Below are 144,179 nucleotides of genomic sequence, written 5' to 3' on the forward strand. Positions count from 1 at the left end.
AACTGATTAATGTAGACTAGATATAAACTCCCCTAGAGCAAAGATGCAAAGATTTCTGTTTTGACATGACATTATCTTGCCCAGTACTTCATTCATTATAAGTTCTAAGTAAATATAGATGAATGAGATATGAATGATAAAAATAAATAGACCAGGTATAGTGGCTCACACCTGTAATACCAGCACTTAGGGAGGCAAAGGTGGGAGGATAGCTTGAGCCTAGGAGTTCGAGACTTGCCTGGGCAATATAGTGAAACCCCCATTCTCCAGAAAAATTAAAAATAAAAAACCATGAATAGATATACCTAATCTATGTAACAACATGGAAAATGCTTAACAATACGTATACAAAAAATAAAGCAGAATATAAGTTGATCCTCTGGTGTGTACTGGAGTTTGAAAAAAAAAAAGCTGATCAGCACTATGATTATAATTTTGTAAAATTTATATGTGCAAATAGATAAGAAGTCAAGGCTTAAATGAAAATAGTTTGTTAGGGTGATTAAAATACTGCTCCCCCAACTTTGGGAGGCTGAGGCAGGCGGATCACAAGGTCATGAAATCGAGACCATCCTGGCTAACATGGTGAAACCCCATCTCTACTAAAAATACAAAAAATTAGCTGGGCATTGTGGCAGGCGCCTGTAGTCCCAGCTACTTGGGAGGCTGTGGCAGAAGAATGGCGTGAATCCAGGAGGTGGAGCTTGCAGTGAGCTGAGATCACACCACTGCACTCCGGCCTGGGTGACAGAGCAAGACTCTATCTCAAAAAAAAAAAAAAAAAAAAAAAAATACTGCTCCCCCTCAACCCCAACCATTTATTTGGAATTCCATTCATAATGTAATTTAATAAGAAAGAGAACTGTTAAAACATATTTTTAAACTTTATTTATTTACTTTAGAGACACGGTCTTGCTCCATTGCCTGCTCACTGCAACCTTGAACTCCTGGGCTCAAGTGATCCTCCTGCCTCAGCCTCCTGAGTAGCTGGGATGACAAGCACATGCCACCACACCTGACTAATTTTTTAAGAAATTTTTTGTAGAGATGGTATCTTGCCATGTTGCCCAAGTCGGTATTGAAACGTTTTTGACCAGAAGGCAAGATCACTGACCTCTACAGCAGGCTTGAGTCTATTGTGGTTAGCTTAGGCTAGCCAATTCACCTCTTTGAGGTAGTGCTATTATGCCAAAACATGAAAAAGATGATTTCAGATATAACCAGGTGGAATGGAGACAGTAATAAAGGGGACAGTATTCTAGTAAGAATATGAAGGCTCCCAAGGATCAAGATGACCGGAGCATAGAGTATAAGGGAGATATGGCAAGAGTTGAGCTCGGCCTAGAGATTCCTGGCAAACAACGAAGGGATTTATGTTTTATCTTCTGTCGTTTCAGCTATTTGGGTGGCTGAGATAAGAGAATCACTTGAGCCCAGGAGTTTGTATTTAGCCTAAGCAACAGAGTAAGAACCTTTCTAAAAAAAAGAAAAAGGAAAAAAATGTTATCCTAAGGACAATGGGAATCCATTATAGGTAGAATAAAGCAAGCTGTGGCTCTTAGAAGACCAGAAGCTCATGTGAGGAAGCATAAGGTTTTATCAAAACTTAGAGTTTACTCGAGAGGCAGAGGTGGGAGGATGGCTTGAGCCCAGGAGGTCTCAGCTGCAGTGAGCCTTGATCAAACCACTGCACTCCAACCTGGCTGACAGAGACCCTATCTCAAATTGTTTTTTTAAAAAGCGAAAACAAAAACACTTAGAGACTATCACAAGATAGCTGTTCACCTGACTTCCCTGGGCAGGTAAACTTAGGAAAATTCTCAACTTCTTCGGGAATGAGGACTTGAAAATATATTATCACAAACTCATAATCTGGGGGCTGTGATCAGCCTCCTAAAAACTTGCTCACCTCCACATTACCCTGAATATTTTCCAGAATTTGCATGGAAAATTATGGGCCTCCTTATTTTAGAATTCTTTGCTTTCAGTTCTTTCTTAATGTTATTGTTATGAAACAATACTCGCGTTTTAAAATAAAATTTTTATTCTGGAATAATTTTAAATTTATAGAAAAGATTCAAGTGTATTACAGAGTTCCCATATACACTCCAACTAGTTTCCCCTGATGTTGGCATCTTATATTACCACAGTACATTTGTCAAAACCAAAACCTAGTATTAGTATATTGCTATTAACTAAATTCCAGACTTCACTAAAATTTCACTAGTTTTTTTTCCACTAATTTTTTTTTACTAATACTTGGTGCCAGAATCCAATCCTGGATAGCAAATGGCATATATTGTCATGTCTCTTTCATCTCCTCTGGTCTGTGACAGTTTTCACTTGTTTTTCATGACACTTTGTCAGTTTCAAGAAGTCAGTTATTTTGTAGAATGTCCCTCAGTCTGTTTTTGTCTGATAGTTTTCTTGTGATTAGACTGGAGTTAAAGATATTGGGGAAGAATACCACAGAGGGGAAGTGCCCTTCTCACCACATCCTATCACAGACAGGATGCTATCAACATGATTTGCCACTGGTGATATTAGCTTTGATCACTTGGTTGAGAAATCTGTTCTTCAGATTTCTCCACTGCAGTTGTTTCTTTTTTTTCTTTTTTTTGAGACAGTCTTGCTCTGTCACCCAGGGTGGAGTGCAGTGGTGCAAGCTAGGCTCACTGCAACCTCCACCTCCTGGGGTCAAATAAGTCTTGAGCCTCAGCCTCTCGAGTAGCTGGGACTACAGGCACCTGCCACGATACCCGGCTAATTTTTTTTGTGTTTTCAGCAGAGATGGGGTTTCACCATGTTGGCCAGGCTGGTCTTTAACTCCTGACCTCAAGTGATCTGCCTGCCTCAGCATCCCAAAGTGCTGGGATTACAGGCATAAGCCCCGCGCCTGGCCCAATTGTTTCTTATACATACTTTATTCTTTTGACATCACTAAGTTTAACCCACACTCAAGGTGAGGAGGAGTAAAGGGGGAAAGAATGAATAAGTTCCATCTTCAGGAGCGGGGGTTATCTGCATACATTATTTGGAATGCTTCAGTAAGAAAAATTTGTCCCTTTATTCCCATTTATATGTTTATTTACTCATTTATATCAGTCTACATGCCTTGTTGTTCACTGTATATGTTGAGTATAACCCAATACTACTTTTGTTTTATTTAATTTATTTATTTATTTATTTATTTTCGAGATGGAGTTTTGCTCGTTACCCAGGCTGGAATGTAATGGTGTGATCTCAGCTCACTGCAACCTCCACCTCCCAGATTCAAGCAATTCTCCTGCCTCAGCCTCCCAAGTAGCTGGGATTATAGGCACCCACCACCACATCTGGCTAATTTTTTGTATTTTTAGTAGAGACGGGGTTTCACCATGTTGGCCAGGCTGGTCTCGAACTCCTGACCTCAGGTGATCCACCCGCCTCAGCCTCCCAAAGTGCTGGGATTACAGGCATGAGCCACTGCATGCAGCGTTATTTTATTTTTGTCACAGAGTCTTGCTCTGTTGCCCAGGCTGGAGTGCAGTGGTGCAATCTCAGCTCACTGCAATTTACACCTCCTCAACTCAAGTGATCCTCCCACCTCAACCTCCACGCCCAGCAAATTTTTGTATTTTTTATAGAGATGGCATTTTACTACATTGCCCAGGCTGGTCTGGAATTTGCAGGCTCCAGTGATTCACCCGCCTCAGCCTCCCAAAGTGCTGGGATTACAGGTGTGAGCCACTGAGCCTGCTCTACTTTATTTTTTTGCTCAGATTACCCAGCTTTGGCCATTGAGAGCTCTTTCAGGTTGGGTCCTGTGTTCTTTGATGTACTCCCATCCTTTAATTTTCTGAGGCTTTCTATAAGCCTCTGTAAGCATCTGGAAGATGCTTACAGCTCATTTAATATTTTCTCTGGCTCAGTCCTAGAGTAATTTATTTCTCCAAATATTCTTTTTCATTAACAATTTGTCCCAGCTAGGCATGGTGGCTCGTGCCTGTAATCCCAATGAGACAGCCAGGTGGAAGAGGGTCCCTGGAGAAACTCCAACCAACCTGCCCACTGAGGTGGAGCCTCGGGAAGTTCATGACGTTTATAGCAGGGGGCAGCCTGGCTCCTCCTCTTCCTGCATAGAACCTGAGATTCAAGCTGCAGGTGGGAAGTGCTCTAGCAGGGACTCTGTCCTAGCAAGAGTCCGTTTCCCCCTTTTCTTCCTTTTCACCCAGTAAAACCCTGCTTTACTCACCCTTCAAACTGTCTGCAAGCCTAAATTTTTGTGGCCATGAGACGAACAAGGACCCCATCTTTAGCTGAACGAAGGAAAAGTCCTGCAACATTTTTTGGTACCCAGTGTGGGGCCTCAAAAAGCAGTGAGTGAAATGGGGACTCAAAACCTCTCACTGTTGCTTCTAAGCCTTTCATCCTTGGACTTCTGAGGGTGGGAGAAACCATGTCCCAAGCCCCCCATCACTCCTGGGCCTTTTCATGGCTTTTTCCTTCCTTTTTCAGGACTGACCGGCAAGCAACAGCTCCCCACGACTCTCCTCACCTTGCCGGGGCTGGGATGCATGGCCCAAGGGTCCAGCACAGCCAGGGGGCTGGCATTTTCCGCCATGTGCCACTGGAGCCTTCCCTTTCCCCAGCCAGGGGGCTCTACTCCATCGGACAGTAATTAAGCTTTTCTCCTGTTGGAGGAACCAGTTGTATAAGAATAAGAGATTATTTCCCAGGCATATTTAAACCTTTTTTCTTTCCTCTTCTCCATCCATCAGCAGTTAACTTTTAAATTTTTTCCCCCATTTAAGAAGATGGTTTTATTAGGCCAGGCCCCAACTCTCACTGTATTCTTGGCAAAGTTTTGGTTGTGAAATCAAGCCTCCATCTTATTTTATATCCTGAGGGCAAGGCTTGTAACTCCGGTGGCAAGGCTTTGTTTAGCAATCCTGACTTAGGGAATAAGTTTCTTTCTGGTTTGATATCTGCATGTTTTCCTAGCCCTGTTTCTTACAGGGTGACACCCAATGACTGGGTTTTCTCCTGCCTCTCAGTGTGCATGTTGTGCATAATGTCTGCAAAAAGAGCTCTAATTAATTTGGCCTAAAGGAAGACAAGGGCTTGGATCAAATACTTTTTAAAGGGAAGATAAATGCTGTGGTACCTTTTAGTTCACATGACTTTAATCTTTGAGAAATAAAAACAGTCCTAAAGACTATTGGTAAAATGCAGATCAGATGCAAGGTTTGCATCTGTTTTAAGGTTACAAACTGCCACTGCACTCCAGCCTGGGTGACTGAGCAAGATTCCATCTCAAAAAAAAACATAAAATAAAATAAAATAACAAGGTTTTCCTAAGGTGATAATCTGCTCTTCGGCAAAATTTGTAAAGGGTTATAAAAGATTTTTGCTTCTTTAAACTTTCTAAGTCATGATTTTGGCAAAATAAATAACTTATGGTAATTTGGAATTCTTTTTTAATTTCCTTTGAGACAGAGTTTTGCTCTGCCGCCCAGGCTGGAGTGCAGTGGTGCAATCTCGGCTCACTGCAATCTCTGCCTCCCTGGCTGAAGTGATTCTCCTGCCTCAGCCTCCTTTGTAGCTGAGACTACAGGCACGCGCCACCACACCCAGCTAATTTTTGTATTTTTAGTAGAGACAGTGTTTCACCATGTTGGCCAGGCAGGTCTCAAACTCCTGACCTCAGATAATCCACCCATCTTGGCCTCCCCAAGTGCTGGGATTACAGGTGTGAGCCACCATGCCCAGCCCAGAAATCTGGAATTCTATTTCATAATATCAAGTGTTTCAAACCTCAAACATTTAACAGCCTTCCCAAAATCAAACTTCAGTTTCAAAATTGTCTTTCCTGGCACCTGGCTTTTTGAATACTTTAGAGGGCCCCTGAAGTGTCCAGAAAAGAGAGGTAAACAGGATTATGTGACAAGTTTAGGTACATAGAATTGCCAAAATATGCTCAATCTTCTTTAGTTGTATCTTGCTGAATAATGCTAATACATGTTCCAAATTGTATGGAATTTCTAAAATTCTAATGTCTGAATATATGCTGTCAATTGTAATTAAGGTTTTTATGTTAAGTTATTGTAAACCATGGAGATAACCAAACTTCTTTGTCAATAGTATTTCTAACTAACTACCCTGGACATTTTGCTATTCACAGATAATTGTTGTCTTGTTTTAATCCTTTTCAAAGATGGTTTATAATGAGCTATATAACTTTATTTTTTTATTTTTATTTTTATTTTTTGGTAGAGATGGGGTTTCACCATGTTGGCCAGGCTGGTCTTGAACTCCCAACCTCAGGTAATCTGCCTGCCTTGGCCTCTGAAAGTGCTAGGATTACAGGCGTGAGCCACCATGCCCGGCCATGATGAGCTATAGAACTTTAACAGGTGCTCTCAAATATAGGCTTCTCATAACTTTAGAGATTGTAACATTGGAATAAAGGAAAATGTACAGGACTCTGAAGCAACCTTTTTGAAATTTGCTTGGAATATTGCTGATCCTTGTTTTGTTTTTCAGAGTCAAGGAAACTTTTTTTTTTTTTTTTTTGAGATGGAGTTTTGCTCTTGTCACCCAGGCTGGAGTGCAATGGTGCTATCTCGGCTCACTGCAACCTCCACTTCCTGGGTTCAAATGATTCTTCTGCCTCAGCCTCCTAAGTAGCTGGGATTACAGGTACTCACCACCATGCCTGGCTGATTTTTTGTATTTTTAGTAGAGACGAGGTTTCACCATGTTGGTCAGGCTGGTCTTGAACTCCTGACCTCAGGTGATCTGCCCGCCTTGGCCTCCCAAAGTGCTGGGATTACAGGAGTGAACCACCGCATCTGGCCATTTTGAACTATTTAAGGCCTTTAATAACTGAGTAAGGTATGCTCCTATGAACAAAATTTGGAGTATGTTTGTTTTTCTCTGCCTGGTTCCTCTAAAATTTGGAAACTATCTGTGAGCATTCATGTGGCAATATAGTTGTTTGCATCAGTGCGCTAAGAATCCATTTTCTTTTGCAAAAGGACCCAGTTGGAGAAACTGGTCATTTTACCACTGGAAGGGTATGCTTTCCTTTAAGGAGTCAATCTCAACTTACAGAGCCAATAAAAGCCCAGTGGGGAAACTGGCTTCATACCCTTGCCTACGCAGTCCCTGTACAGGATTCCTGACCTGTGGTCAGTAAAGAATGTCACTTTCTAACAGGTCTAGAAGCTCCAAGTTTATCTTGAGACCTTAAGAGGAGAGAATCACCCAACTCACAGGTGTTTGAGGATACAAATCCATGGTTGGGCTCAGCTTTAAAAGGTCTTATCTTAGATCCCTTGGGGAACAGAGTTCCATCAAAGCCAATCCAAAAGGCCTACGTAGAAGTAATTATTCTTGCTGCACTTTATGCAAATAATCAGGCCAAGTATAAGATTAAAATCTATTGGGCTGGGCGTGGTGGCTCACGCCTGTAATCCCAGTGCTTTGGGAGGCCGAGGCAGGCTGATCAGGAGGTCAGGAGTTCGAGACCAGCCTGGCCAGCATGGTGAAACCCTGTCTCTACTAAAAATACAAAAATAAATTAGCTGGGCATGGTGGCACACGCCTGTAGTCCCCACTACTTGGGAGGCTGAGGCAGGAGAATTGTTTGAACCTGGCAGGCAGAGGTTGCAGTGAGCTGAGATTGTGCCACTGCACTCCAGCCTGGGTGACAGAGCAAGACTCTGTTAAAAAAAAAAAAAAAAAAAGATTAAAATCTATTTTGCAAACCACTCAGTCCTATCGTAATTTTTTTATTTTTAACAAAAATGAGGACTGGAGAGACAGAAACTGTGTTCCCCAACTTATCATACATTTGTCACTAAATTCTAAACTCACTAGTTGTTTTTAAGTTTTCGCCTACATGTTAGACTAGCCCTGCTTGTTCCTGTGAACCAACCAGTAATCTCTAGCTGCAACTCAGAAAAGACAAGAGGGATGGTAATGTAGAAATCAAGATCAATATTTGGGTTCTGGGCAATTATCCTACAAATCCTGCTAGGTGATGGGGATAAATATGATGTCCATCACTAGGAGGTTTCCTTTTTGGGAAAGTAAAACCAAGGGAGCTAACAAAAGCCAGGAACCATGCACCCAAATCCTAACAAGCATAACTATAGCTACCAGTTATCTGGGTGTGTCACAAGACATCCTTTTCTCTCCCTTGTTGGAGGAGGACTCAATTCCACAGTTTCACCTTAGCATTCGGCTTATGATAAGGAATCTATGTACCGCCCCCTCGTGACACATTTTTGTCCCAGACTCAATTTCAAGCTTCAAGTCAAAGCCCTGGGAAAGAAAACTGGATCTAAGGGATCCAGAGGCAGATGACAACAGAGGTTAAAAGGCACAGCGCAGGTGAGCGTGGCTGATTCCTGCCGATTAAGCCAAGTCCAAGCTTCTTATTTCATGGATAAAGGCCATGTTAGTATCCATGATGTAAATTAGGTCTAGGCAACTCCAAGGCTACTGACAGCAGGGGAGATAGGGTATATGTGGATAAGAGCAGATGATTCTCACCCCCTGGACACCCCCTGCTTCATGGGTGCAAGTCGCTTTGACACCCATGGCGGCACCTGCCAAGGTCGCAGGGACTCGGGGATGCAAGGACGGAAGATGGAAATAGGATGCTCTTCCCTCTCTCCCTCACATACCCTGGGTATTTGCTAGGAAGAGAAGGGAACCAGGGAAACCTGCCTCCCTCTTTCTGGATGGGTAGCCATTCATCTTCAGTCTGTACCCCATTCGAATGCATACTGAACCTCTGGGACTCCTTTAAAAATTCCTTCTTTTTCCTTTCTCCTCCTCTGTTCTCTCTTCACTAATAGGTAATTGTGTTTTCATACTACACTCCCCTGAGATGCATCCTCCAACCTGAAAGAGTTAATTTGGCCAAGCCTTAAACTTGTTGTCTTAGGATGGGACTTAGGGGAAGGGAACCCAGAAGCCCAACATACTGGCAAAAGGGTAAATTTTTTTCCAGTTGGGCTTTTGGCCTCCCTCTCCCTGTGGAAACTGGTAAAAGGCCTAAGGATTTTTGAGCTATCCTTACCCCTACCCTTGTTTCGTTTTGATACATGTTTTCTAATAACCTGGTTTGTCTGTTCTTGCCTTCAGGCCATCAGACTCCAAACAGTCATGCAACTGGAGCTTCTGACAATGGCCCCTTCTGCCGGGAACCCTTAAATAGGCCTCTGAGGGAGCTCTGACTGCTATTTCCCCCAGAACAGCACCCTCTGTCAGCAGGAAGCAGTTAAGATTGGTCTTCGTCCTTATCCTTAATCTAAGAGTAGTTAGATGTACTTTTTTTTTTTTTTTTTTTGAGATGGAGTTTCGGCTCTTGTTGCCCAGACTGGAGTGCAATGGCATGATCTTAGCTCACTGCAACCTCCACCTCCCGGGTTCAAGTGATTCTCCTGCCTCAGCCACCTGAGTAGCTGGGATTATAGGCATATGCCACCATGCCTGGCTAATTTTGTATTTTTAGTAGAGACAGGCTTTCTCCACGTTGGTCAGCCTGGTCTTGAACTCCCGACCTCAGGTGATCTGCCCGCCTCAGCCTCCCAAAGTGCTGGGATTACAGGCGTAAGTCACCGCACCTGGCCAGATGTACTTCTTTAGAGGGGGGAATGAGACAGCCAGGTGGGAGGGGGTCCTCAGAGAAACTCCAGCCAGTCTGCCCACTGACATAGAGCCTTGGGAAGTTCACTTTGCAGCAGGGAGGAGACTGGCCCCTCTTCTTCCTGTGTGGAAACTGGGATTCAAATAGCGTGTGGGAAGTGCTCTGACAGAGACTCTGACCTAGCGAGAGTCCCTGTTTTCCCCTTTTCTTCCTTTTCATCCAATAAAACCCTGCTTTACTCACCCTTCAAACCATCTGTGAGCCTAAATTTTTGCAGCTGTGGGACAGACAAGGACCCCACCTTAGCTGAACTAAGGAAAAGTCCTACAACACCAGCACTTTGGGAGGCCAAGGCGGTGGATCACCTGAGCTTAGGAGTTCAAGACTACCCTGGAAAACATGGCAAAACCCTGTCTCCACTAAAAATACAAAAATCAGCCAGGCGTGGTGGCGCAGGCTTGTAATCCCGACTCTCAGGAGGCTGAGGCAGGAGAATCACTTGAACCTGGGAGGCGGAGGTTGCAGTGACTGCACTCTAGCCCAGGCGACTTAGCGAGACTCTGTCTCAAAAACAAACAACAAACTCAGTTTATCAGATTTAGCCAGTGGGAAAGTCTCCAAACTGGCTGGTGGGTTCTTATAACATGGTCCATCAGTATTTGAGCTATACGTACATTGTGGCACAGCAGCATGTACTAGGTTCATCTCATACTCTCCTTCCCCTGACATGGAATCAGCCATTTCTCCTGGAAGCCTTGGTTCCTATTATTGGGGAACTGCGTTTACAAACTAAAGTCTGAATGATGGGTATACGTCTGCTTCTGTAAAAATATAGAATGTTTTATCAAAGACATTTTTAATGAACTAAAAAGATAAGACTTTAGAATTTCTAATGAACTAAAAAGATATGACTTTAGAATTTTATTCGTAGGCATAAAATATGAGCTAGGATGCCATGGACTTCAAAAAGTACTTTTTTTTATTTTGGTGGTCTTGAAAGCATTGGAAACTAGGAGTTATTTTATTGTAAACATAGACTTGACCTTAGACTTTTATGAATATCATAACTTATTACTGTAGTGAAGATTTTGAAAAACATACACAAGGCCAGGTGCGGTGGCACACGCCTGTAGTCCCAGCACTTTGGGAGGCCAAGGCAGGCAGATCACGGGGTCAGGAGTTCAAGACCAGCCTAGCCAACATGGTGAAACCCTGTCTCTACTAAAAATACAAAAAATTAGCTGGGCGTGGTGGCAGGTGCCTGTAATTCTAGCTACTTGGGAGACGGAGGCAGGAGAATCGCTTGAACCCGGGAGGTTGCAGTGAGCCAAGACTGTGCCACTGCTCTCCAGCCTGGGCAACAGAGCGAGACTCCATCACAAAAAAAGAAACAAATAAAAAAAGAAAAACATATGCAATTAATAATTTTTAATCATCTTTGTCCTTCTATAACTGTTCATTTTATTTTCTCTTTCCATAATTGTGCATTTTATTATTTTTAATCTTCCATAACTGTTATCTTAAGTGCATTTATTTATTTTTAAGTTTTTTTTTCTTTAAATCAATGTTACTGTGCTCTTATTTAAAAGGAGGGGACCACCATTAGCTTCAAATAGCACTAGGCCAATGTTTCTCAAACATTTAAGTAAGCCTTTATTAGTGGAAAGTTCTCTGGTCTATTCGTTAGTATTTTATTTCAACTTTTAAAATGTTGATAATATCCACTGAATTCATTTCATGATCCAATAATGAATAGGGATTAGCCGTCTCTACTAAAAATACAAAAAAATTAGCTGGGCGTGGTGGCATGTGCCTGTAGTCCCAGCTATTCAGGAGGCTGAGGTGGGAGAATGGCATGAGCCCAGGAGACGGAGCTTGCAGTGAGCCGAGATTGCACCACTGCACTCCAGCCTGGGCGACAGAACAAGACTCATCTCAAAAAAAAAAAAAAAAAAAACCACTAAGTAAGGCTGTGCGAGGTGGCTCACGCCTGTAATCTCAGCACTTTGGGAGGCCAAGGTGGGCGGATCATCTGAGGTCAGGAGTTCAAGACCAGCCTGGATAACATGGTGAAACCCCATTTCTACTAAAAATACAAAAAATTAGCCAGGCATGGTGGCCCAGGAGGCTGAGGCATGAGAATCGCTTGAACTTGGGAGGCAGAGATTGTGGTGAGCCAAGATCGTGCCATTGCACTCCAGCTTGGGCAACAAGAGTGAAACTCTGTCTCAAAAAAAAAAAAAAATCACTAAGTATTTATAATGATTTCAGATAAATGAGTCTTGTGCTTAAAATACTGAATCTAGCAGTAATAGACTTCTAGAGTTTAATAATAATAATTTAAGTGCTTATTACATGCCACTGTGTAGTCAGCACCTTTACATATATTTCTTCACTTGATCTTATTAGCCCATTGAGGTAAACATTATTCTACATTTTAAAAAGAGAGAACTAAAGCTCAGAGATGTTAACCAACTCACTAAAGACCATATAGCAAATAAAGGATTCTAATTCTAAAGTTCGTGCCCTTAACCGCAACATCACAATATCTCAGCACTATTAGCAATTTAATTAAGGTGGAATGAGCGTAAGAGTTACATTATAAGAGTTGCCTAAAAAGCATAGTAAAGGAAAGCAGCTTAAGAGTTGAAAAATGGCACGATTGCATAGGCCTGAAATACGATCCTAAAGTTGAGAACCATGTCTTGTCTATTGACTTTCAGAACATCCTATTTTTCTCGGTCACTACTGGTGCCCAGACCTCAGACCCTCAGTTCTGCATTAATGCATCTCAGTCCTGGATTGTCTACAGAGCAGAAAGGATACTCTTTCTTCTGAAGAAAATTGTATTTCTTCTTTTTAGCTTTGATCTTTGTCAAAAATTCTGCCTATTTAAAGAATCGGATTCCTTTGGGCACACTGCCTGTGGGGTAGCCCTGCTCCAAAAGGAGCAGTTAAAAAGAAGGAAAGGGGCCAGGTACAGTGGCTCATGCCTGTAATCCCGGCACTTTGGAAGGCCAAGGTGGGCAAGTCACCTGAAGTCAGGAGTTCGAGACCAGCCTGACCAATGTGGTGAAACCCCATCTCTACTAAAAGTGCAAAATTAGCCGGGCATGGTGGTGGGTGCCTGTAATCCCAGCTACTCAGGAGGCTGGGGCAGGAGAGCCTGTAATCTCAGCTACTCAGGAGGCTGGGGCAGGAGAGCCTGTAATCCCAGCTACTCAAGAGGCTGAGGCAGAAGAATCACTTGAACCTGGGAGGCGGAGGTTGCAGTGAGCCAAGATCGGGCCACTGCACTCCAGCCTGAGCAACAAAGTGAGACTCTGTCTCAAAAAAAAAAAAAAAAAAAGGAAAGAAAAGAAAAACGAAATAGTACTACTTTTCAATACAGAAAACTTGGAAAATATAGAAACTCACAAAGAAGGCAGGGCATGGTAGCTCATGCCTCTGATCCCAGGACTTTAGGAGACCCAGGCAGGAGGATTGCTTGAGCCCATGAGTCCAGGATGGGCCTGGTTAACACAGCGAGACCCCAATCCCTATTTAAACATACACACACACACACACACACACACACACACACACACACACACACACAGAGAGAGAGAGAGAGAGAAATAAATATTCATAATGCCACTACCCTAAGAGAACCACTGTTAGCATTTTGGTAAAGTCTTTGTAATACATTTTCATGCAATATACATATACGTATCCTGTACAAAATTGGTTGCATATATAAGCTGCTTTTTACAGTTACAGACATCTTCTAATATCAGTAATCTTCTATAATTTCATTGCTAGTGGCTGTAGAATATTCCATGGTATAGTATTTAAAAAATGAAAATATCTTTTTTTTTTTTTTTTTTGGGACAGTGTATTGCTCTGTTGCCCTGGCTGGAATGCAGTGGTGCAAACACAGCTCACTGCAGCCTCGACCTCCAGGCTCAAGCAATCCTCCTGCCTCAGCCTCCTGAGTAGCCTGGACTACAGGTGCACACCACCACACCCTGCTAACTTTTGTCTCTTTGTAGAGCTCTCATTGTGTTGCCCAGCCTAGCTTTAAACTTCTGGCCTCAGGTGATCCCCTTGCCTTGGCCTCCCAAAGTGCTGGAATTAAAGGTCTGAGCCACTGTGCCCAGCCAAAAAGATCTTTTTTTTTTTTTTTTTTTTGATGATCAGGTAACATGCTCATTGCGAAAAATTCAGATGGGGCAAAAATATAGACATTATATAGTTTATGTAAATCATTAGCCCATCTTCTGGAAATATCCTCTAATAATATATGGAAATATTAACTTTCAGACTTTATATATGTATATACATACTGTGTATATATTTTAATATGATTATGTATGGTGTTTTGTGACATTCTTCTTTAAAGTGAACATCTTTTTATGATGATGAAAATATATCTATATCAAAATTTTAAAGTTTGTGTAATGTCCCATTTTGAATATTACATGGAGGCTGCAGTTATTGATGTGGCATTGGAAATGGAAAGTAAGATGGCTCAAATCGTAGTTCTGACACTTAGAGCTTGTCTGATCTTACATGTGTTACTGGTTGCTATAGAGCTCAGTTGCTTAACTGAAATCATGAAGTCTACCTAGAAGAAGTAGTAAAGTGTTGGCTGGGTTCCAAATTCAAATGTTTTTGCTATGCAAGGCCTGAAGAGGGACAATACTTATTCTTTAGAGTTCAGGCAGTATGAGATGCTTTGGCCTGTGCCCAAGTGGAACTTTTGCATCTATATTCAAAATCACTCACATTGAGAACAAACAAAAAATACACTGAAAGCCAAAACAGAGAGAGAGAGAGAGAAGAAGAGAAGAGAAAAGGAGGAGAGGGGAGGGGAGGGGAGGACAGGAAAGGAGAGGGGAACCCATAAAGAAAAGCAAACTCGGACCCTCATACGCTGCTGGTGGGAATGCAAATAATGCAGCCACTTTGGAAAAGTCTGGCAATTCCTCAAAAGGTTTAAACATGGAGTTATCACGAGTCAGCAATTCCATTTCTAGCTATATACTCAACGGAAACAAAAACATACATCTGTCTATACCAAAACATATACAGAAATTTTCATAGCAGCATTATTCCTAACAGCCAAAAGGTAGAAACAACACAAATGTCTATCAACTGATGAATTAATAAATAAAATGATGTGGTATATCCATACAACAGTATATTTGACAAAAAGGAATGAGTAGTAATACATTCTACAACATGGATGAAACTATAAAGCATTATACTAAATGAAAGAAGCCAATCATAGGCCAGGTGCAGTGGCTTACGTTTGTAATCCTAGCACTCTGGGAGGCTGAGGCGGAGGCAGAGGATAACTTGAGCTTAGGAGTTTGAGACCAGCCTGGGCAACACGGCGAAACCCCGTCTCTACAAAAAATACAAAGATTAGGCGGGGGTGGTGGGTGGTGTCTGTACTCCCAGCTACTTGGGGGGTGGGGGTTGAGGTGGAGAATCGCTTTAGTCCAGGAGGTGGAGGTTGCGGTGAGCGGAGATCAAGCCACTGCACTCCAGCCTGGGCAACAGAGTGAGACTCTGTCTCAAAAAAAAAAAAAAGGAAAAAGAAAAAAGAAAGCCAGTTGTAAAACACCACATATTCTGCGATTTCATTTATATTAAATATTTAGACTAGGCAAATCTATACAGGTAGAAAACAGGTTAGTGATTTCCTAGGGCCTGGGGAGTTGGGGTTAAATCTAGAGTGAATGCTAACAGGTATGAGGTTATTTTTGCAGTGATGAAAATGTTCTAAAATTGACTGTGGTGATGGTTGCACAAATCTGTGAATATATTAAAAACTACTGAATTGTACACTATAAATGGGAGAATTATATCTAAAGAAAACTTTTTAAAAAAGCAAATAGGACATTATAATTCTGAAGGATCATAATGAGATACAATATAAAGTGTTAGCATAAGGTGCCCTTAATAAATGGTGGCTATTACTCATTGATGGGCATTTGGTTATTTACATTTTTCTCATTATGATGAACCCTTTAAACATCCCAGCCCAGTGTGGGATGGCCAAGAGTTCAAGGTTACAGTGAGCTACGATTGTGCCACTGCACTTCAGCCTCGGCGATAGAGATCCTGTCTTAAAAAAAAAAAAAAAAAAAAGGCCGGGAGTGAATAAATAGGCTGGGCACGGTGGCTCATGTCTGTAATCCCGAGGCGGGCATATCATGAAGTCAGGAGTTCGAGACCAGCCTGGCCAACATGGTGAAACCCTGTCTCTACTAAAAACACAAAAAAATTAGCTGGGTGTGGTGGTGCACGCCTGTAATCCCAACCACTCCAGAGGCTGAGGCAGGAGAATCACTTGAACCAGGAGGCGGAGGTTGCAGTGAGCCAAGATCACGCCACTGCACTCCAGCCTGGGCGATAGAGCGAGACTCTGTCTAAAAAAAAATCATAAATAAGATAAAATAAATATTGTAGTCCCAGCTACTCAGGAGGCTGAGGTGGGAGAATCACCTGAGCCTGGGAAATCCAGGCTGCAACGTAATCACGCCACTGCACTCCATCTTGGGTAACAGAGTGAGACCCTGTCTCTAAATAAATAAATAAATAAATAAATAGAATATCCTGTACATAACAACAGTGAGCACTTTCACAGCCCTCATTTTTTCCCAGAATCTTGAGAGATGCAGACGTGCTCATAAAATGTTATGTACATTTTTTTTTTTTTTAGAATCTGAAAAACTGGGTCAGTGGGCACTTCATGGGAAGTATAGAATGTTAGCAAAGTATCCTTTCTTAAGTTTCTCTGCGAAAATGGTAATAATGTAAGTATAACAAGGAGCACTTACAGTATTATTTTCCAAAGCCCTTGCTTAGGGAAGGAGCTTCAGTATTAAGTTGTTAAAGTCCATACCCAAAGTATTTGTTATGCTTACAAAACTGCAGATGGTTCTGCTTTGATCCTATTTGTGGAAATTTGCACGCATTTAGCAGAGGAAAACGTGGTCTCCTGCTCTATTAAGTTTGTCTGACTACTTTTAATAAGGCGAATTCACCCAAACTCTGTCCTAGGTTGTGAACACAGTTAACTTGCCCTGAAAATACTCAGTTTGACTTTTAAATAGTTAAAGTGGTAACAGGTGGGGAGAGGGCTAGGCCAAATTGTTTGAGGGGGTGTGGAACTGTGGAATTTGAGTCGAGAGGGCCCAGCTTTTTTTAAAAAAAGAGCGGGGCGAAATAACTTGGGGCACAATAGCATGTCTATTTTGTAGGCATCCCTCTTCCCCAGGGCAACTGGAGCCCAAAAAAGTGGGTGAGAAAGCCATTCCAGGGCAGCCAGCACTTCCAGAAGTTTAAGGTCAGGATGCCGGAGCGCAGGGGAATGCCGATGCGCCGGGCAGGCTGTGCCTGGGCAGTTCCTTCTGTGGCAGCTGAAAGCACTACTCCGCCGCCGCGGTGCGAACAGCGGGCACTGTGGGGCGGGGACCTAGGGGCGGGTCAACAAAGGTCGGGTGACTGTGTCGGGAGGCAAACCCGACGTAGACGGCGGCAGGCGGAGCCCAAGGCCAGTGATGCGGGGTGCGCCGGGATCCCACCTGGAGAGTCGTGGCGGCACGTTGAGACCCCAGGGGTGAGGGGCGGGGGATCCCAATCCCAGCCCTGTTTTCCCCTCCCCTTTCCCCGCCTCCTTCTCGCCCCTCCCCCCTCCTCCCCTCTGGTTGGAAAGTTTCTAGAATCTCTTCCCAGCGGCCTTTGCGGTTCCAACATGGCCGAGCTGACGGTGGAGGTTCGCGGCTCCAACGGGGCTTTCTACAAGGTACTGACCGTATTGCCACTTCGTCGAGTGTTCTGGGGGCTGGAGCGCGTTTGAGGGAGGGTTGGTGGTCCCAGAGAGTGAGGTTTGGGGTCGGAAAGGCAGCCAGGCCAAAGCTCGAGGCCGCTGGATTCCTTGCTTCTCCCCCCTCCACCCGCGGTTTAACGGTCTCGGGGGCCGGGGCTCCGTTATGTTTTAAAAACCACACGTCGGACACCTCTTGCATTTTCCTAGTTATGAACCCTCTTGGTTGCTAGTACGGTTCTTGGCGGGCCGGTGGGAAGCAGCTGAGTGGCTGCTGGGCGGCCGGAGCTCCTTCGGAGCAGGCCCGAGCTCTGGGAGGTGGGGGAGTCGTGAAAGGAGGCGGTGGGATTGTGTGGTCACACCCGCTCCCCCGCCCCTCGAACTGGGCCGGGCGGGAGCTCCTCAGCCCGCTCCTCCGACCCCTCCCCACCCCCTGGGGCGGGTGTATCGCGGAATCTTTGGAATTTACCCTTGTATTTGAGTTTTGGGCCAACAAATCTTCAGTGTCTGAGGAGAATGGGGGTACCAGATTGAGGGTTAGGATCGAATACAGAAAAGCAGAAAACCTTGAATTGTGGCGGGTTGGAATATTTTTGCGGCCTGGGAAATTGGGCGGCGCCTTAGCCCCTCTATTACGGAAGAAAAGGAGAGTTGTGAGCTTTAAAGTAAGATTTAAAATGCGAAATGGATCAGGGAGATAGGTGGAGAGGTGACTAATTTCTTTATATCACTGCCCCTGTTTTTGGAGGGAGGTTTTGTTTTGTTTTTGTTTTTACCCCCACGAGGTTTTTTGTTTGCTTGGGGAGGAAGGACATGCATTACTATGGAATCGGGGCTGAAAAACGTAAGAGGAATAGAGTAGAGGAATTTAGTGGGGCATTCAGCGTTCACATATCTGAAAATGAAATCCTACTAGTTTATTTTTTGCCGCTATAGCGTTCTTTTCTCCTTATTTTCCCGAAATAATGCCAGGCTTTAACGAGATCAATACAGAATCTCCCCAGCTGTTGTCTGTCAGTCAATCTCACTAAGCCAGCATCTCAAATGTTTGAGAGTCTTGGCTATTTTTATGAAGGGCCTTCTTCTAATACATGAGTATTGTGCGTATGCAAAATGAGTTCTCACAGGTTTTCATTTCAGCGTACCTTTTATCCCATGGGTTTTTATTTTATTTGGCCACGATTTTCTATTTTCTGCATTTTGATTTTCTTAGTTTACTGATTAGCTCTGTGGATTTGGTTTAACTGTCACGTGGTACTAGCATAATGGGGAATCACAGCGTATAAAGGATCCCCCTAAGCTTTTTGCAAGTTTAAATCTCCTTAGGTGGTAAACTTAAAGTAGGAACAGTGCCTGTTGGAAATGAGACTTTATGTTAATGCGTGAGTAGTTACATTAACGTTCTCGGTTTAAGACTTGATGTCAGACCAATGACCTAGGTGAAATTTGAGTACATAGTTAATTGACTTTTGTTGTTATTGAAACCTGGTGGTTGCTTTCCCTGGACTACTGCAGATACAGTTCGCTGGGTAAGACGGCGCAAAGAATAGACTTATCCATGTTTTTCCTATCAAGTGTAGATAAGTCGTTTTGCATCACCCCCCACCCCTTTCCCGAAAAGTTTTAAATTCTCACTATTTGGCTCTATAGTTCTTGTATAAGGGAGGTATGCATTTTTTCTTGCGTATTGGAAAAAATAAAGTGATTATTTTGCTTTAATTCATGGTTCTGCATCATGCATGTGGTAGACAACTATTTTTAGCAAAGTATATTTGTCAATAGCCTGCTATGCAAGATCTTTTTTCCTTTTTTTAATAAGGTGAAGGTAATTTGTTTTAGTAAAGATTGTTTGCAGTCTTACTTTGGTTTCTCACGGTATTTTTTTTTTCCAGTCAATTCACAATGAATCAAATGTCCCCATTTTGGAACTCTGAAGTATTTATAATTGATCTCTATACATATCTACAATCTACTGCTTGTTTCTACTTAGACTTTGACTCCATTACTCATTTTGCCTCACAAAGTGAGTTGGTACTTTGACAAAGGTTGGAAAGGACACTAGCCACCTGTGTGTGCACTGAAATCATGTACGCTTGAACATTTGGAATTTTATGTCCAGCCATAATCCACTTGCACATGCACTTTGTGGAAACTGGTCTTCAGAACTCTGGAAGAATGAGAATGGCGAAGTGGAAAAGAGTCCTGGATTTGAAGTAAACAGATGAGAATTCTAGGTCTGTACTTCACCTTACCATTATCTAACAATGGACCCCTGAAAAATCTCTGTCTAACATGAGGGGCTTGAAGTAGTTCAGTGATCCCCAGTATATTTTTATCCTATTAAACTGCTGACTTTAAAACCATTGGCTTATTGCACAGAAATTTATTGCTTTTTATTCATTAGAATGTAAAAGTTGAGGTTAATTTACATAGAGTGAAATAAGCCTTTTTTGGTGTACGGTTATGAATGTTGATAAATGCTGACAATTATCAAGATTAACTGTCACGTTAACTGTGGTTGTGTCAGCATTTATCAAGATTCATAGCCCCCAAATTTCCGTCATGCCCTTTTCAGTCAACCATTTCTCAACCCCAGCTTCTAGAGTGTTTTCTGTCCCCATAGTTTTTCTTATTCACAACGTTACGTGTATAGAATCATACAATGTATTGTGTAGTGTTTTGAGTCCGGCTTCCATTTAGTGTAGAAGCAATTTAATTTTAATTAGTTTTTTTCCAATTTAGAAGATAATACATGGTCACTGAGGGAATTTTGGAACTCAGCAAAAACTAGAAGTTGCCTTGAGATGAGAGCTGTTAACATTTTAGTGTATTTCTTTGTTTTTTTTTTTGTGGTGTTTTTCAGTGTACAGGTGATCTGAATTTCCCTCTTTGCCCCTCCTCTTACCCCGGTATAGGCAGAAGACACACATTTGGCTGTAAGTGTGAATTGCCATTGATGAGTTTCAAAGTCAGTTATCATGCCTTGAGGCAGTGCTCTGTAGACTTTGATTAAAGTTTTTGTAGTAGAACTGAAACTTCATTTCACAAATTAATTGTAACCAGTGAAATGCTGAAGATCTGAATATTTTACCTAAAATTAGGGTAGCCTTTAAAAAATAGTATGTACACAAATGGTGGTGTGCTAAATACATTGTTCTGCATTTAACAGTGGCTCTATAGTTAAAAAGATTAAAAACTTGATTTGTGCATGTTCACAGCCCTATAAATCTGTGGGGATGAGAGAGAATGGGAAGATGTTAATTAAGCATTTGACGGTGGGCTATGCTGTTACATAAAATAACATTATAGGCTTTATACTTCTGTACTTCTCATACCTAAAGTAGCATGTTAGGTTTTATACTACTGGACATTTAAGGTGTCTTGAAAAAGAAAGTTTTATTGAGGTAGAATGTATATTCTATAAAACTAACCTTTTTTAAGTGTACAGTTGAATGACTGTATTTACAGAGTTGTGTAACCACCGCCACAGTCTTCCTTCAGAACATTCCATTACTCCAAAGAAAGCTCCGGCTCATTTGCATCATTAAAGTGCTTTTTAACTGATGTATAAATATATATTAGTCTTTGTAATAGCATTGCAATTTGGATGGCCTTGGGCTGAGTATAATTTTATTTTATTTTTATTTTTTGAGACAAAATCTTGCTCTGTTGCCCAGGTGGGAGTGCAGTGGTGCGATCTCGGCTCACTACAACCTCCACCTCCCAGGTTCAAGTGATTCTCCTGCCTCAGCCTTCCCAAGTAGCTGGGACAACAGGCATGCGCTAACATGGCTGGCAATTTTTGTATTTTTAGTAGAGACGGGGTTTTACTATGTAGGCCAGGCTGGCCTCAAACTCCTGACCTCAAGTGATCCCCCCTCCTCGGCCTCCCAAAGTGCTGGGATTACAGCTGTGAGCCACCGCGCCCGACCATAAGTATAATTTTAAATACAAGTTGAAAGTAAGTCACTCAGTTTCTGGCTCATAGGAAAGTTTCCATGATGTTCCAAGGGAACCTGTAAGCTCTAAGATTTCGATCACTTTCTGCAGAAGGTAGAGTTACTTTTTTTTTTTTTTTTGAGACGGAGTCTTGCTCTGTCACCAGGCTGGAGTGCAGTGGCTCAATCTTGGCTGGCTGCAATCTCTGACTCACTGGTTCAAGCGATTCTCCTTCCTCAGCCTCTTGAGTAGCTGGTATTTCAGGCACGCGCCACCATGCCCAGCTAATTTTTTGTATTTTTAGTAGAGACGGGGTTTCACCATGTTGGCCAGGATGGTCTCGATCTCCTGACCTTGTGATCCGTCCGCCTCGGCCTCCCAAGGTGCTGGGAATACAGGCATGAGCCACCGCGCCTGGCCAGAGTTACTTTTAGAGCTGTCTGCTTCAACTGTGTAACTGTCTACAAAACAAATCTCGAAGTACTATAATATTTCTATAATTCTGTTTAGCTTGATTTAATATTAAGTGGAATTTGAGCGTAATCTAAATTATGCAGTAGGTATATTAATAATGATGACCAATAGAATTATAGTAAAATTGCGTTCAGAGGGTATGCTCACTTTTCAAGGTTAGTACAGAATCTTGTTAGTTGGTTTCATTGTGGAGATTTGTAATTTAAAAAAAGATAATTGTCTTAATATTAGGGCACCCTGTTAATTTAAAAATACATAGTTCCAGATACTTTAAAATAGTTGTTTTGCATCTTTAAAAAGATAATTTTCATTAAAATGCTAAGGAATGAAGATTTAACTGAATGTCAAAATAAATGAGCACAACAGCTTTTATTTTCATTCACAGATAGTTGCAAAACGTGGAGGGGAAGGAAGGCTGGGATTTTCTACTCTATCTTGCTGATGGTGATCACAGTTATTAAAAAGTCAACTTAGGCCGGGCGCCGTGGCTCACGCCTGTTATCCCAGCACTTTGTGGGGCCCAGGCGGGCGGATCATGAGGTCAGGAGTTCGAGACCAGCCTGGCTAACATAGAGAAACCCCGTCTCTACTAAAAACACAAAAATTAGCCAGGTGTGGTGGCACACGCCTGTAGTCCCAGCTACTTGGGAAGCTGAGGTGGGAGAATCGCTTGAACCCAGGAGGCAGAGGTTGCAGTGAGCCAAGACCACGCCATTGCACTCCAGCCTGGGTGACAGAGTGAGACTCTGTCTCAAAAAAAAAAAAAAAAAAAAAAAAGTCAATTTAAATGCATATTTCTTGTAAAGTTTTGTATTTTGTATTAGAAGAGCAACACATAATTACAAAAAATATGGAAGAAAAGCACATCTATCTAGAGAGATATTGTCAAGGCCCTGGCTTTAAATACTTCCAGAAAACATTATTTTTCCATATTTTTACTTTTATGTGCCTGTTATTTTCTGTCAGCTATTTGTGCGTCTTCTGTAAGATAATAGTTTAAGATGACAGCCTGTTCTTTACTAGATTGTGTATTAAGCTTCTATATATATTTCCTGATTTTCTTTTCCCAAGGACTCTATGAGGTTGGTTTTATTTTTTAGTTTTTATTTTTTAGTAGAGATGGGGTCTTGCTATTTTGATCAGGCTGGTCTCAAACTCCTGGTCTCAAGCAGTACTCCCATCTGGGCCTCTCAGAGTGCTGGGATTACAGGCATGAACCACTGAGTCTGGCCAGCATTAGGGATTTTTCAAAGTAAATTTTAGGATAGTGAGCTTACATTTTCATTAGGAAAAGGACAGACACTTTGCTGGATTATCACTCTGAGTAAGTTCTTCTATCACAGTGTTTAAGGTTGTCAAATTAGCTTTTTTGTAGTGGGAAGACCAATATGCATTCATTCCATGATTGACACTTAATTCTTGTAATAGCTTTTAACTGGCAGGATTATCCAGGTAAACACCTTGGTTTTTTCATATGCAGTATGAAGCAGTTTTATTTCCTTTAACCTCTTTATAAGTTGTGAAATGTTTGCTAGTTTCTGTTGATGGCAGTCCCATCTACCTCTAGCAACTGTAATTAATTTTCATTGAGTACCCAGACTACTTACCAGACTTTGTAGGTGCCTTACCCGAATTTCCCATTTAATCCTGTCAACCACAGTGAAGTAGATAACATCACCATTTGAGAATACTGAGGCTAAGTGAATCCAGGTCTGTAAATTTAGATGCTGATTCAAGATTCAGACTCTGAAGTTTGACGCCACAGAACCAATTTCTTGAACCATTATGGTGCAATATTTTTTGAAGTACAAATATGTTTTGCCACATTATTACTAATTTTGAATTGTTACTAATACGAGGAGAATTATGAGGAATAAATTGGGAGGCTCCCAGAGAAATGATTTGAGCTGTGCCTTTGCTTTAGACAAATCTGCTCTTTCTAATATGGTAGCTGCCAGCCATGGAGCTGAAATGTACTAGTCTGAATTGAGATGTGCTTTAAATGTAAAATACAAATTGGGTTTCAAAGCCTTAGTATTAAAAAAAGAATGTGAAACACCTCAATAGTTTTTTTTTTCTTTTTTTTTTTTTTTGAGCCAGAGTCTTGCTCTGTTGCCCAGGCTGGAGTGCAGTGGCACTATCTCGGGTCATTGCAACTTCTGCCTCCCGGGTTCAAGCGATTCTCATGCCTCAGCCACCCGAGTAGCTGGGATTATAGCTGTGTGCCACCACGCCCAGGCAGTTTTTGTATTTTTAGTAGAGACGGGGTTTCACCATGTTGGCCAGGCTGGTTTCGAACTCCTGACCTCAAATGTTCCACCTGCCTCAGCCTCCCAAAGTGCTGGGATTACAGGCGTGAGCCACTGTGCCGGGCCAATAATTTTTTATATTGATTACATGTTGGATAATATTTTAGGTATATTAGGTTAAATAATACTGAAATTAATATTACCTGTTTCTTCTCATGCATTTTGTTTTATTTTGAGATGGAGTCTTGCTCTGTTGCCCAGACTGGAGTGCAGTGGCGCGATCTCAGCTCACTGCAACCTCTGCCTCCCGGGTTCAAGCAATTCTCCCGCCTCAGCCTCCTGAATAGCTGGGACTAAAGGTGCCCGCCACTATGCCCGGCTGATTTTTGTATTAGAGATGGGGTTTCACCATATTGGCCAGGCTGGTCCCAAACTCCTGACCTTGTGATCTTCCTGCTTCAGCCTCTCAAAGTGCTGGGATTACAGGCATGAGCCACTACCTCCTTCTTTTAATCAAGATAATTTATGCTATCAGTGTATTTAACTTGCCTGCCATTCTCTATCTTCAGCATTTTTTGCTATCTATTTTGGGAAGATGAACAGAGGTCTCTATTAGTAAAATAGCTGATGAAGTTTATTATTGTTGGCAAAGGGATGCGCTCTCGTGTTGAGATTTCTTCAGGATCAGGAGCCTCAGAGGCTCCTGAATTCCTTCCTTAATCTACATAATTAATCATAGGTAGCTGTTTTTGGTTCCTTTTTCATATAACCTTTTTAAAACAAAAAGGTTATATGAAATTTTCAGGTTATTTTCAAGTCTTAAATTTTGTTGATATATGTACTTAGTTCATAGTAAGCCCTCAGTATATATGTTGAATGATGTGTAATCTTAGTAACTGCTAACTTCGTCATTTCTGATTTTGGTTCAAACTGAACTTAAATGATTTTTTTAAAGAAGTTATGTTTTGATCTTGGTCAAGTTCAGATACTGTCACAAAACTTTATGCATACGTAGAGGGAACTGTATAGGAAAACTGCAACAAGAAAGTCAGAATCGTTCTTTTTTTTTTTTTTTTTTTTTTTTTTTTTTTGAGTCTAGCTCTGTTGCCCAGGTTGGAGTGCAGTGGCACAATCTTGGCTCACTGCAACCTCTGCCTCTCAGGTTCAAGCGATTCTTGTACTTCAGTAATTATTGTAGCTGAGATTACAGCCATGCACCACCAAGCCCAGCTAATTTTGTATTTTTAGTAGAGATGGCAATTTGCTGTGTTGACTAGGCTGAACTTGAGCTCCTGATCTCAGGTGATCTGCCTGCCTCAGCCTCCCAAAGTGCTAGGATTACAGGTGTGAGCCACCATGCCTGGCCTGGAATAGTTTTGGGTGGCCATTTGGAACCATTAACTCATGCCATTTCAAAGAGAACTGTTAGATAATACATACAAATAGGTGAACCTAACAAGCCGAGAACATTACTGGTATGTAAGCAGCAGTAGTAGTAGACACTTGTGTATTCTTAAAGAAATCTTCACATCCTCATTGTCCTTTTTTTTTTGTTTTTCCAAATTCAGAACAGTTACATGCTCAATACTAATGAATGCTGAATGCTTGCCTTGAATAATTTTTTTTCTTATTAGAGCTTACTCCATAGTTGGCTGAGCATGGTGGCTCTTGACTGTAATCCCAGCACTTTCGGAGGCTGAGGCGGGTGGATCACTTGAGGGCAGGAGTTCGAGACCAGCCCGGCCAACATGGTGAAACCGTCTCCACTAAAAACACAAAAATTAGCAGGGCATGGTGGCTGGTGCCTGTAATCCCAGCTATTCTGGAGGCTGAGGCAGGAGAATCCCTTGAACCCAGGGTGGGGGTGTGTGTGGAGGTTGCAGCGAGCTGAGATCACGCCACTGCACTCCAGCCTGGGCAACAGAGTGAAACTCCATATTAAAAAAAAAAAAAAAACACACACACTTGTAATAATTATTGTAATGTATAATGTAATTGGTAAATTTGTGGACTTTTTGAATTTGTGGAACAAGTATCTAGTGATTTGAAATAATTTTACTTTGTAGATTTAGTTGCATAGATCTTTTTAAAAAGTATGTTTGAAGTTAAGACATTTTTTTCATTGCAGTAGCAGCCTTGACCATTTGGTACTTGTCGGAATCAAATTACAACTTAGATCTTTTAGGTGTTGTAAGCATCTTTTAAGTTTATATCTTATAAATTCGAGATCCCTAGGGGTGGAAAAATTAGAAGTGGGAGTGGTGATGCACATATGTGCTGTATGGAAAACATGTTGGCTGACAATAAGATATATTCTAACTCTTAAAAGTATACATTTACATACACACATGTATAATTTTACACACACGTAAGTATGATATAAAAACTTAGTCTTGTATTTTTTTCTTACTTTCTTTTTTTCCTCTGGTTGGTCTTCACCACCTGGGTCTCTCACCTCCGCCTCCATATTAGGTAACCTTTGTTTGTAGCACATGTACGTGGTTCCATGTATTTCACCATGCTTGTAGAATTGTATATAGGTACGCATTCAGTTACAGGTATAGGGTTTTTCAGTATTACTGTATAAAAGTAGGATCATCCACATCTCAACTGTTTTCATGTGGAGTATGATTTATTTTTTAAGGTTATATAATCATAAGAATATATTAAATTCAGCCATTCCGCAGTTAATAGACATACACTTTGTTTTCAGTTTTTTGTCGCTCCACATAACTACTTCCATTGGATAGATATCAAAGAATGGGATAGCTTTGTGAAAGGGAACCTTTAAAAAACAAACTGTAATAAATGTTAAAAGATTACTTTCCAAAAAGGCTTCTGATGCTTCCTGTGTTCTCCATCAATAATAAATGGCAGCTCTTTTTCTTTTTATCTGTGCCAGAAATTGGCTTTATGATGTTTAATTTTTGCTAGTCTGTTGGATGTAAAGGGATATCTCAACTTGATCCCAGTTGTGAATTTTAATGTTTGTTTGCCATTTGAACTTGTTCTTTTAAGACTTGCCTTTGTTTGCCATTTGATTTTGTTTTTCTAAGAATTTCCTGTCTTTTGCCTGTTTTTCTGTTGGGGTGTCCTTTGTCAGTTTTGGAAATCTTTTTGTATTATGGATATTAAGCCTCTGACCTAATGTAAGAGTGTCCACTATCCCACCTATTTAGGTTATTAATATTGAGGTAGAATCTCAAAATAAATAATACTGTGTCACCCAGGTTGCAGTGCAGTGATAGGATCATGGCTCATTGCAGTCTTGACCTCCCAGGTTCAAGCGATCCTCCTGCCTCAGCCTCTGGAGTATCTGAGACTACAGACATGTGCCACCACGCCCAGCTAATTTAAAAAAAAAATTTTCTGTAGAGATGGGGCCTTGTTACGTTGCCCAGGCTGACCTCCAACTCCTAGACTCAAGTGATCTTCCTGCCTCGGCCTCCTAAAGTGCTGGGATTACAGTTGTGAGCCACACTGTGCCCTGCCTCCCCATCCTTTTGACTTCTTTTCTTGTATTGCTGGTCATAGTGAGATTTTAGTTTTTAACATAATTTTTTTTTCCATTAAGGCTTCTGGGTTTCCAGTCCTGGTTAAGACAGTCTGTGCCCAGATTATACATACAATTTCTTAGGTTACTTTGGAGTTTTATTTTTACATTTAAATAGTATGTTAATATTTTTGCATATTTGTATGTATAGGCAGTTATGCTAGTGCCATGTATTAATCATCTCTGTTTGAAAGTTGTTTTTCTTGCATGTGTGGGAGTTAGGTACTTGCTCTCCTTAGCTGGATCTTCCTCACTTCTAGGATTGGGATGAGAGGTTGATGCTCAGCATCCTGGAGGGCTGGATCCCATTCCAGATTGATAGACCCTCCTGAGAAATACTACAAAGAGTCTGGGGTATTCTGGGAATACCATACAGAGATCTTGAGAAGGGAACATTGTGATTTGCTTTTTGGCAAATAAGGCCAGTTAGGGATCTTATTTTCCTTACATTACTGTCTTGGATCCTCTCTTGTTATACACAGTAGGTAGTGGGATCTGAGACCTTACAGTGAAACCACTGTATTGTAGTGCCTTCATTTAGTGAGGCTTTTTTTTGTTTTTCCTTGCCCTGATAAGGAGCCCTTTTATAATCTGTTAACTATGTAGACAGTCCAGAAACTTTATTATGAATCTTTTAAATTACTTTACTTGTTATAAAAGCTCCAGGAAGATTTATCGTGGTAGTTGTGGGGAGGGAGTAGCTTTAAGTACTCCTAGCACATCTTTGAGTGTCAGGGAGTACCACAGTTTAAGAATCTTCACCTCCTTTATTTTGCAAATAGAGAAATTGTTGTTGTTTTAGGAGACCGGGTCTGTTGATCTGTCTCCCTATGTTGCCCATGCTGGCCTGGAACTACTAGGCTCAAGTGATCTTCCCGCCGCAGTCTCCTGAGTGGGTTGGGATTACAGACCCTCGGGCATCCTTCTTGAGAACTTTAAAGTTGCCTAGATAACGATGATGACCCAGATCTGGGAGACAAGTCAGACTTTTGCAGCTTGAGTTTCTTTTTTTGTTTTTTGAGACAGAGTCTTGCTCTGTCGCCCAGGCTGGAGTGCAGTGGTGTGGTCTTGGCTCACTGAAACCTCTGCCTCTTGGGTTCAAGTGATTCTCCTGCCTCAGGCTCCCAGGTAGCTGGGACTACAGGTGTGTACCACCATGCCCAGCTAATTTTTGCATTTTTAGTAGAGATAGGGTTTTGCCATGTTGGCCTCGAACTCCTGACCTCAGGTGATCTGCCTGCCTCGACCTCCCAAAGTGCTGGGATTACAGGTGTGAGCTGTCGTGCCCAGCCTTCAGCCCGAGTTTCTTATCTGAACTATAAAGCACAGAAACACAGTTTCTCAGTTCTCCTGGTGATGGCACATAGGTCGTAGTACCATTCTAGATGTATGTGAGAGAAGTTAATTCATTATACACAGTGGATGCCTTATTGCATTGGGCTGTATTCTCCTAGAATTCTGGCTAAAAAAGATTGTTTGCTGTGTTCAGTTTTCTCTTTCATTTTGAAAATCCTGTTAAATGGATCATGCTGTGTAGGGTGCAGAGCAGGACAACAGATGAGATTCTGACTGTGGATGTGTTGATTTTAGGTGTCAGTAAACTATGGGTGGAGATGTCTGAATAGTTGGAAGTTGGGTTTAGAATCAACAGAATAGATTGTTTTTCCATATATAGATTTGGGAAATTAGTGGAAGATCAACCAATTTTTGTATTTTTAGTAGAGACGGGGTTTCACCATGTTGGCCAGGTTGGTCTCAAACTCCTGACCTCAGGTGATCCACCTGCCTCGGCCTCCCAGATTGCTGGGATTACAGGGGTGAGCCACCGTGCCTGGCCTCAATGCAATTTCATTATACATAAAACAGCATCAGTTGTCAGAGGCACTGTACCGTGAAGAAAGAAGAAATGTGCCAATTAATCTGAACAATGGTTGTCTTTATTTTTTAATATTCTTATGTAGTTATTGAAAGTTACCCTTCTAACAGTCCCATACATAAAATGGGAAGGTCAAGCAAAAGAAATTCATTAAGACATATTCATATTCAGATATCTGCATTTCTTCTCAAAATATCTTCCTCAGGGCCATGGAGAGTATTGATGTTGTAAACCTACTTTAAAAGTGCTGTCCTGGCCGGGCGCGGTGGCTCACGCCTGTAATCCCAGCACTTTGGGGGCTGAGGTGGGTGGATCATGAGGTCAGGAGTTCGAGACCAGCCTGGCTAATATGGTGAAACCCTGTCTCTACTAAAAATAAAATTAGCTGGGCATGGTGGCACGTGCCTCTAGTCCCAGCTACTGGCAGAAGAATCGCTTGACCTGGGAGGTGGAGGTTGCAGTGAGCTGAGATCAGGCCACTGCACTCCAGCCTGGGCGACAGAGCGAGACTGTGTCTCAAAAAAAAAAAAAAAAAAAAAAAAAAAAGGCACTCCTCTGTTGTCTCCAGGATTTTCTTCCAATAATTTTTAACTCTTTTTGTGAGCTTTGATCCTGGTGCTTTCTAGATTTTATCAGAAGGTGTCAACAGACAAACATTCTGATAAGAAACCGCAGTCATTCCTACAGTGGTTCTTCATTGGTTTGCTGACTGAAATGCTACAGAAAATCGCAAGCAAACCAAGTTTGAGTACTAAAGAGTGACATTTATGTCCTGACTGACATGTGGCTATCAGCTATTCCAAGACGCCATCCATCGTAAGAAGCATCCTGATTTCAGAGATGTTAAATTATTCAAATTGATGGGCTAGAAAGGTAGACTGGGGCCAGAGTATGAATCAATAAATAAACTGATAATTGATCAAGGGATAAAAAGTGATAATAAAATCCATTGTGGCAGTTCTTGGAGAAAAAAAAACCCGAGGTGCTGAATTTTGCATGAATTATGTTAGTACCTTTTTCTCATGGGCTATATATTTTGTAATCAAATTTATCCACATCAGTAATATTTAACTGATGTAGTTGGGGTAAATGGAGAGTTAACCTAGTCAGAGGAAAGACCCTTCACTATTTAACAAACAGCCCGGTGTCTCTAATAAAGAAGGATTTATTTTAATCAGTTTATCTTTAGAAATACAGTAAGTACTTTACCACAAGTTTGCATCAGGAATTAAGCCATGAACTGCACTTTTTTCTTTTTTTAACACGTTTGAGAAGGCATAAAAAAAGTAATTTCTGACTGTTGTGCCAAATCTAGAGAGAAAAATAAAATGTTTAAATTTCATGACAGCGATTCATGAGAAGAGAATTAAAAAGAAAAACAGTAGTCTTAAAGCTGGAGTGACAAACTATGTAAGAATACTTGATCAGGTTTGAGGGAAGCAGTAATGTGAGTCTGATACTTCCTTTTGCTTACTTAAGAGAATAAATGTGAACTAGAGGTATGATTCCTGACAGGTCTCCTGCTTTACCATGAAACTTTTAATAGGTTGGAATCTTGAGATCGGAGTAATTAAAAAGTTGGGTTAAGCCAAGGATAGTTCCTAACCTCTATTTAGGGGGATTGTACTGTCTGGTTTTTTTTTTTTCCTGGCCTTTTGTTGGCATTAAAAAAGAAAAAAGGCAGTTTGTTTTGCAGTCAGGAAACTCTTCTAAGAATTTTGAAATATGAGAGTTAAACTTTTAGGGTGTAAATCTTGGATTTTTTTGGTTCTGGACTTGCATTTTAAAACTTCGGATTCAGGCTGTGCTGTTTCTGATTACATTTGGTAGTCTGCCAAATATTAAGGTTTTAAAGTTTCTGTTTACTCCTTTATAAAGTTTGTTTACTCCTTTATAAGGAATGTAAATTTACTGTTGTAATGAATTGCAGTGGTAGGAAGGCATTAATGGGTCTTAAAAAAAAATCTAAAGTAATAGATGAATTTGTAATCATAGTTACTTTCCAGTCAAAGGAATTTTTCTAGACTAGGACGGTATATTCTTAATGGGTTTATTAGGAATGTTCCTGAAGGGATATCTGTACAGATTTCTAAGCCACAACTCAATCAAGATATCTGATCTATTGATCAGTATTTTAAACATTAAAATTTTCTTTCAGCTTGAATCCAGGTTTTGGACAAGATAATTGCCTTACCAGTTGTGAGTGAGTTTTTGATACTTTGGGAACCTTGCCTTAAATATCTTTTTATGATAGGTGCCTTATTTCCCCGATTAACATTACTACCAGACTCAATCTTTTAGAGTTTAAAACTATATGAATTGGCAAAAGGATTTCATCATTTGGTTTATAGTGATTTAGTGAAAAGAGCTCAAGACAGATGAGATTTTAAATTTGTACTTTTAACCTAGGGAGTGAAACTTTGGGGCTGTATAAGATGTGTATTGTTTCAACTTTACTTCTTTAAAATGAGTGCTCTTATAAAATGAGTGGCTTATAAATGATATTTTGTGTGCCCTCATACAGTGTCATTAGGACTTTTCCAGCCAGGGTCCATAATACATCTGTTCAGATGTTTTGCTGTATTTGTAATATTAATCTTTTAACTCCTGAAATGTATTCATACCATGTTTCTTTCTGTTTAGCCTATAGGATTTTTTTTTTCCACAATGGCTCCTGTCAAATTGAGAAACTTTTTGTTTTTCAGCTATATTCTGTAATTTCAAAAATATATTCATAAAGTAAGCAGATATCCTGTGTACTTTTTTCCCCCACAGGCCATTTAAGCACCCGTCTAAAAAAAAAAAATGAGTAGATCTTTATAGTAAGGTAGGATCTACAAGACACAAACTGAAGAGAAAAGCAAAGTTCAGAACAAATTGTAGCAAATGTTTTAACACTTTAAAGGAGATTTGTATATTATTAAAATTACATTTTTTCCTGTGAATTACTTGTTCACCTAGTTCATATCCATCGATACCTTTTCCATCAGCTTGTTCTTACTCACCTAAGAATATTTGAACTGGAGATTTAACCCTGTTGTGTGCTGTTTCACCCCCTGCCCCCTTTTCTCCTTTGTATGTGATGCTTTTATATTTTAGCTTCTAGATAGTATACTTTTATCAAACTTTGTGGCTTTTGGGTTTTGTTTTTTTGGTTAGAAAGGACTTCCTTACTGCAAGGTTATAGACAATTGGCTCCTGCTTTCTGCTGGAATTGTTACTGATTTTTTTTTTTGAAGTTTGAATGTTTTATCTATTGATTTTTTTTTTTTTTTTCTGGTGAAGACGTCCATTTCTGTTTTCCCTAAGAATTATTTAAATGTTCCAGTACCATTTTAAAAAGAGTCCATTCCTTCCCCATTTGTAAATTCCTGAATGACTTAAGGCCTACTTTTGGAATCTGTGTTCTGTTCCTTTAAAATATCTTTTCCATCTTCATTATTGTAGTTTTAAAATCTTTAAGGTTTGGTAAGTATAGAGTGTTATTGTTCCCTCCCATCCCAGCCCCCCCCCCCACCCCATTTTAGAGTTTCCTTTTTGAATGCTTTCTTTTTTAAAATTTTTTGAGGTAGCCTTATTTTATTAGGTCCCCCCACCCCAAACACATACACACTCTTAATATTTCAGTGGGATCCCATTGAAATTATAGGTTAATTTTAGGGGCATATTGAAATTTTTATAGTATCGAGGTCTCTAAGAACATGATGGTGTTTTACATTTTCCTAAATTTTGTATTTATTAGGGCTTCTGACATTTTTGTACATAGCTTCTGTGCATATTTCTGTTACGGACACTTGTAGGATTTATTTTTTGGTTGTTGCTGTAAGTAGAATTTTTTTGTATAAAATTTTTATTTTAACAGCTGTCTGTTGTTTACATGTAGAAGGCGAATGGATTGTTAGTTAACTTGCTGCTTAAGTGAATCTTTGACTAGAACCTTTTTTTAAAAAATTGTTTTATACTAGATTGGTTTTGAAATTAGTTCTTTGGATAGTGCTTTTTCACTGCTCAAGGATTCCTTCTACTCCTTCCATCCCTACTTTCATTTTACAGTTAATTTATGGCATTTTTTTTTTTTTTTTTTTTTTTTTTTAGATGGAGTTTCGTTCTTGTTGCCTAGGCTGGAGTGCAGTGGCACTGTCTCGGCTCACTGCAGCCTCCACCTCCTGGGATCAAGTGATTCTCCTGTCTCAGCCTCCCAAGTAGCTGGGATTACAGTCATGCGCCACCACATCTGGCTAATTTTGTATTTTTAGTAGAGACGGGGTTTCTCCATTTTGGTCAGGCTGGTCTCGAACTTTGCCCGCCTCGGCCTCCCAAAGTGCTGGCATTACAGGCATGAGCCACCGTGCCCGGCCTAATTTATGGCATTTCTAGTTTTTTATTACATGATGCCTATTTGTTTTGTCAGAGTTATGTGGGCATTTTAAGATTTTTTCTTCCCGCCTATCCATAGCAAGCTGTGAACATTTTAAGATTTTGAATACATTTCAGATGTGTTATACTGCCTAGTTATTAATGATTATCTTAAATTGTAGTTAAGAGTTTCAAATGTAAACATTATTGGACTGTGTGAGTGAACAAGACAAGTGACCATTTAATAAGGATGCCTTAAAATCTTCCGTGTCTGCATATGTATGGGAAGAAGAAAAAGAAATGTCAAAGGCTTTGTTCTGAGAAATATGGGACCTGAGCCAGGTGGGTGTTGAATAGGAAGAGAGACAGTCAAAATCCCCAAAGATTGGATGGAGACTTAAAGGCATAAAGCCTTCTGCCATGTGCAGACAAATGTGGCTGTTACTGGTGTCTCCTGACTATTGGATTTTGGCAAAGACCCAGCCCTGTCAATTTGGGTCTCTTGAGCAGGCAGGGAGACTTAGCATCATTCTGTTGGCTTGGGGAGTACAAAAATAAAAGTATTGACTGTGTCCTGTATCAAGTGGACTAAATTTTAGAGAAATCTGGCCATTAGAAACACCTTTGTCTAGAATTTAGGACTTGGGGATTAGATTTTATGGAGTAGGATGTTAGAAATTGTTCACTACAGTCCAAATAGATTTTAAGGACTAGGTGTCAGGCCTTACTCTAGTAAATCTTAAGGCAGAATGATACTAGCAATAAGAGTAGATGCTCAAGGGCCAGGGCGTGGTGGCTCTCGCCTGTAATCTCAGCACTTTGGGAAGCCAAGGTGGGCGGATCACAAGGTCGGGAATTCGAGACCAGCCTGGCCGACATGGTGAAACCGTCTCTGCTAAAAATACAAAAATTAGCTGGGCGTGGTGGCGCATGCCTGTAATCCCAGCTACTCGGGAGGCTGAGGCAGGAGAATCGCTTGAACCAGGGAGTTGGAGGTTGCAGCCATCTGAGATTGCGCCACTGCGGCTCCAGCCTGGCAACAGAGTGAGACTCCATCTCAAAAAAAAAAAAAAAAAAAAAAGTAGTTGTACAGAGCTATGTTTTAAAGTTTGTGAAAAATGTGCACTCAAAGTTGATACTGATGTTTATGGGGGAAGTGTTTGTGGGAAAGGTAGAAGTGGTGATTTTTAGATAGAAAAAAAGGTTTTTATTACAAAGGAGAGTGAGAGATTATTATAAAGGTGAGAAAGGAGAGTGAAAGTTTCTAGTGATTTAGAGTTCTGATTTGAACTAATCCACTATGAATGATACAGAGACTAGAAAGATTAATTTGTGAGACTTTTCAAACTTTGAGAGTTTGTTGAAGAACTAGAACACGTTAGTGGAAGTTGAAAATATGGCTGTCTTCTGATGGAAGAGATGCTTTACTAATATTCATAAACATGGAAATTCCCAGTGTCTGAAATTTTTAAAAAAATGGCAAGGGTATAATACAGTTATGTTTGCTGGTAACATAACTGAATGCGCTGACCAAAGTGATTTTTGAAAGTGAGTGTGGGCCAGGCGTGGTGGCTCACACCTATAATCTCAGCACTTTGGGAGGCTGAGGCGAGTGGATCACCTGAGGTCAGGAGTTCGAGACCAGCCTGGCCCACATGGCAAAACTCTGTCTCTACTAAAAATACAAAAAAATTAGCTGGGTGTCATGGTGTAGTCCCAGCTACTGGGGAGGCTGAGGCAGGAGGATTGCTTGAGCCAGGGAGGTGGAGGTTGCCGTGAGCCCAGATCACACCACTGCACTCCAGCCTGGGCAACAGAGCGAGACTCTGCCTCAAAAAAAAAAAAAAAAAAAAAAAAAAAAGAAGTGAATGTGCCCTACTAGAAATAGAGAAACTGGCCAGAAAGTCATTATTATAGCATGGTCAGATAATCAGAGCCTGAACTAGAGTGGCAACTCTTAATATTTAAATTTAGGGAGGATTAATTAATATCTCCAGAATTGCAAGGCAGGAGCTACTATAGCAGTCTTTTTTGTTTTTTTCTTTGAGGTGGAGTTTTGCTCTTGTCGCCCAGGCTGGAGTGCAGTGGTGTAGCCTCGGCTCACTGCAACCTCCGCCTCCTAGGTTCAAGCGATTCTCCTGCCTCGGCCTCCCGAGTAGCTGGGATTACAGGCAGCTGCTACCACATCTGGCTAATTTTTGTATTTTTAGAAGAGATGGAGTTTCACCATGTTGGCCAGGCTGGTCTCGAACTCCTGACCTCAGGTGATCTGCCTGCTCTGGCCTCCTAAAGTGCTGGCATTACAGGCATGAATCACTGCACCGGACCTACCATAGCAATCTTCAAGAGAAAGGTATCCTGGGTTTTAGGCCTCAGTGAGTATGTTTGCATAGAAATGTCCCATAGCACACAAATAAATGAGACAACAGGCAGTTGGAGCTGGAGAAGAAAACTGAGCCATTCCCACTGCCAGTTTATGTTTTATAGTCTTAATTTGCTAATTTGCTTAGAAAAATGTCTAACACAGAGTACGCCCTTAAAAATTAGTTGTTGTGTTTTTTTTTTTTTTTTTTTGGAGATGGGGCCGTACTCTGTCACCCAGGCTGGAGTGCGCAGCTTGGTCATGGCGCAGCAGCATGATCATGGCTCACTGCAACTTCTGCCTCCCAGGCTCAAGTGATCCTCCCACCTCAGCCTTCCAAGTAGCTGGGACCACAGACACACCACCAGGCCCAGCTAATTTTTTTATATTTTTGGTAGAGATGGAATTTCACTGTCTTGCCTAGGATGGTCTCGAACTCCTGAGCTCAAGGTGTCCGCCTTTCTTGTTCTTCATAGCGCTGGGCGCCCGGGCTTGCTTTGTTTTTTATTACTGTTACCCCTCTTCCATTTACTTTGTAAGTTTCAAAAAAAAAAAAAAAAAAAAAAACCACACACAAAAAACATTTTTTGTTGTTGTAAGTTTGCCCTTTCCCTTTATTCTCTTCTTTCTTTTGGGTTTATTCCTTCAAATCTCTTTAGTGTTAGTTAATGGACTTTTGGGAAGGAGTGAGATAAACAGATGTGTTCATTTTTGCCTTGCTTTGACGAGGTGCTATACATGTGTTTATATAGCTAGTTTGCCTTGGACATTATGGAGTCTAGTGTGATAAAGATGTTTTAGAAAAGTGTTTCATATGTACCCCATGGTTGAAAGTGTATATAAGCATTTGACTAACATTCAGTAATTTGCAGTTCTGATTCATAGTAATATAAAGTCATTTAATGTTAGTTGTAATTACATAAGTGCCAAGGACTGCTTGCTTATGGTTACATAGTGGTGGAATCAGGATTTCAGCAACAGTAATTCTACACCCAAGTCCTTTGCTCTTTCTTGAGTATGTCAGATCTTATGGTTTCTTTCAGCTGTATTTATCAAAGGAAGATAGAGTAAGAAGGCCAATTTTAATAGTAATTTTAAGGCTGAAAAATGACCACCGATTGTTATTGAGAATCTGTATTCATTCCAACATAATCGTGAACAGTGTACTCACTATAGCCCAATTTTCTTTTAAGAGAAGGGAAAGAGAAGTATGTAGGAAAAATAAGATTAAGTTAATGGCAAAGATGGTATTCAAAATGGAGTCATGCATTTTACTAAAGGTGGACTATAATATTGATAACATTTATAACAAAATTGGGTTCTTACTTTGTGCCAGGTACTGTGCTAAACATTACTTCATTAACTTCTCATAATTTTTCATTAGGTGGATGATGCTGTAATTAATTTCATTAGATCAAAACTGTATTCAAGAATAATATACAAGTGATAGAGCTTGGGTATGAATGCTGGCAGCCAGTACTCCAGAGCTTGAACTCTTTGTCACAGTAGTAAATACTGAACGCTTAGTCAGAATACTAAATAACTGCCTTGCTGAATACCTGAGATGTTCCAGGGATGTACATTTACTTTTGCTAATTCCCAGGTAGATGACACCGGCTGAAAAATGAGGTTCAGAGAGGTTAAGTAACTTAAAAGATCATATGTCTCATAAATGGAATAGATGGAAATCAAACTCACATCTGCCTAATTCCAAACCTTGTGTTCTTTCAGTACTCCCTATTATCTTTGTATCTCTAATACAACCTTTTAGAGTTATGAAGTGCTTTAATATATATGCTTTTATAATGTTTTTGTGTCTTGCAGGGATTTATCAAAGATGTTCATGAAGACTCCCTTACAGTTGTTTTTGAAAATAAGTAAGTTATTTTTGTTGACAAAGGCCTTGATTTTAGAGATGGCAGTGCCAAACTGTTTGCTTTTGGGTGTTCCTACTGCCAGTGGAAAAATGATTTTGCTTTTTGGGGATGGGGAGGTTTGGTTGTTTGATCATAAGTCTAGTTTTGATAATTCTTTATTTGTTTTTCTGTCCATAATTGTCACTTTTTTCATAACCCTCTTCTTTGCCAGACCATGTATAGATATGAATCAGTTTTGCAGAAATAGATGGCACAAATCAGATGATAATATGCTTAATACTTAAAAGCCCAGAATTTTCAAATGATGTTGTAGAAGGTCTTCCAGTTGACTGCTGGTCATCAAAATAAGTATTAAGCCATCTTTAATTGCCTGAGGGGTATGTAGTCTAAAAATGGGAAAGACAGCATGCTGGGCTTGGTTAGGAAGGGCTATAAAAGAGCACTGGGCTGGGTGCGGTGGCTCATGCCTGTAATCCCAGCACTTTGGGAGGCCGAGGCGGGCAGATCACTTGAGGTCAGGAGTTTGAGACAGCCTGGCCAACATGGTGAAACTCTGTCTCTACTAAAAAATACAAAAAAATTAGCTAGTCATGGTGGGGGACGCCTGTAATTCCAGCTACTTAGGAGACTGAGGCAGGAGAATCACTTGAACCCGGGAGGTGGAGGTTGCAGTGAGCCGAGACTGCGCCATTGCACTCCAGCCTGGGCGACAAGAGCGAAACTCCGTCTCCAAGAGCACTGTTTAATTGATGGTCAGAAAAAAACTGTTCAGCTTCCACTTTTAAGCTGTTTCTGGAATTGCCTGAAAAGATCTTTGCCTAACAGCTGCTTCATGTAGAAACAAGTGTTGAGATGATTTCTATCTTTGAGCAGCTGCCATTTGGACAGTAATGGTGAGAAGAAAGCATCCCCAAATCTTTTACTTGTCAGCTGCTACTTTGCCCAGCCTTGGCAGATAGAAACTTGAGGGACATTTTATGTCATAGTATACTTCCCAGACATATAAAATGACCTATGAGAAATTAGAGTAGGGAATAATTTTTTACTTTATAATTTCAGCTTTTAAAATACAACATAAAAAATGTCAGTTAACTGCTAAATTGGTTTAATACATTCATATTTGCTACAGAGTTAAAAGTAAGCTTTTTCTGGGTTCTAATTATAATTTATCCACTGTAGGAAAGATAAATGGAATGTGAGAAAATGGAGTCTTTTGTAATTCAGCTATTCAAAATAATTGCTGATAATTTTCTGTATTTCTGTGAACATGTATACTAAAAAGAGTTATACAGTTTATATTGTTTTGTAATCTATGAAATTGTGTTTCCTTTATTGATAGGTCATGTAGTTGTGAAACTATTTGAAATAAGTTGATACCAGTACTGTTTATTGGGCAGCTGTCCGAATCAAAGTTAGTCATCACTGTGAACTTAGCTTATTTCATTTGCAGAATAATGTATGTATTGCTCTTACAATGAGTAATTTGGGAGAATGCGTGTACTGCTCTTAGGATGAGTAATTTGGGAGGTAATGTACAATTGTTAACAATTATGTTAATTATGAACTTCATTAAGAGTCATACAAAATCTGTCCTACTTCAGTAACTAATTACTTGGCAAATTATTAATAGTATGAATGTTGTTTTTCTTCTCTTTAGGGAAAGCTAAATGATAAACTAACTTGAAAAAATATGCAACACCAGGCATAGACTATATATTTTTAAGTTGTTAATACACATTTTCTAATCCTTCAGTTGGCAACCAGAACGCCAGGTTCCGTTTAATGAAGTTAGATTACCACCACCACCTGATATAAAAAAAGAAATTAGTGAAGGAGATGAAGTAGAGGTATGTATTTTTAAGTTTATTTTCTTGTGGTGTCTATTTTTTTGATTTAAATAAATACTCTTTTAGGAGAATTAGCTTAGTTGATGGAGGATAAATGTAATTCCTTTTCTCTGTTCTTTCTATTGGTGGTAATAGCTGTGTAATATAGCAGTGCTTGAGTTTTGGAGTTCGAATCGGTCTCACCTGTCCCATTTTTAGCTTTGTAGACTTTAAACTTATCATTATAATTTGGAAGTCATGGATGATAGTGCATTTGAATTCTTAAAAGAACCTAGCATAGAACGCTATGCACTATGGTGTTACCCTTTTCCTTCATTTTGCTAATTACTTTATTAAATAATTTGTCTTAACGATTTGTCTGGGTGTCTTTATGAGGTGTTAATAGTTATTCTTTTACTACAGTGATCATTAACAGAGTTCACATGTAACAACGTGAAATATTGTAACTAGCTTTCTGCCTTCTACAATATTCTAGAAATGTCTGAGGAAAAATTTAAAAGTACAGAAAAGCAAAAAAATAAAAAAGGAGGAGGGAAAGAAAAATCACAGCTCACAGATTAGTAAAACACTGTTCATGTTGTGCATGTTCTTTCAGGCTTGTCTCAGCATCCCAAAATGATGGGATTACAGGCATGAGCCACTGTGCCCGGCCCTACAAACATTTTATTTTATTTTATTTTGAGATGGAGTTTCCCTCTTGTCTTCCAGGTTGCAGTGCAATGGCACAATCTTGGCTCACTGCAACCTCTGCCTCCCAGGTTCAAGCGATTCACCTGCCTCAGCCTCCTGAATAGCTGGAACTACAGGCGTGCGTCACCATGCCTGGCTAATTTTTGTATTGTTAGTAGAGACGGGGTTTCACAGTATTGGCCAGGCTGTTCTCGAACTCCTGACTTCAGGTGATCTGCCCGCTTTGTCCCCCCAAAGTGCTGGGATTACAGGTGTGAGCCACCGCGCCTAGCCATTTACAAACATTTTAAACGTACATATTCTGTACTAAGCACTTCGCAAATGATTTAGTTATCTGCCAATTTTATTTTACTTTATTTTATTCTTTGAGATGTAGTCTCACTCTGTCGCCTAAGCTGGAGTTCAATGGAGTGATCTCAGCTCACTCCAACCTCTTCTTGCCAAGTTCAAGCGATTCTCCTGCCTCAGCCTTCTGAGTATCTGGGATTACAGGTACCCACCACCACGCCCAGCTAATTGTTTTACTTGTAGTAGAGACAGGATTTTGCCTTGTTGGCTAGGCTGGTCTCGAACTCCTGACCTCAGGTGATCCGCCTACCTCTGCCTCCCAAAGTTCTGGGATTACAGGTGTGAGCCACCATACATGGCCTGATTTTTTAATGATAAATTTTCTTTGAACTCTCATTAATCTAGATAATATGCTAGGAAGTCAAAAATTGCAGCACTTCAATCCCTGACAACCTTAACTTAGTGTACCCACTTTGGTGGAAGGAAGTCAAAGTTAAAAGAGTGAGTAAAGTGAATGCTTTACTCATTCATGAGGGACTTGGCTCATGGCACCCTGACATAATTTATACTTTGCTTTAGTAAAAGCAAAATAGTACACAGTGAACTTAGTGCAGATAATTAAAATCCCGGTAGAATTTTTAAATGGCAATAAGTTAAGAAATAGCTTTTTGTAAGGATACCTGTAACTATCTGTGTGCATTAGAGTTCTTGAGGAAAAGGTTACTGGTGGCATCTGGGGGAGACACGAGGAAACAAAGTGGTGAAGTGACTGCTGCAAATCAAGGAGTGTGAAGTGGGGTCCTTGGTGGGTGCTATATATGGCAGTGATGCTGCAGATTACTATGTTCATTTGGACTTTAGATTTTATTGAACATGTTTTTCTCAATATTGTATCTCTTACAGTTTTCTGTGAGAATAAAGGGCTTGATTCGTTTTCATTTTTCAAAATTTATTTCTGGTACAGTGTTTTTTGGATTTTGAGTAAGCAAAAGTTAGGTCAAGCAAGGAATTATGTAGGTTTGGACATGTTCTAGAATTAGAAATGTGTGGCACTCAGTTTTGAGAGTAATGCTTCTTACACTTTTTTGTTGTTTAGACACTTAAAATTGGTAGCGTGAAGTCTCCAATTAAAGGGAAAACTGCTGTTGGTGGGGTGCTGAGGGTGTTGTTCCAGTGTACTTTTTCCATTCCTGTCCAGGAGGGTCCTGCCCTGTTCCTGAACAGTCTGTGGCTCACCCTTGTGGTCTGCCTCCGCTTCTGTGAAGAAGACATTGGTGTTAGAGAGTGAATGATTTAGAAATTGAATCTAGAGTTTTTTTTAAATTTCACGTTGTGTTTTATGATTCAGCTCTGGTCAAATTTGCTTTCTAGAATTTTGTAAGTCATTATCTGAAATTAAGATGTGATTTTTTTTCACTTTCGAAAAATTTGAAAATTCATATAAGGAAAAAGTTTAAGCATAATCTTGCCACCCATAGGATTTGTTTTTTTGTCACCGTTTATTAAGGATTTATCCATATTACATAGAGTGTTTAGAAACTCGGAGTTAGTGCTTTCCCAGGTAACATTTCGAAAGCCTCCTCCCCTTCTTTAAAGTAATAAAGCTTAATGTAAAAAATTATATAAAGTACAAAGTGAACCTTCCATCTTAATGTAGGTGTACTTGTCCACCCACCCTATCTTAAATCTCATTTACCAGAGTTGATTCTCTTGTGAGTTTTTCATTTGCATGTATAAAGGACATAAATTTAAGTTGAAAAAAATTGGGATTAAGTTATATATTTGTGACTTTTGTATTCACTTAATTAGGACAGCAAACATTTTCGTATCTTCTCATTTAAATTTACCTCATTTTTTGTAACCAACTCAGAATTATTTGGTGTGGATATATCAAATTAAAAGACATTGAAATTACTTTACATTACAAATTTTTTGCTGTTAGCAAAAGAAAACAATGCCAGAGTTAAAGTTAATATTCTTATGCAAGTCTGGTAGTATAATTCCTAAGAGGTTAACATTTTTTAAAATATTAAAATGTACCATTTCATCCTCCAAGAATGTCTTCGGAATAACCACTTCATACTTTTATTAACACTGGAGGTATCTTTTTCATACATTAAGTGACTGTATTATATTGTTCGTATGTACAGTTTTGTAAACTTGGTGGATGGAAGCTGATGTCTCATGAATTCTCATTTCCTTAATGAATAGTAATATGGGAACATCACTTAAATTAGTTGGTTGGCTCTTAACCCCTTGTTCTGTGAATTGTCTATTTTTTGTTTGTGTAGTTTTTGGTGTAGGAAGTCCTTGCATTTTATGGCTGAGTTTTATTTTTTTATTTTTATTTTTTATTTTTGAGATGGAGTTTTGCTCTTGTTGCTCAGGCTGGAGTGCAATGGTGCGATCTCGGCTCACCACAACCTCTGCCTCCCGGGTTCAAGCGACTCTCCTGCCTCAGCCTCCCTAGTAGCTGGGATTACAGGCATGCGCCATCATGCCCGGCTGATTTTGTATTTTCAGTAGCGACGGGGTTTCTCCATGTTGGTCAGGCTGGTCTCAAACTCCTGACCTCAGGTGATCAGCCTGCCTTGGCCTCCCAAAGTTCTGGGATTACAGGTGTGAGCCACTGTGCCCGGCCCTGAGTTTTTATCTTTTTGTGTTTTTTTCTTAGGCAATTTTATTTTTTATTTTTTGAGATGGAGTCTCACTAAGTTGCTCAGGTTTGAGTACAGTGGCACAATCTCAGTTCACTGCAACCTCCACCTCCCAAGTTTAAGTGATTGTTGTGCCTTGGCCTCTGAGTAGCTGGAATTACAGGTGTGAGCCACCATGCCCGGCTAATTTTTTTATTTTTAGTAGAGATGGGGTTTTGTGATGTTGGCCAGGCTGGTCTCAAACTTCTGGCCTCAAGTGAACACCCGCCTTGGGTTTTCGGCCTCCGAAAGTGCTGAGATTATAGGCGTGAGACACTGCGCAGGCTTACTTTTACATTTTTTAATTATGTTTTTTACATCTGCTTCCCTGCACTATTTTTCCCTTATACCGGTGGGGGGTTGGGTGGTAATCCTTTTAGGTTGCTTCATATCTGATCACCTTAGTTATGAAATGTAATTTTTTTGGTCAATAAACACTTTTTCTTAAGATTTTTCTGGGATTGTGCAAAATACCAGAGGTAAACTGACATTCTTCAATCATACTTACAGATGGTAAGGCTCGATTGTTTACTGGTTTATTATAAAGGATACAAGTCAGGAACTGCCAAATGAAAGAGATGCATGAGGCAAGGTCAGGGTGAGGGAAGGGGTTTGGAAAGTAGAGCTTCCATGACTTCTTTGAGCATGCCACATTTCCAGCCCATCAATAGATTCACCAGCCCGGAAGCTCTACCATCATGCTTTTTAAACAGATTATTTCAGAGTCACAAAACAGTTTGTGTCCTCTTCTTAACTGTGAATACTTTATTAGCTTGTCCAAGGTTAGTCTGGAGGTTGGGAAGCTGATAATGAGTTTCATTTTTTGTTTTTCCAAATGTATTCACAGGGTTTGGTCAGTTTTGTGCCAGTCTCACAACATTCTTCTGCAGCTCTAGGAATCCTTCTTTGAAGGAAAGAAAAGGTGACTTTGCCCCTAGTAATAAATTTAGAACAAAAATGATCCAAGAGAGAGCTTTATTAAGATTGTAAGGTGATTTTTAAAGACTTGAGCCATAAGAAATTTCCATTCTTGTAGGTCAGAAATGGTTAAGTATTGACAGTTTCATATGGTTTACACTAACATTTTGTTACATTAAAAATATATTGGTTGCTTAAATACAGGGTTTGCCTTTCTAGCCCCTTAGGAAATTTACATGAAGTTACAGCACATAAAGTAATGTCATGGCCCAGCAGTGGACCCAAGAAGACATTATATGATTTATAGTAGAAACTTAATTTTGAAAAGGTCTAAAATGGAAATATTTATTTTTATACCTAATTAGTGGCTTTTTATTTGCCTTTTAAAAAGTGGTGGCATCTCTTTAAAAATCTTTATAACACTTAATAGTAAATATTTCATAAGTATTTGCTTAATGATTGATTTTTGCTGACTAAAGATTGCTAGAAAAATATGCTCAGCCTGTAAAGTTTGAAGGTAATGTGAAAATGAAGAGTTCTTTAGATTTCGTTTACACTGGGTATCTAGTGTTTTGGGCTCTTGGAAGGGCAGTAGAAATATCCCTCCTCCCTTATTTCACATGTAACATTTTTGCTTTTTCAGATATCTGCCTTGCTCAGCAAGTAATATATAAGCAACACACATAGACATGTTACATAGTAAGCCTGACATCTAAGGTGATAACGCGTTGGTTTCTTTTTCTTTTTCTTTTTTTTTTTTTTTTTTTTTTTTTTGGAGATGGAGTTTCGGTCTTGTCCAGGCTCTAGTGCAATGGCACCATCTCGGCTGAACGCAACCTCCGCCTCCTGGGTTCAAGTGATTCTCCTGCCTCAGCCTCCCAAATATTGGAGATTACAGGCATGTGCCACCACACCCAGCTAATTTTGTATTTTTAGTAGAGACGGGTTTTCTCCATGTTGGTCAGGCTGGTCTCGAACTCCTGACCTCAGGTGATCCATCCACCTTGGCCTCCCAAAGTGCCGGGATTACAGGCTTGAGCCACCACGCGCCGCCCTGATAATGTTTTTTATAAGGTTTCTTCCTTGCATTTAGCATATTTGAAATTTTAAAAACCTGTTTTTGAACTGTGAGGTTTTCTGGTTTAGTATTCATAGTTAAAATAGGAATTGGCAAGTTTTTGTTCTTGTGGCATATGCCTTTCCTTTTCTAGTCATATGGCGGATTGTCAGGCATTATGGTTATATATCTATATATTATATTAAAATGTTGGGATAGGCGCCTTGAGAGAAATTGGATTAAAAAAGAGAATAAAAATTATCTGAGGTAAGACACTCCTTTCTTTTACAACTTTTTAGATTTTTTTTTTTTTTCCAAATTTTATTTTTTTGAGACAGGGCCTTACTCTGTCACCCAGGCTGGACTACAGTGGTGCCATCATGGCTCACTTACAGCCTTGACCTTCCTGGCTCAAGGGATCTTCCCTGCCTCAGCTTCTTGAGTAGCTGGGATCATAGGCGTGTGCTACCATGCTGGGCTAATTTTTGTATTTTTTGTAGAGATGAGGTTTTGCCATGGTGCCCTAGCGAGTCTTGAAGTCCTGGGCTCAAGCAGTTGCCCACCTCAGCCTCCCAAAGTGGTGTGTGCTACCATGCCCAGCCTAATTCAGTATTTTATTTATATAAAAGATATACATGGATTATTTAGTCTACTTTTTAAAAAGTTTTAAGTTTGATTCTTTTGGCCAGTCTGAAGTTTTCAGCTGTCTGTATTTAGATGTGGTTTTTCTCATCATACCAAGATACCAAGACCATTGTCAGTCTTACTGCTTGGGAAATGCTCACACATAAAGGAGAGACGAACATATTTGTTACTTGTTTTTGTCTTGCAGAGTGGCCAGTTTCTAGGACTTGATATAGTAAAGAAAGTTGGTAGGAAACTGATTTGTTAAAGTATCAGCTTTAAAGGTGAATGAGATAATACTATTATTTAGGTAGAGAAATCATACGTGTTCATTCCAGATGTTAAACTTTTCTAATGAGCATTTTCTTCTTAAAATGTAATAATACAAAATGGCAGATACGTAATAGCAGTACTCAATAAATGTATTTCACGTGTTGAAAATGGATTATGATTGATTATTTAGTTTAATAGTAAATAATACTAGGAAAATTTCTTTGGAAAAATGGAAATATAGTTAATTTATTGAAGACTGGTAAAAATTCTCTGTCTTTGATACTTATTCTTAATTTGGCTACTTGAAAGGCATAGGTTGGACTGGGCACGGTGGCTCACGCCTGTAATCCCAGCACTTTGGGAGGCCGAGGCGGGCGGATCGTGAGGTCAGGAGATGGAGACCATCCTGGCTAACATGGTGAAACCCCGTCTCTACTAAAAATACAAAAAATTAGCCAGGCGTGGTAGCAGGCACCTGTAGTCCCAGCTACTTGGGAGGCCGAGGCAGGAGAATGGCATGAAACCGGGAGGTGGAGCTTGCAGTGAGCTGAGATTGCGCCACTGCACTCCAGCCTTGGCGACAGAGTGAGACTCCGTCTCAAAAAAAAGAAAAAGGCATAGGTTGAACATTATGAACTTCAATGAAAAATTGATGACTTTAGGATCCAGATTGGAATTACATTTAAATCACTCACATTTGTTTGCTTGAGTTTAGAGATTTTTTTTTTTTTTTTAAACAGAGTTTGACTTGGGATCATTTGGTGGAAAGAATCCTGAAAGAGGCTTTTGGAATTTGATTCTTCCTATTTATTTCATCCTGTACTCCATAAAACGATAGTGATTAAAATGAGTGCTGTTGTGTTTTTAGGCTTCTCATCATGGTTACTCCACAGTCTCCTGGATTTTAATATGTTAGAGCAGTGTGTGGGCCATTTGAGAGTGTGAATTGTTGCTGTGAAATAGTTGCAGAGTTAAGTAAAATCTGAAGAAAAGGAATTTCTGTGGGGCACTGTTATTCAATGACATATTTGTAAATCAATTCAGTAATTAACATGTAGGATATAGTACACTAGAGCACAGTTTTAATGCTGGCTTATTAAAGTGATATTTTATTGTGTGAGATATACTCTTCATTTTGTATAGGATATGATTTGATCCATAGCACTATAAGTGGGGTTTTTTTTTTTTTCTTCCTTCTTCCTGAGATGGAGTCTTACTCTGTCGACCAGGCTAGAGTGCAGTGGCATGATCTCGGCTCACTGCAACCTCTGCCTCCTATATTAAAGTGATTCTCTTGCCTCAGCCTCCTGAGTAGCTGGGATTTACAAGCACTCGCCACCATGCCCGGCTAATTTTCGTATTTTTAGTAGAGACGGGGTTTCACCATATTGGTCAGGCTGGTCTCGAACTCGTGACCTCAGGTGATCCACCTGCCTTGGCCCCCCAAAGTGCTGGGATTACAGGTGTGAGCCACTGTGCTCACCTTTTTTTTTTTTTTTTTTTTTTTTAAGAAGGAGTCTTGCTCTATCACCCAGGCTGGAGGGCAGTGGTGTGATCTTGGCTCACCTCCCAGGTTCAGGCGATTCTCCTGCCTCAATCTCCCAAGTAGCTGGGATTACGGACACCCGCCCACCACCATGCCCAGCTAATTTTTGTACTTTTAGTAGAGACGGGGTTTTGCCATGTTTGCCAGGTTGGTCTCAAACTCCTGACCTCAGGTGATCCACCCGCCTCAGCCTCCCAGAGTGCTGGGATTACAGGTGTGGGCTGTGCGGCCAAATTTGTAGTGTTTTGATTCAGGCTTAGGAATTTAGGTTTAGTCACTTTATGAGAGTAACTTGGTCTTTCAGGGGTGAAGTTATTAAGCTTACAGAAGTGGATATTAAGTTTAAAATTGAGTTCAGCATTTCATTGTTCAGTGACAAAAGCCTCCAGGCAGTTGAGAATGGTTTATTTAGAAAGCCAGATTCATGAATGGTTATGCTTTGGTGAAAATAGAATAAGGGGGTTAGGTAGTTTTAAGACATAACATTTTCAGCAAATGAGGCTTGATTTACCCACAGATTAACAAGAGATATTCAAGCTACCTCTCTGAGATAGTTACTTGTATGGGCACCTTCTTTTGGTTGTTAGGATATACTTTTTTTTTTTTTTTTTTTTTTTTTTTTTTTGAGACAGAGTTTCGCTCTTGTTGCCCAGGCTGGAGTGCAATGGCGCGATCTCAGCTCACCGCAGCCTCCGCCTCCCAGGTTCAAGCAATTCTCCTACCTCAGCCTCCCGAGTAGCTGGGATTACAGGCACGTGCCACTACACCTGGCTAATTTTGTATTTTTAGTAGAGACAGGGTTTCTCCATGTTGAGGCTGGTCTCGAACTCCTGACCTCAGGTGATCCACACACCTCGGCCTCCCAAAGTGCTGGGATTACAGACGTGAGCCACCGTGCCCAGCCTAGAATATTCTTTTTGTAACCCTCAGTATACTTGGGAAAACAGTCATAACTGATCATTTACCAAATAATTTTGTAGCAGAAAGAATGAAAGGGTAGTAAGGTCATTATTAGACCTTTTTTTTTTTTTTTTTTTTTTTGAGACAGGGTCTTGCTCTGTCACCCAGTTTAGAGTATAGTGGCATGATCATGGCTCACTGCAGCCTTGACCTGCCAGTCTCAAGTGATCCTCCGTCCTCAGCCTCCCAAGTGGCTGGGACTAGAGGCATGCACCAACCACACCTGGCTAATTAAAAAAAAAAATTTTTTTATAGAGATGGGATCTTCCTGTGTTGTCCAGGTTGGTCTCAAACTCCTGGGCTCAAGTAGTCCTCCTGCCTCAGCCTCCAAAAGTGCTGGGATTACAGGCATGAGCCACTGTGCCCGGCCATTATTAGACTTTTTTAAAGGCCATTATTGACTCCATGCTGGAGTATAGTGAAGCAAACACAACTCACTGCAGCCTTGACCTCCTGGGCTCAAGAGATCCTTCCACCCCACCCCAGGCCCCCAAGTAGCTGAGATTACAGGCACATGCCACCATGCCTGGCTAACTTGTGTATTTTGCATAGTGATGGTGTTTGACCATGTTGTCCAGGCTGGTCTCGAACTCTGAAGCCAAAGTGATCTGCCCACCTCAGCCTCCCAGAGTACTGGGATTATGGGCATGAGCCCCACCACACATGGCCTTATTAGACATTTTGGTAAGAGTTTAAACATAGCAAATCCAACTTTTTCATATTTTCCAGGTTTTGGTTATATATGTATCTACAATGAATGCAGTTCTCTAAATGTAACTAACTGCTCACTGTTATACATGAACCTAGAACATACCAATCTTAATACATATTGATAGCAGATTTAAAATACATCTCTAATAAATTCTAGCTTATTCTGGTTATTCTTACAGTTGGATCATCAGAATGCAGTCCTTGAATACTTTGGAACTTTTAGTGGCATCTCATTCTGTTGAAGAAGGGATAGCCATCTCTGTGCTGTAATTTTAGCATATTTAGTCAATTGGATTGACTATTGAATATTTTTGCATTTCATTATCTTTTTCTAGTTACCTTTGTATACACATCTGCTTTTGATATTTCCACTTACAAAGTACGTTTTGGCACACAAACATTTCTTAAAGTTTTATGTTCAATTTTTATTTTACTTTTTCTTTTTTTCCCCGGACAAGGTCTCGTTCTGTCACCCAGGCTTGAGTGTAGTGGCACAGTCTTGGCTCACTGCAGTCTCAACTTCCCAGGCTCCAGCAATCCTCCCACCTTAGCCTTCCATGTAGGTGGGACCACAGGTGCGCGCTATGACACCTGGCTAATTTCTTTTGTATCTTTGGTAGAGATGGGGTTTCATCATGTTGTCCAGGGTGGTCTTGAACTCCTGAGCTCTCAAGCAGTCCATCTGCTTTGGCTCCCCAAAGTTTTGGGATTATAGGTGTAAGCCACCACGCCTGACCACAAACATCTTAAAAGATGGAAGAATACTGTCATATACCCTTTTAGCAAACCAGGATGATCTGGGTTCTTGTTGGAGGATTTTGCATGATGGAGTCTCAGTTGAGTCATTAACTGGATGAGAATACACATCATCTTTCCCTCTTCTCCTTAGAAATACATTGAGAACATTCATCTAAGATGTCACCATCTGAAGACTTGATAGTCTGAGATTTTGCTTTGTAAGATAGTTTCACATGTATCAGTAGAATCTAGTATGCTGCTATCTCTTTGCATCTGTTGTCTGATACCTCTAATAATTAGAAAGGCCTTCCTCTGTAAATTTTTCTTCTCTTCGCAATTATGAGTGAAAAATAAATTCATAATTATCAACTGGTCAACGGTAGCTAAAAGCAGACTACAAGGATGGTGTCTTTGGTCTTTCTGAACTGTTTTGAAAGAGATCTGATACCTCAGGCTATGCAGTAAGGAAACTGTATGAACATTAACAGTTTATTTCACTTTTGTATCCTCTAGGTGATGCCATCATTCCCCTGTTCCATTTTAGTCTTTATTTAAAGCATAGCTGAGAATAACTGATGAATGTTGATGAAATTGTAAAGTGTTTCAAGATATAGGAAAAATAAGATAACTAGATTCTACTTTACATTTATAAAAGGGCCAAGTGGATACATATAATAATTACAGAATAAGGGTGAGTTCTGTTCTAGTCTTAGAAAAGTAAACTTTCTTGTTTTTTGGAATATGTCTAAGGAAGAATGTAAGTCATGAGATATCCCTTTGAATAGTTAGATCTGTTTATAAAAGAAATGGAAAAGCTAAAATTGAGTGTAACGGACCCTGATTGGTATATTGGACTTCCTGCTTTTTCTCATAGCTTTTTTCTAATCATGGTGTACAATAAAGTTCATTAGTAGGTTTTGGTTTATTGATTTCCAGTTCCAGTATTCCTGCCACTTCCAAGATTACTCTCAAATCATCCTGATAGAAGCTTCAGGCTTTCTAAAAGTCTTTGTTTTTAGTTGTCTGTGTTTATCTCCCAGATGGCTGTTTACATCCACTGATAGGTTTCGCTGATGATCTCTGCAAGGACAGTCAATCTTGGTTTTTATTGGTTCTTAGTTTCTTCTCAGCCCTCCTTTTCTACCTTTCTCTATATTGAAAATATAATACGTTAAAGAAGCTCTGCTGTGTCATAAGAAATAACTCTAATCCCAAGTGAAAGCTTCTGTGACCTATTAATGTTAATAAAACTGATATTTATGGATATAAAGAATATGACTTGTTTTTTTGTGGATAGTTTTTGTTTTGTTGTTTTTGAGATGGAGTTTTGCTCTAGTTGCCTAGGCTGGAGTGCAATGGTGTGATCTCTGCTCACTGCATCCTCCGCCCCCTGGACGTGATTCTCCTGCCTCAGCCACCCGAGTAGATGAGATTACAGGCACCTGCCACCATGCCCGGCTAATTTTTGTATTTTAGTAGAGTCAGGGTTTTCCATGTTGGTCAGCCTTGTCTCGAACTCCTGACCTCAGGTTATCCACCCATCTTGGCCTCCCAAAGTGTTGGGATTACAGGTGTGAGCCACTGTGTCTGGCCTGGATAGGAATTTTGTAAGATACTTAATGTATTCTGCTAGATGGACTGAATGTAATTTTTTTGTTCAGTTAAACAATTTTAGTACATTTGATTTAGGTTCTTTTGCAAGGGATCTAAATGTCATATCTTCGATGGAATTTAAAAATTAGGTTAATCACTTTTTGAGAACAATTTTTAATATTAACAATGTTGACAGAAACAGGAAGACCTGTGTTTTACATTATTTAAAACTCCTTTGTAAGAGCATTTCTGTAAAATAATACTTACATTTAGTAAACCTCATGAATATGGAATTAATTTCCAAGAAGCTAAATTGCTCAAAAAAGTGTAGTTTTATTTTTAAGTAGTAAATTTAAGTGTACATATCACTTTCTTTAAATTGCATTTAATATACCAATTTAAATAAAATAGTATTTTTGATTCTTAAGTTTAATGGGATTGGGTATTAATAAAAAGTCATTATTTACAGCATTGAAATCTTTTGGGATGAATGGATATAGGCATTTTTTTCTTCTCAGGTATATTCAAGAGCAAATGACCAAGAGCCATGTGGGTGGTGGTTGGCTAAAGTTCGGATGATGAAAGGAGAAGTAAGTACTCTTCACACTTGCTTTGTGACTAGTTTCTAAGGAAGTACCTCAGTGCTTGGTTTTTGTAAATCTTATTTCAGCTGTTAGTTTTATTTCTAAAGTCTACCTGAGAAATAGTTGATCAGACATTTCCATTAGCATTAATTTCTGTTTGTGTTCTGTATTGGCAAACACCAAAGCTGCTCTCCAGAGGTACACCTCAAGCATGTAAGGACCACCAAGGTTCATGCTTGTAAGAACCTGTAATCTAGTTTAGGCAAATCAGATTGATGCGGCTAAGCTGTGCTTAGTATTTTATGCCACATGGAGGGGAGGGTCCATTGGTTAAGCTGAGCAAGGTAATTAGAACTTTTAAACTTCATTATTTTTGTTCAGATGGGATTTTTAAAGTATTTTGATGTCTTTTAGTTTTATGTCATTGAATATGCTGCTTGTGACGCTACTTACAATGAAATAGTCACATTTGAACGACTTCGGCCTGTCAATCAAAATAAAACTGTCAAAAAAAATACCTTCTTTAAATGCACAGTGGATGTTCCTGAGGATTTGAGAGAGGCGTGAGTAATTTTATTTACTATTGAATTGTTTTGTGAATTAAGAAGATTTTTCAGTCCTACAAAACATTTTCCCTAATGCCCAATCAAACCTGCTGACGGAAAATCATCTTAATGAACAAAGGTTTTAGTGGGGGATGTCAAAATGAAACACTGACTTTGTATTATGACTCTCCTCTGACTTTAATCTGTTATTGAGTTCTTACACATAAATTAATTTCTCTCTAGGTGTGCTAATGAAAATGCACATAAAGATTTTAAGAAAGCAGTAGGAGCATGCAGAATTTTTTACCATCCAGAAACAACACAGCTAATGATACTGGTAAGATAATACCATATTATAAGGTAGCTTATTAATGGGTATTGCACAGATTTTATAATTACATATTTCAGAAGAGAAAAGCTAAGGTCAACTTAGTGTATAGTGAATTTATTAATACAGTGTGGGAGAAAAATTTGCAGCTATAAAATGTTAATTACTTTACATTCTTAACATCATAAAATTCTTAATGTGTGAGATTCTGGATTTTCCCCCAATCAAACATATTCTGAATAGCAGATCTAAATAATACAGGAATTCAGAAAAGAAAGTGTGATTACTCAGAGTAGTGAGTGTTAGGTGAAAGAAGTGTAGTAGATGAGAAGTAAGGAAGGGTTTGCATAGAAGATGGGATGGTGTTTGTGCTATTTGGAAGAATGATTAAAGTTTTGAGTAATTAGCTTGTTTGTTTATAGTCTGCCAGTGAAGCCACTGTGAAGAGAGTAAACATCTTAAGTGACATGCATTTGCGAAGTATTCGTACGAAGTTGATGCTTATGTCCAGAAATGAAGAGGCCACTAAGCATTTAGAAGTAAGTGGGTTTACTTACAAAAGAGTTTTCTGTGTCCCATTTAGTTTTTGTTTGCTTTTTGGAGACAGATTCTGGCTCTGTTGCCCAGGCTAGAGTGCAGTGGCACAATCTTGGCTTACTGCAACCTCCGCCTGGCGGATTCAAGTGGTTCTCCTGCCTCAGCCTCCATGTAGCTGGGATTGCAGGTGTGCCCCACCAAGCCCAGCTAATTTTTGTATTTTAGTAGAGATGGGGTTTTGCCATGTTGGCCAGGCTGGTCTCGAGCTCCTGGCCTCAAGTGATCGCCCGCCTTAGCCTCTCAAAGTGCTGGGGTTACAGGCATGAGCCACCGAACCTGGCCCCCATTTAGTTTCATATTTTTCAAGTTCCTTGCTTCAAACGAAGGAAGCCTAGGACCTCTGTTTTCGTGATTATTTGGAGTTGTCGTGTCTGTAGAAGAATTGCTTTTCCATTTTACCTTTTATCAAACATAGCCTTTCCTTTGCTAAATGCCTGTTGACTTGTTGGTAGGACTTAGATGACAGGTGCCAAAGAGCTAAGAAACTAGGGATACTCAGTAGACTGTATTGCTAGTTCTTTACTTTGTATTTAACCTTTTTATTTTTTTAACTGCCTCGTCGTCTGTCAGACATGATACCTTTCATCAGTAACTAGTTCACTGTAACAACTCTTGTGTGAGAGGAGAGGAGGACTAGGAGTGAGGCATCATGTGGCATGTAGTATTAAAATATTAAGCTAATCATTATATCTCTGTCTTATCCTAAGGTACTCTGTTTTGTCCTGTTCTTCCCTGCTACGCTATTAGGATACTTGTTCTTCCCACTCACTCACACTTTCTAGATCTAGATGAACACATGTGCATGCACACACTGTGGTGTCTTAGAGAAATTAAGATATGTTTATTATCCTTAGGACAAATTTGGAAATGTTCTCATTAATGTAAAAGTTCTGAACAAGGGATATGTGAACAGATCTGCCTGTATCTGGAAAAGTGTTTTAGACTAATAAAATAGACGAATAAAACAGTTTCTTTTCCCCATTCATTTTATGACATTAGATGAGTTTCCTTTGTTTCTTAAGAGACTGAGTTTTGGCCTTTTTTTTAAAATTTATGTGGGTTTTTGGTGATTTTTTCTTCTCGGGTTTTTCTTTACACTGTGGTAAAGTACATATAAAACTTAGCATCTTAACCATTTTTAAGTGTACACTTAGTATTAAGTGTGTTTACATTATTGATCAATCTTCAGGACTTCTCATCTTGTAAAACTGCAAATCTATACCCTTTAGACAGCTGCTCATTTTCCCCTTTCCCCAGCCCCTGGCAACCATCATTCTATTTTCTGTTGCGATAAATTTGACTATTTTAGATACCTCATGTAAGTAAAATAATTTTAGTCTTTTTTGTGACTGGCATATTTTACTTAGCATCAAGTTTTATCTTTGTAGCATGTGTCAGAATTTCCTTTTTAAGGCAGAATGTGTATACCACATTGTGTTCATTCATTCATTGGTCTGTGGATTTGGGTTGCTTTCACCTCTTGACTATCGTAAATAATGCTATGAACATGGATGTGCAATAAAACATTTTGTGGCCGTGTGTGGTAGCTCATACCTATAATCCCAGCACTTTGGGAGGCTGAAGTGGGAGGATTGCTTTAGCCCGAGAGTTCGAGACCAGCCTGGGTAACATAGTGAGAGCTCTTCTCTACAAAAAATAAATTAAAAAAAAAAAAAAATTAGCTGGGCTCAGTGGTGCGTGCCTGTATTTCCAGCTATTCAGGAGGCTGAAGTGGGACGATTGCTTGAGCCCAGGAGATTGAGTTGGCAGTGAGCCATGATCACGCCACTGCACCCTAGCCTTGGTGACAGAGTGAGACCCTGTCTGGAAAAAAACCAAACCATACAAAAAAGCCATTTTGTATTTTGATCTTTTATAATACTAATTTTCTTTTTTTATTAGTGCACAAAACAACTTGCAGCAGCTTTTCATGAGGAATTTGTTGTGAGAGAAGATTTAATGGGCCTGGCAATAGGAACACATGGTAGTAACATCCAGCAAGCTAGGAAGGTTCCTGGAGTTACCGCCATTGAGCTAGATGAAGATACTGGAACATTTAGAATCTACGGAGAGGTAAGTTCTCTTTCTCCTGCCTTGGCCTTTGGTGTATTAACCATCTATTGTTTGATTATGTTTTTATCTGAAATTGCAGTTTCCAGTGAAACACTTTTGAGGTAGAATTTATTCAATTAGTATCAAAGTCAGCCTAGTAGTCATTACTTATGAAGCTGAATTGAAGTTAACTTTGTATTGAGGGGAGTGAAAGATTTACTAAATAATTAAATATGTAGTTTTTTTATTGAGGTTTCTTAACTGCTTCTGAGTTTGCTTCAGTTTTATACCCATAACAAATATCGAAGTATTTTTTTTTTTTTTTGAATGTTTACTGTGTGCCAGGCACTGGCAGGAGTAAATGGCATATATTAGAATAGCTTTTCTAGAACTTGAGTTTGTATAATACTTCGTCACTGGTTAATCATGATGTTTGCAGGGGTAGAAAATTAGTAAGTTTTTTTTAAAATGTTACTCAGCCAGGTGCAGTGGCACACACCTGCAGTCCTAGCTACTTGGGAATCTGAGGCAGGAGGATTGCTTGAGCCCATGAGTTTGAATCTAGCCAGGGCAACATAGAGTTTAGGAAAATATATGTAAATTTATATATATACATATACATGCATCTTATCTATATTTTTATATATGTAAATTGAGACCATCCTTCAAATTTGAGTAACTGGATTTTTTTTTTTTTTTTTAAAGAGACAAGGTTTTGCCATGTTGCACAGGCTTGTCTCGAACTCCTGAGCTCAAGCAATCCACCTGCCTCAGCCTCCCAAAGTGCTGGGACTATAGGCGTGAGCCACCATGCCTGGCCTGGAGTTTTTTTTTGTATGACAGTTTTGTCTCTTGACTTTTCATACATAGCTCTTATGAACAGCTGCTTTCACATATTAAAGCTGACTAGAAGCTTCACTTTTAATTTCAAAACCTTTAAAAGTAGACAGTATAACATAGTAATTAAGACAGCCAGGCATGGTGGCTCACGTCTGTAACCCCAGCAGTTTTGGAGGCTGAAGCAGGAGGATCACTTGAGTCCAGGAATGAGAGGCTGCAGTGAGCTATGATCATGCCATTGTCGTCTCGCCTGAGCGACAGAGCAAGGTCCTGTCTTGTTGAGAAGGAGGAGGGAAAAAAAAAAAGATGGGCTTTGGAGTCATACTGCCTGGATTGGAATTCACTTTAAGTAGGCCGCTTTGAGTAGGCTTGGAGTTTGTTACTTCCTTGTATAAGTGTTCTCATTATAAAATAATAATAGTGCTTACCTTAATATAGTTCTTAAGGATTGGATGCATTGTAAAAAATGTTGATTGCATATGGTGTATCATGTAGTGTGCACAGAATAATTTGAGCTATGGTTTTAAAATTAAAAAAATTTTTTATTTGCTTTTTTTTTTTTTTTTAAGAGACAGGGTCTATTCTGTTGCTCAGGCTGGAGTGCAGTGGTGTGATCATAGCTCACTGCAGCCTCCAACCCCTGGGCTCAAGCCATCCTCTGGCCTCAGCCTCTTGAATAGCTAGGACTACAGGCATGTGCTGCCATGCTGGGCTAATTTAAATATATATCTCTATATTTTGTAGAGATGGAGGTTTCCTGTGTTGCCCAGGCTAGTCTCAAACTCTTGGCCTTAAACGATCCTCCTGTATTGGCCTCCCACAGTGCGGGGATTATAGGCGTGAGCCCAGGCTAGTCTCAATCTCTTGGCCTTAAACGATCCTCCTATATTGGCCTCCCAGAGTGCGGGGATTACAGGCGTGAGCCCACCGCATCTGGCCTTATCTGTGGTTATTAAAGAACAAACGTTAAAAGTGAAAGTGAGAAGTATTGAGAAGTATTGAGAAGTAGAAAGTCCATGTAGAGACTCACTCCCAACCCTCTGGTCGTTTAAAATTGTACTCATTAGAAATTTTGAATTTTGATAATCTTACCAGTAGGTACTTTTAAAAAATGCATCTCTGCAAAAATAGCTTTTTAAGTCATATACCTGATTTTGAGAATAAATAAATCAGACAATTTTAACAATTTGTATTGTTAACATTTAACATGAGAATTTCAACCAGGAGGTATAGACTAGTATATTTAGGATTGGGTTAAAGTTTTGGCTGTTCGGCAGCTTAAAGATTTTAGAGATGATATTTTATTTTTGGTTTTAATAGTACTGACTGATTTGGGGTTTTTAAAAATGATTTTTTCAAAGTACTTTGTGAATCACTTCACCTGAAATCTCTCCCCAGTGGAATGAGCATAATCTTAGTAGAACATAATCATTCAGAATTTTCTCTTTTCTCATCTTTTTGTTTCGGATTATGGGTTGCTCCAAGATTGAAACAGGATTTCATTTTTACTTTTCCCCTCATCTACAGAGTGCTGATGCTGTAAAAAAGGCTAGAGGTTTCTTGGAATTTGTGGAGGATTTTATTCAGGTTCCTAGGAATCTCGTTGGTAGGTACTTTTACTAAATGTTAAATAAGTTAATGAACATTATTTAGTTACATATAGCGACTTAATTGAAAACTAGTCTTGTAGTCTGATAACCTTATTCCGGTTATGTGTAGATTTATTTAGATAGCAATACTTCTTTTCTTTTTTTGGTGATAACATTTTGTGTAAGTTGTTATTGTCATATGTTAAAAAGTAAAGATGTTTCTTCTGTACAGGATGACCCACTAATAAGGCCCAGGGTTTTTATAAGTTTGTCATTACAGTTTTTCATCAGTCTTTTCATCACTTGGGATCTTCCCTATTATTCTCACTCCTTTACTGTCTTTTTATCACTGATATATATTCATCAAAATTATCACAGTACTTTTTGAGAAGGTATTTGTGATATTTGTTTAGTGCAGAAGAAAAGTAACAGTGAACTAACAGTAGGGTAATAAACTTCTACACAGTAGGCCCTGAATAGTAGGTTGTTGCAAGGCATAGAATAATAAGGTAAGAACTTGTGGGCAGGAGAGAAGGATGATAATATGAGGGGAGGTTTCACTGTTAATTATTTGACACCATTATTGAAACTGTTGTACCCATGGATTATAGTTAAGTGACAAGAATTTGCATTTGAAGCTATGGTTAAATGAGCATTATAGCTTGGAGTGAGTTAATTTATAGCTCTGTTATTAATATGCCCTACATCTGTGCTGTCTGTCTTTTTGCAATTTGAGGCAATTGGGAAGGCTTTGGTTATGTGTTAAGTACACAGTGACTGTACTAAAAATTGACTTACCTAAACATTTAATATAAAAAGAAGCATCAAGATAATGTAGTGTAGTTTACTAGGAGGGGGATGAGTTTTTGTTCCCTGTTATCTCTCATGAATTTTTTTTGACGCTAAGGAAATACTTTCAGCTTCTTGGATTCCATTTATATAATGCAGCCTGTTCTGCCTTTAGGAAATGATGTTTAGCTATGGGCATTCTATTTGTTAAATTGTGTAAAACAAACAACAGAAAAATAAAAAACACTTCCATTCCAAAAAGAGTTTTTTTTTTTTGGCCATTAATAAGTAGTATATTCAGGAAAAGTAGTTTAAAACACAGGAATTTGTTTCTTGGAATTTAAGTGTTAGTATTTATGTAAAAATAAAACTTTTTTTTTTTTTTTGGAGATGGAGTCTTGCTTTGTCACCCAGGCTGGAGTGCAGTTGCAGTGATGCAGTCTCGGCTCACTGCAACCTCTGCCTCCTGGGTTCAAGCGATTCTCCTGCCTCAGCCTCCCGAGTAGCTGGGACTACAGGTGCCAGCCACCATGCCTGGCTAATTTTTGTATTTTTAGTAGAGATGTGGTTTCACCATATTGGCCAGGCTGGTCTTGAACTCCTGCTCCTGATCTTGTGATCCATCCACCTTGGCCTCCCAAAGTGCTGGGATTACAGGCGTGACCCACCGTGCCTGGGTATAAAAAGCCTTTCAATTCTGCTCGAACATTTGGATAGGTATGACATTACTGCCAATTGTGTAAGCTCTACTTTATTCTTGGTATACCATTGTTCACTGTAGACTGAACTGCTAGAAAGATGAGATGTTGAAATTCAATATAAACTTGAAGAATTTTGTATAATTATAGGTAAGGTGCACAATGTTATCAAATGTTTATCAGTGTCAAATGAAATCACCTTTGATAAGCTGCTTTTGAAAATGATGCCCTTTTAAAGAAATTGTTAATTATTGACATCTGTCATTACTAACATGGTGGTAGCTGCTCTACAGATGTAATTTTAACTTAACTAAGGTTTCCTCACTTGTAAAAATGATTTGGCAGTGGGTTTGTGAAAGGGAATCAGGTTTCTTTTCAATCCAAGTCTGTCAATTATAAAAGATAGCCTTGGTCTTAGAGAGTTGTGGGAGGTGTTGTAAGTAAAAGTTTCTGTTATTTCAAAAATAAGAAAATTGGGTATATTTGTAGTTCTTTGTTCTCTTTATTCAGTGGAGTACCTGTTGTCTCTTTTCCTGTATCCTGTCTATGTTGGCTTTGGTGATGTGGATTGTGTGCTCTTTAGGAAATACACATTAGCAGTGACTTATTACACACTGGTGAAATACTCAGGAGTAGTACAAGAATTTCTATTGGTTGTCATGTGTAAAAATACAATGTTTCCCTCCATAATGTTTTATGGATGAAGCAGTCTTTTGAAAAATAGTACATTCTTAGTCCAAATGAAAGAAAAAGAGAACTGAGGATTAAAAGGGAATGAGAACACTTGGTGGGTAAGTTCCAGAGAGGATTTCCTTACACATTCGGGTTCTGAGAGTTCTAAGATGACCATTCCCATCCCTCCCAAATCAAAGGGAAAAATCCCTGAACGTTGATTTGAAAATGGTTCAAAACCTTTTACCTCCAGAAGCCTTCCTTAATCACTTCTGTCTGTCCCTTCAGCATTTATATTCAATGCTCAATTTATACTACAGGTCTGCTTCAGTTTGTCAATATGGTCTGGATTTAAACTATGGAAATGATCATTTAAAATATTGACGGTCTGGTGGGACTAAATAAAACTTGCAGGTAGGTTCCTGCCAAGGACCCCAGAAGGGTGATGGATGATCACTCAAAACTGGTATAGTTCACAAGAAGGAAGTGGCAAAGGTTCTGGGGGAGGAATATGGTATATCAACCTAACCTTTGTTTTTCGAAAGACATTTGCTTACTTTTAGCAGGGTCAAGGATGGAGTTGCTGCTTGAGCTTCACTGTGTTAACAATGAAGGTTGCTTTTATGTGCTGCTGCTAGGGCTGCTCAGAGAAGATACACGTCATGTGAATTCCCTGCCCTATTTTTTTTTTAACCTGTTCAATTGCTGCTGCTTTTAAATTTAGGGTTATTAATGGGGAAGGAGGCTTGAGAGTAGGAATACAAGAGAGAAAAACCCATTATAGTCCTTTTATTGTATTGACCAGTCTACTGTTGTCGTTCTTACTCATTCTTTAATGGAAACTGTTTGTTCAGGCATGCAACAGGAAAACCTTCCATTTTAACGCTTTCAACCAAGGTTTAAGTTTTTGTGAAAAGTGTATACTTAAATTAATTGAGGATGTGGACTTGATAACAAATATGCTGTTGCTGTTCACTGTCTAAGGGATACATCTGTTCCATATGGTGAAGGTTACTTGAATAGTACTTGTTAATAGGTACACAACTCAGTGTTGCTTTGTTATTTATGTAAGTATATGCTAATCTTTAGATAGTCCTTTAGGGAAAGAGAGCCTTTTGACCCCTTTATTTATTAATATACTGAATAACTGCTGTTTGACAGACTTATGAGTTAAGTGTAGAAAAGTTAAATACTTGAATTTTATGTAATTTTACAATATTTATTTTTTATATAGCTGTGGAGTACTTGAAAAACTTCTTGGTGTAAAATATAATACATTTAAATATTCATCCTAAAGTTATCTTCAAGTCATAGAAATCTCTTGGACCCATAGAAACTTGCAAATAAAAGCGAGATTGATGAATTTGTTACTTATGTGAATTAATAAAGTGATAATGATTAATGTCAAATTAAAATAGTTTTCTCTTGGCCTTTGTGTATACATCCAAGGTTTTGAAATGGGTTGGATATTTTAAAAATATGAAAATGATATAAGCATATTTTAAAAGTCTAGATTTTGAGAATTTCTTACCTGTGAGCACTGTTGTCAGTCCCAGTTAGTAACCTTAGGCGTGCTGAAAGAGAAGTAAGTTTCAGACCAAGGGTAAAGTTTCTTGGTAGTCTGTAGGGCGAGTTAATTGAAAGTAAAAAGATGGGAGCTTCACTTGATGGTTATAATTTAGTAGCAAGTTACAAATAATTTGGGCTGACACTGAAAGAATAGCAGAATTGAATTTTAGCTTACCGTTATATTTGTTTTCTCTTACTAAAGGAAAAGTAATTGGAAAAAATGGCAAAGTTATTCAAGAAATAGTGGACAAATCTGGTGTGGTTCGAGTGAGAATTGAAGGGGACAATGAAAATAAATTACCCAGAGAAGACGTAAGTATTTAAAATGTAATCTGCCTCTTTAAAATGTCCTTTTTTTGGCCAACTTAATAGTTGTAAACATTTTGTCTGTTTTATCTGATACAGAGGGTTTTTCTTTCTTGTTTTTAAAATTATGTTTTTATAATATTATTTCATACACTTAAAAAACAAGTCATTTTCTACTGTGTGGGCCTTGTTCTTAGTTGTTTTGATAGTACTTCAGTAAAAAAAGCCGGTTCTTGATAATAAAGATTTCTATTTGATAATCTTAAAAGTTATTTTTCATATGTAGAGTGTAAAGCTGTAGAACCTGATACTCCCAAAGGAATTTTTTTTTTTCAATAGTTTTTGGGGTATAGGTGGTTTTTGGTTACATGGTTAAGGTTCTTCAGTGGTGATTTCTGAGATTTTAGTGCACCTGTCACCTGAGCAGTGTACACTGTATCCAATATGTAGTCTTTTATCTCTCACCCCCCTCCCAACCTTCCTCCCTGCTGAGTCCCCAAAGTCCATTATAGCATTCTTTTGCCTTTGCGTCCTCATAGCTAAGCTCCCACTTACAAGTGAGAACATATGATATTTGGTTTTCCATCCATCCAAGTTGCTGGAAAAGACATTATTTTGTTCCTTTTTATGGCTAATATTCCATGGTATATATATATACCATATTTTTTTTGTATCCACTCATTGGTTGATAGGCACTTAGGTTGGTTCCATATCTTTGCCATTGTGAACTGTGCTGACAGGAATTCTTCATTGTACTTTCCTTAACTATTTTATAGAATCTGAAAGTATTGACCATTTCTTAATTGAAATCCCCTTAGACTTTTACATTGCTATAGAATCTGAAAGTATTGACTTGTTTTTTTTTTTTTTTTTGGAGATAGAGTCTTACTCTGTCACCAGGGTGGGGTGCAGTGGCACGATCTCGGCTCACTGCAACCTCTGCCTCCCTCATTCAAGCGATTCTCCTGCCTCAGCTTCCTGAGTAGCTGGGACTACAGGTGTGCGCCATCACGCCCAGCTAATTTTTCATTTTTAGTAGAGATGGGGTGTCACCATGATGGCCAGGATGGTCTCGATCTCTTGACCTCATGATCCGCCTGCCTCCACCTCCCAAAGTGCTGGGATTACGGGCGTGAGCCACTGTGCCCGGCCTTGACCATTTCTTAATTGAAATTCCCTTACGCTTTTACGTTGCTGTGGAATCTGAAAGTATTGACCATTTCTTAATTGAAATCCCGTTACGTTGCTGTTAATTCGTTAATTCTGATCCTAGCTTTCTAAAATTTTTCGTCGTCTTTCTTCCCACATGTTGATGATGTTTTGTCTTCTTAGAATTCCTGTTTTTTGGTCATATCATTAATGCTGTACAATGAGTTTTTTATGATAACATTTAGTGTTTGTTTTTTTTTTTTCGGAGATTTTGATTATCTTTAGAACAGAAACTTTATTCTTACACCTTAGCAGAAGATCCTGGCAGTTAACAAATAGATGTTATTTGGAATTAGGTAACTAGATGAAACTGGCTGGTTTGGTTGCTGATTTTATGACTTCAGCAAGTTATTTTGTTAACTGTAAAATTGGTATACTATTTCTTAGTTTTTAAATGAGCATTAAATCAAATACATGAAATGCATAATACAGACCTGAAAACAGGCTATGTGCTGAAGGTTTTTTTAGGTCCTTGCCCTCCCACCCCCCTTTTTATTCACTTCAAATGCCCTTTTATCTGCTTGTGAACTCCTGAGGACAGTGTTAACACTTCCTCACTCCCTAATCTTAAATTAGTTTCCCTTGTTTCATGCTTTCATAGTTGAAATGACTTCTTCAAAGCCACTGTGAACCTCTGTAATTGCTGTGCTGTATCCCTAGCACTTGCCCTGTTGCCTAAGTTTTAAATGAACCATATCTAAAAATCGTTACTCTTAAAAATTACTTTGAAAGGCCAGGCCTGGTGGATCACGCTTGTAATCCCGGCACTTTGGGAGGCCGAGGCGGGCGGATCACGAGGTCAGGAGATAGAGACCACGGTGAAGAGGCTGAGGCAGGAGGATGGCGTGAACCCGGGAGGCGGAGCTTGCAGTGAGCCAAGATTGCGCCACTGCACTCCAGCCTGGGTGACAGCGAGACTCCGTCTCAAAAAAAAAAAAAAATTACTTTGAAAATAATTGAGTCATATATAGAACTAAAATGTCTTAAGCCACGCTTAGTTTCATATTTAGAACCAAAAATCCCTAAGCCATTCTGTTTAACTGTTAGAAACTATTCTGTAAAATGAAGAAAATGAGAGACATGGAAACTGATTGGGGGAGTTAAGCTTTACTCTGATTTTTCTCAGCCATTAAGAAGCTGGAAGTATGTTTCTTTAAAGAAGAAAAATTCACAGTGTGCCATCTTATTTCTCTTTACTGCCACTTTTTTAAAACCTTCTTACTCAGAAGTTCAGCAAAGTAAACCAAGTCTGGCCTAATACTTTGATTTACTTGAATACCTCTACGTATCTTAATAATTCCTTTAATTTTACATTGTGTAAATATTTATGCTCTGGCGGTGATATTTCTTTTAGTGGTCAGGAAGTACCTCTTGTAGTACACAGACACTCAAGATTTTGTTATCTGAGCACATACTGTAGGGATAACTGGGCTAATGTGCTTTATTATGCTTTAAAGCTATACCTACTAAGATGATATATCTAGTCTGTAAGTTTATAGCCAGTTTGAAGGAAAATTGTTTATTTTTGTTTTTGGAGACAGCCTTGCTCAAGATCTTGTCCAGGCTGGAGGGCAGCGGCACAGTCTTGGCTCACTGCAATCTCTGCCTCTCAGGCTCAAGCTATCTTCCTACCTCAGCCTCCCAAGTAGCTAGGACTACAGGCATGTGCTACCCTGCCAGCTAATTTTTGTATATTTTGTAGAGACGGAGTTTCTCCATGCTGCCCAGGCTGGTCTGGAACTCATGAACTCAAGTGATCCACCTGCCTCAGCCTCCCAAAGTGCTAGGATTACAGGTGTGAGTCACCATGACCTGCCAGAAAATCATTTTAACTTTAAAAGTTGATTTATATACTTGGAAAATTAAATTGATTATAAATCAGAAAACTTGATATAAACTTGATTTTTAAAAATTATTTTTAAAGTGTTTAGCACACAGAACACAATTTACAACAGTAAATTGGGGTGCAAATATGAAAAGTTATTGAAAATCTGAGTATTTCAACTTATATGGATTTTAGCATTTTTTCCCCCTTAAATCTTGAAGTTTAGTACATGTAAATTGCTGCGTGTTTCAGAATAGTTTTCCTAATTATATATTGGGGCTGGGTACGGTGGCTCATGCCTGTAACCTCTTTGTGAAGTCAATAATCCCAGTGCTTTGGGAAGCCAAGGCAGGAGGATTGCTTGAGGCAAGGAGTTGGGCAACAGAGCAAGACCCTGTCTCTACAAAAAATAAAAAAAAGGCTGGGCGCGGTGGCTCACGCTTGTAATCCCAGCACTTTGGGAGGCCGAGGCGGGTGGATCACGAGGTCAGGAGATTGAGACCACGGTGAAACCCCGTCTCTACTAAAAATACAAAAAAACTAGCCAGGCGTGGTGGCGGGCGCCTGTAGTCCCAGCTACTCGGAGAGGCTGAGGCAGGAGAATGGCGTGAACCCGGGAGGCGGAGCTTGCAGTGAGCCGAGATTGTGCCACTGCACTCCAGCCTGGGCGACAGAGCGAGACTCCGTCTCAAAAAAAAAAAGAAAAATAATAATAAAAAAAATAGCTGGTTGTGGTGACACGCATCTATAGTCCTAGCTACTCTGGAGGCTGAGACAGGAGAATCACTTAAGCCCAGCAGTTTGATGCTGCAGTGAGCTGTGATTGCACCACTGCACTGTAGCCTGGGCAACAGAGCAAGACGTCATCTCAAAAAAAAAAAAAAAAAAATGTGTGTGTGTGCCTGCCTGTCAATTTCATGTCACTTTTAGGCTAGAACTTTGTTAAAATATTAAACACTGAAGACTTTTTTTTTTTTTTATATACAGGGTATGGTTCCATTTGTATTTGTTGGCACTAAAGAAAGCATTGGAAATGTGCAAGTTCTTTTAGAGTATCATATTGCTTATCTAAAGGTTTGTATATGGTTCATACTATATTCTGATATTGCTGCATTTACTACATAAATGTTGTACATTTGCTACAAATTTAAAATGTCCTCACATTAAACATTTTATATTTGAAGTAAACTTCAAATCTTTAAATATTTTTGTTAATTCAGCTTCAGATTTGCCATTGTTCTACATGAGAATTTAAACTCTTTTGTCATCTTAAAATGATTGACCTTATGTGCATAGTTTCTGTTTTCTCTGAGCTTTTATATTTCTTTCTTAAGAAATGATTACTTTCTTTGTCTTCACGCAATTTGACTCTCAGATCACTTATGTATCTGCATGTTCATACTGGAGCCATTTTATTTTTACTTTTGTACTTTACATACAAATAGGGTACAGAACCAGGAGTGACATTGGGCTTCCTTGGTAACTTTGGCATTATGCAAATCACCTGCGTTATCTCCATTGACATTACTTGATAATTTGTAACCATTGTTAACAAAATAGTCTATTTGGGTTGATACATAAAGAGCAAGGGTCTTTAGAAAAATATGACCCATAAATTATTAAACATTTTAATTTTATTTTCTACTCTTTCCCTTTTATTCCTTCTGTGTTTCTTTTTAAAGTATAATAATATCCTCACCTGTTCTCTGCCTCTAGTATGTTTTCCTCCCAGTCTGTCGTATCATTGTTGCTGTTACTATTTCGAGATCACTCCGATAATGCCATTTCTTTTCTTTTGAAATTCATCTTTATATGAAAATTCGCAATTAAAGCTGGCATTTTGAAGCCAGTGCTTTATCTTTCAGTACTCATCTTTTAACCAAGAGCTTTCTGTAGACATGTAACCTTTGCATCCTGTAATTACCTCAATTTCTGAATGACCAAGTCTAGCACTCCTTCTAGGTCACAACTCATGTTTCACTACTTTGATAGGAAAGTAGCTTGTTAATAGTACCTTTCATAGATGCTACCTGTATCTCATTTAGCAGTTCTAACTCCTTGAGGGCAAAATCTGGTAATATTGTATAATTGTTAGCTATTTAATAACTTATTTTAAAGCTGTCTGTTAAACATCCCCTTGGTTGGGGAGAGTCCATGTCTTCTTTTATATTGTATGCCTGTAGCAGCATGTTTGGCACACTCTAGGCCATTCAGTAAATGTTGAACAGAAACAGCAAATGACCTCATCAATTCTGTTGACTAGGAACACAATGCTCTTTACCATCTAATTGCCTAACGTCATGGCTTTGGTAGGGAGTACAGCTCTAGCTTTAGGCTTTAGGAAGACAAAAAGTTATATATAAGAAGACTTACTCTTTTTTGTTTTGATTGTAGGAAGTAGAACAGCTAAGAATGGAACGCCTACAGATTGATGAACAGCTGCGACAGATTGGTATGGGTTTCAGACCTTCTTCCACCAGAGGGCCTGAAAAAGAGAAAGGATATGCCACTGATGAAAGTACCGTCTCTTCTGTACAAGGTTCTAGGTCTTATAGTGGAAGAGGCAGAGGTCGTCGGGGACCTAATTACACCTCCGGTTATGGTAAAAAAAAAATTTTTTTTTTTTGTAATAGTAATAATAGTAGTTATAGTTTAGGTGCTCTAACACATTTTCTTATAATTAGTTCATTACTCTATCTTGGCTTTGAGGTTAGAAGGTAGTTCTGAAGGTTTAGTACATGTCTCAATAGTAATGATAGTATACGTTAAAATGACAGTAAAATATATAAAATTTCCAAGCAGTTATGTAATGAAGCAAAGCATGTTTTTAAGTTGGTAGTTCATTGTCATGTTTATTGTATTTACAAAGAATACATATGTAACTTGTTTTTCACATACTTTGCTAGTACAGTTTTATACATTTCCCAGTAAATACCTAGTAATGGTGGTGGTGATACTTCTAGGAATCACCTTTTGTCTACCCTCTTTAAGTAATAAACGAAAAGTATGCGAATCACTGCCAAGATTGCATATAGCAAGTCTTTTTACTAGCTTTAAAAAAAATACTTTATTTACTCATTTGGCATATTTGAATATATTAACATCTCACATCTGGAATTATTTTGTCTAACAACATTTCACTAAAATGAAGGCTCTGAAAGCCAGAATCTAATTTAACACTTTATAAATGAACATTTTCTAAAACGTATTTCACTATGAGGATTGGGTCTAACCCAGATAGGAAGGGGACAGTGGAGTGGTGATAGTCAACAATTCTCTAATCCTAAATTCTCCCTTATTCTTCTTCAGCTTTGGAGTTGTTCCATTTTTCTACATTTGGACTTGGATGTTAGCAGTGACCTGATTTGTTTTTTTCCTTCGCCCCTTTTCTTTTCTCTTTTCCTTTTCTTTTCTTCACTCCTATACTTACTCCCTTTTGAGGAAATATAAAACCTTTTCCAAAATGTAAGGCATTTAAGGAAAATAGAAATAAATGCAAATTTCATGCTTAATTGAAGGATCATTTAATGCTGACAAAGTTATATTAAACCTGAACTATCTTCAATTTGTTGTAGAGTTGTAAGTTTGTGTCCCTGCCCTTTAATATCATATCTTTATGTTCTCATTTTCTTACATATATGTTTTTATTTAATGCAGTATTGAAACCTAAACAGCAAAATTCTAATAAAGAAATGTTCAGCATATAAAGGGATGAAAATTGCAAACTATTATTATATTTCTGAAAATGTTTAATGCAAAAGACAATTAACCAGTAATGACATAGAAATTAAATATATTCTCATTGATTTTTGAACCATACATTATTGGCATAGATAATCAGACTTGGCTTATTGGATGATGAGTATGATGAATTCATTGAATAATTTTATTAGCTTTTGTGGGAAGTCGGCTTATTGATGAGAGCTTACTCTGGCAAAATGCTTTTGTTGAGAGTAGATAATTATGTGAGAGGTAGAGAAACATCATCTGGATTCAAGAAAGCTGTGCAAATTGTTCAGTAGATGGCACTCTTAGCTCTGAATCTTAGCAGAATTAATAACATTTTATTTCTTGAAATAGTTATCGAACCTGAGTGGGCTTGGAAAAGCAAGAAAAACCATTCGAATTTGGTTGTAGATGTTCATGTATACTTTATATCAGAGAGACTTGTAGTTGATTTTATATATATATACACACATATATATACGTATATATAGATATACGTATATATATATACGTATATATATATATAATATGAGTACTATAGTTTTATCAGTTTAATAGGAACTATAAGAAACATTTCCCAGTATAACATCTCTGAAGTTGGTATGTGTGTTAAATTGGACATCTTACAACTTTAGCAGCATTTTCTTTTTTAATGGCACATAAAATAATGTCTTAAAATTGATGGCCTTTTGGAGTTGACAAAACGTGATTATTTTTAGCTATTAAGTTTAGCACAGCCAACCATTGAAAATGATATAAACCATCTTCATAAGGTGATTTTAGAAGTTTGAGGGGAAAATATGATTTTAAAATTGGTTAAAAACATGTCGTCATTATGTTTTGTTACTTTTTTTTTTTTTGAGACGGAGTTTCGCTCTTGTTGCCCAGGCTGGAGTGCAGTGGCACGATCTCGGCTCACCGCAACCTCTCCCTCCTGAGTTCAAGTGATTCTCCTGCGTCAGCCTCCTGAGTAGCTGGGATTACAGGCATGCACTACCATGCCCGGCTAATTTTGTATGTTTAGTAGAGACAGGGTTTCTCCATGTTGGTCAGGCTGGTCTCAAACTCCGGACCTCAGGTGATCCGTCCACCCCGTCTCCCAAAGTGCTGGGATTACAGGCGTGAGCCACCAAGCCTGGCCTAGTGTCATTACTTTTAAAGCTTGTTTAAAAAGACTTTGAATCAGCAACCTGTATTTTACAAAATTGAGGGGTTGGAATAAATGGTTTCCCTGATTTCATAAGAGTATTTGCTTTCTATTGCAGTAATAAATTATCACAAACTTAGAGGCTTGACCCACAGAAATTTATTATCTTATAGTTCTGTTGGTCAGAAGGCTGACATGGGTCTCACTGGGCTAAAATCTTGTCAGCTGGGCTACGTTTCTTTCTGGAAGGTCTAGCGGGGATTCCCCTTTCAGTAGTTCAGAAAGTTTCTCTACTTTTAAAGACCCAGTGAGATTAGTTTGGACCCACCTGGATAATCCAGGATAATCTGTCTCAAGGTCCTTAACCTTAGTCACATTTGCAGAGTCCTTTTTGCTATCACAGAAACATTTAATATGCGTTATTAACAGTTATTTAATATGAGTAATGTTGAGCACTAGCCAATACATTAAAATTTTGGGGAGTATGGCCTCAATATCTGTTTTACCTGCTGCAATCTATGATTTAGACATTCCCTCTAAGTATCTTGAATACTATATGTAGGACTTTACTTGCTGTGACATGGGGTTAGTAAATACTACACTGGATTTCTTAAGGATACTTCAATAGGAACTTTTGAGAGAGTCTTCAAAATGAAGTATTCTTTATTTGCCCTGAATTTTGGTAATGTTTTCAGGTAGGGTATAGGTTTGTAAATAAATTCAGAAGTTCTTAAACATTCTGAAAGGGTTTTTTTCACTATTTAAGAAAGGATAAATTGCCTTCATTACAACTTTTATGACATCCTGTTAATAAAGTGCTTTTTGTCATTTGGTGAAATAAATGTTAGGGGAAATTAATTCCCTTCCCCGAGATTCTAATCCCAACAAAGAATTGAAAGTAATGGAAATTTGATGTATTCTTTGAAAAATACACATCCAACTAATTACCTAATTGTTTTTATAATTGACTAGTTACATCTATTAACAGCGTGTGGAGAAAAGGTAGGCATCCTAGAGTTATCTTTAAAGGAGAAAGGAAGTGAGTAGGCACCTTCATGTATAAAACTTTACATTTTATTCCCTGCACCTCAATACTTAAAGCTTTTTATGTCTGAAGAGCTCTTGTTTGCATTTTTCCTCAAATGATTGCAGAGTTTAAATATAGGGGACTTCAAGGTATTTCATGAAATCACTCTTATCTGAGGGTTTAGCAAATGAACTTCAAAATAATGCAGCAAATTAATTGGTTGAGAAAATTGTTATACACTCTGCCAGACATTTGAGGACATATAAGATGGAGTTCCACCCTTTATCATAGACCAATTTTGAAGTAATTCCAAAGGGGGAAAAATAACAACACGGCATAGTCTATGATAGATATGGGGCAATTTTAGGATAACAAAAAATGGGGAGAGATCTGTCTTAGTTGCAGTGGTCTGAAGTTAGAAATTGAACTAGGCTCTGAAGGAGATATATTTGGTCATATAAGAGGGAAAGAAGTGGCATCCCAGAACTAACAAGTGGAAATGAATATGATAGTGATTGAGTCATATGTATCTGACACTTTAGTTACAGTAATTATTAAGTAATGATACTGTAGGCTTCTGATTATATCTTTGTAGTGTTTAAATAAATTTTTGAAAGGTCACCGACAGTTGCAGTGTTAGAAATGGTCTGTAAACTTTAAAAGGCAATGCTGAATATTTGTCTCACTGGTCATGGCGTCAGTTCTGTTGTCAGGTGAGAGACCTTCTGTTTCAGAGAAACCTTAAATTCTGTTTAGTAATTGCAAATAACTAGGTTGGTGCAAAAGTAATTGCAGTTTTTGCCATTAAAAGTAAAAAAAGCAAAAAGTAAAAGTAATTACTTTTAATGGCAAACGCCGCAATTTAAGATGCTAGTAAAACATGCTATCATTTTATATACAACTACTGGAAAAATTACTTCTAGCTTATTATTCTAGCTTATAATAAAGATGCCATCAGTTATAAGAAATATCTTGATTTCAGAGATGTTTACATGTGAAAAGTATACCCTAGAATCAATGAAATGATGGTGAAACACACTATATAGTTAAACTATTCAATTTTCTAAATATGATTAATTTACTCAAATATAGGATAGAAGTTATTTTTATTGTACTAATAATTTAGGTTACTGAAACCCAAATGAGCAGAAACATTTGACTATCCATACTAAGAACATTTTAATATTGATAAATGATGTTCTGTATGTTTTTTTTTTTTTTGGTGCCAAAACCTAGGAATTAATCTTCTGTATATTTTCTGTAATTTTTCTGTTGACTGCATTTCTGCACATCAGTTTTTTTTAACTTCCATGACTTTGTATTTCCTGGATATTATCCCCTTTTGCTGATGGGATGGTCACACCTTTGACTATATTACATGACATAGCCCATCTTAGCAGACTGCAGTGAGGCATTCTTCTGCTGGTTTTGAAGAAGTGAGCGGCCTTCTGCACATCAGTTTATTTTTTAATCTGTATTAACTAATAGATACTATACTAGTATATTAATAGTATAATAATATTTGATTATTCCTTAGTACGTTTCAGATTGATTTTAACTTTCATGGATCTTTCTTTGAAGCAGCCAAACAGTATTGCTTATTTGAACAATGATTTGTAGGAAATAATTTTGAACATTTTAAAAGCCTCTTTTTATAGAAATCTAAGTGGTTTATGTTCTTATCTTTTCCAAGGTACAAATTCTGAGCTGTCTAACCCCTCTGAAACGGAATCTGAGCGTAAAGATGAGCTGAGTGATTGGTCACTGGCAGGAGAAGATGATCGAGACAGCCGACATCAGCGTGACAGCAGGAGACGCCCAGGAGGAAGAGGCAGAAGTGTTTCAGGGGGTCGAGGTCGTGGTGGACCACGTGGTGGCAAATCCTCCATCAGTTCTGGTAGTCTTTTCTATACTCTGTCAGCATCTATTCTTTGTAAACAGTATAATTTTACAAAAGTTAATTCTTCTCCCAGGGCCACCCGTTTTTGGAAGTTTCTCTTGCTACTCATTGTCTTAGAGAAAGTTGTGGACCGTATAGCACTATCAGGAAAAGCCCTTGTAGAGTGTTTCTCAGTGAAGGTTTACTTAGAATATACTGGTCAGAACTTTAGTTTGCAGCTTTTCTTTATATTATGAGGGTCAGATGTTTCTCTCTTCAGGTTTTGGAGGCTTATTTAATTAGAAATTTTTTGTTTTCCCTAGAATTTTGGGGTTATGTATTTTTGTTTGCCAGACAGACCCAGATATTTCTAATGCACGGAGAGATGTCAGTACTGTTCTATACTTAATATTGAAAATGAATTGAAGAGCATTCTTAGCTACACTATGTAGTACTTTGGGAACAGGGAAAAACTGTGGAATTAACTAAGTTTTTTAATCGTTTGAGGACCTGTGCTGTAAAGAGGAGTGTTTGGATGACTAAAGATTTGAGGGTGTAGGAAACGTTTTACTTGATTACTTCTGTCTTCTAAAATTTTTTTTGCTTTACATTAAGTTGTAGGAGTTTCCAGAATATTCTTGGTTAGCATAACGTGCTAGGGGGTTAATTGCCAGGGATACATAGACTGTATTAAGGATATAACTTTAACATATCATTATGGTATACCACTTTAAGAAACCCGCACCTCCCTTAATGTTATAACCATGAAAACTTATGTAGTATTTTAATATTATAGAAAGTGTGTGTAGATACATTAAATATAGATGCCAGCTGTGCTTACACATTACAAAAACTGGAACAAATCAGGGCAAAAATTAGGAACTTGTTCATTGTTTGTTTAGATTTTCTCACTTTCCACAGTAATACTCTTTGAGCCTTAAGTTTAGTTTACAGGCTTTCAGGGAAATAGTTTTTATATTTTAGTACACTTTGTACAGTTACCAAGGTGTTTAAAATTACAGTATACTGAATTGCAAAATAAATGTACTTGACCTAGTGTTTAATGATTAATGGATACGCTTAGTGTCTTTTGCAAAGATGCTTAGCTTACTAGCTGTTACCAAAGGAATCTTAGGAAAAATCGGAATTAGGTGAATTTCTCCTATAAATTTGATTGTTGGAGGTAATAAATGCACATAGGTAAGATGGGTATTTTTCTTATGAATTATACCTTACAGTTTTTCCTTTTCTACCTTCACATCACCTTCCATATTGTTTCTAAAGATGGAGTACTAGTCAGCATTCGTTTCAACATTTTCCTTTCATAACCAGTTAGAAGTTCAACCTCATTTAATTGGCTGCTTTGTTTCAACTTGTCTTGATTGCTTCAGTTCAGTTGCAGATTTCTGTTATGTCATGGAATGCAGGTATTGAGTATTATTTGGGAAATAGTCCATCAACATCAACACAACAAAGCTGCAGTCATTTTGAACTCAGTTAAGGGGATGAAAGCTCTTATAATTATTTCTTAACAGCTGAATATTTATTTCTTTTTTCACTTTTGTGAAAAGAAATCCTGCTCTGGGCAGGATTACCTTGAAATGTGAATGCCAGAATTAGCATTTAATACACTATTTTCTAATGTATATTTTAAAAAGAAGGCACAGGAAATGTTAGGAAGCCAAGATGTCTGCTCACTTTCTGCTTTAATTTTTCATCACCACTTAAAGTTTTATCATATTTAATTGTCTTTATTATTTTCCAGGTAAATAATATTGAAAACATTTTATTTGAAGACAGTGCATTTTTATTGGGGGAGATTGAAGTTTATCATTAATTGATATAGTTCAATATAGATCAAACATTCATAATTGCAGTCCTCTTAAACGAATATTTCTTGCCTCTGACATGAATATAGTGCTCAAAGATCCAGACAGCAATCCATACAGCTTACTTGATAATACAGAATCAGATCAGACTGCAGACACTGATGCCAGCGAATCTCATCACAGTACTAACCGTCGTAGGCGGTCTCGTAGACGAAGGACTGATGAAGATGCTGTTCTGATGGATGGAATGACTGAATCTGATACAGCTTCAGTTAATGAAAATGGGCTAGGTATGTAAGCACTTAGGGAAAAGAAATATATATATATAATTGTATACTATTGTTAGTATATGAAGCTTTTTTCAAAGAAAGTATGCAATTCACAAATTGACTTTTTCTTAGTGTTTACTTTGAACAAGGTAGATAGCTTTTTGTCTGTCTTAAATGTTTAGTTCTCAGATTTGTTACAGCCAAATTATTTGAAACTTGGAGGGTTAAAGTGCCCTTTGATGCCATTAAATCAGTACAAATATTCAGCTGGCAAGGTACTTAGTGCTTTTATTGTCCCCAAGCTAAAATCAGGCTTTCATCTTGCCTCTTTTAAAATAATTATAAATGACACTGGTAAAGGTATATATATCAAGAGTAGGTATTAATTTTCAAGGGCTAAAATGTCATTAACTTCGGTATAAACCAAACTACTAGAGAGGAAAACTGTGTCCCTGAATGATGGCAGTTTAAGTCTGAGAGTTTTACTGTGAGTTAAAACCCTCTGAATTTCTAGATGATAATTCTATTTTTAATCCATTTGGAATGCTGAAAGCTACAAAAATGTATTTCCTGTCAGTAAACATTTGTTGTTTTATTTTTGTGTTTAATTAAAAGTTTATTTTTCCCGTTTAAATCTTTGAAGGAAAGAAGATTTTTTTGTTTTTTTGTTTGTTTTTGTCAGAATAGTTCATGGTAAACTTTGCAATTACAGATGATAGTGAAAAAAAACCCCAGCGACGCAATCGTAGCCGCAGGCGTCGCTTCAGGGGTCAGGCAGAAGATAGACAGCCAGGTAACTTGAGTGGACCTGTGGACAACATCAGGTCACAAGCATGAAAAAAATGTCATATGTCTGCTTTCTAAATATATTATACTTACATGTACACATGTGTGCATATACGTTCAAAATTTGCATTGCATAAATTGTTTATTCAACTAATAAGACTACTACTAAGAAAATGCATTCTTCCTTCACAGTGTGTTAGTAACTTGTCTAATTGAACTAATGTTGTGTCCTAATTGTTTACATGGAAATACTGTTGAGAAGACCATTTTGTTCACTTGGCAGTTTCTTCACACTTGAGATGGGGCCTGCCATCCCAGGGACTGTGTTGTAGATTGTGATCAAGGTTGATTGGCAAAACTGGGCAGCATTTGCATGGTGCCTGCTTACTATATCTGAATTCAGCACCTCATTTTTGTGGGAGTTGTAATACCCACAATTAAAAAAAAAGTATAAAAGAGAAAAATATTTGAAGGTGTCTTTAACCTAATGTGAGGAATGCATGTTATGTTTTTGTTTGTTTATTGTAGTGTGATGCCTTTTCCCTTACACCTACTAACTGTTCAAATTAATAGTACTTACTTAGTTTTAGAATGTTTATTTTATGTAGTCATTTTTTAGTAACTTCAAAGAAACTTGTTTGCTGTGTCTATTATTTTGAACATAATTCCATTTCCTGTGTACAGAGAATCACATGTATATTCACAATGAAGCAATTGTATGCACCAGAAATAAACCCCTTTCAAACTAATCAATTTTTGCATTCTTTCCAAAAGCAGTTCTTTCATGTGTTTTCCCCAAATAAAGAATGTAAATTCTGGCATCTTTACTATTTTAAATTTAGTGGTCGTAGAGACATTTGGGAAAACTGGTTAAGAGAATTAGTTCCCATCCCTAAAAGTTCATGTTTTGAAGATAGTTGGAAATTTTTAGAGCAATTAAATATTGTCAAAAAATAGAAAGGGTCCAGAAAATATTTGTTTTCCTTCCCCTTCTTTCCTCCCCTCCTTTAATGTGGGAAATATATTTTAGGGCTGGGCGCAGTGGCTCATACCTGTAATCCCAGCACTTTGGGAGGCCAGGTAGCAGGATTGCTTGAGCCCAGGAGTTTGAGACCAGCTTGGGCAGTGGGATCCTGTCTAGAGAAAATACAAAAATTAGCTGGGTGTGGTAGTGCGCACCTGTAGTCCCAGCTACTCTTGAGACTGAGGCAGGAGAATCACTTTAGCCTGGGAGGTCGAGGCTGCAGTGAAGGGTGATCGTGCCACTGCACTCTAGCCTGGGTGACAGAGTGAGACCCTGTCTCAGAAAAAAGTGTTTTAAATGAAGAGATTATTTCATTTTTTGAAGGTGGTACAGCATTTTCTGGCCCTATTGTAAACAAGAAAATTCAGGGTATCAGTATGAACTTAACAGACTATATTACAACATTTATTAACTAGATGTATGGTGGTTTATTACCAAGTCAACAGGTATAAAAGGAGTAACAGTGGGGTTTGTTGCAGAAGAGGCAAAAATTTCTGTATGGTATTAATTGCAACTTGAGTAGTGTGGAGGCTTCAACAGTTCGACAGTGATTTCTGTTCCATACTGCATCTATTCCTGTTTTATTTCTTTGGGATTACTACTTCCCTCTTTTAAAACTCCTTGCATTCCCTAGCTTGCCCCTTCTCCCAAAAGATAGGGTGGGTGAAACAAGCACAAAATTGTTACCCTTGATCCTGGTAGCAGTTCTAGGAGGCAGTCTCCCTCTAAAGTTAATATCAATATTCCCTTTAAAACACTCATTTAATTTGATCTCATCTGCTCAAAATTTCTTGTTGCTCTTAGTGTAAATTAAGCAGTGAATATTCTTTACCACACTTAGAATGTGACAATACACACTAGTATCCAGTTGATTAACTTGGATCCCTTCGAGGAAATTCTAGAGTCCATGTCATTACACAAATTGCCTGTATTTTTTCTAGATATTGTTGATTATTAATCTGTTTTGGACTTTTAAGGGTCTTGTATTATAAGGACTGGCTATAAACAGGTTTTTATTTGAATTAACAGGTTTCTTTTGGCTTCCTTTTATTTAGGTAGGGGATACCCCAGCTAAGTGCTTGTTAATTTAGTTGATAACTATATCAAAATATATTATTCTATCTCTGTACACAGTGGATGAAATGTTCTAGGAATTGTTTCAACAATGTGTTAGGTTGGTGCAGTTTTTGCACCCACCCCAAAATGGCAAAAATCACAATTACTTTTGCACCAACTTAATTTAGCAGCAGGGTTTCCAATTAGATGTTTTCCTAGGTGTTACTGAGGGCCGAACTTGGAAACAGTGCATTCACTATGCTGTTCCCCACACTGGCTAGAATTTTCTTGTAATAGGTTTGCTACCATGTATGTAGACATAATAAAGTAGATTATGACAACAGCCCTTTTTCCAATATTGTAAACTCTTTTTAATGTAGTTATAAATATATTAGCAGTGAATTTAAATAATTTAAAAAGCTTCAAGATGAGTGTACTGAGTTTCTTACAGTTTGGAGGGAAGGAGGCAGTTTCAGATTTGAAACATCTTTAGTGGTTTTCTAGTAAATGATGTATGTAAGTTCTGAAATAGGTTGTTCCTTTGTGGTTTTAAAAGATTTACATAATAGTTCTAGAAAGTTCTTGGATCTTATGAAAGTGTTAGCATGTTAATTCATAATTAAGAAACATGAATTGTAAATACCATCCAGCTTTTTATTATACCAGAATGATTTAGTTGTTTTCATAGAATTTATACTTTATGGACCAATTCTCCCCATACCTAGTGACTTTAAATAAATAATTTAAAATTTACTGGAATTTTCATTCTTTACATAATTAACTTGCTCCCATCATTTAAAATATATATCGTACTTTTACATATCAGGGATTTTCTAAAACAGTTTGTGATAGAAAATACTTGAAAGAAAAAAGGGTGGTTCTTTTGGTATTTCTTAAAATCAGTGAATTCTAAGTTTCAATTCTTTTTTTTTTTGAAACAGAGTTTCACCGTTGTTGCCCAGGCTGGAGTGCAGTGGCACAATCTTGGCTCATTGCACCCTCCACCTCCCGGGTTCAAGCAATGCTTTTGCCTCAGCCTCCCAGGTAGCTGGAATTACAGGCTGTGTCACCACACCTGGCTAATTTTGACGGGGTTTCACCATGTTGGTCAGGCCGGTCTCGAACTCCTGACCTCAGGTGATCTGCACACCTTGGCCTCCCAAAGTGCTGGATTTACAGGTGTGAGCCACCATGCCCGGCCCTAAGTTTCAGTTCTTGAAGAGAGAGTGTTGATGTATAAAGTGAGTCAGTTCACATACTGTAGAACATAGGTCATTTGTTGAAGTTGGGTTGACATGACAGTAGGGTGTTAGGTTGGGTTTGGTCTTTTTCCTAATCCAATACTGCCACTTCTTTGCAAATACACATTTCAGATTGTCCCTACCAAGATTGGCAAAGGGGGTGTGGGAGGGGTGTCATTGAATACACTCTGGAACTTTTCCCACTCTGATCAATGTCCACATTTTTGGGGTGGTGGTCTGTCTTTAGTTTGCTTGTAGTTTCTTATTGTAATCACTCAGAATCGTTTCTAGTGTGAAACGTTAAAACAAAACCATAGAATAAATCACACTTGGATATCTTAATTGTGCTTTTTTTTAAAAAAAAAAACACATTTGAGTAAATATTTTTGTATCTGAAATTTTCAAATTTAAGTATATCATACTATGATTTGGACCAAATTTGCCCCATTCCCCCCCCGCCCCCCGATAATTGCAAACACTGGGCTTAGAACACTGCGTTTGTATTTCCTTTTACTGGTTGTGGGTTTCTCTACCAACTTTGTTCCACAACCTTAGGGTCAAACAGAAGCAAATAGCTGGATCTTGGGAAAGAGGAATTTAATCTAGATTTCCTCATTCTCAAGCTTGAAATTTTCTTCAGCACCAAAAGCCCAGGCAGATTTTTAAAGCTTTGTTTTTGGTTGGAGGTGATACCCAGCTTAAGAAAATTTTGACACTGGGTGACCCACCACTAGTTTAATAGTGAAATTACCCTTTATCCATAAATAAACTTTAGAAATATTTTTTCAACACCTGTAATTTTTTTCTCATCTTTAACAGTCACAGTTGCAGATTATATTTCTAGAGCTGAGTCTCAGAGCAGACAAAGAAACCTCCCAAGGGAAACTTTGGCTAAAAACAAGAAAGAAATGGTAAGGAGAATTTAACCTGTAGGTTTTTGTTGTTTTAATTTTTGGTATGGTTTAGCTTTATTTTTTACTACTTTTACTGTGTGATCACTTGTTTCCACAAATAGACAATACTATTTTAGTTAAAGACTCTTGAATATGTTCTTGGCCCCAGGTAACTAAAGATATGCATGCTTGAGCCTGAAATACTTTTTAGTTAGAGCTTCAAATAGCATTTATAAAATTCAATCTGCCCAAAGATATTGGGCATAGAGACTATTGCCTAATTCAGGAGCAATAGGCTATATACCTCTTCTCATTGATGGATATAGACCTTTTAAATTTTAGTTCTTTTAAATGCTTTACGGTATTTGATATGTAAATGTGATTTCTCAAAAGAAGGTGAGTAAAGTAGGTGATTATTTGTTTAATATTAACTGTTTATGTCATTTTCATGGTGAGCTTTCCAGTGTTTTAAAATTAGGTACAGTTTTCATTAGTTTAGATGTTTTGTGTGGTTTGGGCACTGCTAGGTACTAGAGATACAAAGTTGAAAGACCCATAGAGTGGAATACTTTGGTATTTGTTTTGAATTTTAAAGATGTTTTAATACTTTGATCCATTGTGGCATATGAAACTGAAATTTTTAATTAGCTAATTAATGTTTATGTAGCTGTTTTCCTCCTCAGCTATAGATTTCATTTACAAAGAAGTTGAAAAAGTTGTCTCCCTTTGGCAGGCAAAAGATGTGATTGAAGAGCATGGTCCTTCAGAAAAGGCAATAAACGGCCCAACTAGTGCTTCTGGCGATGACATTTCTAAGCTACAGCGTACTCCAGGAGAAGAAAAGATTAATACCTTAAAAGAAGAAAACACTCAAGAAGCAGCAGTCCTGAATGGTGTTTCATAAACTGAAGAAGTTCCTAGTTTACAGTTCTTTTACATTACATTTACAATAGTGCTTGTACAAGCTTGCCAAAGATAGAATATGGATCGCCAGTCTTTACATCGCACTTTCAGTTCCTCCATTTGGAATTCAAAAAGGGGAGGGATCCTGAAGAAATCATATGTTAAACATACTTTGACACCTACTGTGTTATAAAATATATCATCAGATGTGCCTTGAGAATAGTATATGTAACATTAAAAAAAAGTTGCTGGCTATAGGAAATGTTATTTTGTTTTCAAAATATGGCAGAGATGGGGGGTGGTGGGTGGGGTGGGATCCCTAACGTAATATTCTTTATGAAAGCATTAGCTGCTTTTGTTACATTTTTAATATGCAACCACTTCTTCACCTGAGGAAAACTAGAATGAAATGCAGTCTAAAATATTTTGCACTGAATTGTAATTTCTTCATTAGTTTAGTCTGGAAACTGGTCTGTTTTAATGTGTTTTTTAAATGCTGTATGTAGAGGAAAATCTGCAGACCACTGGAATACATTTGTTAAACTCTCATCTGCAGGGACACTGGGCGATACTTGGCAGTGACTGTTCTACCTTGAGGCTTTGTTTGGTTTATTTATTAAAGTGTACAGTATTTAAAAATCAAACATAGCTTTAGTTAAAACACTAAGCTGAATTAGTCATGTCCATTCAGACATAACCTGAACTACTGAAAAGATCAATTTCCAGAAGGTTTATTCTGTATAAACTACATGTTAGTCTTCAGTAGAGTATCTTTTTTTTCCCTTTTTTTTTTTTTTTTTAATTTCGGTTGTTTGATGTGCAATATGTTTTTGTATGCAGGTAGTAAATAAACTTTGATCTTCCATTTGCTGAATTTTTTTAACTTTCTACTTTTTACACCAATTGTTGCAAAATAGTTGGAGCTATTAATAGGCTTAGGATAGTATACTTTGCTTTTTAAAAAGCATTTATACTTGCTCATAAATAGCATTAAAATGTCAGTTGGCCACTTAATCATTTTGTAATGAATCCTCTGAAATCTTAACACAAGTTTAGGCTGTTAGATGCATAGGTAATTAATAATACATGTGATAATTAGCAAAAAAACCTAATAAAATTCTAATCAAAGGCAACTTTGGAAGACAATGGGGGATAGAAGATATGACAAGCAATTTTTAAATGATAGGCCAATGATTTGCTTCTTGATTCTCAGCTTATTTTGAAGGCTCTCATACCAGTGACCAAAAATCAGTTATTAAACTTTATGTATGTGTTTTAGCCAGAGCTTAATTTTTATGAAGATAAAGACATGAAGTTTAACAATGGTACAACAGTTAGTACAGCTCACTGTAAGGTCAAGTAATTGTTAGACATAGGGGAAGACTTTGTTCCACAATATTATATGGACCACTGAACAAGAATGACAGCCCTTTGTATTATTTGGCATATGCAAAGTGTTTTTTGTGTGCATAGTTTGTGTTAATTTTTTATGTGCATAAAAATGTGATTTTAATTTATATGCTCTGAAGGATAATTCAGGGTATAGTTAAAAATGTAAAATTTGCCAGCTCAGTATATATAACCCTAGCCCTCAAATTATTCTGATTAAGGTTAAAATTTGCTGGTATTAATTGCTTTTTCCTGAGGCCTTCTAATTGGTTCTTGGTAACAGAATTTTAAAGTAAGGTGTGAGTAGTGCAACTCCTGTCCTTTATATATAAAAGGTATCAAGTAATTTCATGTCCTGATATTTTAAAAAATTACCCACAAATGTGGTTTTTTAAATCGATCAAAGCTAGAAACAGGTTAAATTGTCTTAGTTCTCTTACATAATTGGGTTAAAAATTATAAGGTATTAGAAGAATTTTAATTGCCACATTGGTAAATATGGTAAAGAAAATGATTTTTCATTTTCTCCCACGTAGAATAGTCAGATACACTAAACATCCCTTTTCCATAAAGATTGTTTCAATGGGAATGGAAGAAACGTGAGTATAGCTGAACCAGTTCTTCATTCTAGCAATAACCATACTAAGTTCATTACTTTACAAATGACTAAACCCAATGTCTTGTCCTTTAAAAAATATAGGTAGTGCAGAATTGTGATAAATACGCAGTTTTTTTAAAGAGAGCCCACTCCCCAAAGGGTAGCCATTAATTCAGGTAGCCTTCTAAATGTATTTGAGAGGGGTCCGTCTTTTTGGCTGCTCTCCTAGTTAGATGAGATGTTGCTATGGGAAGAACTTGCCAGTATACACTAAACAGACACTTAAGCAAAAGATGTATTCTGGAGCCTGGTGCGGTAGCTTATGTCTTTGGTTCTAGCTACTCAGGAGCCTGAGGTGGGAGCATCATTTGAACTCAGTTCTGGGCCAGTGAGACCCTCTTTAAAGAGAAGGAAAAAAGGTATTCTGGAAGATCTTGTGCAGTTTCAACAATGTTTCACAATATATATGTGAATTCATATATGACACCTGAACGGAATCATGAAGTAACAGCTGAGATTATATGGTGGCAAAAATGACCTGCTTTTCCTGAAGCTTTGGGAGGCCTAGGATTCTTGCTTTAGGCATCACCTTTGTTAAGCCTTAAAGGGGGCTACAACTTGTGCAAAATGGTGTCTCAACACTTCAGACATAATTGGCAAAAGTGTAATAGGAATACACAAATCTTTATTTTGAAATAATCTTGTATTTTAATGTGGAATTAGAAGCAGCACATCAAACTGGTGAGTTCATAGAAACTTACCTGAGATGATGCTGGGTTCCATTGCTGTTGTGCTAAGTCACGTATTTTTGTAGCTGCTGTTGGCTGTGTCTAGAGTTTTGTAACCTAAGGAGGGTCTTATAAAAGTTGGTATGTTAACTAAATCTTGGATTGGGAAACAGCACCATTTGTATCCTCTGCAAACAGATTTACACTTTTGAGGCTCAAACCAACTAGTCTTCTCATAGGCTGTTGCCTAAGGACAGATAAAAATGGAAAACAGGCTATGTCCAGGGACAGATGATTGGTGGTTAAGAATGGCAGCAAAGGAATATTACACCTGGATTTTCCTCTGTAAGGTTTCAAGGAACTTGGATTTGAACTGTCAATCTACTGTTTTGACAAAAAATCCCAAAGAAAAGGATGTTTGTTATTGTCTCAGTCTTCCTGTCTTTGCTACGTGATTTGGATCCCTTACGCTTTTTCATAAGAATATCTGTCTGCTATAGTGAATTTGCCAGCCCCCCTTTTTTTTTTTTAATTTTAGTTCTTTATTAGAACGTGTACTTGAATGGACTGTAGCTGCTCATAACCCATGTTAATCTCTGATAGTATTTGGGTTTTATTTCAGGAGCTTTTGCAATAAAGCAGTAACTGCAATCTGCTGAAGTCAGACTGTTAGCAAGTGGTGTTAACTTAAAACTGATTTAAGTCCATTACATTGAACAGTAGGAAATTACCACTTTTGTAAGGGTCAAAAGTGATCAACTATTAACAATTTCTTATGGTTCAATCTAATTACAAATCTTTAAAAAGTTTATCAGTATATCATTTCAGATTCATCTGTATCTTCTGTACTATTATTTCCAGTACTGAGGTAAGGTACACAAAAATTCCCCTGGAAAAACTATAGTTTTGTAAGATGATTTCCCACAGTCCATTTGCTTATTTCTTCCTCTGATAATTCAAAAAGATGCTTTAGGTAATGGGACAGAATTAGAAAACGCTATTTTAGCTCTATTAACTTTTTCTCTATGGTTTCAATTTTATCCAACCAGAGAGGGCTGGACTAGTTGATATCTTTAAGGCCCTTCCAATAGTAATTTGAGTCTAGTCACATGTCAGACCCTGGGCAACATCTAACCAAATGCCCAAGTATTCTCATAAGGAGTATGCCAAATTTAAGTGGTGTTTGTTTTACATATGTATCCATCCCAGACATGTTTCCACTGTGCTGAATGCAATCTATAAGATATTCCGAACAAGGACAAAGTAATTTTTCACAAGTTTTACAGCCCCACTATTAGGTATGCTACTTATTAGCTTCTTGAACTTCTTTGTATTTCAGTGATGAGGATGTTCTTTTTTTGGCGGGGAAGTTTACCCCTTTGTACCTTCTTAATTGGATTAACTGTAAAATGTATGTACTAATTTTCTAGTTTTAGAGACCATTTTCATTAAAAATATTTTCCAATAGTTTTTCTAGATAAACAATTTATACTTAATTGTTGCTTACATTTCAACCTCTAGGCTTTTTCAGCTAATTTGGCTGTCTTCAGGTTGTAAAGAAAAATGTAAACATATTCGAAATTTCATTAACTGAAACTGCTGTAAGGTGTTAGCAAATGTTAACCATAACAGATTATCCCATATCATTGGACTGTTCTATTATTGGGTCAGGAATAATAGGTGACACAGGATAGAAGCTCTTCCTATATATATCTTGTTGCTAAGGCAGTAGTTGGCTCTAAGCTGATAAACAGCACACTGTACAGCAGTCCAAAAACTAAAACCAGAGCTTAGGTCATTCAAGTTAACTGGTACTCAAGGTTACTCATTCCAGGATACTTTACATGACCAAAAACCTAGGAGAGCATTCTACATTGTAATTTTTTTTACTTTGTTTACATAAAATTTACAGGGTTTTTTCTTTTTTTAAGCTTAGTCTGTTCTTTGACATTGTTGATTCATGTTCTAAATTTTCATCAGATTTAACATGTTTGGAGGATCATGTGCACTCAATGTGAACCTACTACAAGCTTCCGAACTGCAAAACAACTTTTTAGGTCGCTGTCAACAGAAAGATGCCTTATACAATTTCTCATGATTGAAACAGAACTCTGCATTCTAACCTAAAACCCCACTAACCCTTTAAATGAAGCATTATGCCTGCATAAAATTTTATTTTTAGACATTTCTGATATTAGGTTTTCTTTATGGGAGGGCATACATATTCAGTATACTGAATTTATACAGCTTTCAATGTGGCAATATATTAAGCTAGTTCCCTAATTTTTCTCTGTTCTCATTGGCTTTCCATTTATTTAAATGTTTCCATAAGTACTCTCATCATTTGGAAAATACTTGATGGCAGGAGAACTTGCTTAAAAACTAAAGGTGGAGAAAGAGTTAACTTCCAGGACAACCCATTATAGCTCACTTCTTACCAACAAAGCAGTTTTCATACAGCACCTTAGGACTCATTTCTAATAATGTCAGCCCAGATGGCCAGTAAAGGCAAGGGAAGAGGCTGACTCACAAAAATCTCTGATATTGAGGTCTAATATGAAGGCTATAGATAGGAATTCCCCACAAACTTCTAATGAGGACTAATATGAACAGCGAATTGGAGAGGACACCCAGGACCTAATTCTAGTTTCACTAGCCCTGGGACCTTAGGAAAAAGACCATTTGCCCTGGACTTTTGTTTCCCAAGCCATAAAATGTGGAGGAATCCTCACAATTTCAGGTTGGTCACGTATCTTTCCCTTTTACAGAGAAAGCTGAAGTCTCAAGGCTCAGATTTACCTGGCTTCTGTTTACTTGGCTTCTGCAGAAGTTTAACTGGCAACCTACCTCTCATTCCCTAAGTGTGTTTAATCATGCCGCCTTCTTTAAAATGTATCTGGAAGCACCAATGAGTAAAGACAAAGGCCCCAAGCTAGATCTGTAGAGATAAGTACTAGACTCACATCTCAGTACCATCAAGGAAAACATGCTTAGGTTATCAGAACTGTAAAGGCCATAATACAAAAAGTTAAGAGAATGGAACTCAGGATCTGAGAAAGATCAGCCATCCTCAGCATGTTGCCTTGGGTGCTTAACCTTACTAAACTTCCATTTCCTCACATGTAAAATGTACATCATAACTAGTTTACTGAGATACGGGAAGAATACTTAGCACAGTGCTAGTACACTGTAAGTACTCAAATGTTACAGATGAAGTATTTTGTAAGAAAATACCAGTAAAAGATAAAAGTTTTTTTATGGATCGTATTTGTATCAATCACCTACCATGATCTAGAGCCCTCACATGGATGACATTTAAATGTTCAGTTTGCCTAATAGCCTTCAATGCAACATGGATTCTTCTACTTAAAAAAGGTAAGCCTGGAGAAAATAAAACTGATTACTATGCAAGAAAAAAATGTGCTCTGCTGTGCTCCTTGGTATTATTTTTAAGTGGTTTCCATTGTGTTAACACCTGTCTTAAAACGGGTATGTTGTCTGCACTGAACACTCAAAAGTATTTATACCTATTAAGTTAAATTTCCCTTTTTAGAGTTAATGCTTCATTGCCTGTCGGCATATTATCACTATCTGTCTTTGAAAAATTTGCTTTTAAGTCTCAACTATTTCTTCATAAAGCTCTTGTTCAGAGAAACATTTTTTGATTTGTCCAATGGACTGAAATAAAAGGTTAGTAAACCAAAATACAGTTGATCCTCATTATTAGTAGAATTTCTTATTTGTGAATTTGCCTACTCACTAAAATTTATTTGTAACTCCGAAATCAACATCCTTTTCTGGTCATTTGTGAGTATTTGCAGAATGACAAAAAATTTAAACCACTTTATGTGCACAAGGCAATGCTCTATCTTGTTTAAGCTCTCACACCATAAACAGGTATCCTTTTTGTGGTCTATTTAGTGCCAAGTTTCATGTTTGTGCTTTTTGTTGGTGATTTTGCTGTTTCAAGATGGTTCCTAAGAGTAGTAGTGAAGCGTGCTACCAAGTGTCCTTAAATGCAAAGAAGGCCGTGATGTGCCAAGCATGAGTTATAGTGCTGTTGGCTGTTAATTCAAAGTTAATGAAATACTAAAGAATGTTTTCAAGCAGAAACAGGTTGATCAAGGTTATATACTGACTGGCAGATAATATTGTGACCAAAGCGTCACAGAATCTGTATTTCTCTTAGGAACTTGTTCCTTATTTGCCAATTCAGTGTTCATAGCCACCTTAAAGAACAGAATTACCACAAACAAGAACCAGCTGTACCTTCATGTCTCCTTGTCCCTGGAAATAATTTATCCTGCATAAAAGTCTTAGCAGCCAGTGTTTCATCATACAATAAATCATAACAGACTCCATCAGATTTTAAACAAGGGTATAGGATAGAAAACACAAAGAGCAGATATACCTTTACTTTATACGGCAGGTAAATGTTACCTCCACTATTTTTTTTAACCTCAAAAGTCCTTGTATCCTCCAATAATTAAGAACCTTATGATGATTTAAGGAAGTTTAGATGGTAGGTAGTATAATTTATCATCTTAGAGCTACACATAAGAAATACTCCTGCTGGGAAATACATACTAGTTTATATCAGATGTTTTATTTTACAGGTCCTCTGGTTAAGATCCTTATATATTTTATGTTAGACGAACAGTAAGTAATTTGCCTTTAAACATCATTTAAATTTATTAGTGTATAAATTTTAGAGTCCAAATTAAATATGTTGATATTCAGAACATTTCAGTTTTGCTAACAGTGTTTAAGCTTAATCATAACAATTGCAGAAGTTTGATTTATGTCAAGAAATAGCCAACTGATGGAATAATTTATAAATGGTCAGTACCTTTAAGGGGCTAGCTGAATACAATGTAAATACTCATGCCTGTAATCCCAGTACTTTGGGAGGCTGAGGCGGGAGGACTGCTTAAACCCAGGAGGTTGAGGCTGCAATGAACTGTGATTGTACCAGACCTGTACTCTGAAATCTTTATCATACTATTTTTAATGCATGAAATAAAAGAGAGCAAGGACTGTCATCTTTACTTTGCCTTGAAAAGTAGACATAGGTCCCAAATTATCTGCTAAATGAGTAATGAACAATGTTTCTATTCAGATGGTGTGTGCTTGCCCATAATATGCAAATATTCTAAACTATAATCTGATTTAAAATCCCCAAATTTAAACAAGAAAATTATACCAAGGCTTTGAGATTTAGCTTGTGCTAAATCATTTTTTAAAATTGTAGCTCTGAGGCATTTTATTATAAAAACTTAGTACTCATATACATAAACTAATATGAACTAAAATTCATCATACATTTACTTCATTTTTTAGCTTGACCTTCTAGTAAATCTTTAGCTTCATTGATTTTGGCTGCTATATAAGGAGATCCTCCTATAGGAAGAAAGAAAAAAGAACAGTTACAATATGGATTCTCAATTTCTGCTTGGTAAAAAGCTACTCTTGTTTCAAGGACTCCAGTGCTTATCTAAGGGAGATTTAGCAGAAATGGTGTTTTTAATTTTTAAAAAATAATCCTGACACTGCAACTGGATGACCAGATATATTGTGACCAATGAGAAATGAATTAATTTATGTGGAAGAGATTTCTACAAAAATAACACCTTTTTAGAAAGCTTAAACTGATAGAAATAGGATTTCTATCATATATATTAGATACATATGTATATACCTTTGAACTGGTGTTAGCCTATTCATGATGATTACAGGTCATAAATGAACATCAATTATACCATGTCATTTTAATACCATGATATTCTCAGAGGCTTCTGAGCTATTTACTGGAAAGATCCCAGTTTGCTTTACATCCTTTTTCTGTCCAGTTTTTCTTTTCCTATTATCTACTGTCCCTTCACAATGTCATCTACAGCTGCTTTCCTACGAATCTGCTGGAGGAGTGATTCTCAAAGTATGGTCCTAAGACCAGCAAGAAATAACAGGAAATTTAGTATAAATGCATATTTATGGGGCTCCACTGCCGACCTACTGAATCAGAAGCCCTCCATATAATACAAGCTGAATTTCATAAAAGATACTGTGAAGTAGATATCAATTATAACCCTGTTTAAACTGTCAAAACCCTTTTAATGAAAGCCCTCTCCTGTATAAGTAAAAGGATACAAATACTAGAACATGAATTCTGTGGTCTATTTTTTGGTATTCAAAGAAATTCTTGCTTTCCTTCAACACAGCCAAGGCTGCATAGAAGTGTATCAGAAACGAATAAATAAATCCCGTAAGTTTCTATCTAGGTAATCTCCGTTTCAAGGTATCTAAAATGGATAAGGAAAAATTACATTTTAGTTTTATGAAATTTAACGTTTTAATTATAACAAATGTAGGCCAGAAAAACCCACAAAACATAGTAAAAGTAGCACTTACATCTGCTCATTCTGTAAGTAAAGTTTTCACTGTTTCTTTTAAGATACCAAAAATTTATGGCTCCAGCCTAGGAGACAGGACTTACACACAGATTTAAGTGTTTCCCTTCTAATAGCCGGGAATTTGAGATAAAATTATCCCATTAATAACAATTAGTCACACCAACAACATCAACGAGAATTTAATGACTACTTACCTTTGTCAGGATGATTTAAAAGCATAATTCGTCGATGAGCATCTCTTATTTTCCCTTTATTGGCAGTAGGGCTAATTAAAAAAAGAAATGGTATTTACTTCATCCTACTTCTGCATCACATCAAAAAACTGTACATAAAGGCCAATTAAAGACATTGTGAAACTAGTAAATTAACACAATAGTATGAAAAGCTGTTTAGAAACCTCAACACACCCAATGCGTATCCTAAATTGGGAAACTAAACTCCTTAGAAAAGGCACTCTCAAAAATGTGTTCAACTTGTAATACTCATTACAACAGTCCTTTTATTGATAAGAAAAGCATGTTTAAGGATTTGAAAATGAAGAAGGCAGAGTTTTTGTTTTTTTTTTTTTGAGACAGAGTCTCTGTCACCTAGGCTGGAGTGCAGTGGCTTGATCTTAGTTCACTGCAACCTCGGCCTCCCGGGTTCAAGCGATTCTCCTGCCTCAGCCTTCCAAGTAGCTGGGATTACAGGTGTGTGCCATTACACGTGGCTAATTTTTGTATTTTTAGTAGAGATGGGGTTTCACCATGTTTGCCAGGCTGGTCTTGAACTCCTGACCTCAAGTAATTCACCGGCCTTGGCCTCCCAAAGTGCTGGGATTACAGACGTGAGTCACCGTGCCTGGCTGAAGGCAGAATTTCACCACAAAAAAAATGTCAGTTACAGAGAACAACACTGAACACTGATAATCTGCTGAGGAGTCTATCTTTCAATAAATGAAAAAGTGCCTGTGTTTTAGCAAACACTCTAGGAAAAAAGAAAAAGTGCTTAAGTGCTCGTGTGCCTTCTCATTTGAAGGACTGTTTACATCTTAAAAATAACATGAAGGAACAGTACAGTTTCATTGATTAGAATTGGTAATATCAATCTTCCTAGGACAAAATCCCCCATGACCCTCTCCTATTAAAGGAGAGAAGGTCTTATATTTCCTCATGGCTCTAGAGTGGTAGAAAAATGCTAAAAAATATTAGAGATTATTTTACCTTACACCTAGTATTAATGCTGCTTCCCGTTTTGTCATTTTGGGTTCAAACCCACCTCTATAATAGCCACCACTGAAGGCCTGAAAGAAGAAATGCATTTGTAAAGAAAGGTTAATAAAATAAAGTCGCTTTAAAAAAGAAGTCTGGAAATATTCACATAACTAAGAAAAACTAAGACATTTCAGAGGACTTTAAGTTCAATTCCCGAGGTATTTTAGCTAAAGGTAAATAAAGTTTATAAATAAGTAGCAACAAGTAGTATTTTAATGATCATTAAACAGATTCATTTTTTTCCAGCCAATATGAACTATCTTAGAAATATAAGACAAAATAACAGTGTCTGAAAGCCAGGTCTTCCAGGAGTAAAGGAAAGATCGTTCCAAATTAGCCATATTGTAGATAAAAATCTGCAAGAAGTGGCTCAAGAACACGATCTGGAAGTCTTTTGATACAAGAGGTTCAAGGGTATTTTAAACAAGACTTTAAGATACATATACAGAAAATACCACTATTAGGTCCTCTGACCTTGCCATGTCAGAAATCATATTGGTAAAGCCTACAATCACCTATTCTGTTACACTTAATCACAACATAAATATTCAACAGGTGATCACAGCCAAATCTATTCTTAACTGTGACCACAGAGGGTATGACCATAACATCAAGCCAAACCCTATAGCCTAATTAACTAGAGTGCTACCTATGTATGATGTCTGGGAGTGCCAAGGCCACATGGTAAGATCGGATCACTTTAGAATCATATACCTCTGTGTGTGCGATGCAGAGCAGATGAAGGAAAACAAGAATATGTACAGATGATGCTGAAGGTGATGGTATGTGAAAAAGTGATTATTTCACAAGAAACCTGGGTCTAGTGGGGTACTAGAATTATCAAAACCCCATCCAACTCTTTCACATATAATATCTGTTGTTTCAGGGTAGCACCATTACAAAGTTCAGAACTTCTATACTTTCCTTGCGGCAAGCAGGAGAATGGGTCCAAAGCAATCACTTAGAACTTCATGGATATTTGGAAATTTACCCTTCCTTAAGTGTGGCTCTAGGTTTCAAATAGAAGCAGCAAAGAATTAGCAAAAGTGTTCAATAAGTCTTACAGATTTTGGTAGGCTTTGAAAAACTTGTTTTACTTGAGGCTCCATAAGCTTCATGGCTTGCAAAACGTAACGGCCTAAAACCAAAAGCAATAGAATAAGTACACTAACTCTCCAATCTCCCCGACTTCACTTCCACCCCCAAACCATAAACAAACCTGCAAATCCTGCAGCAGCAATGGTCAGTCCAACTGCTACCACTGTACTGGCCTGGTAAGGGGGAGAAGAGTAAATATTTACTTCTCTAATTCCCACCCTTTCTCATTTTGCCCGTTCTTCCATCCCCAACTCATTACAAACTGCATTTTAATAGGAGAAACAACTTTTTTTTTTTTTTTTTTAAGAGGCGGAGTCTTGCTATGTTGCTTAGGCTGGTCTTTAACTCCTGGCCTCAAGCAATCCTCCCACCTTGGCCTCCCAAAGTGCTAAGATTATAGGCATAAGCCACCATGCCTGGCCGAGAAACAACTTTTAAGGCGGAAATATTCTTTCCAGTAATCTTTAAAACTACTGCATCTGTTATACTGAATGCATTAAAGTTACAGGATTCATTACTATGGGAAAAGGGGCAAGTTCGACTTGCTTATTTATCTCTACAATAGTGAAAAAGATGATTCCCTCCCTTGGAAAACTTCTTTCATCACCGGACAAATTAGGTCACATTAAAGTTCAATCAAAAGTAGTGTAAATAGGCCGGGCGCGGTGGCTCACGCCTGTAATCCCAGCATTTTGGGAGGCGAGGCGGGCAGATCACTAGGTCGGGAGATCGAGACCATCCTGGCTAACAGGGTGAAACCCCCGTCTCTACTAAAAATACAAAAAAAAATTAGCCGGGCGTGGTGGCGGGCGCCTGTAATCCCAGCTACTTGGGAGGCTGAGGCAGGAGAATGGCGAACCCGGGAGGCGGAGCTTTTAGTGAGCCAAGATCGTGCCACTGCACTCTAGCCTGGGAGACAGAGCAAGACCCCGTCTCAAAAAAAAAAAAAAGTGGAAATAAGGTTTCTGCTAGAGAACGAAAAACTGTTTACAGACGGCTCCTGTAAAATTCTAACAACGCATTTTCGAGGCTAAAAGTGGGCTAAACTAGGAGACTAATACCTTTGGCACTGCCCTGTCGTTTCCTAACAAGACAGGCCCAGATATGCTCAGGAAGCATGGAGGAGACATCTGTCAGCAAAAGCCAAAGAGAAGGATACAGCAAAGTGGAGCCAGTGCTGTGAAGATGTGTTAGGGCAAGGGCACTTATAATCAAATACGTTTCCACTAATCTCCGAGTCCATGATAGCCTCTGACCTTACAGGAGTTCCAGGCAAGCAACACCTGCAGAGCCCGTGCGGACAAGACTGGAGAACCGTGCAAAAAGACGATGTAAAAACACAAAGACCCAAGAGCAGCGAGCCAACAGGGTTGTGTCCTGGTGAGTGTGACTCCCCAAAAACCGAAACCTCCCGCCCAGAGTCGCACTAAGGGGCACAACTTCAACTCCACACCTCCGAGGCCGGGAGCTGAGGTTGAGGCCTGGGCCGGAGGTCGCCAAGAAGACCGGAAGGCCGCACTCACCATGGCTCCGGCTGGGCTCCCTTGCTTCCACCGGGAGCACGGCTCATCCCAGCTCAGAGGGCGCGGCCAACACCTGCACGCCTTTACCAAAGAGCGACGCAACTCCCAACCTCAAGCACAAACCACCCAAGCACAGGCGCCCTACGCAACACGGCAGGAGCAGCCGCAAACTAGGCCGTAAAACTGTCGTAAAAGGGGACGCGGAGGAGAAGAAAAGTCGCTCCAGCAGGGGACAGAGCGGAGAAAGCGACTTCGGGTTGGTTGAAGGGTGGGCGGATCTCTATATTTCTAGGTGTAGGGGTGGGGCTTCTCTGTGTTTTCTGTCCTTTGCTCCTGGGCGGTGGGTATTTGGGAATTCTTGCAGGGAAGGGCATGGGCAGCCTTACTGAGAACGATTTTTTTTCCCCTACATCTTAGCACCTCGTTTTGCCTTTATTTTATGTTAATAATTGTCAGGGGTAATGAATATAGTTAAACATGCTGTGACAGATTTCCACCACGAACCCAAACAAATATGTTGTAACCCAGTGTAGGAAACGAGATGCCCAGAAAAAGAAATGAAACCAACCACACTGTGTTTCAGGGGTTGCTCGGTAGCATTTTTTTTTTTTTTTTTTTTTGAGACGGAGTCTCGCTCTGTCGCCCAGGCTGGAGCGCAGTGGCGCAATCTCTGCTCACTGCAAGCTCCGCCTCCCGGGTTCGCGCCATTCTCCTGCCTCAGCCTCTCCGAGTAGCTGGGACTACAGGCGCCCGCCACCACGCCCGGCTAATTTTTTGTATTTTTAGTAGAGACGGGGTTTCACCGTGGTCTCGATCTCCTGACCTCGTGATCCGCCCGCCTCGGCCTCCCAAAGTGCTGGGATTACAAGCGTGAGCCACCGCGCCCGGCCCTCGGTAGCATTTTTTAATGTAAAAGAACTTCATTTAAGGATGTGACTTGACAAGACTTTGTGAATGTTTGGGTTTTCGTTTTGTAGAATGGGATTAAAGACAGTTCATATTCTGAACATGGAATGTCAAGATCCTACAACTGAAAAGGGCTATTTAAAAGTTTTCCTCCTCACCCAAAATAAAAAGTAGGGCTGGATTTTGCCTTTACGTGGACATAGTTTCATACATCCCTACATAAATGCTTGAGAAGAGAAAAATAATGGAGACAATAATGGAATTTTACAATGCAATGTTTGCATGATCAAAATAAGTTTGGAGTTACTTCCCACTCAGAATTTACAGTGTTAAATATCCGTTTACATTGCAATGCAGTTCTGCTTTGATGAGTTGGTTAGTTATTAAACAAATATGCAAAATTTTAGGGTTTGTTTTCCTCATCTATAAAAACAGTTTGCATTTGATAATCCAAGAGCTCTTCTAGCTCTAAGGTTTTTGTGATGTAATTTATTGTCAACACATGATTTAAGGTGACATCCAGCACTAAGACACTACCATTAAGTTTATAACTTCCTCTTCTGCCTCTCTTTTATCTAGTTTTTACCCAACAATTACAAAATAAATAATCAAGTGAGGCATAAGACCTTGGGACCAAATTGGCATCAACAAGCTAGAATGCTATCTGGAAAAATTTATTATGCATATTTTTGGTATGTACAAACTGTGTAATGCAGTTTTCTGGAGGAATAGGTTTACAATAGAATCTAATTAGCTTTTAGACTTTACAAAAGCCCAGACTCAGGAAATTGGGAGTAGCAACACAGCAAGACACTTTGTTGAGCTGAAGATAGCTCTGTTTTTGGTGGCAGATCAAACTGGAGGTAACCTGGCTCTGTCACTTACTAATACTGTGACTTGGACAAGTTATTTCTGATTTGAGTTTCTTCCTCATTTGTAAAATGAAGGTAATGATAACTACCTTGCCGAGTTTTTGTGAACGTAGAGATTATGCACATACTGTGTTCTGCATATGGTCATCACTCAGTGTGGGGCTATTATTATGAGGGAAGCCAGAGTGCAAATTGGAGTGTAGAAACCTTCCTCATTCTCATGATACCTCACTCATGAATCTTAAGTCTGGTTGCCTCTTACCTACCTGCCAAGATCCTAGAAACAGCCTTGAAAAGTAATCTTTTTAAATGTCCATTGACTGATGAATGGATAATCATTCCTCATTTCTTCTAGCTTCTGGTGACTGCCAGCATTCCTTGACTTGTGACTGAATCACTGCAGTCTTGTAAGCCAGCATCTTGAAATCTCACTCTGCTCTAACTTCTCCATCTTCACACTGTCCTTCTCTTCTGTTTGTAAAATCTCCTTCTGGTTTCCTCTTAAAGGATATATGTAATTGCATTTACCAGCTACCCAGATAATCCAGGATAATCTCCCCTTCTCAAGATCCTTAACTTAATCATAGTTTCCAAGACTTTGCCATATAAGGTAACATTCACAGGTTCCAAGGATTAGGACCTGAAATCTTTGGAACACATTATTTAGTTTACTATAGAAAGTAATAAAAGACAAAAGAGCGGGTAGGGACAAAAGAATGAGAAAAGACTCAAGCACATCTTAGTTTCTCATCCCAAATTTTTAAATCAGGTAAGTCACTTCTCCTTGGGAAGAAATAAGTGAGAGTTGAGAGTAGTAGCTAAGAGTGTTCTTGCACTGTGGCTTTCAAACATTTTTTGTGTCATCCTTAGTAAGAAATATATTTTACACTGTGACCCAAGGAGCACATAAATACTTGCATGCACAGATATACATAGTAGACATTTATTTATGAGATAATACTTATCCTTACTTCATGAAATGCATGCCGGTCTTTTCTGTTTCTTAAAGAAATAAGTGCTGGAAAACCTACTAAACTCACAGCCCACTAACTGGTCATCACCTAAAGTTTGGAAATTATCACTGCAAAAATCCACATTTGGAACTATAATGCCAGGCAAATAAGGGGTTCCCCCACCAACTAAAAGCCATGTGCCAGACATTGTACTAAATGCTTTACATAGATTGTTTCATTTCACCCTGTGAAAGTAACATTTACTTCACTATATTGCTATATTGCTTTGATATATTGCTGGATGCATTTTGCTTTTCCCCAGATCCTCTCTCTACCTTTTTTTTCCTGCTCTGTGCTCCAGAGGAGCAGAAAGGTTAGTAGGGTGACCTTAATGAACTGTATCCATGAGCAGCTCTCTCGTTTTCTGGCTTAGGGTTCATTTAGGTTTGTGATCAGGAGATCAGAAGGCAGGAGAAAAGTGAATTCATGGTTTTTATTTCTACCTCTCACTTTCTGGTGATTGCTGTAGGCTGAATGAATTGGTCTGCTGAAGAATACAGCTCCTGTTGTGTGCATGTGTTCTGGTCATTACTCCTGCCTGTCGCTCGTTCAGATTTAAGGGTAGTCATGCCTTTACTACTGGCCCCTGCTTGCTAGGCGCAGGGCACTTGAACATTTTGTGCCAGTTTCCCTTAATCCTGTCTACATCTTTGTAAACAGTCCTCTTATTAAACTCTCCATTTGGCTGTGGTCTGAATATTTGTCTTCCCCCAAATTAATATGTTGAAAGCTAATAACCAATGTGATGGTATGAAGAGATGGGGCCTTTGGGAAGTGATTAGATCATAATGGTAGAGCCCTTGTGAATCAGATTAGCGCCTTCATAAAAGAGGCACGAGAGAGACCCTCGCCCCTTCCACCCTGTGAGAACACAGTGAGAAGGAACTGTCTGTGAAACAGAAAGGGCCCTTACCAGACACACATTCTGCCTTGGCCTTGGACTTAAGGGTGAAAAGATGGCTGTCTATGAAGAAATGGGCCTTCATCAGACACCAAATCAGTCAGGACCTCACTCAAACTTCCCAGCTTTCCAGAACGCTGAGAAACAAATTTCTGTTGTTTATAAGCTGCCAGTTTATGGTATTTTCTTATAGCAGCCCAGACTAAGGCAGTGTACCATCTGTTTCCAACATGAATAGTGACTATTATTTTTATGCTATTTTTTTTTGAGTCAAAGTCTTGCCCTGTTCCCCAGGCTGAAGTGCAGTGGCATGATCATGGCTCACTGTAGCCTCTAACTCCTGGCATCAAGTGATCCTCCCTTCTTAGCCTCCCAAGTTACTGGGACTGCAGGCATGAGCCACTGAGCCCAGTTTGATAATGACTGTAATAACAGGCTGTTGCAATAATTCATATGAGAAATGATGGTAGCAGTGGTGGTAGAGTGAAGTGGCTGGACTCCTGCTTATATATTTAAGGTATAGCTGCAAAAATTTGCTGATGGATGAGATATAGTGTGTGAGAGAAAGAAAGAAGTCAAGAGTGACTCCAAAGCTTGAGGCTTTAGCAGCTGGAAGAATGGATTTGCCACTGAATGGGACTAGAAAAACTTCAGGAAGAGCAAGCAGGAAGTGGAAGGCTTTTGCCATGTTAAGTTTGAAAGCCAATGAGATATCCAAGTAGTGCTGTCCAATAGGCAGTTGGACATACAACTCTGGTGTCAAAAGAGAGGTTTGGAAGTCATCAGCCCATGGAACAGGTAAAGTCATCCTTTGCATGAGTGGAGACAGAAAGAAGAGGAATAAGAACTGTGTTTTGGGATACATCTGTGTTTGGAATCTGGGGACATGAGGAAAAAAAGAGAAAATTATTTAATAGACTGAAAAAGGGTAGGCATAAACCAGGTAAGTGTGGTGTCTTGGTAGCCAAGTGAAGAAAGTGTTCAATGGAGGAAGGAGTGATTAACTGTGTCAAATGCTGCTAATATTCTTCTGAGGGAGAGCCTTTGGAAACCAAAAAGCAAAACAAGCAAACAAACAAATGTTGCTAGTAGTCAAATAATGAAGAATTGAGAATTGACTATTAGAGATCATATTCATGACAATTTCTGTGGTGTGATGGGAAAGAAAGTCTGATTGGAGTGGGTTCAAAAGAGGATGGGAGGAGAGAGAGTGGAGATATGGATTATAAGAAATCTCTTTTGGCTGGGCACAGTGGCTCACACCTCCCAGCACTTTGGGAGGCCGAGGCGGGCGGATCACGAGGTCAGGAGATTGAGACCATCCTGGCTAACACGGTGAAACCGCAACTCTACTAAAAATACAAAAAATTAGCCGAGCGTGGTGGCGGGCATTTGTATTCCTAGCTACTCGGGAGGCTGAGGCAGGAGAATGGCGTGAACCCAGGAGGCAGAGCTTGCAGTGAGCCGAGATCGGGCCACTGCACTCCAGCCTGGGCGACAGAGCGAGACTCCATCTCAAAACAAAAAACAAAAACAAAAACAAAAACAAAAAACAGAAATCTCTCTCAAGGAATTTTGCTGAAAAGGAAATTAGAGAAATGGGCAGTATGAAAGGAGGAAGCAGTATAAGGAGAGCTTTGTTTTTTTAAAAAATACTAACAAGAATGAGCTTGGAGTAAGATAAAAGAAAGAAAAGCAGCCAGGCACGGTGGCTCATGCCTGTAATCCCAGCACTTTGGGAGGCCAAGGCAGGCAGATCACAAGGTCAAGAGATCGAGACCATCCTAGCCAACATGGTGAAACCCTGTCTCTACTAAAAATACAAAAATTATCTGGGCGTGGTGGCATGTGCCTGTAGTCCCAGCTACTCAGGAGGCTGAGGCAGGAGAATCGCTTGAACCAGGGAGGCGGAGGTTGCAGTGAGCCGAGATTGTACCACTGCACTCCAGCCTTGTGACAGAGGGAGACTCCATCTCAAAAAAAAAAAAAAAAAAAAAAGGGAAATAAAAGCATTTTTAGCTACTATAGGAATAGGAATGATCTTATAGAGGAGAAAATTTGGAAAAATTCATTGAATTATGTAATTTAAGAATGAGAAGAAAATGTAGAGACCATATTTCCCCCAGCAGCTTTATTTTATAATTGAGGAAACTGGGCCTCAGATTGGTTGACTGACTTTTCCAAAGCCCTGACAGAGTCCAGTAATTGTTTGCCTTTCTGTTCACTTTCTATATATGTATAATGTTAGGGTCATAAAATGAGATGGTCCTAGAATTGTCTTTGCCTATATTTTCTTACCACTCTTTCTAGGGATTATTCGAGGTCTGGATTAGTGACATCTGAATTCCTCATTAGTAGCTATTTAAGCCCAGGGGATCTATCTTGTGTAGCCAGCTGTTCACATAATGCTATAGGGAAAAGCCCTTTGCCTAAAATTCAATGGCACTTGGTAGATACTCTCTTCCTTTCCCTTCTTCTTTGTTCCACCCATTTTTGTCTCTTCCTTCTCTCCTTTCTTTCAATGATCCTGCCATCTCCTGACAATCTACTGTGAAAAGAAAATAAAAATATGGGACCCCAATTCACTACTCCAAAAGAAAAAAAATGAAGCTGAAAGCTGACTAATGCAAAAAGCTGACTTTCTTTTTGTTCCTAAGCAGATAGCTACAGATACAAGGTTAAATATCTCCATAGGTAGCTCCTCTATGTTCACCTTATCTTCTGCAAAGTGTTGGTTAACTGAGCATGAGGCAAATGCATTATTGACTATTCTCTTGCCTGCCCTTTTTCTCTTGCAACATGTGGATTACCATACTTTCCCTCTTTCCCCTCCAGCCCATGTTTCTCCTTTAAATATTGAAGCCCTCAAAATTATCTTTGAAGGACGGCGTAGACCACAGACTGTTCCTGTGATTCTGTGTTTGTTTCTTCCAGGCATGTCCTTAACCTTAGCAAAATAAACTTCTAAATTGATTGAGACCTGTCTCAGATACCTTTTGGTTTACACTACTATTAGGAATTCATCTTACGTCTCCTGTCTGAATGTGAAATTCTTGGTGAATGATCAGACTGAGATATGATCAACAGACTCCTCTACGAAGTGTTTTAAGAGATCATTTTGGTATTAATAACTAGTCAAAGGAAGATTTTAATTGGAGTGCAAAAAAAGAAAGGAAGGAGGGAGAAGATATTTAGAGCAAGAGGGGTTGAGGAGAGGCCCAAGTAGGAATGATGTGAGGACCCAAGACACTGGGAAAGAAGAGGGGATGCTGGGAAGCCAGAAGGGAACACCCATGGTCCAATCACTTTTTCTTCCAGCTGGCCTCATCTGCATCCAAGTCAGGTGACCCTGCTCTGCCCTGTGGATATTATAAAATAATTTATAACTGTTTCTCCAGTGATTTTCTCACCCCTTTTCTCAATTCGCTTCGTTTTTCTCTCACTGCATCTGTTTTATTTTATTGTGTTTTTTTTTGAGACTTAGCCTTGCATCACCCAGGCCGGAGTGCAGTGGTACAATCATAGCTTACTGCAGCCTTGAACTCCCGGGCTCAAGGAATCCTCCTGCCTTAACCTGCTGAGTAGCAGGGACTATAGGTGTGTGCCCCCACACACAGCTAATTAAAAAAAAATTTTTTTGTAGTGATGGTGTCTTACTATGTTGTCCAGGTTGGTCTTGAACTCTTAGCCTCAAGTGATCCTTGGGCCTTGGCCTCCCAAAGTGTTGGTATTACAGGCATGAGCCACCATGCCCAGGCTGCATCTGTTTTAGACTGAGTTCCTACTTTCCTTTCTAATTACAAAGACATGTGTGTGTGTGTGTGTGTGTGTAAGTCTAGAGCATGTGGGTGGTGGACCAGTGAGAGAACTGCAATGTGTTTGATCAGAATGACAGCATCCAGGAAACATATATTTCAGGATAAAGGCTTTGCTCTTTTCTCAAACAGTGAGGAAAGAAGATTGAGACACTGTGGATTTCAGAGAAAACTTGAAAATTGGGGTAGCTTAAGTGCCTTTCCAAAATGGAGATTCCTCAGCTGACCCTCCATTTCATTCCATCTTAGCATGCCTTTGCCCATTGCCTTCCTCAGTCTTTTTTTTCTCCTTCCTTAGCCTGGGTTCCAATTATATGCAGCAGCTTTATGTGTTAAATAAATTGAGCTCTTCCTGCTGAGCTGTCAGCGAATGGAACTGACCAACAGAACAATCTATGTAAGTGCATCTTGTGCCTGGGCCAGACAGACAAGCACAATTATTTGATTGCTGGAGATTGCTACTAAATGAGGATGAAATAGCAGGTCTGAGACTTGTTGGTGAATATTATTAATAATATATGTCATGCATTAATAACACAGTGTCATGGGAAACAAAGCCACACTGGAGGGTCTGTCCGAAATCCCATTTTCAGGGGGCTAGATGGTTGAGGAGATGAGCAATAATAAAGCAACTTTAAGCACAAATTTAGGAGTTTCAATTTGACTTAGGCTGAAGTTAAGAGAATATACATCACGGTTATATGTTATTTGGTGACCAGAATAAAGCATGGGATACATCCCTGGCTAATTGTCATAAAAATTGTGCTTCTACAATATTCTACTGTGAAAAATAATCTTCACTGTCATCATTAGAGTGCTTGAAGAGAGGCCACTGCAAAAACTCCATAAAATTCTTTCTGGCACCTATTATGCCCTCAGTTACTACATGCATAGCAAACTTCCTTAGCCCGGCACCACAGACAGTCTTTCCAGACTTCTCTTTCACTTCTCCCCTTCATAAACCTCATAGTCTTGTCAAATGGGATTTGTCACCACTATTCTTCAAATATGCTCTAAAGTCCACTGTCCCCTGGGCTTTTAGCCAGGTCACTCCCGCTTTTCCAAATGCCCTTCCCAAATCCCATCTCTGTCCCTCAATTAAATGTCCAGATCAAATGTACCTTCTTCAAAGGCTTCTTTGTTCACTCAAGTGTGGAACAGGTGTCTACAAACTTTTTATGTAAAGGAACAGATAGTAAATATGTTAGGCTGTGCAGGCTGCATATAATCTCTGTATTCTTTCTTTTTTTTAAATGAAAATATAAGAATGATCCTTAGCTTGTAGATCATTCAAAAACAGACCACAGGATGAATTTGGCTCATGGAGCATAGCTTGCCAAACCATGGTCTAGAGTGATCTCTCCTTTCTCCAAACTCCTGTACAATTTTGTTTGTGTCATACTGCCAGTTTCTATATAATGTCTAGAAATTATTGGTATAGAAGTGTTTTCTCTATTAGACTGAAGATCCTTGAAAGAAATCATGTCACATATACTTCTTTTTTTTTTTTTTTTTTTGAGACAGAGTCTCGCCCTATTGCCTAGACTAGAGTGCAGTGGTGCGATCTCGGCTCACTGCAAGCTGTGCCTCCCGGGTTCACGCCATTCTCTCGCCTCAGCCTCCCGAATAGCTGGGACTACAGGCGCCCGCCACCATGCCCAGCTAATTTTGTTTTTGTATTTTTAGTAGAGACGAGATTTCACTGTGTTAGCCAGGATGGTCTCAATCTCCTGACCTCGTGATCCACCTGCCTTGGCCTCCCAAAGTGCTGGGATTACAGCCGTGAGTCACTGTGCCTGGCCTTTAGTTCTTTTTTTAAAAAAAATTTTTGTTTATACTTTAAGTTCTGGGATACATGTGCAGAATGTGCAGGTTTGTTACATAAGTATACACATGCCATGTTGGTTTGCTGCACCCATCAACCCATCATCTACATTAGGTGTTTCTCCTAATGCTATCCCTCCTCTAGCCCTCTACCCCCTGACAGGCCCTGGTGTGTGATATTCCCCTCCTTGTGTTCATGTGTTCTCATTGTTCAACTCCCACTTATGAGTGACAATATGTGGTGTTTGGTTTTCTGTTCCAGTGTTAGTTTGCAGAGAATGATGGTTTCTAGCTTCATCCATGTCCCTGCAAAGGACACGAACTCATCCTTTTTCATGGCTGCATAGTATTCCATGGTGTATATGTGCCACATTTTCTTTAGCCAGTCTGTCATTGATGGGCATTTGGGTTGGTTCCAAGTCTTTGCTATTGTGAATAGTGCTGCAATAAACATACGTGTGCATGTGTCTTTATAGTAGAATGATTTATAATCCTTTGGGTATATACCCAGTAATGGTATTGCTGGGTCAAATGGTATTTCTGGTTCTAGATCCTTGAGGAAACACCACACTGTCTTCCACAATGGTTGAACTAATTTACACTCCCACCAACGGTATAAAAGCATTCCTATTTCTCCACATCCTCTCCAGCATCTGTTGTTTCCTGCCTTTTTAATGATCGCCATTCTAACTGGCATGAGATGGTATCTCATTGTGGTTTTGGTTTGCATTTCTCTAATGATCTGTGATGATGAGCTTTTTTTCATATGTTTGTTGGCTGCATAAATGTCTTCTTTTGAGAAATGTCTGTTTATATCCTTTGCCCACTTTTTGATGGGGTTGTTTGTTTTTTTCTTGTAAATTTGTTTAAGATCTTTGTAGATTCTGGATATTAGCCTTTTGTCAGATGGATAGATTGCAAAAATTTTTTTCCATTCTGTAGGTTGCCTGTTCACTCTGATGATAGTTTCTTTTGCTGTGCAGAAGCTCTTTAGTTTAATTAGATCCCATTTGTCAATTTTGGCTTTTGTTGCCATTGCTTTTGGTGTTTTAGTCATGAAGTCTTTGCCCATGCCTATGTCCTGAATGGTATTGCCTAGGTTTTCTTCTAGGGTTTTTATGGTTTTAGGTTGTATGTTTAAGTCTTTAATTCATCATGAGTTAATTTTTGTATAAGTTGCAAAGAAGGGGTTCAGTTTCAGTTTTCTGCATATGGCTAGCTGGTTTTCCCACCACCATTTATTAAATAGGGAATCCTTTCCTCATTGCTTGTTTTTGTCAGGTTTGTCAAAGATTATATGGTTGTAGATGTGTGGTGTTATTTCTGAGGCCTCTGTTCTGTTCCACTTTTCTATATATCTGTTTTGGTACCAGTACCATGCTGTTTTGGTTACTGTAGCCTTGTAGTATAGTTTGAAGTCAGATAGTGTGATGCCTCCAGCTTTGCTCTTTTTGCTTAGGATTGTCATGGCTATATAGGCTCTTTTTTGGTTCCATATGAAATTTAAAGTAGTTTTTTCTAATTCTGTGAAGAAAGTCAATGGTAGCTTGATGGGCATAGCATTGAATCTATAAATTACTTTGGGCAGTATGGCCATTTTCACAATATTGATTCTTCCAATCCATGAGCATGGAATGTTTTTCCATTTGTGTCCCCTCTTATTTCCTTGAGCAGTTGTTTGTAGTTCTCCTTGAAGAGGTCCTTCACATCCCTTGCAAATTCTATTTCTAGATATTTTATTCTCTTTGTAGCTATTGTGAATGGGAGTTCATTCATGATTTGGCTCTCTGTTTGTCTGTTATTGGTGTGTAGGAATGCTTGTGATTTTTGCACATTGATTTTGTATACTGGGACTTTACTGAAGTTGCTTATCAGCTTAAGGAGATTTTGGGCTGAGATGATGGGGTTTTCTTTTCTTTTCTTTTTTTTTTTTTTGAGATGGAGTTTCGCTCTGTCACCCAGGCTGGAGTGCAGTGGCTTGATCTCGGCTCACTGCAAGCTCTGCCTCCTGGGTTCACACCATTCTCCTGCCTCAGCCTCCCGAGTAGCTGGGACTACAGGCGCCCGCCACCATGCCTGGCTAATTTTTTGTATTTTTAGTAGAGATGGGGTTTCACTGTGTTATCCAGTATGGACTCAATCGCCTGACCTCGTGATCCACCTGCCTCAGCCTCCCAAAGTGCTGGGATTACAGGGGTGAGCCACTGTGCCTGGCCAGTGATGGGGTTTTCTAAATTTACAATCATGTCATCTGCAAACAGAGACAGTGTGACTTCCCCTCTTCCTATTTGAATACACTTTATTTATTTCTCTTTCCTGATTGCCCTGGGCAGAACTTCCAATACTATGTTGAATAGGAGGGGTGAGAGAGGGCATCCTTGTCTTGTGCTGGTTTTCAAAGGGAATGCTTCCAGCTTTTGCCCATTTAGTATGATATTGGCTGTGGGTCTGTCATAAATAGCTCTTATTATTTTGAGACACATTCCATCAATACCTAGTTTATTGAGGGTTTTTAGAATGAAGGGGTGTTGGATTTTATCAAAGGCCTTTTCCCTATCTATTGACATAATTATGTGTTTTTTGTCATTGGTTCTGTTTATTTGATGGATTATGTTTATTGATTTGCATATGTTGAACCATTGCATTCCAGGGATGAAGCTGACTTGATCGTGTTGGGTAAGCTTTTTGATGTGCTGCTGGATTTGGTTTGCCAGTATTTTATTGAGGATTTTTGTATCAATGTTCATCAGGGATACTGGCCTGAAATTTTTTTTTTTTGTCTTGCCTTTGCCAGGTTTTGGTATGAGGATGATGCTGGCCTCATAAAATGAGTAAGAGAGGAGTCCCTCTTTTTCTGTTGTTTGGCATAGTTTCAGAAGGAATCGTACCAGCTCCTCTTTGTACCTCTGGTAGAATTCGGCTGTGAATCTGTCTGGTCCTGGGCTTTTTTGGTTGGTATGCTATTAATTACTGCTTCAATTTCAGAACTTGTTATCAGTCTATTCAGGGACTCGACTTCTTCCTGGTTTAGTTTTGGGAAGGTGTATGTGTCCAGGAATTAATCAATTTCTTCTAGATTTTCTAGTTTATTTGTATAGAGGTGTTTATAGTATTCTCTGATGGTAGCTTGTATTTCTGTGGAATCAGTGGTAATATCCCCTTTATCATTTTTTATTGTGCCTATTTGATTCTTCTCTCTTTTCTTCTTTATTAGTCTGGCCAACAGTCTATTTATTATGTTGATCTTTTCAAAAAACCAGCTCCTGGATTCATTGATTTTTGGAAGGGTTTTTCATGTCTCTATCTCCTTCAGTTCTGCTCTGATCTTAGTATTTATTGTCTTCTGCGAGCCTTTGAATTTGTTTGCTTTTGCTTCTCTAATTATTTTAATTGAGATTTTAGGGTGTTGATTTAAATCTTCCCTGCTTTCTCCTGTAGGCATTTAGTGCTATAAAATTCCCTCTAAACACTGCTTTAGCTGTGCCCCAGAGATTCTGGTACATTATGTTTTTGTTCTCATTGGTTTCAAAGAACTTCTTTATTTCTGCCGTAATTTCGTTATTTACCCAGTAGTCATTCAGGAGCGGGTTGTTCAGTTTCCATGTAGTTGTGTGGTTTTGAGGGAGTTTCTTAATCCTGAGTTCTAATTTGATTGCACTGTGGTCTGAAAGACTGTTTTGATTTCAGTCCTTTTGTATTTACTGAGGAGTGTTTTACTTCCAATTATGTGGTCAGTTTTAGAATAAATGTGATGTGGTGCTGAGAAGAATTTTTGGGGTGGAGAGTTCTGTAGATGTCTATTAGGTCTGCTTGTTCCAGAGCTGAGTTCAAGTACTGAATATCCTTGCTAATTTTCTGTCTCAGTGATCTGTCTAATATTGACAGTGGTGTGTTAAAGTCTCCCACTATTATTGTGTGGGAGTCTAAGTCTCTTTGTAGGTCTCTAAGAACTTGCTTTATGAATCTGGGTGCTCCTGTATTGGGTGCATATGTATCTAGGAGAGTTAGCTTTTCTTGTTGCATTGATCCCTTTACCATTACGTAATGCCCTTCCTTGTCTTTTTTGATGTTTGTTTGTTTAAAGTATGTTTTATCAGAGACCAGGATTGCAACCCCTGCTTTTTTTTTTTTCTTTCCATTTGTTTGGTAAATATTCCTCCATCCCTTTATTTTTAGCCTATATGTGTCTTTGCACGTGAGATGGGTCTTCTGAATACAGTACACCAATGGGTCTTGACTCTTTATCCAATTTGCCAGTCTATGTCTTTTAATTGGGAAATTTAGCCCATTTACATTTAAGGTTAATATTGTTATGTGTGAGTTTGATCCTGTCATTAGGATGCTAGCTGGTTATTCTGGCCATTAGTTGATGCAGTTTCTTCATAATGTCAATGGTCTTTTCAATTTGGCATGTTTTTGCAGTGGCTGGTACCGATTTTTCCATTCCGTGTATAGTGCTTCCTTCAGGAGCTCTTGTAAGGCAGGCCTGGTGGTGACAAAATCTCTCAGCATTTGCTCCTCTGTAAAGGATTTTATTTCTCCTTTGCATATGAAGCTTAGTTTGGCTGGATATGAAATTCTGGGTTGAAAATTATTTTCTTTAAGAATGTTGAATATTGGCCCCTGCTCTCTTCTGGCTTGTAAGGTTTCTGCAGAGAGATCTGCTGTTAATCTGATGGACTTCCCTTTGTGGGTAACCTGACCTTTCTCTCTGGCTGCCCTTAACATTTTTTCCTTCATTTCAACCTTGGTGAATCTGACAATTACGTGTCTTGGGATTGCTCTTCTTGAGGAGTATCTTTGTGGTGTTCTCTGTATTTCCTGAATTTGAATATTGGCTTGTCTTGCTAGGTTGGGGAAGTTCTCCTGGATAATATCCTGAAGTGTTTTCCAACTCGGTTCCATTTTTCCTATCATTTTCAGGTACACCAATCAAACATAGTTTTGGTCTTTTCACATAGAGCAATATTTCTTGGAGGCTTTGTTCATTCTTATTCATTCTTTTTTATCTAATCTTGTCTTCATGCTTTATTTCATTAAGTTGATCTTCAATCTCTGATATCCTTTCTTCCACTTGATCAATTCAGTTATTGGTACTTGTGTATGCTTCACGAAGTTCTCGTGCTGTGTTTATCAGTCCATCAGGTCGTTTATTTTCTTCTCTAAACTGGTTATTCTAGTTAGTAATTCCTCTAGCCTTTTTTCAAGGTTCTTAGCTTGCTTTGGGTTAGAACATGCTCCTTTAGCTCAAAGGAGTTTGTTATTACCCACCTTCTGAAGTCTACTTCTGTCAATTCATCAAACTCATTCTCTGTCCAGTTTTGTTCCCTTGCTGACAAGGAGTTGTGATCCTTTGGAGGAGAAGAGAAGTTCTGGTTTTTGCAATTTGCAGCCTTTTTACACTGGTTTTTCCTCATCTTCATGGATTTATCTACCTTTGGTCTTTGATGTTGGTGACCTTTGGATGGGGTGTCTGTGTGAATGTCCTTTTTGTTAATGTTGATGCTTTTCTTTTCTGTTTGTTAGTTTTCCTTCTAACAGGCCCCTCTTCTGCAGGTCTGCTGGAGTTTGCTGGAGGTGCCTTCCAGACCCTGTTTGCCTGTGTATCACCAACAGAGGCTGCAGAAGAGCAAAGATTGCTGCCTGTACCTTCCTCTGGAAGCTTCATCCCAGAGGGGCACCTGCCAGATGCCAGCCGGAGCTCTCCTCTATGAGGTATCTGTCAAACCCTGCTGGGAGGTGTCTCCAGTCAGGAGGCAGGGGGGTGAGGAACCCACTTGAGGAGGCAGTCTGTCCCTTAGCAGAGCTTGATCGCTGTGCTAGGAGATCCACTGCTCTCTTCAGAGCTGCCAGGCAGGAATGTTTAAGTCTGCTGAAGCTGCACCCACAGGCGCCCCTTCCCCTGGTGCTCTGTCCCAGGGAGATGGGAGTTTTATCTATAAGCCCCAGACTGGGGCTGCTGCCTTTCTTTCAGAGGTGTCCTGCCCAGAGAGGAGGAATCTAGAGAGGCAGTCTGGCTACAGGGGCTTTGCAGAGCTATGGTGGGCTCTGCCCAGTTCAAACTTCTGGGAGGCTTTGTTTACACTGTGAGGGGAAAACCGCCTACTCAAACCTCAGTAATGACAGACACCCCTCCCCCCACCAAGCTTGAGTGTCCCAGGTTGACTTTAGACTGCTGTGCTGGCAGTGAGAATTTCAAGCCAGTGGATCTTAGCTTGCTGGACTCCGTGGGGGGTGGGATCCACTGAGCTAGACCACTTGGCTCCCTGGCTTCAGCCCCCTTTCCAGGGGAGTGAACGGTTCTGTCTCGCTGGCATTCCGGATGCCACTGGGATATGAAAAAAACTCTTGCAGCTAGCTCGGTGTCTGCCCCAATGGCTTCTCAGTTTTGTGCTTGAAACCCAGAGCCCTGGTGGCATAGGCACCCGAAGGAATCTCCTGGTCTGTGCGTTGTGAAGACCATGGGAAAAGCATAGTATCTGGGCCAGAGTAAACCATTCCTCATGGCCCAGTCCTTCATGGTTTCCCTTGGCTAGGGGAGGGAGTTTCCCCACCCCTTGCACTTCCCGGGTGAGGCGATGCCCCACCTTGCTTCGGCTTGCCCTCCGTGGGCTGTACCCACTGTCTAACCAGTCCCAGTGAGATGAGTCAGGTTCCTCAGTTGGAAATGCAGAAATCACCTGCCTTCTGTGTTGATCTCGCTGGGAACTGCAGACCAGAGCTGTTCCTATTTGGCCATCTTGTCAGCTGGGCCACATATACTTCTTATTACTCCTTACCACACCTGTTATAGTGCCTAAACATAGAAAGTCCTCAAAGGATATTTGTAAAATGAATATTTATTCATTTCTGGAAAGCACTTATGATGTTTTCCAGAAAGAATATAATTTATTTCTAACTCTTCTAAGCTCTTACTTTTATGAGAGCTAGGTAGGTCTTCTATCTTTGGGAGGCTGAGGTGGTAGATCACCTGAGGTCAGGAGGTCCTTACCATGGACCCCTTAGCAAGGCCTTGGGCACCATAAACGCAACTGGTAATTAGAGATGGAATAGTTTCATTTATTAAATATTGCATTCATTGAGCACTTATTATATGCAAGACACCATTCTAGGTTTCGAGAAAACATCAATGGATAAGACAAAAATCTCAGCCCCTGTGAAGCTTTGCACTGTAGGCTGGGAAGCATTATCTTAATATGAGCTTTCCTCCTGATTTGTCTTAACTTCACTTTCCTATTTTTCATGGTGTAGACTTGAAAATAGTATTTGCCACTTAGTTTACCAGGGTGTGAGAAATAATAAAAATTGTACTAGTGGAGGGTGACACTGATTGTAGACCTAAGACACCTAGAAGTATTTTTTTAAATATGTGCAACCACCTAAGGAATTTATGAAGCAATTACAGTAGTCCTTCTTTATCTACAGTTTCATTTCATGTGGTTTCAGTTACCCACAGTCAATCACCATCCAAAAATATTAAATGGACAATTCTAGAAATAAACATGTTTTAAATTGCACGCCATTTTGAGTGCATGAACTACCAAGCTGTTCTGTTCTGTCCCACCCTGGAGTGATTCATCCTTCTGTCCTGTGTATCCACGCTGTATGCATTACCCATCCATTAATAATTTAGTAGTCCTCTCAGTTATCAGACCAACTGTTGCAGTACCATAGTGGCTGTATTCAAGTAACCCTGATTTTACTTAATGACGGCCCGAAACTGTAGGAGTAGTGATGCTGGCATATTGTTATACATGTTCTGTTTTATTATTATTGTTGTTCATCTCTTACTGTGCCTAAATTTATAAATTAAACTATATCCATAGGTTATGCATGTATAGAAAAAATAGGCTGAGCACAGTGGCTCATGCCTGTAATCCCAGCACTTTGGGAGGCTGAGGTGGGTGGAGCGCTTGAGGTCAGGAGTTTGAGACCAGCCTGGCCAACATGGTGAAACCCCATCTCTACTACAAATACAAAAATTACCCAGGCATGGTGGCGGGCGCCTGTAATCTCAGCTACTTGGGAGGCTGAGGCAGGAGAATTGTTTGAACCTGGGAGGCAGAGCTTGCAGTGAGCTAAGATCGCACCACTGCACTCCAGCCTGGGCGACAGAGCAAGACTCTGTCTAAAAAAAAAAAAAAAAGAAGAAGAAGAAAAAATAGTATAGTCATGTGTCATTTAATGACAGGTATACATTCTGAGAAGTGTGTCCTTAGGCAATTTTGTTATTGCGTGACCATCATAGAGTGTACTTAGACAAATGGTAGAGCCTACTACACACCTAGGATATGTGGTATGGACTACTGCTCCTATGCCACAAACCTGTATGTACAGCGTGTCACTGCACTGAATACTGTGGGCAATTGTAACATAATGGTAAGAATTTCTGTATCTAAACATAGAAAAATTACAGTACAAATGTAGTGCAAAAGATTTAAAAATGGTACACCTGTATAGAGCACTTAGCATGAATGGAGCTTGCAGGGTTGGAATTTGCTCTGGGTGAGCCAATGAGTGAGTGGTGAGTGAATGTGAAGGTCTAGGACATCACTGTATTTTTCTTTCTTCAATAATAAATTAACCTTAGCTTACTGCAACCTTTTTACTTTACACACTTTAAAAATTTTTTAATTTTTGACTCTCCTGTAGTAACGCTTAGCTTCCAACACAAAAACAAACACATTGTATAGCTCTACAAAAATTTTCTACAGATACAAAAATTTCTACAAGTATTTTCTTTCTTCATCTCTTTATTCTATAAGATTTTTTCCATTTTTAATTTTTTTTTTAACTTTTTAAACTTTTTTGTTTAAACACACACATTAGCCTAGGCCTACACAGGGTAAGGATCATTATTATCATTTTCCGTCTCTATATTTTGTCTCACGGAAAGATCTTCAGTGGCAATGAAACCCATGGAACTGTTGTCTACTATGGTAATAATGTCTTCTTCTGGAATACCTCCTGAAAGACATGCCTGAGACTGTTTGACAGTTAACTTCTTTTTAAAGGTAGAAGGAGTGCACTCTATAACAGTGTTAAAAAATACAGTATAGTAAATACATAAACCAGTTATGTAGTCATTTATTATCATTATCAAGTATTATGAACTATACATATATATATATTTTTGAGACGGAGTCTTGCCCTGTTGCCTAGGCTGGAGTGCAGTGGCATGATCTTGGCTCACTGCAACTTCTGCCTCCCGGGTTCAAGTGATTCTCGTGCCTCAGCCCCCTGAGTAGCTGGGATTACAGGTGCGTGCCACCATGCCTGGCTAATTTTTATAATTTTTGTAGAGACGGGGTTTTGCCATGTTGGCCAGGCTGGTCTTGAACTCCTGCCTTCAAGTGATCCGCCCACCTTGGCCCCCCAAAGTGTTAGGATTACAGGCATGAGCCACTGTGCCTGGCCTGTACATTTTATATGTTAGACTTTCATATGACTGGCAGTGCAGTAGGTTTGTATACATCAGCATCACCACAAACAGGTGAGTAATATGTTGCTCTATGGTTGCTATGACATCACTAGGCAATAGGAATCTTTTAGCTCCATCATCATCTTTTGGGACAACGTTGTATACGTGGTTTGTCATTGACTAAAACATAGTTATGTGGCACATAACTGTATATATAAGGCTTTGTACTATCCATGGTCTCAGTCACGCACTGGGGGTCTTGGAGCCCATCCCTTGAGAATAAGAGGGACTACTCTAACTGCATTTAGTAATCTTGTTGTCATTCAAGATAAACTGGTGATGATAATTGTCACTTAGCTACATTACAGATAATAAAAAAGTCTACTAGAGGCAATATCTTGATCACAAGCTAAATTAAGCAACATTTAGACTAGGCACATAGAGCTCAATAATTGGTGGTAGTTTATAAAAATAACTTGCCTACTAGGTAAAGGAGTAAAGATTCGACTTAAGGTCTATTTGAATTCTAAGCCTATGATGTTTCCCATGTAATCAAAATAATGTTGGGTCATATTGAGTTCTATTCTGAGCACAGATTTGCATTGAAATTAACAATAGTGAACCAAAAAATAAAAATAATAAATAAAAACAATCTACACATACAATTAGCTGAAACACATCAAGATATTTTATGGCCGTGGACCCCAACTCCCAGGTCACAGACTGGGTATCAATCTGTGGTACCGGTTAGGAACCAGGCCACACAATAGGAGTTGAGCAGTGGGGGAGCAAAGCTTTATCTGTAGGTACAGCCACTCCCCACCACGTGCATTACCACCTGAACTCAGCCTCCTGTCAGATCAGTGGCAGTGGTGGCATTAGATTCTCATAGGAGCATGAACTGTGAATGTGAACTGTGCATGTGAGGGATCTAGGTTACATGCTTCTTATAAGAATCTAATGCCTGATGGTCTGTCACTGTCTCCCATCACCCCCAGATGGGACTGTCTAGTTGAAGGAAAATAAGCTCAGGGCTCTCACTGATTCCATATTATGGTGAGTTGTATAATTATTTCGTTACATTTTACAACGTAACAATGATAGAAATAAAGTGCACAATAAATGTAATGCAGTTGCATCATCCTGAAACCATCCTCCCTCCCTCCGGTCTGTGGAAAAACTGTATTCCACAAAACTGGTCTCTGGTGTTGGTGCCAAAAATGTTGGGGACCACTGTTTTGTGGCACTCTCTAAAGGAAATATCATGAGGGAGTAAGTTCTTAATAGTCATAATTTCCTTATGGTCATCTTTCTTTACTGCATCTTTCTTTTTCTATTTATTTATTTTTTTGAGATGGAGTCTTGCTCTGTTGCCCAGACTGGAGTGCAGTGGTGCAATCTCGGCTCACTGCAACATTCACTTCCTGGGTTCAAGTGATTCTCCTGCCTCAGTCTCCCAAATAGCTGGGATTACAGGTGCCCGCCACCGAGCCCAGCTAAGTTTTGTATTTTTAGTAGAGACGGGGTTTTGCCCTGTTGGCCAGGCTAGTCTCGAAGTCCTGACCTCAGGTGATCTGCCCACCTTGGCCTCCCAAAGTGCTGGGATTACAGGCACCTGGGATTACACCACACCTGGCCCTTACTGGATCTTTCTTAATGTCTGCCTCACACAAAATCCATTGCCAGACAAAATTCAGTCTCCCAATTGTCTCCCGATTCTGTTTACTCAGCTCTTTTTCTTCTTGCCACCACTCTTCAAGCTATGTCATTCCCTTCTTCAGTCACTCTCTGCCCATTCAATGTTTTTCCCGTTTCCTTATTTTCCCTCCCTTCCTCAGTCTACACTATGGTAGGCTGTTCTTTGGTGGGTAACCTATGCAAACCTACTCACCAAGGCCAAGGTAACTGAGAGGCTGAAGAAATAGGCTGACAAATCCATTTTTTTTCAGAAAGAGACATTAAACAGGGACTTATGGCTGGGAGCGGTGTGACTCACACCTGTAATCTCAGCACTTTGGGAGGCTATGGTTCCAACCCCTTAGATTCCAACCCCTTAGGAGGCTGAGGTGGGAGGATTGCTTGACCCCAGGAGGCAGAGGTTGCAGTGAGCTAAGATTGCACCACCGCACTCCAGGTGACAGAGTGAGACCCCATCTCAAAAAAAAAAAAAAAAAAAAAGGAGAGTTACAAACAGAAGCCAAAAGCCATGTCTTAGGTGGTTGCAAGACAGTGGATCCTTGGACTGTTATCCTTTAGACACAGGGCGTATATACCTTAGGGAAGAGATATACTTGCTTCAGAAGGAATGTGTGAGACAATTGGAGTTGACACCTCAGAAGAAGGCAAGAATATTATGTGTGTCATAGCCTGTAATTTGCTTAAGGGCAGGATTTATGGTAAGTATTTTCTCTTACACATGGAACAGAAGATAAAGTAAAAATCTTAAAGGCATTTCTGGAACCAGGGTTAATCAGAAATCAATATGGCAAATTAGCATCCAAGGTGGAGTTGCTTAAGCCTCAACATAGGCCAAATTCTAAGATAGACCCCAAGAATTCCACCTATCCTGGTGTACACCCCTTATATGATTTTCACCCCCTTGGGTGTAGACTGGAACTATGAAGATGGTGAGATAGTCATGTAACTGCCCTACAGGTTCACCCTTCCCACTGCCTAGATAGCCGACTTATCTAGACAGGGGAATTACAATAGAGAAAGAGTAATGACACAGAGCCAGCTGTGTGGGAGACCAGAGTTTCATTATTACTCAAATCAGTCTCCCTGAGCATTCGAAGACCAGAGTTTTTAAGGATAATTTGGTGGGTGGGTGGGGCTGCCAGTGAGTCAGGAGTGCTGACTGGTCAGGTCAGAGGTGAAATCATAGGGAGTCAAAGCTGAGCCAGTTCTTGCATGGGGGCCACAAGATCAGATGAGCCAGTTTATCCATCTGGGTGGTGCCAGCTGATCCATCAAGTACAGGGTCTGCAAAATATCTCAAACTCTGGTCTTAGGTGTTTTAATAGTGATGTTATCCCCCAGAGCAATTTGGGAGAGTCAGAATCTTGTAGCCTGCAGCTGCATGACTCCTAAACAATAATTTCTAATCTTGTGGCTAACTTGTAGTCTTACAAAGGCAGTCTAGTCCCCAGGCAAGAGGGAGGTTTATTTTGGAAAAGAGCTGTTATCATTGTTTTAAACTATAAACTAAGTTCCTCCCAAAGGTAGTTTAGTCTATGCCCAGAAATGAAAAAAGACAGCTTGGAGGTTAGAGGCAAGGTGCAGTTGGTTAGGTCAGGTCTCTTTCACTGTCTCAGTTATAATTTTGCAATGGCAATTTCAGTCACTCCCTTGATTAGATGACATAATTTGGCAAAGGTGATGAGATATTCACTCTTGTGGTTACATTACTTTATATAAGACACCATCACAGCAGACTGTAGTGTGATTTTCTGGCTTGCTTTGAAGAAGGAAGCTGTCATGTTGTGAAAGGGCCATGTGGCTAGGACCTGAGAGTGGCCTCTAGGAGTTGACAGCCAGTAAAAAAAGGAAACTTCAGCTCTATAACTGCAATGGCTGAATTCTGCCAACAACTTGAATGAACCTAGAAGAGGTCCCAAGCTTCAGATGAGAGCGCAGCCCTGGCTGACATCTTGATTTAAGCCTTGTGAGATCCTGAGCAGAAAATCCAGATACATTGTGCCCAGACTTCTGACCTACATAAACTATGAGATAATAGACATTGTTGCATGGCAATACATTTATAGTAACTTATTAAACAGCAATAGAAAATTAATGCATATACATTAACTTAGTTTGTGTGATAAGGTCCATAAATGTCTGGGAAAAAAGTGGTTCTGATCTTTTATTCCCACTACAATACACAAATAAGACACCTAAGGATGTGGCATTATTCTGTGACAATAGTGGCTCCCTATATCTGCGACTCTCAAAGGCAAAGGGAAAGGCTTACGTAGTTTGTCAAAGCCCCCAGGTAGCTGGGATATGCTTTAGGTTGTGAACTACTGCATGATAATATTTCAGGGACTGCTTAAACTGGGTCTGCCTCCCATCTCTGGACTAGGTTATACACTGACTATTTGATTTTAATGAGCTGGAAATTTTAAGTCAACAAAGGTGACTTAAAATTTGTGTTCCCTCTTCCTGATAAAATTCAATGCCAGACAATATCTAGATATAAATTGCTGTTATGGTTTTGTGAAAATAAGTAATTCAAAATCCAAACAGTTGGAACTTTAAAACATTTGAGCCTTAAGGGAATGTAGTTATGGGACCCTGTTCACATGACAGGCAGCAGTAATCTAGGTAGCTGTAACCTTAATTTTCTGATTAGATTAGCCTTCTTCCTCACCCACATTGGTAAAATATTGTAAATGACTGAAGAGCACCAAGGAAGGCCCCTTTTCTCTTAACTGTTGATCTTCATTATAGATTAACTTCCCTCCTTCCTCTCTCACACAGACTGTATGACTATCACATTGTCTAAGATATAATGTTAAGTACATGCTTTTAAATTGGAAAGGAAAAGAAAACAAGTTGTATGCAAAAGACTTCTGAGTTAGTGCTAAAATGAGGTAAGACTTTGGGGCTATGGGGTTGAAATGAATATATTTGTAAGTAAGAAGGACATGAATTTGGAGGGACCAGAGGCAGAATGCTATAGTTTGAGTATTTGTCCCCTCCAAAACTCTAGTTGATTTTAAAAAAAAATTTTATTTATTTATTTTTATTTCAGTAGGTTTTTGGAAAACAGGTGGTGTTTGGTTACATGATAAGTTCCTTCGTGGTGATTTCTGACATTTTGGTGCACCCGTCACCCAAGCAGTATACACTGTACCCAATGTGTAGTCTTTTATCCTTCACCCTGCTCCCACCCTTTTCTCTGAGTTTCCAAAGTCCACTGCATCATTCTTATGTCTTTGTGTCCTCATAGCTTAGCTCCCACTTATGAGTGAGAACATACAATGTTTGGTTTTCCATTCCTGAGTTACTTCACTTAGAATAATGATGTTAAATTCCATCCAGGTTGCAGCAAATGCCATTATTTCATTCCTTTTTATGGCTGAGTAGTATTCCATGGTATACATATATATACCACATTTTCTTTATCCACTCGTTGATTGATGGGCATTTGGGCTGATTCCATATTTTTGCTATTGCGAATTGTGCTGCTATAAACATGCATATGCAGATATGTTTTTTGCATAATGACTTCTTTTCCTCTGGGTAGATACCTAGTAGTGGGATTGCTGGATCAAATGGTAGATCTACTTTTAGTTCTTTAAGGAATCTCCACACTGTTTCCCATAGTGGTTGTACTAGTTTACATTCTCACCAGCAGTGTACAAATGTTCCCCTTTCACTGCATCCATGCCAACATCTACTGTTTTGTGATTTTTTGATCATGGTCATTTGTGCAGGAATGAGGTGGTGTTGCATTGTGGTTTTGATTTGTGGTTTTTCTGATAATCAGTGATGCTGACCATCTTTTCATATGTTTTTTGTATCTTCTTTTGAGAATTGTCTATTCATGTCCTTAGCCTACTTTTTGATGGGATTTTTTTTTTTTCTTGCTGATTTGCTTTAGTTCCTTGTAGATTCTGGATATTAGTCCTTTGTCAGATGTATAGATTGCAAAGATTTTTCCTAGAGTGGCCGTATGAAGAGGTGAGACTTTTGGCTTTTTTTTTTTGAGACAGAGTCTCGCTCTGTTCCCCAGGCTGGAGTGCAGTGCCATGATCTCGGCTCACTGCAACCTCTGCCTCCTGGGTTCAAGCGATTCTCCTGCCTCAGCCTCCTGAGTAGCTGGGACTACAGGTGTGTACCACTACACCTGGCTAATTTTTGTAATTTTAGTAGAGACGGGGTTTCACCATGTTGGCCAGGCTGGTCTTGAACTTCTGACCTCAGATGATCCACCCACCTCAGCCTCCCAAAGTGCTGAGATTACAGATGTGAGTCACCACACCCAGCCATCTGTTCATATTTTTACCATTTCCTTCCTTCGATTTATTTAGTTTATTTTGCTCTTCGTATTCAAACTTCTTGAGATGTTTAACTGGTTAATTTCTAGGCTTTCCTCTTTTCTGATGTATGCAAATTCTGTAAACTCCCTCTAAAGATTGCTTTGGTTGTATCTCAGAATTTTGGTTTCTTATGTAGTGTTTTTATTATTGTACAATTCCTAATTTTCCAGATTTTTATTGAGATTTATTTTTCTTTGATCCACATTGGTTGTAAAGTACATTTATTCATTATCAAACTTATGGAGATTTTATATTACTTTACTTTTGAATTGACTTCTAGCTTAATTACAATGTGGTTTGAAAACATATTCTATATTATTTCATTTTTTGAAATGTCTTGAGATCTGATTTATGGTTCAGCATATGGTCACATTAATAAATATTTTATATGTAATTGAAAAGGATATGTCATCTGCCATTGTTTAATATATATCATTAGGCTGTTTACTAATAATGTGATACAAATCTGCTATATATTGCTAATTATCTGTTGTATCAGATTATGAGAGAGGTTTGTTAAAATACTGTAATTGTGGATTTTTCTATTTCAGCTTTTAGTTCTTTTGCTTTTTGCTTTTTGTGTTTTGAAGCTGTTAGCTTACATAGAAATTCAGAATTATTATATATTCCTGGTTGGATTGCTCTTTTATTTTTATGAAATATTTTTTAAAATCTCTGCTAATACTTTTTGCTTAAAGTTTTCTTTCCTGACATTAATATGTCTACAGCAATTTTCTTTTGGTTAGCCTTTGTGTGCTGTGTCTTTTCACATCATTTCACTTTCTACTCTATTCCTTTATATTTAATTACTTTTATACCTTTGGAGTTAAAAAAATCCAATTTGACAATTTTAGCCTTTTAATTTGACTGTTTAGTTCATTTATATTTGATCTAATTTATGGCATCTTATTTGTTTTCTCTTTAACCTTCTTATTTCATGTTCTCTTTGCCCTTTTTTCTTGCCTTCTTTTGGATGTTAAGCTTTCATTTTTAAAATTCCATCCTGCTTCTCTGTTATTTGTTGGTTATGCCTTCTTTGACAGTCTTCTAGTGGTTAACCTTGATAACCAGCATGACTTTTTTTTTTTTTTTTTTTTGAGACGGAGTCTCGCTCTGTCACCCAGGCTGGAGTGCAGTGGCGTGATCTGGGCTCACTGCAAGCTCCACCTCCCGGGTTCACGCCATTCTCCTGCCTCAGCCTCCGGAGTAGCTGGGACTACAGGCGCCCGCCACCGCGCCCGGCTAATTTTTTGTATTTTTAGTAGAGACGGGGTTTCACCGTGGTCTCGATCTCCTGACCTCGTGATCCACTCGCCTCGGCCTCCCAAAGTACTGGGATTACAGGCGTGAGCCACCGCGCCTGGCCCAGCATGACTCTTTAACTTATGAAAATGTAATATAAATTAGTACTTTTTCCATCTCCTAGAAGACTTTCTCCCTTTCTGCCTTTTGTGTTATTGTTGTCATCTATTTTAATTCTACATATACTTTAAATACTAGAAACTTTATTTTTACTTTATATAATAAATATTCATTAAGATTTATCTAGATATTTATCTTTTCTGTTGCTTTTTATTTCTTTTGTTTTTTACCTACATTTTCATATCTCTTTCATGATTATATTCCCTCCCCTGAAGAAATACTTTTAGTATTTCTTTTAGTCTTCACTAAAAGATCTATTGATCTATTGATCAATCTATTGGTTGCCACAGTTTTTGTTTATTTGAAAACATGTTTGTTTAATTTTACAATTACTGCATATAGTTTCTAGCTCACTGACAAATTTTCAATAAAAAAGTATAGCTGTTTTTTAAATTTACATCTGATTAATTCAAACTCTGAAACCTTTATGGCTCTGTTTCTCGTTTGTTATTTTTACTTATTCTCGTTCATGTTCTCTTGCCTTCCTTTGTGTCTGCTTATACTAGATTTTCTGCTGGACATACTTGAAAAATTATTCGTAGAAATTATTTGAGAACTTGTAAGATGTTACCTTCTTCCAAATAGGATTTTTTATTTTTTCTTTAAGCGTCTGCAAACACTAACCTTTGGGTTATCATTAATCTGGCATTTTCTGGACCACTCAGATGACTTGAATCTGGAATTCCATTCCTGGTTCTCCCAGGTACAGCTCTTTGGGATGCCAATGTAAAAATGGAGGGTTTACTAGAGCCCTCATCACTGGGGGGCTGGGACTCACTCAATTTTGTCACCCTAGCTGCACAAGCCTGACAAAAAATTATTCTTTAATGTCTCAGCTACTTTATCCAAAATTGGCAAATGTCATCAGAGTAAAAGGGATCAATATTTGGGTAGCCTCTTTGGATTTCTGACATTGTTGATACCTCAGAAAAATTATTTTCATAATCTTGTTAACTCTTTGATCTATCTGTGTGTGTGTTTTAAATATTATTCATTTTTTGGCAGTTTTCCTTTGTTGGTAGGGTGGTGTGAAAAATCATTTAGTCAACCATGAGTAAGCTCCAAAATCTTCCTGTTCTTTATAGCAAAATAAAAAATAAGCAAGATCTTACTATATACGATTAAAGACATTTCAATAAAGAATGTGTAGAAATTACATGTTTTCCCCTGTTGCAAAAATCTCACTTATCTTCTGGGAATGGACATAGGAAACCTTGTATGCCATGCTTAGATATGCAATAGTCATCCCATCTACTTCCAATGAGTAGAAACATTATTTACACAGTAGTTAGAGATCTCTGGCCTCATGAATAAAATTTTCCTTGGGAACTCTTATATTATGTGCTATAAATGGAATGGGTACAGCTATGTGTTGTTTTAAATATAGTTAATAATGTTGCAGGAGAGAAAGAGAGAGAGAGAACTGGTTTGCTGATGATATTACTGTAAACCTAATCAGATTTATAAGTAGGCCTGTGGGATAAACTGTCATGGGGGTTAATTTCATGATAGTGGTGACTGGATGTAATGGGGGATGGAGAGGAGAGCTTGGTATTTTGGATTTCTGTCTAATTCCTGTGGAGAGAGGAACTTCAAGCAAAAGCTGAGGGAGTGCTTTAATAATGGGTTTGCTGAAATGAGGGCACCAGCAATGCTGTTATGATTCTCAGTGACAAGTGAGACCCAGAAAGGCCACAAGAGGGTCTGGCACTGAGAACTCTATGGGATGAAATGTCATTTTCATAACTTGGGATTGTGACAATTAGACATCCAAAGAGAGCTCAACAGGCAACTGGAATTATGGTACAGGGTATGGGCTGGAATTTAGTATGGAAAATACAAATTTGGCAGTCCTCAGCCTAGAGGTAAGAGTGACACCTTCAAAAACCAAGACATTAATTGTTAAAAATAGTGATTCTAGGCTGGGAGCAGTGGCTCACGCCTGTAGTCCCAGCACTTTGGGAAGCCATGGTGGGTGGATCACTTGAGGCCGGAAGTTCGAGATCAGCCAGGCCAATACGGCAAAACCCTATCTCTACTAAAAAATACAGAAATTAGCTGGGCATGGTGGTGCGTGCCTGTAGTCCCAGCTACTTGGGAGGCTGAGGCACCAGAATTGCTTGAACCTGGTAGGCGCAAGTTGGGAGTGTGCTGAGATTGTGCCACTGCACTTCAGCCTGGGCAACAGAGCAAGACTCTGCCAAAAAAAAAAAAAAGTAATTCTATAGAAACTATAAAAATCCAATTGTTTCAAAAACATAATTCAAGCATTTCTTTATTCTTGGACATATCCCCGAATTGAGATGACCTGGATTATTTAAAAACAAAGGAGTTCTGTACGTGCAAATTAAAGGACAGTGAAACAGTAACCTGAACCCCACTGAAAGAAATCTATCAGGTAGCAGAGTAGTGATGGGCTTATAGGTGGTGGACTTACTGAAGGTGAAGACAATGAAGGCAAACACGGAATAAAGAACTGAATTGGCTGGGCGTGGTGGCTCACGCCTGTAATCCCAGCACTTTGGAAGCAGCCTCAGCAGGCGAGCAGGTCACCCGAGGTCAGGAGTTCAAGACCAGCCTGGCCAACATGGTGAAACCTCGTCTCTACTAAAAATACAAAAATTAGCCAGGTTGTGGTGGCACATGCCTGTAATCCCAGCTACTCGGGAGGCTGAGGCAGGGGAATCACTTGAACCTGGGAGGCAGAGGTTGTAGTGAGCTGAGATCACGGCACTGCACTCCAGCCTGGGTGACAGAGCGAGACTCCGTCTCAAAAAAAGAAAGAAAGAGAAAGAACGGAATCATTTGTTTTCAATAAACTAGAATGTAGTTTATAATAAATTAACCACAATAGCTAGAAAGACATGTGGGGGCCGGGTGCCGTGGCTCACGCCTGTAATCCCAGCACGTTGGGAGGCTGAGGCAGGCGGATCACGAGGTCAGGAGATCCAGACCATCCTGGCTAACACGGTGAAACCCCGCCTCTACTAAAATTACAAAAAATTAGCTGGGCGTGGTGGCGGGTGCCTGTAGTCCCAGCTACTTGGGAGGCTGAGGCAGGAGAATGGCCTGAACCCAGGAGGCGGAGCTTGCAGTGAGCCGAGATTGCGCCACTGCACCCCAGCCTGGAAGACAGCGAGACTCTGTCTCAAGAAAAAAGAAAGACATGTGGGCTCAGTCTCAAATACTGGAAAGCATTTATCAGAGACAATCAGGGATAAATTTGAAGTTGAAAGATTTGTGCAAATTTCTTTCTTACTCTCAGGTCACTTTTCAGTCAGTGGGGAGTTTACTTCCTGGGTCACTAGGAAGTCAGCTTCCCTCTAGTTCTTCCTCTATCCCATTCTGCCCACCCCACTACCAGGCTCCTGGCTTCATTCCACTGCAGTGGCTTTTATGAGCATAACTGGACTTGTTTGTTCTGGATCTTCACATTCTTTGCAGTGGAGTCCTATCAGACATACAAACCTCCCATCATGTAAAGTTAATGTATTCTTTATTACACGAAATTGCCTCCTTTCTACCTGGTGTGAATGGAGCAAGATGAAGAAGAGACAGATAAAAGATGAACAAGAATCCTGTCTTGTCCTTCTGGTAAAGATGAGGGGCCGGGCACAGTGGCTTATGCCTGTAATCCTAGCACTTTGGGAGGCCGAGGCGGGTGGGTCACTTGAGGTCGGGAGTTTGAGACCAGTAATATTTGTGGTATCTGTAACTTGGTTATCAATAGAAATTTCAGATGCTTTTGATAGTCTATTAATGTTATTATATATCTTAAAATATCATTTACATTTATCACTACTTCAAAATAGAATATTTTGAGGTAGCTTTTCTTATTTAATATGTCAATTAAAAAGCATACTTGGCTGGGCACACTGGCTCACGCCTGTAATCCCAGCACTTTGGGAGCCAAGGTGGGCAGATCACCTGAGGTCGGGAGTTTGAGACCAGCCTGGCCCACATGGAGATACCCCGTCTCTAATAAAAATACAAAATTAGCTGGGCGTGGTGGCACATACTTGTAATTCCAGCTACTTGGGAGGCTGAGGCAGGAGAATCACTTGAATCTGGGAGATGGAGGTTGTGGTGAGCTGAAATCATGCCATTGCACTCCAGCCTGGGCAAGAAGAGTGAAACTCCATCTCAAAAAAACAAAAACAAAAACATACTTATGGCCAGCCATAGTGGCTCACATCTGTAATCCCAGTATTTTGGGACGCTGAGGCAAGAGGATCACTTGAGCCCAGGAGTTCAAGACCAGCCTAGGCAACATAGGGAGACCCCATCCCTACAAAAATTAATAAATTATTATTAATTTATTTAATTAAATTAGCTAGACATGGTGATGCAAGCCTGTGGTCTTGGCTATGAAGGAGGCTGAGGCAGGAGGATCTCTTGAGCCTGGGAGGTCATGGTTGCAGTGAGCCATGATCATACCACTGCACTCCAGCTTAGACGACAGAGCAATCAATCCAAAAAAAAAAGCATACTTATTACTATGTCACAAATTAAAAAATCATTTCTATAGCTTTATTTTTATATAATCTAGAGATTTTTGGTGGTCCTATGTACTTTATAAAACTTTATTTTGAGAAGGAGTCCATAGGCTTTAGCATGAGACAGTGGTATGGTACAAACTGGGTTAAGAACACCTGAGATTTCCTCTCCATTCTCCCACTATGCCCAATCGCCTCAGGTAGGAAAACCCTCACTAACCACAGGCCCAGGGAATCCACATTTCCCCTGGGCATTGCCCAGTGTTTGGCAAGAACATATTTACTAGGTCCTGACATCCTGGCTAAGTTCCCTGAAGTTCCAATGGGTAGCACTGTGCAGTTTCATGTAGCCCTTACTTTGAGTTGGGTTCATTTCCTTGATATATCACTTAGCCACATACCTGTTACTAGAAAACACTCTTCATTAGGAGCCGCTTAATTCCACAGTCCACACCTTGGTTTATCTAGGTTAGTTGCCATTTTTTCTTTTTCCTTTTTTTTTTTGAGACAGAGTCTCACTCTGTTGCCAGGCTGGAGTGCAGTGGCGTGATCTTGGCTCACTGCAATCCCCACCTCCCAGGTTCAAGCAATTCTTCTGTCTCATCCTCCCAAGTAGCTGGGACTACAAGCGTGTGCCACCATGCCCAGCTAATTTTTGTATTTTAGTGGAGATGGGGTTTCACCATATTGGCCAGGCTTGTCTAGAACTCCTGATCTCGTGATCTGCCTGCCTTGGCCTCCCAAATTGCTGGGATTACAGGCGTGAGCCACCGTGCCTGGCCAGTTGTCATTTTTTCTAAGAGCTCCTACTATACAGCCCTGCCAGCAGGACACGTCTATGAGTGGGTGTTTCAATAAGAACTATGTTCCCAACTGCCATGGCTTATTTGAACATATGATGCTTTTACTTCATCCCTATTTTGACTTTATGGCCAAAATTTCTTAATACCCAAACTCTCTGGTTGAAACAGACTATATTATTCTTAGCTCCTGGCCTGCTCTATCTTATTATCTTTTATCTCAATCCCCATATTTAACGAGTCACTTCCCTTTGCTAATTGTAGCTTTCAATTATCTTCTCTTTTTGCCATTCTTGCTGCTACTGCCTTAGTTTAGATCCTCATTGGTTCTTGGCTGAATTATTAACTAACAAAGTAAGTGACTATGAAAATGGTGTGGTGGAGTAAGCTGGGTGTTTCTGAAGGAAATATTTACCTACTTGAACTGGAGAAGGGAGAATTCTCTCCTTTAAAAAAAAAACCAAAAAAACTAAAGGGGTATTGGACATAAACTCAGGAACATGGGCTTACATGGAGATTCCACTCGTGTGAGTGGAGAGGCTTTTTCTTCACTGAGCCCTGGTAGGAGGCATGCATGGATTCAAAGTCAGATTTTCCCTTATTATTTCTTTTTTTTCTAAGAATATTTTAATGAAAAAGTTATCTTTCTGTAAACATTTCATTATACTACAAATGAAACATCTGAATCCATTACAGAACACTTCTGAATTCTTAAAAATCAGAAACCATATTGAAGTTTTAAAGTAATTTTGAATATTTAGATAGGCTAACAATCCTTACATTACCCTTGCACACTGGCATGCTTATTCACTATTTTATGACATCAATTACTGGAATTCCAAGAGATACTGGCATCATTTAGGTTTCAAATTGTGACTATTATATACTAGAACTCTTAAAACCAAGCCTATTTCAATTATTTAGTTACTTAACAAATATACTTTATTGCCACATATTCTCCTTTAGAACATGAGTATAAATTCAGCTTTTTAGAAATGTAATATTGGAAGCAGTAACCTACAAATTGGTTTAACAAAATCAGTTAAATCTGCCTCAACCACTTATATAACAATTTTTTTTTACTGCTGCTACAACTTATGAGAATACTGTATTTTTCAGAAACAACAATGGAAAGCAATGTTATTTCATAAAGAAATGAACTAGAAAGAACAATGCTGTTAAAATATAAAAATGTTTCATGGTTTAGGAAATTTGCTTCACTAAAACCATGTTGTGAAGGAAATTCATCAAAGGCTGTTACCTTACTCAACACATGTATAGAAATTGGGTTCTGATTTAGATACAGAGCCAACCAGTTATTTTCTGAGAATGCTGGCAAACTGACTGCTCTTCATGTAGGAAATTGATAATTTAGAAACTAGTTTGCATTTTCTGTATTTGTCCCCAAAGGCTTTTTTTTTTTTTTTTTTTTTTTTTTTTTTTAAGTAAACTAACCACCTGAAGTGTTAAGCCCTTTTGGGGCAGCAAAAACAGCCGTTATTAACCATCAACAACCAGTTTGAACAGATAATTCAGTATTCTTTGGGAAAACGTCTTCTTACAAAGGAGCACTAATTAGGCCCCCAACTGCTTCTGGTTAACAGATGAACCAAAACAAAAAAGGAACCAAAATGTAACCTATTGGTCCAATGAATTCCCTGAATTTATATGCAAGAGAACTTATGAGGCCACTTGAAGACCAACTTTTATCTGTGACATCTGATAACTTTTCTTTTTTGAGATGGGGTCTGTCACCTAGGCTGGAATACAGTGGAGCAGTCAGCTCACTGCAGCCTCGACCTCCTGGGATCAAGGGATCCTCCCACCTCAGCTTCCCAAGTAGCTGGGACTGCAGATGTGTACCACCAAGCCCGGCTAATTTGTATATTTTTTGTAGACAGGGTCTTGCTATGTTGCCCAGACTGGTCTCAAACTCCTGGACTCGGGATCCATCCGCCGTGGCCCCCTAAAGTGCTGGGATTACAGGCGTGAGCCACAGTGCCTGGCCCTGATAACTTTTAACATTCTTTTGGAGATGTTTTTCTTAATTTGAGGATTGGCAGTTTACTGAGTCTGTTGTGTGTCACGCTTATTACAAAAACGGTTTTCACCAAAGCTGAAACGACTTTCTCTTACGAAAAATTGAGTTTACCCTGAAGACACTAATAATGAATTGTATACACCAGGGGTCACAACTGACTCAAGAGGAATACTTATGGCTACTGCAGGGGAATTTTTAAAACTAGGGTTTAAAATGTGTTGGACATGGTACCCAAGGTAGTTTTCAGCTGAAGATTTTTACCAGTGTGCCTACAAGAGAGGGACAAAGTTGTGAAATATGTAATATAGACTTGTAGGGAAACAAATGGTATCATCAGGTTTTACTGTCAACTACAAACCTTACCCAACCAGAAATCTTTGTATTTTAGATAGTAGGAAAGACGTTCCTCATTTAGACAAGTAGGGTTCTCATTCAACCTGCAAATCAAAAAGATTACTCTTACCTTGCTTTACAAAAAAGTACTCTTTAATTAGTGAAAAAATTCAAATTCAAGCCTTGCCTAATGCTTATTGCCCTTCCTTGCAGGTCTAAATGCTAGACCTAGCGACTGTGGCAACTATCTCTCATTGATGTTCCAGAAACAGAACAACTCCTTCCTGCTAGACTTTCTTCGATATTTCAGTTGTAATAAGCAGATTTAACTAGCTTTTGGAAAGTTGCTCACTATCATCAATGTATGTTATGCCTTCACTTCTCTGGATTTGAAGCTCTTGCTGCTGCCTTGTCATTCTTTATTTATGCTGACTTGTCTGTACACAAAAGCCTGCTGAAGTCCTGTCTTAGTGAGTTTCCTTTGATCCACACTGCACTTAAAAAGCACATCATAGGTCCTTTAAAGCTGGTTAAATCGCTCTTCTCATGGCTTACTTTTCCACATTGTTCACAAGAGCTAAGCTAATACAACTTATAAACACGCCATATACACAGATTTCACCTGCTTATATGTTGTAAACATCAACTTACTGTAAATGTTTTCACTATAATACTAGTTCCAGAACATAGATTCTCTTATTATTTCTAAGAGCAATTCTAGGGAAAGTTACATTCTGTGTTGGAGTTTCTTTTCCTCAAGTCTTCCATAGTCTTTTAAAAGTGTTACTCTACACTGTGGAATTGAGGGAAACATTATTTCCTCTTTAAGGCTAAAGTGGAGACATCAGCAGAGTCTCCAGTGAAATAATCCTCAGCAGAGCGGTGTCTCCAAAGGAGCAATCCAGAAGAGGCAGTACCACAGTGATGAGAGAAGGGGCAGGTAGAACATATGGAGGAAATTATTCCTGATCATATCTGTGGCAACTCACTAGGAAACTCCCAGAAATTATACTGGGAGTGGCAGAAGCAAAAGAATATACTTTCAACTTCCAGCTAGTAGGCCAGTGGGGCTCACATCATAATAACTTGGATAAGAATAATCTCTGATATCCATCTTGAATTAATTTTTGTATAAGGTGTAAGGAAGGGATCCAGTTGCAGCTTTCTACATATGGCTAGCCAGTTTTCCAGCACATTTATTAATAGGAATCCTTTCCCATTTCTTGTTTTTGTCAGGTTTGTCAAAGATCAGATAGTTGTAGCTATGCGGCATCATTTCTGAGGGCTCTGTTCTGTTCCATTGATCTATGTCTCTGTTGTGGTACCAGTACCATGCTGTTTTGGTTACTGTAGCCTTGTAGTATAGTTTAAAGTCAGGTAGCGTGATGCCTCCAGCTTTGTTCTTTTGGCTTAGGATTGACTTGGCGATGCGGGCTCTTTTGTTAGACCTAAAACCATTAAAATCCTACAAGAAAACCTAGGCAATACCATTCAGGACATAGGCGTGGGCAAGGACTTCATGTCTAAAACACCAAAAGCAATGGCAACAAAAGCCAAAATAGACAAATGGGATCTCATTAAACTAAAGAGCTTCTGCACAGCAAAAGAAACTATCATCAGAATGAACAGGCAACCTACAGAATGGGAGAAAATTTTTGCAACCTACTCATCTGACAAAGGGCTAATATCCAGAATCTATAACGAACTCAAACAAATTTTCAAGAAAAAAACAAACAACCCCATCAAAAAGTGGGCAGAGGACATGAACAAACACTTCTCAAAAGAAGACATTTATGCAGCCAGAAAACACATGAAGAAATGCTCATCATCACTGGCCATCAGAGAAATGCAAATCAAAACCACAGTGAGATACCATCTCACACCAGTTAGAATGGCCATCATTAAAAAATCAGGAAACAACAGGTGCTGGAGAGGATGTGGAGAAATAGGAACACTTTTACACTGTTGGTGGGATTGTAAACTAGTTCAACCATTGTGGAAGTCAGTGTGGCGATTCCTCAGGGATCTCGAACTAGAAATACCATTTGACCCAGCCATCCCATTACTGGGTATATACCCAAAGGACTATAAATCATGCTGCTATAAAGACACATGCACACGTATGTTTATTGCGGCACTATTCACAATAGCAAAGAGTTGGAACCAACCCAAATGTCCAACAACGATAGACTGGATTAAGAAAATGTGGCACATATACACCATGGAATACTATGCAGCCATAAAAAATGATGAGTTCGTGTCCTTTGTAGGGACATGGATGAAACTGGAAAACATCATTCTCAGTAAACTATCGCAAGGACAAAAAACCAAACACCGCATGTTCTCACTCATAGGTGGGAATTGAACAATGAGAACTCATGGACACAGGAAGGGAACATCACACTCCGGGACCGTTGTGGGGGGGGGAGGGGGAGGGACAGCATTAGAGATACACTAATGCTAAATGACGAGTTAATGGGCAGGAAATCAACATGGCACATGGATACATATGTAACAAACCTGCACATTGTGCACATGTACCTAAAACCTAAAGTAAATAAAAAAAAAAAAAAAAAAAAAAAAAAAAAGTAAAAAAAAAAAAAAAAAAAAAAAAAAAATAATCTCTGATAATATGCACAGGCTGGTCAGGATGGTGACATATAGGTTATCTTCAGTATATAATTTTGAATTACTTTGGATAGCTTAAGGATGGCCATGAATTTACTTGGTTTATAATTAGAGAAGTGTTTATTTATAAATAATCTATCACTAACTGATACCTTAGTAAGAAAAAAAGTTAACTCAAATCCTCCTCTCCTTCACATTTTAGGGAAATGCAGTAGAATATAAAAATAAATTATAACAAGTTATGGAGGACATCTGTTTAAAAAATGGACCACAAGGATATCAGATTTGAATAATTTCTCATTTTCTCTTTGCACAGAATTTTATTGAATCAGTAAGACTATATCCTTTCTAAAAATAAATTCATCAAAAGAGCATCATTTCCTTAAAGTCATTCCTTATGCTATTGTAAATGGCATTTTTAAAACTTAAAATATTGAGATATAATTTATATGCCATAAAATTAGCCATTTAAAAAGGTACAGTTCAATGGTTTTAAATATACTCACAAAGTTGGGCAACTATCTCCACTATCTAATTCCAAGACATATTTGTTATCCCCCAAAGAAACCTTTTACCCATTTGCAGTCACTCTCTATTATCCCCTTCCCCGATCCCCTGGTAAGCACGAATCTACTTTTCATCTTTATAGATTTGTCTATTCTGTATTTATATGAATGAAATCATACAATCATACATATGTGGCCATTAGTGTCAGGCTTCTTTCACTAAGTATAATGTTTTCCGGTATCATTCATGTCATAGTAGTATGTATTAGTTCTTCATTCCTTTTTATGGTTGAATAAAAATTTATTGTATGGCCGCACCACATTTTGGATATCTATTCATCAGCTGGTGGAATTTGAGTTTCTACTTTTTGAGTATTATGAAATAACTCTGCTATGAACATTTCTGTACAATTTTTGTATAAACATATTTTTTCAATTATTTTGGATATATACCTAGGAGAGGAATTGCGGGATCACTTGGTAATTCTATGTTTGATTTTTAAGCAGCTATCAAACTGTTTTCCATAGTGGCTGCACCATTTTATATTCCTACCAGCTATGTATGGTTCTAATTTCTCTGCATCCTCACCAACACTTGTTATTTTCCAAGTTTTTTTCATTATATTCATCCTATGAAGTGCAAAGCGATGTCCTGTTTTGGTTTCTATTTGCATTTTCTTGCTGACTAATAATGTTGAGCATTGTTTTCATCTTTTATCTGCTTATTGACCATTTGTATATCTTCTTTGTAAAATTGTCTGTTTGGATTCCTATTTAAAAATTGGGCCATCATTTTTATTATTGAGTTGTAAGAGTTCTTTATTCTGGATACTAAATCTTTATCAGATGCATGATTTGCAAATATTTTCTTCCATTCTATGGGTTACCTTTTTCCTTTCTTTCTCCTTTCCTTCGCCTTCCCTTTCCCTTCCCTTCATTTTGAGACAGGATCTCGCTCTGTCACTCAGGCTGGAGTGCAGTGGCATGATTATGGCTCACTGCAGCCTCAAACTTTCAGGCTCAAGTGATCCTCCTGCCTTAGCCTCTAGAGTAGCTGGGACCCACAGGTGCATGCCACCACATGCAGCTAATTAAAAAAATTTTTTTTTGTAGAGATGGAGTCTCACTATGTTGCTCAGGCTGATCTTCAACTCCTGGCTCAAGTGGTCTGCCCGCTTCTGCCTCCCAAAGTGCTGGGATTACAGGCATGAGCCACCATGCCTGGCCAGATCTTTTTAAATGTACGCATTTACAGATACAAGTTTACCTGAGTCCTGTTTCACTGAATTCCACACTTTTGATATATTGTATTTTGATATGTTGTCTTCAGTTAACTTAAAGAATTTCCTAATTTCCTTTCTGAGATTTCCTTTGACCCAATGATTATTTTCAACTGTGTTTCACTCATGTTCCACATATTTGTGACCCCAATTTCCTTGTGCTATGGATTTCTAGTTTCATTCCATTGTCATCAGAGAACATACTTAGTATGCTTTTAATCCCTTAAATTAATGAGACTTGTTTTATGGCCTAACCTGTGACCTTTCCTGGGGAATGTTTCATGTGCACTTGACAAGAATGTATTATATATTTTTCTCTTATTAAGTGAAAGGTTCTGTAGATATCTGTTAGGTCTAGTTGGTTTATAGCATTGTTCAAGACTTCTGTTTCCTTACTGATATTCTGTCTATCTATTTATTATTGAAATAAAATTATTGAAAATATCGGTATTAAAATTTCCAACTATTATTGCTGAATTGCATATTTCTCTGTTCAGTTCTGTTAGTTTTTTTCTTCATGTATTTTGTGGCTTTGTTGTTAGATGCATAGGCATTTATAATTGTTATATCTTTTTGTTGATTGACCTTTTTATCATTATGAAACATTATTCTTCGTCTTTGGTAACAATTTTTGTCTTAAATTCTTTTTCATCTGATATTAGGATTGCTGCTCCAGTTCTCTTTTCATTATCATTTGTGTGGTATATCTATTTTTATTCCTCTACTTTCAACCTATTTGTGTCTTTGACTCTGAAATGCGTCTATTGTATATAGTATATCGTTCAATTGTGCTTATTTACCAATCTCTACCTCTTAATTGAAAACTTTAATCTGTTTACATTTAATGTAATAACCAATAAGATAGGATTCACATCTGCCATCTTGCTATTTGTTTTTTATAGATCATATCTTTTTTGTTCCTCAATTTCTCCATTATTGCCTCGCTTTGTGTTAAATATATATATTTTTAGTATACCATTTTAATTCTTTAATCATTTCTTTTGCTATATATTTTAAAGTTATTTTCTTAATGGTTGCTCAGGGGATTACCATTAACATCTTAACATATATTAATCTAATTTGATTAATACCAACTTAATTTCAATAGTATACACAAGCTTTGCTTCTATATAGGTCTGCTCCTCCCACCCCCTATACTATTATTGTTGCAAATTACATTTTCATACATTGTATGCCTGCCAGGTTAGATTTATAATTATTGCGTTATGCAATTGTCTTTTAAATTAGATAGAAAAAAAGGCAGTTATAAACAAAAAATACATTTATACTGTCTCATATTTACCTATGTAGTTACCTTTATTGGTGCTGTTCTTTTCTGAAAAAGTTAAATAAAGTTATTTATCTATAACTATATAGGTAAATGTAAGACACAGTATAAATATATTTTTTGTTTATAACTGCCTTTTTTCTATCTAATTTCAATGTATTTTACTATCTTTTAAATGTATGTTAGTATCTTTCATAGAGGTAGTCAGAGGATAATGGTCTAAAGTTTTTACTATCTGAGAATGTCCTAATATCTTAATATCTCCTTAGTCTTTGAAGGGTAGTTTTGCTGGATATAAAATTCCTTTTTTTTTTTTTTGAGAAAGAGTCGCATTCTGTTGCCCAGGCTGGAATGCAGTGGTATGATCGTGGCTCACTGCAGCCTCAGGTGATCCTCCCACCTCGGCCTCTTGAATAGCTGGGATTATCATGCCCAGTTAATTTTTTGTATTTTTTTTTTTCTGTAGAGACAGGGTTTTTCCATGTTGCCCAGGCTGGTGTTGAACTTCTGGACTCAAGTGATTCATCCACCTCGGCATCCCAAAGTGCTAGGATTACAGGCATGAGCCACTGTGCCTGGCCATATGTAAAATTATTGCTTTAAAGTTTCTTTCTTATTTTTTTTCAGCTTTATTGAGGTGTAATTGACTAATAAAAATTGTATATATTTAAGGTGTACACATGATGTTTGATATATGTATACATTGTGAAATTATTACCACACTCAAGCTATTTAACATATCCATTACCTCACTAAATAATTTTTAAAAATTTCTTCCAGCACATTGGTTTTTTTTTGTTTGTTTGTATTGTTTTTGTTTTTGAGATGGGGTCTCACTCTGTCACCCAGGCTGGAATGCAGTGGTGAGATCATAGCTCAGTGCAGCCTATCTCCCAGGCTCAAGTGATCCTCTTGCCTCAGCTTTCTAAGTAGCTGGGATTACAGGAACACATCACCACCAAAACTGGCTAACTGAATTTTTTTTTTTTTTTTGTAGAGATGAGGTCTCCCTATGTTGCCCAGGCTGGTCTCAAACTCTTGGGCTCAGGTGATCATCCTGTCTTGGCCTGCCAAAGTGCTGGAATTATAGGCATGAGCCACCATGCCTGGTTCTTTCAGTGCTTAGAATATGACATCCCACTGCCTTCTGGCCTCCAAGGTTTTGGATAAGAAATTAACAGTTAATGCTAGTGAGTATCCCCTGTATGTGATGAGTCACTTCCCTCTTGCATGTTGATAAAGACAAGCCTTTTGAATAAGGTTTTCCAGAAAATAGTGAGACAGATCAAACAATAACTTCTGTTAAAAAATGTAACTTTGAATTAGCTCCAAGCCTATTTTTCTTCCTCTTTGTCTTTTTAAGGCTGCTAAAGAGCTGGGAAGTTGGAAATGAGACTAATATAAATTAAAAGCTCACTGTTTTTGTCAAGATGTAGCTGCTTTTCTTAACTAAATGCTCCCTGGGTTGTTGCGAGCCTTTGGTTAATTTCTAGAGTTTTGAAAAAGTTTAGTCTTACATTTTCTTCCAGTTTTTTTTTTTCCATTTTATAATAGAGGGGCAGAATTTCAGAGGTCCTTGCTCTGTCATTGTTTGCTGACATGGTAAGTAGTAAGGAGTCTTTTAAAAAATTTTAATTTTTGACTATTTTCAGTATATAAAAAATCCACAAAAACTTGAGGGATAAATTAAACAAAATGGGTGGAAAACCTGTAGATTGAAAACTGCTCAGATAAAGCTCTAAAACTTAATGAAGAAGTATACTGCCCTTTGGGAACAGCTCTTCTACTCCAAATACTTTACTCCATGGGAGAATACCAATCACTGTCAGACCACAGGGCTATTCCATCTGTAATCAATTGGCTAATGTATTTTACAGAATTTTTGTGTCTATATTCATGAAGGATTCTTTTTATATTAGATAGAGTTTTCTTTATTTGTAATGTTTTCATCTGTTTTTGGTATCAGTGCAATGCTGACCTCATAAAACCAGTTGGGGAGTTTTTCTTCCTATTTCCTGAAATAATTTTTGTAAGAATGGCATTATGTTTTTCAAATGTGATAGAATTAACCGGTAAAGCCATCTGGGCTTGAAGGGAATACATTTTTTATGATACATTCAATTTATTCCATAAATAATATTTTATATGAGCTATTCATATTTTCTGTGTTATCATGTGTTGATCTTGATTAATATGTGTTTTTCAAAGACCTTGTCCAATTCATCTAAATTGTCACATTTTTTTCCCCTTGTGTTGTTCATAATATCCCTTCATTATCTTTTTAATATCTGAGGTAACTCTTTGGATTTGTACTCTTTCATTCCTGATTTTGTCAATTTGCATTCTTTCTCTTTCTTTCTCATTTTAATGGATTTCATGTTTTTTTAATGCAGCTTTGTTTTCACTAATTTTTCACTACTGTTTGTTTTCTGTTTTATTGGTTTCTCTTTTCATTTATAATATTTATTTTATTCTACTTTTTTGTGTACTGTTTTTATGTTTTCTTTGCTTTTTTTTATAGCTTCTTAAGTTGGAAACAATCATTAATTTTATATCTTTTTTTATTATTTGAAGCTGTAAGTTTTTCTCTAAGTCTGCTTTAACTGCATTTCACAAGTTTTGATATATTCTGTGTTTATTATAATTTAGTTCCTAATAATTTTGAAATCTTATTTACTGTGTAATTTCTTTTTTGACCCATGGGTTATTTAGAAGTGTGTTGCCTGATTTTCCAAATATTTGAGGATTTTCAGATTTCTTTTTGTTACTTATTTCTAATTCAATTTTCTTATACACAGGGAACATGCACTGTATGATGTGAATTCTTTAAATATATTATAACTTATTTTATGTTCCAGAATATTGTCTATCTTGATGAAGGTTTTATGTGTACTTTGCAAAAATGTGAATATCATTGAGCCCAGTGTTCTGTAGGTAAGGTTGGTGGATAGTGTTTTTCAAGTGTTCTATATCCTTAATGATTTTTTTGTCTGCTTTTTCTATCAATCATGAGAGAAGAGGGTTAAATCTACAACTATTACTTTAGATTTTTTTCTATTTCTTTTTTTCAGTGTATCCAGATTTTGCTTCATGTATTTTGAGCTCTGCTACTAAGAATCCACACATTTAAGATCATTATGTTTCATGATAAATTGCTGCACTTAGGAAATGTTTCTATTTCTGATAATATTCATCATTCTAAAGCCTACTTTGGCATTATTATAGCCATGCCTGCATTCTTATAATTAGTGTTTGCATGATTTTCAAATTTCTTCAAATGGTTTTTATGCTTGTTTTTTATCTCTTCTAATCTGTTCATCTAGAGAATTATAAGAAGAATGTTCCTAATTTTGAACCATCCCTGTGTTCCTGGGTTAATGTCTACTTAAATATGACATATTATTCTTTTAATAGACTTGTGAATTCAAATTTGCTCATATATAATTTTAACTTAGTTTTTTTTTTGTAATTTCATGGATTCTGTGACAATTTAAATAAGTTAAGAATTACTTGTTACTTAAAGATTTTATAGAATTAACAAGAAAAGCTCCCTGGACCTTTTTCTTTTATTTTTTACTTGGGAAAAACTGGGAATGCAGATCTTTGATCATCACTTTAATTTATTCTATTCAGTTTATTTACTTCTTCTTGAGTCACTTTTGGTAATTTTTCTTATATAACAAATTAACTATTTCATCTAGATCATCTAATGCTGAGTTTGGAGTTGAATATAATAGCAATCTTTAGAATACACGTACCCTTGAGGATAGATGACAACTTTCCTAAGTGTCTATAGGCCCTAATTGTTATATGAGAATGTAAGAATAGCATAGCTTTATCTGACTCTTATCGTGGCATATTACTTCAAGGTGTCAAAATCCCAGTGTATCAAACAAAAGAGAAATTTGAAATATTGGGCTTAGCAAATCCTCTTTTAATCAAGGCATACCTTTCAAATTGCTTTCTTTGTCTCTTCAGGTACTCTCTCTTTCCTCCAGGAAAAATTTGTTTCTGTGCTTCTTGTGATTTTTCTCTTTCATGCAGCAGGTTTTTCTCAAATATCTGGTAATTTTTGCTGCTCATTCATGATTGAAAAGAAAGGAAAATGAAGGCTGACTGGGAACTCTGTGTGAGGGGCCAGCCACTGTGCTAGAGGACCCCAAATGCCAGGATTGAGAAAACATCACTATATGATTTGGCTTTGTGGCCTCACCCAAATCTCATCTCCAATTGTGCTCCCTATGTGTCAAGGGAGAGAGCTGGTGGGAGGTGACTGGATCATGGGGGCGGTTCCCCCATGCTGTTCTTGTGATAGTGAGTGAGTTCCACGAGACCTGATGGTTTTATAAGGGGCTCTTCCCCCTTTGCTCTCTCTGTCTTTCCTGCTGCCTTGTGAAGAAGGTGGCTGCTTCCCCTTCCGTCATGTTTGTAAGTTTCTGAGGCTTCCCAGCCATGTGGAACTGTGAGTCAAATAAACCTCCTTTGTTTATACTATCACCAGTCTTGGGTGGTATTCTTTATAGCAGTATGAAAACATAATAATACAGTCACCATGGGTTACTGTTACTCACACTAACAGCCTTGACCTTCTCTGATAAGTTGTTCAATTTCTTTAGAATGATTTTGTTGACGAAATGGTGGCAGTGGTGGTGGCATGTAGATCTTTAATCAATTTCGTGAATATCCCTGAGTTTAGTCTTATTCTTACTTCTACCTTCAGTCATAGATGCTGCCTCTCCAGAATTCTGTTTGTTTTGCAGTAGTTTGTTTTGGTGACTTTGGAGCCAAATGTGTTCCATTTATTCTTAATTTATACATAATTGCAGTAATTTTGTTTATCTTGTAAATTCACAGAATGTAAAAGCAACGTCTTGGTCAGGTGTGGTGGCTCATGCCTGTAATCCCAGCACGTTGGGAGGCCTGAGGCGGGTGGATCACCTGAGGTCAGGAGTTGAAGACCAGCCTGGCAAACATGGCAAAACTCTGTCTCTACTAAAAATACAAAAATTAGCTGGGTGCATTGGGTACCTGAAATCTCAGCTACTTGGGAGGCTGAGGCAGGAGAATCACTTGAATTCCGGAGGCGGAGATTACAGTGAACCAAGATCGTGCCACTGCATTCCAGCCTGGGTGATGGAGTGAGACTCTGTCTCAAAAAATAAAAATAAATAAAAATAAAAACAATATATTGGAGATAGGAGAGTCATTACTGCAGGCAGACATACTGGGAAAAATGATGACACACAACTGGTGAACTGGCAGCAAAGAAGTAAAACAAAAGACCCCTTAAATTCAGGCACAAGAACTGAAGCTAACATGCAGAGGAGTTACAGTTCTACATTGCTCAGAAGCCTCTGGGAGTTTCACCACTGCACACCACTGTGTTTCCCCAATGGGCTGATCATCAGCATCACCTGGGGAGATGAACGCACACATTCCTAAGCCCCACTCCACATTTTCTGCATCAAAAGACTGTTCTAGTGGTGAGGTACAAAAACCTGTGCTTTTAAAAAACACTCTTCAGGAGATTCTGAAGATCAGTGAGGTTGGGAACTATCATAATTGATATTAGTAATGAAAAATTTAAGTCATTAAAGAAAAGGTTTAATTATTTTCTGTTTAAGAAGGCAGGTAAACAAAGAATATATCATGTTAAGATTTCTACCTAAAATAGTTAATATTAATAGTTTAAAATTTTGTTGCTTAGGCGAGATAAACTTAGCTGTCTGGAAAACATACTGAATTTGATTAACTGATTGCTTAAGGTTTCAGAAAAATGAGATTTTACCACTGTCCTCTAGGCCTGCAACCTTAGAAGATGGCAGGCAGATAAACTTCTTTGATCATGCACAGTCCTTACTTTTTTGGTCTTTTTTTCCACTGTGTTCAAGCCTGAGCTACAATATTGAATAGTCCTGTCAGTTTAGTAAAAATCATTGCTGAAAATCAAATGAATGTATGTCTGAAAGTATATCTTTGTGCTCTATTCTGTTGCATTGATGAATTTATAAATCCTTATACAAATACAATATGTCTTGATTACTGTAGCTTTATAATAAGTCTTCAAGTCAGGTAGTGTGAGTCCTCCAGTTTTGTTTTATTTATTTGTTTTTGAAATTACTTTGGTTATTCCAGGTCCTTTGCATTTTTATACTCTGTACCCATTAAACAGTACCTCCCCATTCTCCTCTTCCCCTAGCTCTCGTGGTAACTACTATTCTAGTTTCTGCTCTATAAATTTGATTATCTTAGTTACCTCTTATAAGCTCTCTAATCTGTTCCATTGCTCTATTCTTTCACCAACACCATTTCCATACGAACTTTAGAATCAGTTTGTCAATAGCCACAAAATAACTTGCTGGTAAATAGGGTGCTGTGGCTCATTCCTATAATCCCAACAACTAGGGAGGTTGAGGTGGGAGGATCACTTGTGGCCACGAGTTTGAGACCAGCCTAGACAACATAGTGAGACTTCATTTCTACAGAACATAAAAATTGCTTGGCATGGTGGCGTGTGCCTATAGTCCCAACAACCTGGGAGGCTGAGGTGGGAGGATTGCTTGAGGCCAGGAGTTCAAGGCTGCAGTGAGTCATGATCACACCACTGCACTCCATTCCAAGTGTCAGAGCGAGACCCTGACTCCAAACAAACAAATAAAATCTTGCCGGTATTTTGATTGAGATTGCATTGGATTTATACATCAAATTTGGAAGAATTCACAGCTTGGCAATATTGAGTCTTTCTATTTATGAACATAAGATATCTCTCTGGATATTGTACTTTTAGCTCAATCGTTCTATTCTTTTTGGTATGACTTTTATTTTTTTTACTGAGATTTTTCATATTTTTATTAATTGTAAATGTATTTCCTTTACGTCCTTGAGCATAATTTTATAAATACTTTAAAACCATTGTCTGCTATATCTAACACCTGGGTCATCCTGAGGTCACACTTACTTACTGTTTCTTCTCTTAAGTTGTGTTTTTTCTGTTTCTTCATATGTTAAGTAATTTTGGATTGTATCCTGGACATTGTGAAAAATACATTGTTGATACTCTGGATTTTGTTATTTTTAAAATTGTGGTAAAATTTGCAAAACATGGAATTCACCATTTTAACTGTTTTAAGGTACAATTCATTGGTGTTTAGTACATTTGCAATGTTGTTTAACTATATCACTATCTAATTCTAGAACATTTTCATTACCTTAAAAGGAAAGCTGTACCAGTTCATCACTCTCTCCCCATTCTTTCTCTATCCCCGTCCCCTGGCAGCCACTAATCTTCATTCCTTCTTCATAGACTTGCCCACTCTGGATATTTCATATAAATATAATAATTCAATATGTGGCTTTTTGTGTCTACCTTCTTTCATTTAGCTTGATGTTTTCAAGGTTCATGCATGTTGCGACGTATATGAGTACCTTATTCCTTTTTTATGGCTGAATAATATTCCATGACATGGAAATACCACGTTTTGTTTATCCATTCATCAGTTGATGGACATTTGATTTGTTTCTACCCTTTGGCTACTGTAAGTAGTGCTGCTAGAAACATTCATGTAGAAGTTTTTGTTTGAATGTCTATTTTTACTTTTTTTGATACATACTTAGGGGTGCAACTGCTGAGTCACATGGTAAATTTATGTTTACTTTCTGAGGAACTGCAAAACAATTTTTCGAAGCAACTGCACAATTTTATTTCCCACCCAAGTTCAGCCTGAGAAAGCTCCTGAGCATGTGAGAAAAAGAAAAGAAAAGAAGAAAAGTAAAGAAAAGAAAAACGGAAAGAGGGCAAGCTCCTGAGTGGATTTCTCAGGGAGCCACCAGACAGGTAGAAACATACAACCGAAGTTTTTGAGAACAAGGTCCATATTGATCCCTCTGGCCCTTGCAAGCTGCACCAGGAATGTGGGCCACCATTTTCATGTCCACTGCCTGACTGGGGAAGTGGGAGATGGTAGATGGGTTAAAATGCTACGACACTTTTATCAAAGTATAGCAACTTCTTTCTGATTAAGTGTTCCTTTCATTGTTGTAAGTTTTTTATTAGATTCCAGAGTTCTGAAAAAGTCGATTCTAATGTTTTTTTGTCAGCTTAATTGTTACTTTAATGGAAGGACTGAGTTTTAGAGTTCCCTACTCTGCCATTTTTTGTAGTATCAGTCCTGTCCTTTGTTTGGAAGATGTTGATTTCTTTTGTTTTATCAAGTGTTTATTTTGACTCAGCTCAAACTAAAAAGTTGGCCTTCCTGTGGAGAATGATAGCTTTAATTTCAGTTTGTTATTTTATCCTATCTGGTCTGGCTGACATTTGTCCTGTACAAACATGGTATAAAAGTCAGCCAGAGATTTGGGCAGAGTTTATACACAAAATTTGGACACCTTTTTAATGGCTGTTTTCTTTCTGGGATGTCTTTTACTCACCAAATCTTGTGGTTACCTTGATGTCCAGAGTGGGAAAGTCCATGGAGAAAGTAGCTGGTTTCAGCACTTGGGCTAATAAGACTGTTTCTATTTAGTTTTTAGTTCTCCAAATGTCATGAACTTGGGCCTCGGTTTTTTGCCTTTTAAGAAAAACTTATTATTGGTTTATTGTGGTAAAATACATATAAAAGTTACCATCTTAACTATTTTAAGTGTTCGTTGGTATTAAATACATTCATAATGTTGTGCAACCATCACCATCTTCCATCTCCAGAACTCTTTTCATCTTAACAAACTGAAACTCTGTATCCATTAGATAATAACTCCCCATTCTCCCTTCCCTCCAGCCCCTTGCAAGCACCATTCTACTACTAATGCTGCTATGAACATGAGTATACAGATATCTATTTGAGAACCTGCTTTCAATTTTTTGAGCATATACCCAGAATTGAAATTGCTGCATCATATGGTAATTCTATTTTTAATTATTTTAAGGAATCACCATACTGTTTCCCACAGCTGCAATACCATTTTTTGTTTTTAACAACATTGCATAAGGGTTCCAGTTTTTCTACATCCTTGCCAACACCTATTATTTTCTTTTTTTTTGATAATAGCCATCTTAATGAATATGAGGTGATATCTCATTGTAGCTTTTATTTGCATTTCTCTAATCATTAATGAGGTTGAATCTTCTTATGTGCTTATTGGCTCTTTGTATATCTCTTTGGAAAAATGTCTGTCAAGTCGTTTGCCCATTTTTGAGTTGGGTTGTTTGTTTTTGTTAAGTTTTAGTTTTCTATATATTCTGGATATCAATATCTTATTAGACATATCATTTGCAAATATTTTCTCTCATTCTCTAGGATGCCTTTTTACTCTGTTCATAGTGCCTTTTCATACACAAAATTTTAAAATTTTTCATGAATCTAGTTTTTTGTTTGCCTGAGCCTTTGCTTTCATATTCAAAAAATCACTGCCGAATCCAGTGTCATAAAGATTTTGACCTATGTTTTCTTCCAAGAGTTTTATAGTTTTAAGTCTTTAATCCAATTTGAGTTAACTTTTGTATATGATGTTAGGTAAGGGTCCAACTTTATTGCATGTGGACCTAACAGTTTTCCAAACACCATTTGTTGAAGCAGTTTTTTGTCTTTTTTTGGGGAGTGGGGTACGGAGTCTCACTCTGTGGCCCTGGCTGGAGGGCAGTGGTATGACCTCAGCTCACTGCAACCTCTGCCTCTCGGGTTCAAGAAATTCTCCTGCCTCAGCCTCCCAAGTAGCTGGGATTGCAGGCGTGGGCCACCATGCTTGGCTAATTTTTTGTGTTTTTAGTAGAGGTGGGGTTTCACCATGTTGGCCAGGCTGGTCTCAAACTCTTGACCTCAAGTTATCTGCCTTGGCCTTCCAAAGTGCTGGGATTACAGGCTTCAGCCACAGCAACCAGCCATTGTCTTTAATGAAAAGAGGAGTCAGTAAGGTGAGGTTTCAGGCATCATCTTGTAGGGAAAGTTGTATTGAGTATTTGGCGTCTGTATTTGTCTACTAGTGGCACCATAACAAAATACTTAAGCCTGTGTGGCTTAAGCAACATAAATTTATTTCTCACAGCTCTGGAGGCTGGAAGTAGCAGATCAAGGTGCTAGCAGGGATGGTTTCTCCTGAGACCTCTCTCCTTGGGATGCAGATTG

The 144,179-nt window shown here is 38.6% G+C and overlaps 2 protein-coding genes across 12 annotated transcripts; one reads left to right on the forward strand and one right to left on the reverse strand.

The window, feature by feature from the left end:
- The first annotated feature begins 17,133 nt into the window (after positions 1 to 17,133).
- Positions 17,134 to 84,847, forward strand: FXR1 (FMR1 autosomal homolog 1). 8 transcript variants are annotated; one of them, XM_030822864.1, is made up of 18 exons: positions 17,134 to 17,441; positions 38,096 to 38,148; positions 39,902 to 39,995; positions 52,608 to 52,679; positions 53,088 to 53,236; positions 53,462 to 53,555; positions 53,969 to 54,085; positions 56,046 to 56,216; positions 58,563 to 58,641; positions 62,555 to 62,664; positions 66,680 to 66,766; positions 68,087 to 68,144; positions 68,232 to 68,294; positions 73,286 to 73,489; positions 75,390 to 75,590; positions 76,282 to 76,362; positions 80,496 to 80,587; positions 81,303 to 81,729. In XM_030822864.1, exons 1-18 carry the CDS (start codon positions 17,391 to 17,393, stop codon positions 81,471 to 81,473), a joined length of 1,947 nt encoding a protein of 648 aa, XP_030678724.1. In that variant the 5' UTR covers positions 17,134 to 17,390; the 3' UTR covers positions 81,474 to 81,729. The 8 variants fall into 8 exon arrangements, with proteins under 8 accessions (XP_030678724.1, XP_030678718.1, XP_030678721.1 ...); XM_030822862.1 differs by lacking the exon at positions 76,282 to 76,362 and adding an exon at positions 19,355 to 19,696 and having other exon boundaries at positions 17,375 to 17,441; positions 81,303 to 84,844; XM_030822858.1 differs by lacking the exon at positions 76,282 to 76,362 and having other exon boundaries at positions 81,303 to 84,844.
- Positions 41,617 to 94,661, reverse strand: DNAJC19 (DnaJ heat shock protein family (Hsp40) member C19). 4 transcript variants are annotated; one of them, XR_004032351.1, is made up of 9 exons: positions 94,472 to 94,661; positions 93,070 to 93,121; positions 92,915 to 92,988; positions 91,800 to 91,879; positions 90,792 to 90,862; positions 89,510 to 89,587; positions 68,066 to 68,177; positions 62,315 to 62,357; positions 41,617 to 42,230 (listed from the first exon to the last, which is right to left on the reverse strand). XR_004032351.1 is itself a non-coding variant. In XM_030822865.1 (7 exons), the coding sequence occupies exons 1-6, from the start codon at positions 94,472 to 94,474 to the stop codon at positions 89,517 to 89,519; spliced, it is 351 nt and encodes a 116-aa protein (XP_030678725.1). In that variant the 5' UTR covers positions 94,475 to 94,661; the 3' UTR covers positions 75,597 to 76,377; positions 89,510 to 89,516. The 4 variants fall into 4 exon arrangements, 2 of the variants coding, with proteins under 2 accessions (XP_030678725.1, XP_003256567.1); XR_004032350.1 differs by lacking the exon at positions 41,617 to 42,230 and having other exon boundaries at positions 61,465 to 62,357; XM_030822865.1 differs by lacking the exons at positions 41,617 to 42,230; positions 62,315 to 62,357; positions 68,066 to 68,177 and adding an exon at positions 75,597 to 76,377.
- Between the last annotated feature and the right edge of the window lie 49,518 nt (positions 94,662 to 144,179).

Source organism: Nomascus leucogenys, chromosome 11 (genome assembly GCF_006542625.1).
Source record: "Nomascus leucogenys isolate Asia chromosome 11, Asia_NLE_v1, whole genome shotgun sequence".
NCBI classification, from domain to species: Eukaryota; Metazoa; Chordata; class Mammalia; order Primates; family Hylobatidae; genus Nomascus; species Nomascus leucogenys.

What these genes read in the sequence shown, in the direction of transcription:
- FXR1 (XM_030822857.1), top strand. Translation starts at nt 17,391, where the DNA reads ATGGCCGAGCTGACGGTGGAGGTTCGCGGCTCCAACGGGGCTTTCTAC. An exon ending in TTCGGATGATGAAAGGAGAA is followed by an intron (nt 52,680 to 53,087) that starts GTAAGTACTCTT and finishes GATGTCTTTTAG; the next exon opens with TTTTATGTCATTGAATATGC. An exon ending in TAATTACACCTCCGGTTATG is followed by an intron (nt 68,295 to 73,285) that starts GTAAAAAAAAAA and finishes ATCTTTTCCAAG; the next exon opens with GTACAAATTCTGAGCTGTCT.
- DNAJC19 (XM_030822865.1), bottom strand. An exon ending in TGCTGCTGCAGGATTTGCAG is followed by an intron (nt 92,989 to 93,069) that starts GTTTGTTTATGG and finishes TTTTGGTTTTAG; the next exon opens with GCCGTTACGTTTTGCAAGCC. An exon ending in GCATTAATACTAGGTGTAAG is followed by an intron (nt 90,863 to 91,799) that starts GTAAAATAATCT and finishes TTTTTTAATTAG; the next exon opens with CCCTACTGCCAATAAAGGGA.